This window comes from Salvelinus fontinalis, chromosome 8 (genome assembly GCF_029448725.1).
Source record: "Salvelinus fontinalis isolate EN_2023a chromosome 8, ASM2944872v1, whole genome shotgun sequence".
Taxonomy (NCBI): domain Eukaryota; kingdom Metazoa; phylum Chordata; class Actinopteri; order Salmoniformes; family Salmonidae; genus Salvelinus; species Salvelinus fontinalis.
In genome coordinates this window covers 41,915,396-42,059,574 of record NC_074672.1, presented here as the reverse complement: position 1 = coordinate 42,059,574, position 144,179 = coordinate 41,915,396, and the positions used below count along the sequence as shown (strand labels likewise).

The window sequence follows — 144,179 nt, the reverse complement described above, 5'->3', positions numbered from 1 at the left end:
ACCCATTAAATAACGTTGGTTAGGTTTACCCATTAAATAACGTTGGTTGGGTTTACCCATTAAATAACGTTGGTTAGGTTTACCCATTAAATAACGTTGGTTAGGTTTACCCATTAAATAACGTTGGTTAGGTTTACCCATTAAATAACGTTGGTTAGGTTTACCCATTAAATAACGTTGGTTAGGTTTACCCATTAAATAACGTTGGTTAGGTTTACCCATTAAATAACGTTGGTTAGGTTTACCCATTAAATAACGTTGGTTAGGTTTACCCATTAAATAACATTGGTTAGGTTTACCCATTAAATAACATTGGTTAGGTTTACCCATTAAATAACGTTGGTTAGGTTTACCCATTAAATAACGTTGGTTAGGTTTACCCATTAAATAACATTGGTTAGGTTTACCCATTAAATGACGTTGGTTAGGTTTACCCATTAAATAACATTGGTTAGGTTTACCCATTAAATAACATTGGTTAGGTTTACCCATTAAATAACATTGGTTAGGTTTACCCATTAAATAACGTTGGTTAGGTTTACCCATTAAATAACGTTGGTTAGGTTTACCCATTAAATAACGTTGGTTAGGTTTACCCATTAAATAACGTTGGTTAGGTTTACCCATTAAATAACGTTGGTTAGGTTTACCCATTAAATAACGTTGGTTAGGTTTACCCATTAAATAACGTTGGTTAGGTTTACCCATTAAATAACATTGGTTAGGTTTACCCATTAAATAACATTGGTTAGGTTTACCCATTAAATAACGTTGGTTAGGTTTACCCATTAAATAACGTTGGTTAGGTTTACCCATTAAATAACGTTGGTTAGGTTTACCCATTAAATAACGTTGGTTAGGTTTACCCATTAAATAACGTTGGTTAGGTTTACCCATTAAATAATGTTGGTTAGGTTTACCCATTAAATAACGTTGGTTAGGTTTACCCATGAAATAACGTTGGTTAGGTTTACCCATTAAATGACGTTGGTTAGGTTTACCCATAAAATAACGTTGGTTAGGTTTACCCATTAAATAACGTTGGTTAGGTTTACCCATTAAATAACGTTGGTTAGGTTTACCCATTAAATAACATTGGTTAGGTTTACCCATTAAATAACGTTGGTTAGGTTTACCCATTAAATAAGGTGGGTTAGGTTTACCCATTAAATAACATTGGTTAGGTTCACCCATGAAATAACATTGGTTAGGTTTACCCATTAAATAACGTTGGTTAGGTTTACCCATTAAATAACATTGGTTAGGTTTACCCATTAAATAACGTTGGTTAGGTTTACCCATTAAATAACGTTGGTTAGGTTTACCCATTAAATAACATTGGTTAGGTTCACCCATTAAATAACGTTGGTTAGGTTTACCCATTAAATAACGTCGATTAAGTTTACCCATTAAATAACGTCGATTAAGTTTACCCATTAAATAGTTGGGACAGGAGCATGTATAGTGTGTGACTTTCTTCTTCTACAGTTTACTCTCCGTTAGTCAGCACCTCTACTAAAAAAATGTTGGTCTTGCGTCAGCTCATGCTTTTTACCAGACTAACTGTAACGTTACCCATAATACTACTGACATCAATCTGTCTGGATTTGGGACAGACAGACCAGAGATATGTGTGAAGAGGGATACACCTGTTGATAAAATTCACTACTAAATAAAGTACAACAATTGACCTCTCTTAAAACACAAGTGAGCGTGCAAATCCAACTTCGGGGTGAAAATGACTCAAACACCCAGTGGGATTGAAGTGTGAGGGGGATGCTGGTGACTCAGTTTAGTGCTCTGCCAATACTGAATTCTAAAGAACATTCATATGGATGCACTGCTAGAACTTGTCTGTGTGTACCATGACGTAATAAAGCTTTGCTGTGGGCGTACCTGTGTAAAGCTCGGAGTCTCTTGAATAAGAGACCTTGGTCTCAACGGGACCTAAGTAAAGGTTAAATAAAATAAACTTCCAAAATATTCTTAGAAAGGTTAAGAAAACATACGTTGGTATCCAGTCTCACCAGATTGTCAAGGCCGCAAACAAAAGGTGAGAATTCCGAGGGGAATTATTAAGAAAGAAAATGACAAGGAAGAGGTTTGTTGTTATCAGACAGACAACTGTTGAATGTCACTGTTTGATGATACACGTGGATTTCTGCAGTAACAATGTGCCATGGTTACTTTTCCAATGGATTTTAACATGTAAGCATGTTATTTAATTTCTGCTGCACCACATTAATCCCTGTTCCTGATTTCTGGCTCAGACAAAAACACAAGGTCTGATGACAACATGGAGTTTACTCTGAGACAAGGTCCCGATTTCATTTCAAAGGAAGAGCAGCCAGTAACCAGGGCAATACAGGAAAAGACCACTGCTTCCTGGACACTATCTCCCAACCCTGGCTTCTTTCTCCTAGGGGAACTTTAGCCCTTACACAGAAACCAGCGTGTAAATAAACCAACAGGAACAATGAGAAGTAGGACGAGCCTAGTCCCCCACACCCCATTCATTAGCTACCCACCTCCTAATACCCTCTGTGGAGGTAACGCCCATTACACCTCTCTCCTGATTTCTGGGAATTAAACATAGGTCTCCAGATAGATGCCAGATTTAAAATATATATATATATATAACTGTGATGACCTTTGGGTTTCTTGGACCCCCTGGCTCTGTCAATCGTTGAGAAAATGGTTTAGGATTAATATGACAATTTAAGGGTTAAAGCTGCATAGAACACATCATAAAGTAAGGTTTGGAATTAGCCTATTTCTGTGATCCACCAGGCACACAGGTCACCTATCCAGTCCCACAAGTCAGTTGGCTGACACACCTGTTTCATCACAAAGGACAACAACGCATAAGGACTTCTTTTACACGTTTCTCTTGAGTCAATTTGCTGGGGGAAAGTTGTACGATCACATGAAAATAATAATATTGTTCTAGAACCCAACTTTCTAGATTAAGAGACCCATGCCTAGGTTTTGCCATTCATTCTGGTTTAAGCAAGCTGAATTTGAATGCGTATAAATAACGTAGATAATTTACTCACAATGGGCTTCTGAGTGGTTTATCAATTTGTTAGGACAATCTTTCCCGATTATTTAGCTAGCTAGTTACAGTAAAATTATGTATCTGTAAAGAGATTTCCAGATGAGTATGATAACGGAATAGAAAGTAAATACCGGTGTGGTTGTAGATCGCGTGGATCCGTATGGGAATTCAACTTTGGCGCGGAAGATACCAACTCAAGATCATTCACTGGCAATATAAAAAAGCACGCTGTAATTTGTCTTCGAGGATACAAAAAAAATCGTACCAGTTTCATACATATCTGTGTTTTTAAGGATATATGCGATGGTATTTCTTTAGATTAGGACTACATATTGTAAATATTGCATCTCTTTCAAAGCATGGTATTTCATTCACCCCTCATAACGTCCCAATTTGGTATGCCCACAATCCCGCTATTGGTCAGTTCCCAGTTTGGAAGATGCATCTCTGGCTGCTAGGAGACCGCTCTGTACAATGAAAGCCTTGTCACAAAAGTTGCAGGACTATCACATTTTTTATAATTAGATTCATTTTCAGATGGCACAAAGAAATCCAGTCCACCATCTGTTACCCATTCATACACCATAAATAGATTAGGTTATTTAGTTGTTGTATGATGTGCCACAACACTCACAAAGAGTGAAAGTGAAAAAGAAAGTGTTTTATCAACACAAAGTTGCACAACTCAAATAATTTGCCAAACAACATTTAGAACCTTGTTGTGGAATGATAAAAAAAAAAAAACTGTCACGATGTTGACATTTCATGCTTCTCACCTGACCAGGTAATGTCACAAGGATGCAGCCAACTGATATACACTGCGTGTACAAAACATTAGGAACACCTGCTCTTTCCATGACATAGACTGACCAGGTGAATCAAGGTGAAAGCTATGATCCCTTATTGATGTCACTTGTTAAATCTACTTCAAATCAGTGTAGATGAAGGGGAGGAGAAAGTTTAAGGAAGGATTTTTAAGCCTTGATTCAATTGAGACATGGATTGTGTATGTGTGCCATTCAGAGGTTTAATGGGAAAGACAACATATTTAAGTGTCTTTGAATGGGGTATGGTAGTAGGTGCCAGGCGCACCGGTTTGAGTGTGCCAAGAACTTCTTCGCTGCTGGGTTTTTCACGCTCAACAGTTTCCCATGTGTGTCAAGAATGGTCCACCACCCAAATGACATTCAGACGACTTGACACAACTGTGGGAAGCATTGGAATCAACATGGGCCAGCATTCCTGTGGAAGGCTTTTGACACCTTCTAGAGTCCATGGCCCGACAAATTGAGGCTGTTCTGAGAGCAAAAGTGGTGCAACGCAACATTAGGTGTTCCTAATGTTTTGTAAACTCAGTGTAGTTGAAGATAGCAAGAGTAGCGGCTACACTTATCCTAAACCATTTCATTATACACAAACAAATAACTATCATAAAGGATGTCAAACAGTTTGTCACAATGTTTCTCTGGGTTTATCGGATTTAAAACGAGTCATTCCTTCATGAACCGGAACGTTTGTGTCCTTAAAGCTCCCGTAGTCGCCATAATTGTCAGTATGTCTTATCAACATGAAGCTATTTAAAACAGCTGCAAAAGTATTTGCACACTTGGACACCTGCCAGCAACGATGGAGAGTGCTGCACAGAGAGTTCACATTGATGACAAAGCTGTGTGTGTGTGTGTGTGTGTGTGTGTGTGTGTGTGTGTGTGTGTGTGTGTGTGTGTGTGTGTGTGTGTGTGTGTGTGTGTGTGTGTGTGTGTGTGTGTGTGTGTGTGTGTGTGTGTACATACTCTGAACCCTGTATCATGGTGGGGACCAAGCGGACTGATGATCTAATGTTTTGGCAAAAAACTGCATAAATTAACTAATTCAATATGACCTAGCCTCAAAGAAGATAGTGAAGTGTTTTTCTCTCTCCCCTCCATTATTTACGTGTGTACACATAGGAAAGAGGAAAGAACACTTGCTTCTCTGTTCCTGTGGGGGGAAAAATACATTTATTCTTCTCAGCAGAAACTCACATTAATATATTTCTTGCTTCCATTATTCAATTTGGGAAGAGAAGCAAAAACCTTTGAATAAGGGGGCCTAGAATACCCTCAAGGGGGCCTAGAAGACTCTCAAACAACAAAGATGATTTAATTGGTATGTTTGCCACATCAAAGATTAGACAGGATAAGGAATAGGAGAGAGAGAGAGAGAGATTGTGTGTGTGTGTGTGTGTGTGTGTGTGTGTGTGTGTGTGTGTGTGTGTGTGTGTGTGTGTGTGTGTGTGTGTGTGTGTGTGTGTGTGTGTGTGTGTGTGTGTGTGTGTGTGTGTGTGTGTGTGTGTGTGTGTGTGTGTGTGTGTGTGTGTGTGTGTGTGTGTGTGTGTGTGTGTGTGTGTGTGTGTGTGGTGTGTGGGTGGATGGGCCCAGAGGGGGCTCTGAAGAAACCTGTATCAGATACTCAATGCAGATGGCTCATGGATGCATCTATCAAATCAAATCCAATTTTATTAGTCACATGCGCCAAATACAACAGGTGTAGACCATACAGTGAAATGGTTTATTTAAAAAAAAATATGAATAAGAATAAGAAATAAAAGTAACAAGTAATTAAAGTACAAAAGTAAAATAATAGTAGCATCTATAGTATCTCATAAGCCTATACCCATTAAGAGTTGTTTTTATTTTTTATTTGAATGAAGAGATGTATAGAATGGAGAGATGTATAGAATGAAGAGATGTATAGAATGGAGAGATGTATAGAATGAAGAGATGTATAGAATGAAGAGATGTATTGAATGAAAAGATGTATAGAATGGAGAGATGTATAGAATGAAGAGATGTATAGAATGAAGAGATGTATTGAATGAAAAGATGTATTGAATGAAGAGATGTATTGAATGAAGAGATGTATTGAATGAAGAGATGTATTGAATGGAGAGATGTATTGAATGAAGAGATGTATTGAATGAAGAGATGTATTGAATGGAGAGATGTATTGAATGAAGAGATGTATTGAATGAAGAGATGTATTGAATGAAGAGATGTATTGAATGAAGAGATGTATTGCCTTAAAAAGGCATGTAGCCTCTACCCTATAGGAACATTTTCCCTATTGCCCACGTCTGTAACTTCAACTCGTTAATTAGACACAAAACAGTGGAGGGCATCAGGCTGATTATGATGGACGAGCATGGAAAGAGGAGTGACAGTGCTGATGTTGACGACACCACCCACCTCAGACACCAGCCTTAATAGTCCTCATTAGTGACAGCCACTCTCAAGGCCATTGTGCACAGCAGTTGAATCTGTTAGGAGGAGGGAGGAACGGGCAGAAAGGACAGATCTCAGAGAACCACTGTAGACAAAGGACTGAGTCCGTAAGGTCCTTGGCTCTGACTCCTGTCTGCCAAACCCTCTTAATGGTGTGACACATACACTACCCCCCCCCCCCCCCCCACCCCCACAAAAAAAAAAAAACGGGGACAGAGCTCTTGTCAATGCTCTATGGAGTTTCAGTAGACGGAGAGGAGACTTAATGTATAATAAAGGGAAATGCTGGGGATTTTAGGTCATTTAGTGAAGCAAAAGATAAAAGCCTTGTTGTTATGTTGTGTAATATGTATGGCTAAATGCGTCGGACAAGGATGTATAGTACTGTACTTCCTCCTCGGTAGAAACGACTGTACGTCAGTGACAGGCAGTTCCTCATTTTTGCGGGTTCCATCATTTTATGATCTTTAGCTGTTTTATCTCTAACTTCTGGACGCCTAAACATTGGACATTCTTTACAAATATGTGAGAAAATCAGTGCTTGGAAAGGTCAAGAAGACACAGGGTTAAAAATACATAGTATTTCCTTACTGTTAAATATCATGCTCAAACTGAGACAGATTTCCAAGTTAGTTCCTTTCTTAGGCAACACACCTACATCCAAAATGAATGTTTTCCACACCACATCCAGTCGAGGACCAATAAAACACTTGGGGGCCTAGCTATTGCAATGCACCTTAGCCAGATGATTGTGTATTCAATGATTTCCAGTTAACTGGAGGGAACCTCATCACTGATCCCAGGTGACCCGGAGCCAAGGAGCTGGACAACACTAAGGAGGAAATCCTTCAGTGCCCTCTGTGGAAACACAGTGTGGTCACTTCCTTCAACTTGGCTGTTTCTTTTAACCCCCGGGATGTGACTGGACATGTTTCTCACAGACAACAGTGTTTTCATTTTGGTTCCAGAGAGTTGCCCTCGCATGAATTAGCCCCGCCCGCATCTCACAAATACGTAATTAGTTGGGTGTTGTGATAAGAAGATTTATGTATCTCTTCCTGTATCTCATAATTTTGGGCCCTCACCGATGGTTAGTGGGTTTCAGGACAACACATGATTAGGGGCGGGAAGGTAGCCTAGTGGTCAAAGCATTGGGCCAGGAACCGAAAGGTTGCTGGATCGAATCCCCGAGGTAAAAATCTACCCCTGAGCAAGGCAGTAAACCCCCTGTGTGCTGTGGATATTGATGTCCCCGCCCCTCCTCTTTGATTCAGAGGGGTTGGGTTAAAATGCAGAAGATGCATTCAGTTGTACAGTAATGAATATGTAGATTTATGGTTAATGGCTTGTAAGTAAGCATTTCACTGTACAGTGTTCTGTTGTATTTGGCGCTTTTGACAAATATGATTTGATGTCCAAAACAATGTGAGAAAAGTTCATTAATTTTAATCATATTTCATACTCATCCTGGTATCCTGATTTCAATGAATAGGAGTCCTGAGTTTGTAGAGAATGCAATCAAGGATAAAGGAAGACAACTCATTGACATGAGGGGGAAACAAGTCTAGGTGGAGTAAACTTTTCCCCTGAGTGTTTTTCACAAAGGCAATCCGTTTTCATTAGAAGTGAGAGGAGGAAAGGAAGGATGAATTCTTTCCATTGTAGAGATATGATCAGGGGCAGGGCATGGACCAAAACAAGTCAAGCAAAGCCTCCTGGCTGGCTTGGTAGGCTGTGGTAGGCTCCAGCATTCCAGTCTGATCGGGTTTTCTATCAGCAGGTATCAGCAGGCACCATCAGTCATAGGCATCCGCTGTAATCTGGCATAATGTAATCTGGCATATAGAATCTGGCATAATGTAATTTGGCATAATGTAATTTGGAAAATCCTAATGTTTTGGTACGTATCTAATTTGACCTCTTTTGATGTGTGTGACCTGTTGCTCCCTTGTCTACAGTGCCTTCAGAAGGTATTCCTACCCCTTGACATTTCATATCCTTCCACATTTTGCTGTTACAGCCTGAATTCAAAATGTCCTCATCCATCTACACACAAGACCCCATAATGACACAGTAAAAACGGGTTTTTAGAAATGTTTGTAAATTTATTGAAAATTAAAGAAATACACAAATATCCAATTTACATAAGTATTCACACCCCTGAGTCAATACATGTTAGAATCATCTTTGGCAGTGATTACAGCTGTGATTCATTCTGGTTAAATCTCTTTGCACACCTGGATTGTATAATACTTGCACGTTATTATTATCTAAATTCTTCAAGCTCTGTCAAGTTGGTTGTTGATCATTGCTGTACAGCCATTTTCAAGTCTTGCCATAGATTTCCAAGCCGATTTAAGTGAACACTGTAACTAGGCCACTCTTGAACATTCAATGCTGTCTTGGTAAGCAACTCCAGTGTATATTTGGCCTTGTGTTGTTTGTTATTGTCCTGCTGAAAGGTTAATTTGTCTCCCAGTGTCTGTTGGAAAGCAGATTGAACCAGGTTTTCCTCTAGGATTTTTCCTGTGCTTAGCTCTATTGTTTTTTTTCCGTAAAAAAAACTCCCTAGTCCTTGCCGGTGACAAGCATACCCATAACATAATGCAGCCACCACCATGCTTGAAAATATGAAGAGTGGTACTACATAACACTACTTTATATTCAGGACATTTCTTTGTCACATAATTTTTTTCCGTTTTACTTTAGTGCATTATTACAAACAGGATGCATGTTTTGGAATATTTTTAATCTGTAACGGTTTCCTACGTTTCTCTCTGTCATTTAGGCTGGTATTGGGAAGTAACTATACTGTTGTTGATCCATCCTCAGTGGTCTCCCATCACAGCCATTACACTCTCTAACTGTTTTAAAGTCACCATTGGCCTCATGGTAAAATCCCTGAGAGGTTTCCTTCGTGGTAGAATCTGTGTTTAAAATTCACTGCTCGACTGAGGGACCTTATAGATAATTGTATGTGTGGGGGACAGAGATGAAGTACCCTTTTTTTCCCAATTTTCGCTTATAATGACATACCCAAATCGAACTGCCTGTAGCTCAGGACCTGAAGCAAGGATATGCATATTCTTGATACCATTTGGAAGGAAGCACTTTGAATTTGGTGGAAATGTGAAATTAATGTAGGCGAATATAACCCATTAGATCTGGTAAAAGATAATACAAACCAAAAAACATGCATTTTTAATATATTTTTTACCGTCTTTGAAATGCAAGAGAAAGGTCATACTTTCAGATAGGAGTCTAGGTGTAATTTAGATTATGCCCACCAGTTGTAGCAGTGTGTGTGCAAAGTTTCACGGATCCAGTGAAGAATTACATTACTGCACAATATTATGTATCAAGTCTGCCAGGAGTTTGCCCAAATGTGCCGAATTGGTCAATTGATACATTTTCAAGTACATAACTATAGAGAGCATGCAAAATGCTATGGTAATAAAACATTTAAGTTTACACACTCCCAGGAATGTCATACATGATGGGATCATTAGCTTCCCTACAGAAAATACACTAACCTTTACACATCTAGACGGCCGGGCCGGGTGGGTGTGGAGCCAGAGACAGTGGTGGGGTCAGAGTTCCTACATTTGAACATAAAGATAGATTTTATCAAACAAAACTATGCTACATTTTATCTCTGGGACCCTCAGGATGACAAATCAGAGCAAGATTAATGAATGTAAGTACATTGTTTACCTTCAGAGGTGAATGTATCAAACCAGTATACATGATAAAAGTTTTGTTGTTGTGCACTCTCCTAAAACAATAGAAAATACCATGCTCACTGTAATAGCTACTGTTAATCGGACACTGCAGTTAGTTTAACAATAATTTAAGCTTTCTGCCCATAAAAGACATGTCCATGTCCCGGAAAGTTGTCTGTTGTTCACAACGTCATTCTAGTCACATTAGCGCACGTTAGCAACAACCGTCCCGCTACAGGGACAACCATCTCATAGAGTTTAAACACGTTTACTGCACAAAGAGTGAGTCCATGCAACGAACTATGTGACTTATTAAGTACATTTTTTACTCCTGAACTTATTTGGGCCATAACACAGGGATTGAATACATACTGACTCAAGACATTTAAACTTTTCATGTTGTATTAATTTGTAAACATTTCTAAAAACATAATTCCACTTTAACATGATGGGGTATTGTGTATAGGCCAGCAACAAAACATCTTCATCTAATCCATTTTAAATTCAGGCTGGAACACAACAACATGTAGAATAAGTTAGGGGGTGTGATTACTTCCTGAAAGCATTGTACCTGTGGGGTTGTTTTTATCTCTCTACTCAATCAGACCTTAACCGATATTTATACTGCTGGTTTCCTTGTGTTCTCAGGCTGTGTAGCCGGGTCTGAAGGCCAGGTCGCTGGTACTCTGTCACAGCTGACAGCTCTTCTCTCTGTGGGCTTCTGTCTGACTCACAACCCCCGGTTCTCTCCTTCTCTTTGTTCTTCCCTGGTATTTATAGCACGTACTATAAATGCGGGTCAAAAGTAATGCCTTTGTTTTGATGTTGTTTTTATTGCATTACATAATCACAACACTTTTCTTGGATATCAATAACCTAATTCTTGGAATCTATAATTATTGGGGTCTAGCATAAATCGTGCGCAGTTTTTGTAACACTCATGCTTCCTTAACACCAAGGAGTCTAATTTGTGTCAAAACATACCACAACAAGCAATTATTGTCCAGGAACTATTATTGAGCATGAAGAAAAAATAACAGTAAGTTACAGTAACCCAGAGCAGAGAGATAAAACCGGTCAGACAAGAAAAAAACATCAACCCACAAACCGATGACAGACTTGACACAAAACAGACAGACTCTCAGGCAAAACAGGGACACAGTCCACACTAGAGCTGATGCAACACAATATTTGGTTTGGGTTTCTAACATGTGAGCTGAGAAGAAAATTCCCCAGGAGCACGCGGGCATCCCGGAGAACCACAGAGAGTTCTTTAGGGTTTTATGATAGCAGAGTTCTCTTACCTTCACACACTGGAATATGACAGAATGGAAACATTGACACACAGAAAACACACAATCCCATATCCACCCATATCCACCCATTTAAAAACCAAAAACAAGTTTAACAACATGAGGAAACAATGTCAAGGGCTGTGGTGGAATTACCCTTACCCTGACTGACAGTCCCCTCACCCTATCACCAACCACCATCCCCTGTCCAATCCCCCTCCAGCAGAGGCGGGACTGCATCTCCTGCCCCATCCTTAAATACCCACACCTGTCACTAATCAATGTGGCAGAACCGCTAGTAAGGGTTGGTTGCGTTCCACGAGGTGATTGGATGCTGAGTCGGGAATCAAGCAGCGCGTCAAGCAAATTTGGTGAAGACGAACGTTCTGAGTGGACAATAGTAGTATCAAAAACTGGAACAAGGGAAATTGTCTAAAATTGAAGTGGAGGATACGTGTGTGTGAATGATAATGAATCACTTCTTGTTGGGAATCGTTTGTTGAGTAAGAATGCATATGTGGGAAACCCGTTTGAGGTGTCAAATATTGTGAAGTATGCGCTGGGAAAAGCGGAGTCTATCAGAGTGACCAGGAGTGGTCTTATTCTGATTTATTGTATTTCTGAAGAACAGAGGAAGATTGCAGTGGGCCTCAAAAGAATCGGAACAACAGAAGTTTTGTGTTTTGAACTTCGGAGTAGATCACCCGTCAAAGAAGTCATCTCAGGGGTGACAATGGATGTTCAGGTTGAATACCTGAAGAGAATTCCCAGTGTGGTTGGTGCCCGGCGTCTGTCCCGCTGGGTGAATGGAGAAAACGAAGAAAGCCTGTTGGTCCTGTTGTTTTTTGATAAAGAGCAAATACCTACGCATGTGAAACTTGGTTATGTAAGATACGCTGTAAGAGCTTTCATCCCCAAACCATTGCAGTGTAAGAATTGTAAAGGATTTGGCCATGTTTCCATAAGGAGCTACAGAGGGTAGTGCATACAGCCCAGTACATCACTGGGGCAGAGCTTCCTGACATCCAGGACCTCTATACCAAATTACCTTGTCTGACCTGTACCCCCACACATTGACTCGGTACCGGTACCCCTTGTATATAGCCTCCACATTGACTCTGTACAGGTACCCCCTGTATATAGCCTCCAAATTGACTAGGTACTGGTACCCCCTGTATATAGTCTCCACATTGACTCTGTACTGATACCCCTGTATATAGTCTCCACATTAACTCGGTGCTGGTACGCCCTGTATATAGTCTCCAAATTGACTTGGTACCGGAATCCCCTGTATATAGTTCCACATTGACTTGGTACTGATACCCCCTGTATATAGCCTCCACATTGACTAGGTACCCCTGCCCCCTGTATATAGTCTCCACATTGACTCTGTACTAGTACTCCCTGTATATAGCCTCCACATTGACTCGGTACCCCTGCCCCCTGTATATAGTCTCCACATTGACTCTGTACTAGTACTCCCTGTATATAGCCTCCACATTGACTCGGTACCCCTGCCCCCTGTATATAGTCTCCACATTGACTCTGTACAGGTACCCCCTGTATATAGCCTCCAAATTGACTAGGTACTGGTACCCCCTGTATATAGTCTCCACATTGACTCTGTACAGGTATCCCCTGTACATGGTCTCCACATTGACTCTGTACTGATACCACTGTATATAGTCTCCACATTAACTCGGTGCTGGTACGCCCTGTATATAGTCTCCAAATTGACTCGGTACCGGAATCCCCTGTATATAGTTCCACATTGACTTGGTACTGATACCCCCTGTATATAGCCTCCACATTGACTAGGTACCGTAACACCCTGTATATAGTCTCCACATTGACTAGGTACCGTAACACCCTGTATATAGTCTCCACATTGACTAGGTACCGTAACACCCTGTATATAGTCTCCACATTGACTAGGTACCGTAACACCCTGTATATAGTCTCCACATTGACTAGGTACCGTAACACCCTGTATATAGTCTCCACATTGACTAGGTACCGTAACACCCTGTATATAGCCTCCACATTGACTAGGTACCGTAACACCCTGTATATAGTCTCCACATTGACTAGGTACCGTAACACCCTGTATATAGTCTCCACATTGACTAGGTACCGTAACACCCTGTTCACCCACGACTGCGTAGCCATGCACGCCTCCAACTCAATCATCAAGTTTGCGGATGACACTACAGTGGTAGGCTTGATTACCAACAACGACGAGACGGCCTACAGGGAGGAGGTGAGGGCCCTCGGAGTGTGGTGTCAGGAAAATAACCTCACACTCAACGTCAACAAAACAAAGGAGATGATTGTGGACTTCAGGAAACAGCAGAGGGAGCACCCCCCTATCCACATCGACGGGTCAGTAGTGGAGAAGGTGGAAAGTTTTAAGTTCCTCGGTGTACACATCACGGACAAACTGAATTGGTCCACCCACACAGACAGCGTCGTGAAGAAGGCGCAGCAGCGCCTCTTCAACCTCAGGAGGCTGAAGAAATTCGGCTTGTCACCAAAAGCACTCACAAACTTCTACAGATGCACAATCGAGAGCATCCTGTCGGGCTGTATCACCGCCTGGTACGGCAACTGCTCCGCCCACAACCGTAAGGCTCTCCATAGGGTAGTGAGGTCTGCAGAACGCATCACCGGGGGCAAACTACCTGCCCTCCAGGACACCTACACCACCCGATGTCACAGGAAGGCCATAAAGATCATCAAGGACAACAACCACCCAAGCCACTGCCTGTTCACCCCGCTATCATCCAGAAGGCGAGGTCAGTACAGGTGCATCAAAGCAGGGACCGAGAGACTGAAAAACAGCTTCTATCTCAAGGCCATCAGACTGTTAAACAGCCACCACTAACATTTAGCGGCCGCTGCCAACATACTGACTCAACTCCAGCCACTTTAAAAATGGGAATTGATGGAAATTATGTAAAAATGTACCACTAGCCACTTTAAACAATGCCACTTAATATAATGTTTACATACCCTACATTACCCATCTCATATGTATATACTGTACTCTATATCATCTACTGCATCTTGCCATCTTTATGTAATACATGTACCACTAGCCACTTTAAACTATGCCACTTTATGTTTACATACCCTACAGTACTCATCTCATATGTATATACCGTACTCTATACCATCTACTGCATCTTGCCATGCCGTTCTGTACCACCACTCATTCATATATCTTTATGTACATATTCTTTATCCCTTTACACTTGTGTGTGTATAAGGTAGTAGTTGTGGAATCGTTAGGTTAGATTACTCGTTGGTTATTACTGCATTGTCGGAACTAGAAGCACAAGCATTTCGCTACACTCGCATTAACATCTGCTAACCATGTGTATGTGACTAATAAAATTTGATTTGATTTGATTTGATTTATAGTCTCCACATTGACTAGGTAGCGTAACACCCTGTATATGGTCTTCGAAAGCCAAGTCAACAAACAGATTACCGACCATTTCGAATCCCACCATACCTTCTCCGCTATGCAATCTGGTTTCAGAGCTGGTCATGGGTGCACCTCAGCCACGCTCAAGGTCATAAACGATATCTTAACCACCATCGATAGGAAACAATACTGTGCAGCCGTATTCATTGACCTGGCCAAGGCTTTTGACTCTGTCAATCACCACATCCTCATCGGCAGACTCGACAGCCTTGGTTTCTCTAATGATTCCCTCGCCTGGTTCACCAACTACTTTTCTGATCGAGTTCAGTGTGTCAAATCGGAGGGTCTGTTGTCCGGGCCTCTGGCAGTCTCTATGGGGGTGCCACAGGGTTCAATTCTTGGACCGACTCTCTTCTCTGTATACATCAATGATGTCGCTCTTGCTGCTGGTGATTCTCTGATCCATCTCTACGCAGACGACACTATTCTGTATACTTCTGGCCCTTCTTTTGACACTGTGTTAACAACCCTCCAGGCGAGCTTCAATGCCATACAACTCTCCTTCCGTGGCCTCCATTTGCTCTTAAATACAAGTAAAACTAAATGCATGCTCTTCAACCGATCGCTGCCTGCACCTGCCCACCCGTCCAACATCACTACTCTGGACGGCTCTGACTTAGAATATGTGGACAACTACAAATACCTAGGTGTCTGGTTAGACTGTAAACTCTCCTTCCAGACTCACATCAAACATCTCCAATCCAAAGTTAAATCTAGAATTGGCTTCCTATTCCGCAACAAAGCATCCTTCACTCATGCTGCCAAACATACCCTTGTAAAACTGACCATCCTACCAATCCTCGACTTCGGTGATGTCATTTACAAAATAGCCTCCAAAACCCTACTCAATAAATTGGATGCAGTCTATCACAGTGCCATCCGTTTTGTCACCAAAGCCCCATATACTACCCACCACTGCGACCTGTACACTCTCGTTGGCTGGCCCTCGCTTCATACTCGTCGCCAAACCCACTGGCTCCAGGTCATCTACAAGACCCTGCTAGGTAAAGTCCCCCCTTATCTCAGCTCGCTGGTCACCATAGCAGCACCTACCTGTAGCACGCGCTCCAGCAGGTATATCTCTCTGGTCACCCCCAAAACCAATTCTTCCTTTGGCCGCCTCTCCTTCCAGTTCTCTGCTGCCAATGACTGGAACGAACTACAAAAATCTCTGAAACTGGAAACACTTCTCTCCCTCACTAGCTTTAAGCACCAGCTGTCAGAGCAGCTCATAGATTACTGCACCTGTACATAGCCCATCTATAATTTAGCCCAAACAACTACCTCTTTACCTACTGTATTTATTTATTTATTTATTTTGCTCCTTTGCACCCCATTATTTCTATCTCTACTTTTTTTCTTTTTTTTTACTTGCTATATTGTATTTACTTCGCCACCATGGCCTTTTTATATTTTTATTTATTTATATATATACATATATTTTGTTTGCCTTCACCTCCCTTATCTCACCTCACTTGCTCATATTGTATATAGACTTATTTTTCACTGTATTATTGACTGTATGTTTGTTTTACTCCATGTGTAACTATGTGTTGTTGTATGTGTCGAACTGCTTTGCTTTATCTTGGCCAGGTCGCAATTGTAAATGAGAACGTGTTCTCAATTTGCCTACCTGGTTAAATAAAGGTTAAATAAAAAAAAAAATAGCCTCATTATTGTAATTTACATTTTTTGTGTTACTTTTGATATATTTTTTTATTTTAGTTTAATTATTAAATATTTTCTTACCTCTTTTTCTTGAACTACATTGTTGGTTAAGGGCTTGTAAGTAAACCTTTCACGGTAAGGTCTACACCTGTGTATCCGGCGCATGCGACAAATAAAAATATTTGATTTTGATTTGATTTAAGTGTGTGCAGATGAACTGCAGTATACTGTAGAACGGTGTGTAGAAGGACGCCAGTGTTGTAAATGTGGTGGGGGTTCATGATCCTGAGTTCCTGGAGTGCCCTGTAAGGGCGGAGGAGATGTGGCAAAAGTTACAGAGGTCAATTAAATGTCCTATGCGGAGGCGATATTAAAATAATTGAGAAAACGAGTGATGCTAGTGAAGACATGGTAGTGGAAACACCACAGCATGTATGAAGTAAATGTCTGTTGTCAGACAAAATAAACCCTGTGTGTTTAAAAAGGTACATTTTTGTTGCGTTCATTGCCACAGTTATAAATTGTACAGCACATGTCTCAATGAAATCATAAGAAACTGGATATTGTTGTGGCTGCGGCAGAAAAGTTTTTTGGGGACTTAAGGATTTTACATCTGAAGACTTGCAAGGGGTACTGGCGCCAGAAGACCCGCCCTCCCAGGTTCCCCTTGAGCCCGTGTAGGGATCAGATCTGGTAACAGGCCTGCTTGTCGCTGGGGTTAAAGGTCAAGGTCCTGTCAGTTTAGGGTCAGGCGATCAGAGTTGCGACAGATGGAGATGTACAGTACAGCTGGTTGGCAGCAGGTTTCCCACTAGAGCCTTCAGACATGCAGAAGGGGACCTGAAGACAAGTACGGTTATGAAGATAGTTATGGGTAAAGATCTACATGCAGAGGGGGACCTGAAGACAAGTACGGTTATGAAGATAGTTATGGGTAAAGATCTACATGAAGTGGGGGACCTGAAGACAAGTACGGTTATGAAGATAGTTATGGGTAAGGATCTACATTGCTACAATCTATGCTTGCAATCTCAACTAAAGTTTAAAAATATATATTTAGAGGTGCAAAACATAAAAAAACAGAAACCCATCAATTACATTTCTAGATATTTCTATTGAACTTGAGTTCGTGATTCTTATCATAATTATAGTTGCATAAAAGGTGACAGTAGATGATAAGAAGCCTACAAAGACTGATACATGTAAAACAACTAAAGAGTATGCCAGGGTGACATCTGACAAGAGCACAAATCTGTGCCAAAACAAACAAAATAAGATACATTTCCCCCCCCCCCCCCCCCTCTCCATCCCTCTATTTCAGCCACACATCCCTCTGTGCCTTCCCTCCACTTCCCTTCTCTCTCCAGATAACCAGCTGCTTCTCCATCTGAGTCACAGCAGTGCCCCAAGAGAGATGGAGGGAGCGGATTGGTGCGACTAGAAGACTCAGGTCGGAGGTCAGATCTGCATGAGCCGGGGATCTTTGTGTTCGATCTCTGTGAGGTCACCTAACCCCCAAGCACACTAACACACTCCCCCTCAAACTGTTGATCTGCCCTGACACACACACACACACACACACACACACGCACACACGCACACACACACACACACACACACACACACACACACACACACACACACACACACACACACACACTCATTACTGAGTCGTTCAGCAGAGACAGGGTTCAGAACCCAAGGGACTGGGCCGTGGTCACAAAAGGTGCCCTGAAAAATATATATAATGATCACCCCCCTCCGTTATCGTTAACCCCTACCTCCCTCCGTCCCTCCCGACCGACCTACCTCCCTCCCGACCTACCTACCTCCCTCCCTCCCTCCGTCCCTCCCTCCCTACCTCCCTCCCTCCCTCCGCCCCTCTCTCACCAGAACACACAATCACCCACTCCTCTCTTTCACTCTCTCCATCCTTCTTTAATCTAGGACAGATGATTCCCTGTGTGTGTGGCAGGAGTCAAGGTGCTGCCGTAAGGAACACAGTGGTGACCCCATGCATAAGAGCACTTAACCAAATCATGAATTATGAACCATAAAGAAATGAACAATAGATCAGAGATAATGTCTTTGTCCTGAAGTTGAAGAGATAGGACTGCAGAGATTGGACTGCAGAGATAGGACTACAGAGATAGGACTGCAGAGATTGGACTGTAGAGATAGGACTGCAGAGATAGGACTACAGAAAAAGGACTACAGAGATAGGACTGCATGTGTTAGAGGAAGCAGATGGTTTACCAGGCAGAGGCAGGGGTGAGATAGGAGAGAGGGACCAGAGGGAAAGTAGACCAGCTGTGGGAAAGAGGAAATGGGTAATGAAGGCTTGGTTCATGGGACTGTCCTAACTGCTTCACAGGAGACAGTCCCCCAGGAGACAGTCCCACAGGAAACAGTCCCACAGGAGACAGTCCCACAGCAGACAGTCCCTCAGGAGACAGTCCCTCAGGAGACAGTCTCACAGGAGACAGTCTCACAGGAGACAGTCCCCCAGGAGACAGTCTCATAGGAGACAGTCCCTCAGGAGACAGTCCCATAGAGCAGGGTTTCCCAAAGTCGTTCCCCACGTTTAGTTTTTTTGCCCATAACAATACACAGCTGATTCAAATAATCAAAGATTGATGATGAGTTGATTATCTTAATCAGCTGTGTAATGCTAGGTCAAAAAACGAAAACGTGCACCGGGGGGGCAGGACCGAGTTTGGGAGACCCTGGACGAGGGATCATCATCACGGGATGATTTTACTCTTGAGCGGATGGTCGAGGGACCGGAACATAATTACTAATCATTTGAAGACTGTAAATTAACCCGCAAGAAGATCAAACAGATATTTTACTAAAGTGTTATCATGTCATTCCTTGCTTACATTTAATCATAATAATAATAATTGATTGGAATAGCACTTTTCTACCAACTGAGATAGTCAAAGCGCTTTACGTAGTAGCAGGAAACTCACCTCATCCACCACCAATGTGTAGCACCCATATGGGGGAATCACAGCGACCTTTTTTTTGTGCCAGAATGCTCACCACACAGCTGAGTGATATATGCCAATTAGGAATGAGGAGATTAATTAGGTGGCCATGATGGAATTTTGCCATGACACCCCTACTGTACTCTTAGAGCCATGGGATTTTGAATGACCACAGAGTCAGGACACTTGTTTAACATCCCAAAGAAAGCACCCTATGCAGGGCAATGTCCCCTTTACTGCCCTGGGGCATTTAGATCTCCTTAGACCAGAGGGAAGACTGCCCCTACAGACCCTCTAACCTCCAGCAGCATCTGATCTCCATTCACTTGAAGCTGATTTCCTGATGTTTTTACAGTCTTTAAAGTCCAACAATACAAATAAATAAATATCAATCGTTTTTTGTTTGCTCAAACAACATGGGGGACAAATTAAACCAATTAAAGCCCTCAGTTGGGGAACCCTGCCATTGACCAAGAAGGCTGTTTCACTCATGTATTCCTTGGGGAATTCACTTTGCCAGTAACCAGTCCAACATGTGAATAATTTCATCATTGAGATACAAAATGAAGCAATTTTATGCAAAACATACAGTGGAAGTGTCTTTCCCTTCTAGCCTGCATATAGCACGAACCACCCTGGGCACTAGTCTGCCTTTCCCAACCTCTTGATCTCTCTCCAGGTCACCTGTCTCAAACCGTGATCTAACAACATTCCACAGAGAATTCTTGGTTATTTTCCAGCCTCTCATTTTCTCCTTTATGTATGATGCGTGGGAGGTGCCAACATGTGGCTAGCATGTAACTATTTGTTTGAGTGTATTCAGGTCAACGTGAGGGTACATAGGTAGAGTGGCTGACTTTGTGTGAATATTGAATGCGATGAGTGAGTGTCTGTGTGAGTCTATGAGTGCATATGTTCTGCGTATTAATCGCTACAGTTGTACTTTGACACCCAGGACCAGTTCAGGACTAGATTAGGACCAGTTCAGGACCAGATTAGAACCAGATTAGGACCAGTTCAGGATCAGATTAGGACCAGATTAGGACCAGTTCAGGACCAGATTAGAACCAGATTAGGACCAGTTCAGGATCAGATTAGGACCAGATTAGGACCAGTTCAGGACCAGATTAGAACCAGATTAGAACCAGATTAGGACCAGTTCAGGATCAGATTAGGACCAGATTAGGACCAGTTCAGGACCAGTTCAGTAGGTTTTAAATCGAGCCCCTCTGACACAGAAACGTAAATCCACACACACACACACACACACACACACACACACACACACACACACACACACACACACACACACACACACACACACACACACACACACAAACACACACACACTCTATTTTTAGAATGGATATTGAGTCTCTATTTTTAGTGGATATTAAGTCTCTATTTTTAGTGGATATTGAGTCTCTATTTTTAGAGTAGATATTGAGTCTCTATTTTTAGAATGGATATTGAGTCTCTATTTTTAGTGGATATTAAGTCTCTATTTTTAGAGTAGATATTGAGTCTCTATTTTTAGAGTAGATATTGAGTCTCTATTTTTAGTGGATATTAAGTCTCTATTTTTAGAGTAGATATTGAGTCTCTATTTTTAGAGTAGATATTGAGTCTCTATTTTTAGAGTGGATATTGAGTCTCTATTTTTAGTGGATATTAAGTCTCTATTTTTAGAGTGGATATTGAGTCTATTTTTAGAGTGGATATTGAGTCTATACTTTTAGAGTGGATATTGAGTCTCTATTTTTAGAGTGGATATTGAGTCTCTATTTTTAGAGTGGATATTGAGTCTATACTTTTAGAGTGGATATTGAGTCTCTATTTTTAGAGTGGATATTGAGTCTATACTTTTAGAGTGGATATTGAGTCTCTATTTTTAGAGTGGATATTGAGTCTCTATTTTTAGTGGATATTAAGTCTCTATTTTTAGAGTAGATATTGAGTCTCTATTTTTAGAGTAGATATTGAGGCTCTATTTTTTGTGGATATTAAGTCTCTATTTTTAGAGTAGATATTGAGAGTCTCTATTTTTAGAGTGGATATTGAGTCTCTATTTTTAGTGGATATTAAGTCTCTATTTTTAGAGTGGATATTGAGTCTATTTCTAGAGTGGATATTGAGTCTATACTTTTAGAGTGGATATTGAGTCTCTATTTTTAGAGTGGATATTGAGTCTCTATTTTTAGAGTGGATATTGAGTCTATACTTTGAGTGGATATTGAGTCTCTATTTTTAGAGTGGATATTGAGTCTATACTTTTAGAGTGGATATTGAGTCTCTATTTTTAGAGTGGATATTGAGTCTATACTTTTAGAGTGGATATTGAGTCTCTAGTTTTAGAGTGGATATTGAGTCTATATTATAATTTTTTGCTCCCAACATATATTCTGTACATACAGCAACAGTGGCATACCAGTGTCGTCCCCCCCCCCCCCCCCCATCCCATCGCTATAATTGTGGCATCCTGGTCTGTGGTGGCATCCTGGCCTGTGGTGGCATCCTGGCCTGTGGTGGCATCCTGACCTGTGGTGGCATCCTGGCCTGTGGTGGCATCCTGGCCTGTGGTGGCATCCTGACCTGTGGTGGCATCCTGGTCTGTGGTGGCATCCTGGCCTGTGGTGGCATCCTGACCTGTGGTGGCATCCTGGCCTGTGGTGGCATCCTGGCCTGTGGTGGCATCCTGGTCTGTGGTGGCATCCTGGTCTGTGGTGGCATCCTGGTCTGTGGTGGCATCCTGGCCTGTGGTGGCATCCTAGTCTGTGGTGGCATCCTGACCTGTGGTGGCATCCTGGCCTGTGGTGGCATCCTGGTCTGTGGTGGCATCCTGGCCTGTGGTGGCATCCTGGTCTGTGGTGGCATCCTGGTCTGTGGTGGCATCCTGGCCTGTGGTGGCATCCTGACCTGTGGTGGCATCCTGGCCTGTGGTGGCATCCTGGTCTGTGGTGGCATCCTGGTCTGTGGTGGCATCCTGGTCTGTGGTGGCATCCTGGTCTGTGGTGGCATCCTGGCCTGTGGTGGCATCCTGGTCTGTGGTGGCATCCTGGCCTGTGGTGGCGTCCTGGGGCCTGTGGTGGCATCCTGGCCTGTGGTGGCATCCTAGTCTGTGGTGGCATCCTGACCTGTGGTGGCATCCTGGCCTGTGGTGGCATCCTGGTCTGTGGTGGCATCCTGGCCTGTGGTGGCATCCTGGCCCGTGGTGGCATCCTGGCCTGTGGTGGCATCCTGACCTGTGGTGGCGTCCTGGGGCCTGTGGTGGCGTCCTGGGGCCTGTGGTGGCATCCTGGTCTGTGGTGGCATCCTGGTCTGTGGTGGCATCCTGGCCTGTGGTGGCATCCTGACCTGTGGTGGCATCCTGGTCTGTGGTGGCATCCTGGCCTGTGGTGGCATCCTGACCTGTGGTGGCATCCTGACCTGTGGTGGCGTCCTGGGGCCTGTGGTGGCATCCTGACCTGTGGTGGCATCCTGGCCTAGATCGTCAGTACTTAGAGGGTGCAGAAAGAAACACCAGTGACTTTTCAACATTCCTGCCTCACTTTAGAGCAATCCATTACTTCTAATTAGATTAAACCTGATTCATTTCCACCACATTTCCTTTGCTGAACCCTTTTAAAAACAAAGAGTGACAGAATGAGGGGTTTGTCCTGTAGATTCATTGGGATAAAGTTAATTAGAACATTGCCCCAGAACCTCTGGTCCCTTCTCCCTGCATTGTGTCCCAGGTGATTAGTCAGAGGCACAGGACACTCTCCGACAACCAAAGGAAGTCCCCCAAACTCTGAGGCCATGCACAGAATGGACCCTATAAGCTGCCTTGGCAACGGCCACAATCCTGCAGAGACCAACTCCCCTGGAATACTAAAGACTGAAGAAAAAAAGTCCCTGGCAAGTTCAACTGACGCTTTTTACTTAGAGACGAATATGGTTGATTTGGTGCTGAAGTTTTACAGCTCTAAAGATTGTCTATTTTTATTGACGTGTGATTTAATGCGATGTACTGTAACGGCACGTTATTAAAATCTATGAGAAACCGTAGGCTAATCTGATACGGAGCAAAACCATATTCTGCAGGCCCACTGGGCACAGACGTCAAATTCAACGTCTATTCCACGTTGGTTCAACGCAATTTCATTGAACTAACGTGGAAACAGTGTTGACTCAGCCAGCGTGTGCCCAGTGAGGGAGCCACATCCAGTAGAACCGAAGACACTATGCTGTGCACTCAGGCAAGATGCTTAACCCCAATCTGCCTCATTAGGTAGATAATACGTAGAACTGCAAGCTAGGTTACTTGCCCTGGATAAGAGTGAATGTGCCATGTACACAAATTAAAGTGACAATGTTATCGTGGTGCACCAGACGTTCCCTTCCGTTAGTGCATCAGTGGAGAAACAGAGAGAAAACAAAGCACGGGGATCAGGAACTAATCCATGTCATCACTAGCGGCTCCGTGGCACGTTGGTTCATCATTATCCAGGGACACATCCTCTTCTCCTCTATGGCACGTTGGTTCATCATTATCCAGGGACACATCCTCCTCTCCTCTATGGCACGTTGGTTCATCATTATCCAGGGACACATCCCCCTCTCCTCTATGACACGTTGGTTCATCATTATCCAGGGACACATCCCCCTCTCCTCTATGGCATGTTGGTTCATCGTTATCCAGGGACACATCCCCCTCTCCTCTATGACACGTTGGTTCATCATTATCCAGGGACACACCCCCCTCTCCTCTATGACACGCTGGTTCATCGTTATCCAGGGACACACCCCCCTCTCCTCTATGACACGCTGGTTCATCGTTATCCAGGGACACACCCCCCTCTCCTCTATGACACGTTGGTTCATCATTATCCAGGGACACACCCCCCTCTCCTCTATGGCACGTTGGTTCATCATTATCCAGGGACACACCCCCCTCTCCTCTATGGCACGTTGGTTCATCGTTATCCAGGGACACACCCCCCTCTCCTCTATGGCACGCTGGTTCATCGTTATCCAGGGACACACCCCCCTCTCCTCTATGGCACGTTGGTTCATTATTATCCAGGGACACACCCCCCTCTCCTCTATGGCACATTGGTTCATCATTATCCAGGGACACACCCCCCTCTCCTCTATGGCACGTTGGTTCATCGTTATCCAGGGACACATCCTCCTCTCCTCTATGGCACATTGGTTCATCATTATCCAGGGACACACCCCCCTCTCCTCTATGGCACATTGGTTCATCATTATCCAGGGACACACCCCCCTCTCCTCTATGGCACGTTGGTTCATCGTTATCCAGGGACACACCCCCCTCTCCTCTATGGCACGTTGGTTCATCGTTATCCAGGGACACACCCCCCTCTCCTCTATGGCACGTTGGTTCATCGTTATCCAGGGACACACCCCCCTCTCCTCTATGGCACGTTGGTTCATCGTTATCCAGGGACACACCCCCCTCTCCTCTATGGCACACCCCCCTCTCCTCTATGGCACGTTGGTTCATCGTTATCCAGGGACACACCCCCCTCTCCTCTATGGCACGCTGGTTCATCGTTATCCAGGGACACACCCCCCTCTCCTCTATGACACGCTGGTTCATCGTTATCCAGGGACACACCCCCCTCTCCTCTATGGCACGCTGGTTCATCGTTATCCAGGGACACACCCCCCTCTCCTCTATGGCACGTTGGTTCATCATTATCCAGGGACACACCCCCCTCTCCTCTATGGCACGTTGGCTCATCGTTATCCAGGGACACACCCCCCTCTCCTCTATGGCACGTTGGTTGATTGTTATTGGGGACACACCCCCCTCTCCTCTATGGCACGTTGGTTGATCGTTATTGGGGACACACCCCTTCTCCTCTATGGCACGTTGGTTGATCTGTCACGATCGTGTTGACATGAACGAGAGGACCAAGGCGCAACATGATTTGGATACATCTTCTTTTTAATAACGACGAAGATGAACACGACACACTATTACAACAATAACGAAAAAACAACAAAACGATCGTGAAAACTTCAAACGTAAGTGCACACACAAACTACTTACGTTGAACTATACATATACACAAACAATGACCCACAAACAGCTAAAGCCTATGGCAGCCTTAAATATGGCTCCCAATTAGAGACAACCGAAATCAGCTGTCTCTAATTGAGAACCCATTCCGGCCACCATAGACTTTCCTAGAACTACACCCAACATAGACACAGCTAGACACATACACTCAACACCAAACCATAAACTACACCAAACACCCCCTCTACCATATAATACCCCAAAATACACACATACCCCATGTCACACCCTGACCTAACTAAAATAATAAATAAAACAAATAATACTAAGGCCAGGGCGTGACATAACCCCCCCCTTAAGGCGCGAACTCCGGACGCACCAACACATAGTCTAGGGGAGGGTCTGGGTGGGCTTCCTTCCACGGCGGCGGCTCCGGCACTGGTCGTGGTCCCCACCCCACCATAGTCATAAGGGGCAGCACCGGGATAAAGGGCAGTACCGGGATAAGGGCCAGCACCGGGATAAGGGGCAGCACCGGGATAAGGGGCAGCACCGGGATAAGGGGCAGCACCGGGATAAGGGGCAGCACCGGGATAAGGGGCAACACCAGGATAATGGGCAGATCCTGGCTGGACGGCTCGTGGCTGGCTGACAGATCTGGCTGCTCATGGCTGGCTGACGGATCTGGCTGCTCATGGCTGGCTGACGGATCTGGCTGCTCATGGCTGGCTGACGGACCTGGCTGCTCATGGCTGGCTGACGGACCTGGCTGCTCATGGCTGGCTGACGGACCTGGCTGCTCATGGCTGGCTGACGGATCTGGCTGCTCATGGCTGGCTGACGGATCTGGCTGCTCATGGCTGGCTGACGGATCTGGCTGCTCATGGCTAGCTGACGGATCTGGCTGCTCATGGCTGGCTGACGGATCTGGCTGCTCATGGCTGGCTGACGGATCTGGCTGCTCATGGCTAGCTGACGGATCTGGCTGCTCATGGCTAGCTGACGGATCTGGCTGCTCAAGGCTAGCTGACGGATCTGGCTGCTCATGGCTAGCTGACGGATCTGGCTGCTCATGGCTAGTTGACGGATCTGGCTGCTCATGGCTGGCTGACTGATCTGGCAGATCCTGTCTGATTGGCGGCTCTGGCAGATCCTGTCTGGTTGGCGGCTCTGGCAGATCCTGTCTGGTTGGCGGCTCTGGCAGATCCTGTCTGGTTGGCGGCTCTGGCAGATCCTGTCTGACGTACGGCTCTAGCGGCTCCTGTCTGGCTGGCGGCTCTAGCGGCTCCTGTCTGGCGGACGGCTCAGTAGGCTCATGGCAGACGGGCGGCTTTGCAGGCTCATGGCAGATGGGCGGCTTTGCAGGCTCATTGCAGACGGATGGCTCAGATGGCGCTGGGGAGACGGATGGCTCAGATGGCGCTGGGGAGACGGATGGCTCAGATGGCGCTGGGGAGACGGATGGCTCAGATGGCGCTGGGGAGACGGATGGCTCAGATGGCGCTTGGCAGACGGGCAGTTCAGGCATCGCTGTGCAGACGGCAGACTCCTGCCGGCTGAGGCGCACTGTAGGCCTGGTGCGTGGTGCCGGGACTGGTGGCACCGGGCTAAAGGCACGCACTTTCAGGCTAGTGCGGGGAGAAGGAACAGGGCATACTGGACCCTGGGGACGCACATTAGGCCTAGTGCGTGGGGCCGGAACTGGTGGTACCGGACTGGGGACACGCATCTCAGGGCTAATGCGGGGAGCAGCAACAGGATGCACAGGACTCTGGAGACGCACAAGAGGCTTAGTGCGTGGTGCCGGAATTGGTGATACCGGGCTGGAGACACGCACCATAGGACGAGTGCGTGGAGGAGGAACAGGGCTCTGGAGACACACTGGAAGCCTGTTACGTGGTGTAGGCACTGGTGGCACTGAACTGGGGCGGGGAGGTGGCGCCGGAAATACCGGACCGTGCAGGCGTACTGGTTCCCTTGAACACCGAGCCTGCCCAACCTTACCTGGTTGAATGCTCCCCGTCGCCCGACCAGTGCGGGAAGGTGGAATAACCCGCACCGGGCTATGTAGGCGAACCGGGGACACCATGCGTAAGGCTGGTGCCATGTATACCGGCCCGAGGAGACGCACTGGAGACCAGACGCGTTGAGCCGGTATCATGGCACCTGGCTCAATGCCCAATCTAGCCCTACCAGTGCGGGAAGGTGGAATAACCCGCACTGGGCTATGAACACGTACAGGAGACCCCGTGCGCTCTACTGCGTAACACGGTGTCCGCCCGTACTCCCGCTCTCCACGGTTAGCCTGGGAAGTGGGCGCAGGTCTCCTACCTGCCCTCGGCCCACTACCTCTTAGCCTCCCCCCAGGAAATTTTTTGGGCTGACTCACAGGCTTCCTACCGCGTCGTCGTGCTGCCTCCATTCGCCGGTATCCCTCCTCACACTGCGCCAGAGAATCCCAGGCTGGCTCCGGCACTCGCCCTGGGTCGATCGCCCACCTGTCGATCTCCTCCCATGTAGTGTAGTCCAGATTACGCTCCCATTTCCATTCCTCTTTGTGCTGCTCCTGTTGCCGCTGGTCATGTTGCTTGATCCGGTATTGGTGGGTCATTCTGTCACGATCGTGTTGACATGAACGAGAGGACCAAGGCGCAACATGATTTGGATACATCTTCTTTTTAATAACGACGAAGATGAACACGACACACTATTACAACAATAACGAAAAACAACAAAACGATCGTGAAAACTTCAAACGTAAGTGCACACACAAACTACTTACGTTGAACTATACATATACACAAACAATGACCCACAAACAGCTAAAGCCTATGGCAGCCTTAAATATGGCTCCCAATTAGAGACAACCGAAATCAGCTGTCTCTAATTGAGAACCCATTCCGGCCACCATAGACTTTCCTAGAACTACACCCAACATAGACACAGCTAGACACATACACTCAACACCAAACCATAAACTACACCAAACACCCCCTCTACCATATAATACCCCAAAATACACACATACCCCATGTCACACCCTGACCTAACTAAAATAATAAATAAAACAAATAATACTAAGGCCAGGGCGTGACATAACCCCCCCCTTAAGGCGCGAACTCCGGACGCACCAACACATAGTCTAGGGGAGGGTCTGGGTGGGCTTCCTTCCGCGGCTCCGGCACTGGTCGTGGTCCCCACCCCACCATAGTCATAAGGGGCAGCACCGGGATAAAGGGCAGCACCGGGATAAGGGCCAGCACCGGGATAAGGGGCAGCACCGGGATAAGGGGCAGCACCGGGATAAGGGGCAGCACCGGGATAAGGGGCAGCACCGGGATAAGGGGCAACACCAGGATAATGGGCAGATCCTGGCTGGACGGCTCGTGGCTGGCTGACAGATCTGGCTGCTCATGGCTGGCTGACGGATCTGGCTGCTCATGGCTGGCTGACGGATCTGGCTGCTCATGGCTGGCTGACGGACCTGGCTGCTCATGGCTGGCTGACGGACCTGGCTGCTCATGGCTGGCTGACGGATCTGGCTGCTCATGGCTGGCTGACGGATCTGGCTGCTCATGGCTAGCTGACGGATCTGGCTGCTCATGGCTGGCTGACGGATCTGGCTGCTCATGGCTAGCTGACGGATCTGGCTGCTCATGGCTGGCTGACTGATCTGGCAGATCCTGTCTGATTGGCGGCTCTGGCAGATCCTGTCTGGTTGGCGGCTCTGGCAGATCCTGTCTGGTTGGCGGCTCTGGCAGATCCTGTCTGGTTGGCGGCTCTGGCAGATCCTGTCTGACGTACGGCTCTAGCGGCTCCTGTCTGGCTGGCGGCTCTAGCGGCTCCTGTCTGGCGGACGGCTCAGTAGGCTCATGGCAGACGGGCGGCTCTGCAGGCTCATGGCAGACGGGCGGCTTTGCAGGCTCATTGCAGACGGATGGCTCAGATGGCGCTGGGGAGACGGATGGCTCAGATGGCGCTGGGGAGACGGATGGCTCAGATGGCGCTGGGGAGACGGATGGCTCAGATGGCGCTGGGGAGACGGATGGCTCAGATGGCGCTTGGCAGACGGGCAGTTCAGGCATCGCTGTGCAGACGGCAGACTCCTGCCGGCTGAGGCGCACTGTAGGCCTGGTGCGTGGTGCCGGGACTGGTGGCACCGGGCTAAAGGCACGCACTTTCAGGCTAGTGCGGGGAGAAGGAACAGGGCATACTGGACCCTGGGGACGCACATTAGGCCTAGTGCGTGGGGCCGGAACTGGTGGTACCGGACTGGGGACACGCATCTCAGGGCTAATGCGGGGAGCAGCAACAGGATGCACAGGACTCTGGAGACGCACAAGAGGCTTAGTGCGTGGTGCCGGAATTGGTGATACCGGGCTGGAGACACGCACCATAGGACGAGTGCGTGGAGGAGGAACAGGGCTCTGGAGACACACTGGAAGCCTGTTACGTGGTGTAGGCACTGGTGGCACTGAACTGGGGCGGGGAGGTGGCGCCGGAAATACCGGACCGTGCAGGCGTACTGGTTCCCTTGAACACCGAGCCTGCCCAACCTTACCTGGTTGAATGCTCCCCGTCGCCCGACCAGTGCGGGAAGGTGGAATAACCCGCACCGGGCTATGTAGGCGAACCGGGGACACCATGCGTAAGGCTGGTGCCATGTATACCGGCCCGAGGAGACGCACTGGAGACCAGACGCGTTGAGCCGGTATCATGGCACCTGGCTCAATGCCCAATCTAGCCCTACCAGTGCGGGAAGGTGGAATAACCCGCACTGGGCTATGAACACGTACAGGAGACCCCGTGCGCTCTACTGCGTAACACGGTGTCCGCCCGTACTCCCGCTCTCCACGGTTAGCCTGGGAAGTGGGCGCAGGTCTCCTACCTGCCCTCGGCCCACTACCTCTTAGCCTCCCCCCAGGAAATTTTTTGGGCTGACTCACAGGCTTCCTACCGCGTCGTCGTGCTGCCTCCATTCGCCGGTATCCCTCCTCACACTGCGCCAGAGAATCCCAGGCTGGCTCCGGCACTCGCCCTGGGTCGATCGCCCACCTGTCGATCTCCTCCCATGTAGTGTAGTCCAGATTACGCTCCCATTTCCATTCCTCTTTGTGCTGCTCCTGTTGCCGCTGGTCATGTTGCTTGATCCGGTATTGGTGGGTCATTCTGTCACGATCGTGTTGACATGAACGAGAGGACCAAGGCGCAACATGATTTGGATACATCTTCTTTTTAATAACGACGAAGATGAACACGACACACTATTACAACAATAACGAAAAACAACAAAACGATCGTGAAAACTTCAAACGTAAGTGCACACACAAACTACTTACGTTGAACTATACATATACACAAACAATGACCCACAAACAGCTAAAGCCTATGGCAGCCTTAAATATGGCTCCCAATTAGAGACAACCGAAATCAGCTGTCTCTAATTGAGAACCCATTCCGGCCACCATAGACTTTCCTAGAACTACACCCAACATAGACACAGCTAGACACATACACTCAACACCAAACCATAAACTACACCAAACACCCCCTCTACCATATAATACCCCAAAATACACACATACCCCATGTCACACCCTGACCTAACTAAAATAATAAATAAAACAAATAATACTAAGGCCAGGGCGTGACATAACCCCCCCCTTAAGGCGCGAACTCCGGACGCACCAACACATAGTCTAGGGGAGGGTCTGGGTGGGCTTCCTTCCACGGCGGCGGCTCCGGCACTGGTCGTGGTCCCCACCCCACCATAGTCATAAGGGGCAGCACCGGGATAAAGGGCAGCACCGGGATAAGGGCCAGCACCGGGATAAGGGGCAGCACCGGGATAAGGGGCAGCACCGGGATAAGGGGCAGCACCGGGATAAGGGGCAGCACCGGGATAAGGGGCAACACCGGGATAATGGGCAGATCCTGGCTGGACGGCTCGTGGCTGGCTGACAGATCTGGCTGCTCATGGCTGGCTGACGGATCTGGCTGCTCATGGCTGGCTGACGGATCTGGCTGCTCATGGCTGGCTGACGGACCTGGCTGCTCATGGCTGGCTGACGGACCTGGCTGCTCATGGCTGGCTGACGGATCTGGCTGCTCATGGCTGGCTGACGGATCTGGCTGCTCATGGCTGGCTGACGGATCTGGCTGCTCATGGCTAGCTGACGGATCTGGCTGCTCATGGCTGGCTGACGGATCTGGCTGCTCATGGCTAGCTGACGGATCTGGCTGCTCATGGCTGGCTGACTGATCTGGCAGATCCTGTCTGATTGGCGGCTCTGGCAGATCCTGTCTGGTTGGCGGCTCTGGCAGATCCTGTCTGGTTGGCGGCTCTGGCAGATCCTGTCTGGTTGGCGGCTCTGGCAGATCCTGTCTGACGTACGGCTCTAGCGGCTCCTGTCTGGCTGGCGGCTCTAGCGGCTCCTGTCTGGCGGACGGCTCAGTAGGCTCATGGCAGACGGGCGGCTCTGCAGGCTCATGGCAGACGGGCGGCTTTGCAGGCTCATTGCAGACGGATGGCTCAGATGGCGCTGGGGAGACGGATGGCTCAGATGGCGCTGGGGAGACGGATGGCTCAGATGGCGCTGGGGAGACGGATGGCTCAGATGGCGCTGGGGAGACGGATGGCTCAGATGGCGCTTGGCAGACGGGCAGTTCAGGCATCGCTGTGCAGACGGCAGACTCCTGCCGGCTGAGGCGCACTGTAGGCCTGGTGCGTGGTGCCGGGACTGGTGGCACCGGGCTAAAGGCACGCACTTTCAGGCTAGTGCGGGGAGAAGGAACAGGGCATACTGGACCCTGGGGACGCACATTAGGCCTAGTGCGTGGGGCCGGAACTGGTGGTACCGGACTGGGGACACGCATCTCAGGGCTAATGCGGGGAGCAGCAACAGGATGCACAGGACTCTGGAGACGCACAAGAGGCTTAGTGCGTGGTGCCGGAATTGGTGATACCGGGCTGGAGACACGCACCATAGGACGAGTGCGTGGAGGAGGAACAGGGCTCTGGAGACACACTGGAAGCCTGTTACGTGGTGTAGGCACTGGTGGCACTGAACTGGGGCGGGGAGGTGGCGCCGGAAATACCGGACCGTGCAGGCGTACTGGTTCCCTTGAACACCGAGCCTGCCCAACCTTACCTGGTTGAATGCTCCCCGTCGCCCGACCAGTGCGGGAAGGTGGAATAACCCGCACCGGGCTATGTAGGCGAACCGGGGACACCATGCGTAAGGCTGGTGCCATGTATACCGGCCCGAGGAGACGCACTGGAGACCAGACGCGTTGAGCCGGTATCATGGCACCTGGCTCAATGCCCAATCTAGCCCTACCAGTGCGGGAAGGTGGAATAACCCGCACTGGGCTATGAACACGTACAGGAGACACCGTGCGCTCTACTGCGTAACACGGTGTCCGCCCGTACTCCCGCTCTCCACGGTTAGCCTGGGAAGTGGGCGCAGGTCTCCTACCTGCCCTCGGCCCACTACCTCTTAGCCTCCCCCCAGGAAATTTTTTGGGCTGACTCACAGGCTTCCTACCGCGTCGTCGTGCTGCCTCCATTCGCCGGTATCCCTCCTCACACTGCGCCAGAGAATCCCAGGCTGGCTCCGGCACTCGCCCTGGGTCGATCGCCCACCTGTCGATCTCCTCCCATGTAGTGTAGTCCAGATTACGCTCCCATTTCCATTCCTCTTTGTGCTGCTCCTGTTGCCGCTGGTCATGTTGCTTGATCCGGTATTGGTGGGTCATTCTGTCACGATCGTGTTGACATGAACGAGAGGACCAAGGCGCAACATGATTTGGATACATCTTCTTTTTAATAACGACGAAGATGAACACGACACACTATTACAACAATAACGAAAAACAACAAAACGATCGTGAAAACTTCAAACGTAAGTGCACACACAAACTACTTACGTTGAACTATACATATACACAAACAATGACCCACAAACAGCTAAAGCCTATGGCAGCCTTAAATATGGCTCCCAATTAGAGACAACCGAAATCAGCTGTCTCTAATTGAGAACCCATTCCGGCCACCATAGACTTTCCTAGAACTACACCCAACATAGACACAGCTAGACACATACACTCAACACCAAACCATAAACTACACCAAACACCCCCTCTACCATATAATACCCCAAAATACACACATACCCCATGTCACACCCTGACCTAACTAAAATAATAAATAAAACAAATAATACTAAGGCCAGGGCGTGACATGATCGTTATTGGGGACACATCCTTCTCTCCTCTATATCACGCTGGTTGATCGTTATCGGGGTCACATCCCCCTCTCCTCTATATCACGTTGGTTGATCGTTATTGGGGACACATCCTTCTCTCCTCTATGGCACGTTGGTTGATCGTTATTGGGGACACATCCTCCTCTCCTCTATGGCACGTTGGTTCATCATTATCCAGGGACACATCTCCCTCCCCTCTATACATTGGTATCCCCTGTGAAGCAGCGCCAGGGAAGCAACAATCCCAAAAGAGCACACAGCAACAGGGAAGAATAAGGCAGCAGAAGGAAAACAAACATGAACCAGCCTCGGAGTGCCCACGATGGGACTCTGACCCACTTACCCATTTTGCCTCAGGGCTTCAATGGAGGGGACGGTCCTGTGCTGCCAGGGCCGTGGGAGCCCGCGCAGAGCACAAGCTCTACAGCAGAGACGAGACAGCCCAGCAAGTCTGGGCATGTAGGGGCCACCATGGCAGCCTTGGTTAAAGCTGCTCCAAGAGATAGGCTGGGCCTCCACTCTCCTTCGACCCACATACATGAGCAGGAGAATGTTCTGTACAGTCTGATAAAACATCCTGATTCCCATGGCTGACTGAGGAAGCAGACTACACTGATGCGTGGAAGAAGATCAATAGCCCATACACTGACTACAGAGCCCTGATGTGTTCTGTCTCTGACTATAGAGATCTGATCTGTTCTGTCTCTGACAATAGAGCCCTGATCTGTTCTGTCTCTGGGATGCTGACGACCCTGACTATAGAGCCCTGATGTGTTCTGTCTCTGGGATGCTGCCGACCCTGACTATAGAGCCCTGATGTGTTCTGTCTCTGGGATGCTGCCGACCCTGACTATAGAGCCCTGATGTGTTCTGTCTCTGGGATGCTGCCGACCCTGACTATAGAGCCCTGATGTGTTCTCTCTGGGATGATGCCGACCCTGACTATAGAGCCCTGATGTGTTCTCTCTGGGATGATGCCGACCCTGACTACAGAGCCCTGATGTGTTCTCTCTGGGATGATGCCGACCCTGACTATAGAGCCCTGATGTGTTCTGTCTCTGGGATGCTGCCGACCCTGACTATAGAGCCCTGATGTGTTCTGTCTCTGGGATGCTGCCGACCCTGACTACAGAGCCCTGATGTGTTCTGTCTCTGACAATAGAGCCCTGATCTGTTCTGTCTCTGGGATGCTGCCGACCCTGACTATAGAGCCCTGATGTGTTCTGTCTCTGGGATGCTGCCGACCCTGACTACAGAGCCCTGATGTGTTCTGTCTCTGGGATGCTGCCGACCCTGACTATAGAGCCCTGATGTGTTCTGTCTCTGGGATGCTGCCGACCCTGACTATAGAGCCCTGATGTGTTCTGTCTCTGGGATGCTGCCGACCCTGACTATAGAGCCCTGATGTGTTCTGTCTCTGGGATGCTGCCGACCCTGACTATAGAGCCATGATGTGTTCTCTCTGGGATGATGCCGACCCTGACTATAGAGCCCTGATGTGTTCTCTCTGGGATGATGCCGACCCTGACTACAGAGCCCTGATGTGTTCTCTCTGGGATGATGCCGACCCTGACTACAGAGCCCTGATGTGTTCTCTCTGGGATGATGCCGACCCTGACTACAGAGCCCTGATGTGTTCTCTCTGGGATGATGCCGACCCTGACTATAGAGCCCTGATGTGTTCTGTCTCTGGGATGCTGCCGACCCTGACTATAGAGCCCTGATGTGTTCTGTCTCTGGGATGCTGCCGACCCTGACTACAGAGCCCTGATGTGTTCTGTCTCTGACAATAGAGCCCTGATCTGTTCTGTCTCTGGGATGCTGCCGACCCTGACTATAGAGCCCTGATGTGTTCTGTCTCTGGGATGCTGCCGACCCTGACTACAGAGCCCTGATGTGTTCTGTCTCTGGGATGCTGCCGACCCTGACTATAGAGCCCTGATGTGTTCTGTCTCTGGGATGCTGCCGACCCTGACTATAGAGCCCTGATGTGTTCTGTCTCTGGGATGCTGCCGACCCTGACTATAGAGCCCTGATGTGTTCTGTCTCTGGGATGCTGCCGACCCTGACTATAGAGCCCTGATGTGTTCTGTCTCTGGGATGCTGCCGACCCTGACTATAGAGACCTGATCTGTTCTGTCTCTGGGATGCTGCCTACAGTGTTTTCCATCAGCTTCTCCTAAACGGAGATAAAAAAAAATAAGCTGTGATAATTTGATGCCTGCTGGATATAGTGAACATTACACAATGTGTGATGATGAGGTGTCGTTCTGCCCCTGAACAAGGCAGTTAACCCACTGTTCCCCGGTAGGCCGTCATTGTAAATAAGAATGTGTTCTTAACTGACTTGCCAAGTTAAATAAAGGTTCAATTAAAATGTTCACGAAAGAAAACAAGTGATAGACGACAATAACATGAAAACCAAAAAACTGTGTGCAGGTTGGAAACCCAAGGGCTTATACAAAAATCACACGCAATATATATATATATATATATATATATATATATATATATATATATAATACATAAGTAGAAAAATAAAAAGGTTTGTTATAACAAAACCCACTAATTATAAATGTATAAATAAACCGATCCTGCTGGATAACTCTCTGACGTAAACAGATAGTCCATCGTATTCACTCTCTCAAACAGGAAGATGACACAAAACACTATTCTGGAAGCGAAGTGAATAAAATAAAAGGTGTATTTTTAATGAATAAAGGACCAGATAATGGAGACCTTCAGAGCGTCACTCTGAAGAGACATCAGTAACCAGTGGATTGATTATCCACTACCTCGTTACATGTCAGAGGGATGTGCTAGTGAGGCCAGTTTAGGGATCTGCTGTTAGTGGCTAATTCCTCCTTCAATTCTCATTTCTGCCTTTTTATTGTTATCGGAAGAGACGACAGAAAGGTGAACAAACTGAAAAAAATGATGAATGGCATTCGTGTTTCCTCTGGAGAGACAATGGCCAAATGTCCAATTCTAATGGGGGAGGCAGCGGGAGACAGGAGGTTATGGTATGGTAATGTCCTCCCAGCTGTTATGGTAATATCCTTCCAGCTGTTATGGTAATTTCCTCCCAGCTGTTATGGTAATGTCCTCCCAGCTGTTATGGTAATGTCCTCCCAGTTGTTATGGTAATGTCCTCCCAGCTGTTGTGGTAATGTCCTCCCAGCTGTTATGGTAATGTACTCCCAGCTGTTATGGTAATGTCCTCCCAGCTGTTATGGTAATGTCCTCCCAGCTGTTATGGTAATGTCCTCCCAGTTGTTATGGTAATATCCTCCCAGCTGTTATGGTAATTTCCTCCCAGCTGTTATGGTAATGTCCTCCCAGCTGTTATGGTAATGTCCTCCCAGTTGTTATGGTAATGTCCTTCCAGCTGTTATGGTAATGCCCTCCCAGCTGTTATGGTAATGGCCTCCCAGCTGTTATGGTAATGTACTCCCAGCTGTTATGGTAATGTCCTCCCAGTTGTTATGGTAATGTCCTCCCAGTTGTTATGGTAATGTCCTCCCAGTTGTTATGGTAATGTCCTCCCAGTTGTTATGGTAATGTCCTCCCAGCTGTTATGGTAATATCCTCCCAGCTGTTATGGTAATGTCCTCCCAGCTGTTATGGTAATGTCCTCCCAGCTGTTATGGTAATGTCCTCCCAGTTGTTATGGTAATGTCCTTCCAGCTGTTATGGTAATGTCCTCCCAGTTGTTATGGTAATGTCCTCCCAGCTGTTATGGTAATGTCCTCACAGTTGTTATGGTAATGTCCTCCCGGTTGTTATGGTAATGTCCTCCCAGCTGTTATGGTAATGTCCTCCCAGTTGTTATGGTAATGTCCTCCCAGTTGTTATGGTAATGTCATCCCAGTTGTTATGGTAATGTCCTCCCAGCTGTTATGGTAATGTCCTCCCAGTTGTTATGGTAATGTCCTCCCAGCTGTTATGGTAATGTCCTCCCAGTTGTTATGGTAATGTCCTCCCAGCTGTTATGGTAATATCCTCCCAGCTGTTATGGTAATGTCCTCCCAGCTGTTATGGTAATGTCCTCCCAGCTGGTATGGTAATGTCCTCCCAGTTGTTATGGTAATGTCCTTCCAGCTGTTATGGTAATGTCCTCCCAGTTGTTATGGTAATGTCCTCCCAGCTGTTATGGTAATGTCCTCCCAGTTGTTATGGTAATGTCATCCCAGTTGTTATGGTAATGTCCTCCCAGCTGTTATGGTAATGTCCTCCCAGTTGTTATGGTAATGTCCTCCCATCTGTTATGGTAATGTCCTCCCAGTTGTTATGGTAATGTCCTCCCAGCTGTTATGGTAATGTCCTCCCAGCGCTATGGTAATGTCCTCCCAGCTGTTATGGTAATGTCCTCACAGTTGTTATGGTAATGTCCTCCCGGTTGTTATGGTAATGTCCTCCCAGCTGTTATGGTAATGTCCTCCCAGTTGTTATGGTAATGTCCTCCCAGTTGTTATGGTAATGTCATCCCAGTTGTTATGGTAATGTCCTCCCAGCTGTTATGGTAATGTCCTCCCAGTTGTTATGGTAATGTCCTCCAAGTTGTTATGGTAATGTCCTCCCAGCTGTTATGGTAATGTCCTCCCAGCTGTTATGGTAATGTCCTCCCAGTTGTTATGGTAATGTCCTCCCAGCTGTTATGGTAATATCCTCCCAGCTGTTATGGTAATGTCCTCCCAGCTGTTATGGTAATGTCCTCCCAGCTGGTATGGTAATGTCCTCCCAGTTGTTATGGTAATGTCCTTCCAGCTGTTATGGTAATGTCCTCCCAGTTGTTATGGTAATGTCCTCCCAGCTGTTATGGTAATGTCCTCCCAGTTGTTATGGTAATGTCATCCCAGTTGTTATGGTAATGTCCTCCCAGCTGTTATGGTAATGTCCTCCCAGTTGTTATGGTAATGTCCTCCCATCTGTTATGGTAATGTCCTCCCAGTTGTTATGGTAATGTCCTCCCAGCTGTTATGGTAATGTCCTCCCAGCGCTATGGTAATGTCCTCCCAGCTGTTATGGTAATGTCCTCCCAGTTGTTATGGTAATGTCCGTCCAGCTGTTATGGTAATGTCCTCCCAGTTGTCATGGTAATGTCCTCCCAGCTGTTATGGTAATGTCCTCCCAGCTGTTATGGTAATGTCCTCCCAGCTGTTATGGTAATGTCCTCCCAGTTGTTATGGTAATGTCATCCCAGTTGTTATGGTAATGTCCTCCAAGCTGTTATGGTAATGTCCTCCCATCTGTTATGGTAATGTCCTCCCAGTTGTTATGGTAATGTCCTCCCATCTGTTATGGTAATGTCCTCCCAGCTGTTATGGTAATGTCCTCCCAGCTGTTATGGTAATGTCCTCCCAGCTGTTATGGTAATGTCCTCCCAGTTGTTATGGTAATGTCCTCCCAGTTGTTATGGTAATGTCCTCCCAGCGTAAAAATAGCTTAATAGAATTTTATTTATTTTTTATTTCACCTTTTTCTAACCAGGTAGGGCAGTTGAGAACAAGTTCTCATTTACAACTGCGACTTGGCCAAGATAAAGCAAAGCAGTGCGACAAAAACAACAACACAGAGTTACACATAAACAAATGTACAATCAATAACACAAAAGAACATTTAAAAAATGACTCAAGTAGAAGTGAAAGTCACCCAGTAAAATACTACTTGAGTAAAAGTCTAAAAGTATTTGGTTTTAAATATACTTAAGTATCAAAGTAAAAGTGTTAATCAATTCAAAGTCCTTATATTAAGCAAACCAGACAGCACAATTTTCTTGTTTTTCAATTTAAGGATAGTCAGTGGCACACCAACACTAATTTACAAACAAAGCATTTTGTGTTTAGTGAATCTGCTAGATTACAGGCATTAGGGATGACCAGGGTTTTTTCTCTTGATAAATGCGTGAATTATAATAACCAATCAGTCTGTCATGTTGCACCACAGGTCGAAATATAAAGCTGATCATCCACTTCAGTTGTAGCCATCACGCCACCGTTTGAGAAAGCTTGTTTAACTAAACATTAGGACTCATTCCCAATATCTCTCATGGATCCGCCTCAGTCTTTCCACGAAACCCAGAGAAACACAAATCTCAGTAGCCTAATCTTCCTTTCCACAAGTTTTTTGGTCTCTGACGGCCTCCTTAAGTTAATATAATGCCAACAGAAAAGGCCTATATCCATTTTAGACCTACTTGATAAACCTACAGCGCTTCACCGATAATCCAAGGCGATACAATTGATTCTGAAGTTATGTACATGTTGCCACCTTGTGTCTAAATGTGGTAACCACAACATTGCGGGACCATTGAGTAGCTATAGCCTGAATTCAAAATAACCACCTCCCCCTCGCCGCTCCATTTTTGCCATTTGCACAAGTGTCCCAAAGCTGAGGAAGGGTTAATATCGTGTGAAACCCCAAGGGGATTTGGCAATTTAAATGTTATGCTCGTTTTATTAGTTAAAATTGGGAACATGAATTGCATCATTCAATTCACGAGTTTGCCCCGAAGTTGATGGGTTTATTGATCCCATCGCAACTATCTGGTCATTATCGGAGTTTCGTCAGCAACACGTGACAACGGAGTGACAACCCCTCGGAGCAAGTTAGTTGGAGCGGGGGGTAGGAGCGAGTGGGGGGTTGGTAGAAGCGAGTGGGGGGTTGGTAGAAGCGAGGGGGGGTTGGTAGGAGCGGGGGTTGGTAGGAGCAGGGGGGGGGATAGGAGCGGGGGTTGGTAGGAGCGGGGGTTGGTAGGAGCAGGGGGTTGGTAGGAGCGGGGGGTTGGTAGGAGCGGGGGGTTGGTAGGAGCGGGGGGTGGTAGGAGCGGGGGGTTGGTAGGAGCGGGGGGTGGTAGGAGCGGGGGGTTGGTAGGAGCATGAACATGAATTGCATCATTCAATTCACGAGTTTGCCCCGAAGTTGATGGGTTTATTGATCCCATCGCAACTATCTGGTCATTATCGGAGTTTCGTCAGCAACACGTGACAACGGAGTGACAACCCCTCGGAGCAAGTTAGTTGGAGCGGGGGGTAGGAGCGAGTGGGGGGTTGGTAGAAGCGAGTGGGGGGTTGGTAGAAGCGAGGGGGGGTTGGTAGGAGCGGGGGTTGGTAGGAGCAGGGGGGGATAGGAGCGGGGGTTGGTAGGAGCGGGGGTTGGTAGGAGCAGGGGGTTGGTAGGAGCGGGGGGTTGGTAGGAGCGGGGGGTTGGTAGGAGCGGGGGGTGGTAGGAGCGGGGGGTTGGTAGGAGCGGGGGGTGGTAGGAGCGGGGGGTGGTAAGAGCGGGGGGTGGTAAGAGCGGGGGGTTGGTAGGAGCGGGGGGTGGTAGGAGCGGGGGGTTGTTAGGAGCGGAGGGTTGTTAGGAGCGGAGGGTTGTTAGGAGCGGGGGGGTGGTAAGAGCGGGGGTTGGTAGGAGCGGGGGGTGGTAAGAGCGGGGGTTGGTAGGATCGGGGGGTTGGTAGGAGCGGGGGTTGGTAGGAGCGGGGGGTGGTAGAAGCGGGGAGTTGTTAGGAGTGGGGGGTGGTAAGAGCGGGGGGTAGGTAGGAGCGGGGGGTTGGTAGGAGCGGAGGGTTGTTAGGAGCGGGGGTTGGTAGGAGCGGAGGGTTGTTAGGAGCTGGGGTTGGTAGGAGCGGGGGTTGGTAGGAGCGGGGGGTGGTAGGAACGGGGGGTTGGTAGGAGCGGGGGGTTGGTAGGAGCGGGGGTTGGTAGGAGCGGGGGGTTGGTAGGAGCGGGGGGTTGGTAGGAGCGGGGGGTTGGTAGGAGCGGGGGGTGGTAAGAGCGGGGGTTGTTAGGAGTGGGGGGTGGTAAGAGCGGGGGTTGGTAGGAGCGGGGGGTGGTAGGAGCGGGGGGTTGTTAGGAGCGGGGGGTTGGTAGGCACGGGGGGTTGTTAGGAGCGGGGGTTGTTAGGAGCGGGGGGTTGGTAGGAGCGGGGGTTGGTAGGAGCGGGGGTTGGTAGGAGCGGGGGTTGGTAGGAGCGGGGGGTTGGTAGGAGCGGGGGGTGGTAGGAACGGGGGTTGGTAGGAGCGGGGGTTTGGTAGGAGCGGGGGGTTGGTAGGAGTGGGGGTTTGGTAGGAGCGGGGGTTGGTAGGAGCGGGGGGTGGTAAGAGCGGGGGGTTGGTAGGAGCGGGGGGTTGTTAGGAGCGGGGGTTGTTAGGAGCGTGGGGTTGGTAGGAGCGGGGGTTGTTAGGAGCGCGGGGCTGGTAGGAGCGGGAGTTGTTAGGAGTGGGGGGTGGTAAGAGCGGGGGGTTGGTAGGAGCGGGGGGTTGTTAGGAGTGGGGGTTGTTAGGAGCGGGGGTTGGTAGGAGCGGGGGGTTGGTAGGAACGGGGGCTGGTAGGAGCGGGGGTTGGTAGGAGCGGGGGGTTGGTAGTAGCAGGGGGTTGGTAGTAGCGGGGGGTTGGTAGGTGCGGGGGGTTGTTAGGAGAGGGGGGTTGTTAGAAGCGGGGGTTGGTAGTAGCGGGGGGTTGGTAGGAGCGGGGGTTGGTAGTAGCGGGGGGTTGGTAGTAGCGGGGGGTTGGTAGTAGCGGGGGGTTGGTAGGAGCAGGGGGTGGTAGTAGCGGGGGGTTGTTAGGAGCGGGGGTTGGTAGTAGCGGGGGGTTGGTAGGAGCGGGGGGTAGGTAGGAGCGGGGGGTTGGTAGGAGCGGAGGGTTGTTAGGAGCGGGGGTTGGTAGGAGCGGAGGGTTGTTAGGAGCTGGGGTTGGTAGGAGCGGGGGTTGGTAGGAGCGGGGGGTGGTAGGAACGGGGGGTTGGTAGGAGCGGGGGGTTGGTAGGAGCGGGGGTTGGTAGGAGCGGGGGGTTGGTAGGAGCGGGGGGTTGGTAGGAGCGGGGGGTTGGTAGGAGCGGGGGGTGGTAAGAGCGGGGGTTGTTAGGAGTGGGGGGTGGTAAGAGCGGGGGTTGGTAGGAGCGGGGGGTGGTAGGAGCGGGGGGTTGTTAGGAGCGGGGGGTTGGTAGGCACGGGGGGTTGTTAGGAGCGGGGGTTGTTAGGAGCGGGGGGTTGGTAGGAGCGGGGGTTGGTAGGAGCGGGGGTTGGTAGGAGCGGGGGTTGGTAGGAGCGGGGGGTTGGTAGGAGCGGGGGGTGGTAGGAACGGGGGTTGGTAGGAGCGGGGGTTTGGTAGGAGCGGGGGGTTGGTAGGAGTGGGGGTTTGGTAGGAGCGGGGGTTGGTAGGAGCGGGGGGTGGTAAGAGCGGGGGGTTGGTAGGAGCGGGGGGTTGTTAGGAGCGGGGGTTGTTAGGAGCGTGGGGTTGGTAGGAGCGGGGGTTGTTAGGAGCGCGGGGCTGGTAGGAGCGGGAGTTGTTAGGAGTGGGGGGTGGTAAGAGCGGGGGGTTGGTAGGAGCGGGGGGTTGTTAGGAGTGGGGGTTGTTAGGAGCGGGGGTTGGTAGGAGCGGGGGGTTGGTAGGAACGGGGGCTGGTAGGAGCGGGGGTTGGTAGGAGCGGGGGGTTGGTAGTAGCAGGGGGTTGGTAGTAGCGGGGGGTTGGTAGGTGCGGGGGGTTGTTAGGAGAGGGGGGTTGTTAGAAGCGGGGGTTGGTAGTAGCGGGGGGTTGGTAGGAGCGGGGGTTGGTAGTAGCGGGGGGTTGGTAGTAGCGGGGGGTTGGTAGTAGCGGGGGGTTGGTAGGAGCAGGGGGTGGTAGTAGCGGGGGGTTGTTAGGAGCGGGGGTTGGTAGTAGCGGGGGGTTGGTAGGAGCGGGGGGTTGGTAGGAGCTGGGGTTTGGTCGGAGCATGGTGTTCGTAGTAGTAGGGGGTTGATAGTAGCGGGGGGGTGGTAGGAGCAGGGGGTTGGTAGTAGCGGGGGGTTGGTAGGAGCAGGGGGTTGGTAGGAGCGGGGCGTTGGTAGGAGCGGGGGGTTGTTAGGAGCGGGGGTTGGTATGAGCGGGGGATGGTAGGAGCGGGGGGTTGGTAGGAGCGGGGGTTGGTAGGAGCGGGGGGGATGTTAGGAGCGGGGGTTGGTAGGAGCGGGGGGTTGGTAGTAGCAGGGGGTTGGTAGTAGCAGGGGGTTGGTAGTAGCGGGGGTTGGTAGGAGCGGGGGGTTTGTGGGAGCGGGGGGTTTGTAGGAGCGGGGGGTTGTTTGGAGCGGGGGTTGGTAGGAGCGGGGGATGGTAGGAGCGGGGGATGGTAGGAGCGGGGGGTTGGTAGGAGCGGGGGTTGGTAGGAGCGGGGGTTGGTAGGAGCGGGGGTTGGTAGGAGCGGGGGTTGGTAGGAGCGGGGGTTGGTAGGAGCGGGGGTTGTTAGGAGCGGGGGGTGGTAGGAGCGGGGGGTTTGTGGGAGCGGGGGGCTTGGTAGGAGCGGGGGTTTGTTAGGAGCGGGGGTTGGTAGGAGCGGGGGGTTGGTAGGAGCGGGGGTTGGTAGTAGCGGGGGGGATGTTAGGAGCGGGGGGGATGGTAGGAGCGGGGGGTTGGTAGTAGCGGGGGTTGGTAGGAGCGGGGGGATGGTAGTAGCGGGGGTTGGTAGGAGCGGGGGTTGGTAGGAGCGGGGGTTGGTAGTAGCGGGGGGGATGTTAGGAGCGGGGGGTTGGTAGGAGCGGGGGTTGGTAGTAGCGGGGGTTGGTAGGAGCGGGGGGTTGGTAGGAGCGGGGGTTGTTAGGAGCGGGGGGGATGGTAGGAGCGGGGGGTTGGTAGGAGCGGGGGTTGGTAGTAGCGGGGGGGATGTTAGGAGCGGGGGGTTGGTAGTAGCGGGGGTTGGTAGGAGCGGGGGGATGTTAGGAGCGGGGGTTGGTAGTAGCGGGGGTTGGTAGGAGCGGGGGGGATGTTAGGAGCGGGGGTTGGTAGGAGCGGGGGTTGGTAGGAGCGGGGGGTTGTTAGGAGCGGGGGTTGTTAGGAGCGGGGGGTTGGTAGGAGCGGGGGGTTGGTAGGAGCGGGGGTTGTTAGGAGCGGGGGGTGGTAGGAGCGGGGGGTTTGTGGGAGCGGGGGATTGGTCGGAGCGAGGGGGGGTTGGTATGACAAAGTATGACAATTGGGTACTTTTTCCACCACTGCTGAAAGGCATCCAACTGCATACTGTATATTTATTCGTCTACCATTGCAGTCAAATATACTTAGTCCTGTGCCGGTGAAAGATTGGCAAGCAGATTGAATGTACTTTTAATATATACAAACCGTGAAGATATTACAGAAGCAGTAAGAGTGTTTGTCCAAGTAAGGTGGACTCTGATGGTTACGTAATGTACCAGCAACAACTCTGTTTATCAGAGGGAAGTTACTCTTTAACAGACTGTCTGAATCCATTGCACTGCTCTGTGTTAATATGGATTGAAAACCTACTACAAGAATCTAGCTGTTAGTACTTCTGTCATTTCTTTACCGTGTTCTGCTGAAATAGGGTGGTCAAATGTGCTACCAAAGTGGGTATAGTTGATGCTAACATTGACCTAATAAAGCAACCTGGCACATTCGCCTGCAGTTTATAAATATTTTCATGCTGGTCAAGTGAGAGAGAGAGAGAGATAATGACAGAAATACAGACAGAAAGACAAGTGTCTCTGAGTTAAGAGCTGCTGTCTACATTTGCTTGCTAAACAGCATACAGTACTGTGGAGTCCTTAACCAACTGCTCTTGTCACTCCCCCTCCTCTCCCCTCAGCGCCCACACCGTTGGTTGCCCTCCTGTGGATCACATACCAGCAGCCGAACAACTGTCAGTGGTAATGGTGGTTCGGGTCCTAAACCTAAATCAGGTCTGAACTTGAGCCCATCTTGTCTCTTTCCCTTTTTCTAACTCCCACTCTTCCTCCTCAAATACAGAGGTTCACATCTCACTCTTTTTCTTACCCTCTCTCAGTCTCTCTCGGTCTCTCTTTCAACCTTTCACACGGCCTCTCTCGGTCTCGGTCTCTCTAGAGATGTTTTTCCATTTCCTCTTCACTGTTAAAGCAACTCTTTTCTAAGACCCTTCGTTCTTAAAATAAAACTGACCTAAAGTGACCCTTTCTGCATTCCAGAGGATCCCTGTTTCTGTCACAGTGGAGTTCTCTGTAAGATCTGTGAAGGTGGAAAGGAGAAAATGATTAAAGAGAGAGTGAAATATATATTTTACAGTGCAATCCTATCCCTGCTCTAGTCTGCCAGTAGTGTCACATGCTTTTTTTCAGATTGTTTACTTGTACTGGTTTAGTCTGTCTAAGCTCTCACACACCCCCTCCCTGCCTTCAGCCCTCCCATTTTCTCACCAAGAACCAAAGCTGAGACACGGCAACAGTGCACCAAAGCAGGCAATCGCTGAAAATCGGGTGAACTTTTTTGTCCATATTGTTTTTCTCAAGGTCCACTCTCTCAGGACAAATGTGAGTACCCGATGATTTCAGAACCTTTAGGGTCAGAGAGGACTAGCTATTTGGGTCAGACAGGGGCTGGGTTTGGGGGGGGGGGGGGGTATTTAGACCCTTGGGAAGGTGAGAGGGGTATCTAGACTTCTAATACAGAATGTGCAGTCAGAGACTTCTACAAACAGACAAAAATGTTTTTAAAGGCATGAGCATTGGTACTATTCCTCGTCAGGCTGTTGAGAGAGGACAAATGGTTGTATTAATGGTATGCAATACTGTATTTGGATACAAATAATTGTAATCTCTCTCAATGCCTTTTGAAATGATGCATTAGGCTATTAGACGACCAATGCCCTATGTGTTAACTCAATTCTCCACAAGTTTCATTTGTAAACATTTGTGCTTTAAAAGACAGACGCAACTTCATATTTGTAGAACAAATCACACTGTACTCCTTGATAAAAATATGTCTGCACAAATGATTTTGCATAAATGTCTCAAAGTGTGTCTCATAAATGTGTAATGGTCCGTGTCTGTTTGTCTGTCCGTCTGTGTGTGGAGGTCATTTAGACGCTGCTGATGTTGACCAACTGCCAGTTTCCAAAAATGTTCCTGGCTGGTGTGTGTGTGTGTGTGTGTGTATGTGTGTGTGTGTGTGTGTTGGAGAGAGCGAGAGAGAGAGAAAGAAAGAGAGACACAGACAGACAGACAGACAGACAGACAGACAGACAGACAGACAGACAGACAGACAGACAGAGAGTATTACTCTTGCAATACAAACAAATCTCCTAAATTAGCTGGTATTCCCAGCCTTTCTGAATCCTCCCCTGGTTTTAGTTTAGTGTAAGACTGGAGTGTAATTAAGTGCGCTTTCCCATATCCCCTGTATGATCCAGATCCTGGACCGTTCGGTACCCTGATCCGCGCTATAAAGCATATATGAAACGTAAACTAATCCTGGACATTGCCTGGGCTGTGGATCCAAGATTTAGGACCAGGGTAGCAGGTAATGTTACCCGCAACACGTGTCGTGAACTTTTAAAATACAAAGATGCAACACGAGCGATATTCGTTATTTTCTGTTGGTCATTAAACTTTTGTTAGCCAGTTAACTTTAGGTAGACATACTATTAAATAGCTAAAAATACCAAAAAAGTGTTCAAATAAGGGCAAAGGTGCGACGTGGACTGTATGTGAAATGGAGACCACATTGGAGATCTGGGGAGATGAGAGTATCAAGGCAGAATTGTCAAAGAAACGGATGGGAAACATTTGCGAATGTATGGGAGCAAAAGGCTATTTAAGCAATGCAGACCAGTGTAGGACAAAGATTTTTGTTCAATTTCACGCAATGAACAGTTCGTCATTTGAAATGGACGATTCCTTCCCCAGTGGTAAATTGACAGTAGGCTATGCATAGCAATGGTACACTGTAAGTTAACGTGCGCTAGCTAGCAAAACATTATAACAACGTTAGGCCAAGTAACATTAGCCTGTGATTAGTCCACTGATGATGCACACCTCCATTACACTACTGTACATAGGCTATGCAACGCAATGATACACTGTTGAAATGGCAATGGTGCATAGCAATGATGCACTGTAAGTTTCCAGTAGCTAGCTAATAAACAAATAACATTAGGCCGTGTACGTTAGGATAGGCTTTGAGCAGTCCCATTGATGATGCACAAGTCCATTGGATTACTTAAATATTTTGTTTTTCTAAAACATAAAAAACAAGACTAAGCCAATTCAATATTTTGTTCATTTAATTAAATACATTTATTTTTTTGCAAAGCCTAGACATTCTGTTTTTGCTTGTTAAAATACTGCTTCGTGGTGTTAATACTGCTTCGTGGTGTTAATACTGCTTCGTGGTGTTAATACTGCTTCATCGTGTTAATACTGCTTCGTGGTGTTAATACTGCTTCGTGGTGTTAATACTGCTTCGTGGTGTTAATACGGCTTCGTGGTGTTAATACGGCTTCGTGGTGTTAATACTGCTTCGTGGTGTTAATACTGCTTCATTGTGTTAATACTGCTTCGTGGTGTTAATACTGCTTCGTGGTGTTAATACTGCTTCGTGGTGTTAATACTGCTTCGTGGTGTTAATACTGCTTCGTGGTGTTAATACTGCTTTGTGGTGTTAATACTGCTTCATCGTGTTAATACTGCTTCGTGGTGTTAATACTGCTTCGTGGTGTTAATACTGCTTCGTGGTGTTAATACTGCTTCGTGGTGTTAATACTGCTTCGTGGTGTTAATACTGCTTCGTGGTGTTAATACTGCTTCGTGGTGTTAATACTGCTTCATCGTGTTAATACTGCTTCGTGGTGTTAATACTGCTTCGTGGTGTTAATACTGCTTTGTGGTGTTAATACTGCTTCGTGGTGTTAATACTGCTTTGTGGTGTTAATACTGCTTCGTGGTGTTAATACGGCTTCGTGGTGTTAATACTGCTTCATCGTGTTAATACTGCTTCGTGGTGTTAATACTGCTTCGTAGTGTTAATACTGCTTCGTGGTGTTAATACTGCTTCGTGGTGTTAATACTGCTTCGTGGTGTTAATACTGCTTCGTGGTGTTAATACTGCTTCGTGGTGTTAATACTGCTTCGTGGTGTTAATACTGCTTCATCGTGTTAATACTGCTTCGTGGTGTTAATACTGCTTCGTGGTGTTAATACTGCTTCGTGGTGTTAATACTGCTTCGTGGTGTTAATACTGCTTCGTGGTGTTAATACTGCTTCATCGTGTTAATACTGCTTCGTGGTGTTAATACTGCTTCGTGGTGTTAATACTGCTTCGTGGTGTTAATACTGCTTCGTGGTGTTAATACTGCTTCATCGTGTTAATACTGCTTCGTGGTGTTAATATTGCTTCGTGGTGTTAATACGGCTTCGTGGTGTTAATACTGCTTCGTGGTGTTAATACTGCTTCGTGGTGTTAATACTGCTTCATCGTGTTAATACTGCTTCGTCGTGTTAATACTGCTTCGTCGTGTTAATACTGCTTCGTGGTGTTAATACTGCTTCGTGGTGTTAATACTGCTTCGTGGTGTTAATACTGCTTCGTCGTGTTAATACTGCTTCGTCGTGTTAATACTGCTTCATCGTGTTAATACTGCTTCGTGGTGTTAATACTGCTTCATCGTGTTAATACTGCTTCGTGGTGTTAATACTGCTTCGTGGTGTTAATACTGCTTCGTCGTGTTAATACTGCTTCGTCGTGTTAATACTGCTTCATCGTGTTAATACTGCTTCGTGGTGTTAATACTGCTTCATCGTGTTAATACTGCTTCGTGGTGTTAATACTGCTTCATCGTGTTAATACTGCTTCATCGTGTTAATACTGCTTCATCGTGTTAATACTGCTTCGTCGTGTTAATACTGCTTCATCGTGTTAATACTGCTTCGTGGTGTTAATACTGCTTCGTGGTGTTTTATACTGCTTCGTGGTGTTAATACTGCTTCGTGGTGTTAATACTGCTTCATCGTGTTAATACTGCTTCATCGTGTTAATACTGCTTCGTCGTGTTAATACTGCTTCATCGTGTTAATACTGCTTCATCATGTTAATACTGCTTCGTCGTGTTAATACTGCTTCATCGTGTTAATACTGCTTCATCGTGTTAATACTGCTTCATCGTGTTAATACTGCTTCGTGGTGTTAATACTGCTTCATCGTGTTAATACTGCTTCGTGGTGTTAATACTGCTTCATCGTGTTAATACTGCTTCATCGTGTTAATACTGCTTCATCGTGTTAATACTGCTTCGTGGTGTTAATACTGCTTCATCGTGTTAATACTGCTTCGTGGTGTTAATACTGCTTCATCGTGTTAATACTGCTTCGTGGTGTTAATACGGCTTCGTGGTGTTAATACTGCTTCGTGGTGTTAATACTGCTTCGTGGTGTTAATACTGCTTCGTGGTGTTAATACTGCTTCGTGGTGTTAATACTGCTTCGTGGTGTTAATACTGCTTCGTGGTGTTTTATACTGCTTCATCGTGTTAATACTGCTTCGTCGTGTTAATACTGCTTCATTGTGTTTAAACTGCTTCATCGTTCTATTGGTTAGTTTTGCTTGTCATAACAATAAACTACAGTAACTGATGCTCTCCATGTTCTATTTTAAAACCTGGCAAAGTATGAGACACTTTTATCTTCAACATCACAGCTCAGACATGAGATGGATGTGGCAGGGACTACAGACAATTACGGATTACAAAGGGGAAAACCAGCCACGTCGCGGACATCGACATCATGCTCCCAGACAAGCTAAACACCTTCTTTGTCCTGCTTTGAGGATAACACAGCCACCGACGCGGGCCACTCCAGAGGACTGTGGGCTCTCCTTCTCTGGCATACATGAGAAGGACGTTTAAACGTGTTAACCCTCGCAAGACTGCCGACCCAGACGGCATCCCTAGCCGCATCCTCAGATCATGCGCAGACCAGCTGGCTGGTGTGTTTACGGACATATCCAATCTTTCCCTATCCCAGTCTGCTGTCCCCACTTGCTTCAAGATGTCCACAATTGTTCCTGTACCCAAGAAAGCAAAGGTAACGGAACTACATGACTATCGCCCCATAGCACTCACTTCTGTCATCATGAAGTGCTTTGAGAGACTAGTTAAGGATCATATCACCTCTACCTCACCTGCCACCCTAGACCCACTCCAATTTGCATACCGCCCCAATAGATCCACAGACAAGAGGAATACCTACAGTTGAAGTCGGACATTTACATACACCTTACCCAAATACATTTAAACTCAGTTTTTCACAATTCTTGACAATTCTGCCCACAAATCTTCTATAGGATTGAGGTCAGGGCTTTGTGATGGCCACTCCACTACCTTGACTTTGTTGTCCTTAAGCCATTTTTCCACAACTTTGGAAGTATGCTTGCGGTCATTGTCCATTTGGAAGACCCATTTGCGACCAAGCTTTAACTTCCTGACTGATGTCTTGAGATGTTGCTTCAATATATCCACATAATTTTTCTTTCTCATGATGCCATCTATTTTGTGAAGTGCACCAGTCCCTCCTGCAGCAAAGCACCCCCACAGCATAATGCTGCCACCCCTGTGCTTCACGGTTGGGATGGTGTTCTTTGGCTTGCAAGCCTGCCCCTTTTTCCTCCAAACATAACGATGGTCTTTATGGCCAAACAGTTGTATTTTTGTTTCATCAGACCAGAGGACATTTCTCCAAAAAGTATGATCTTTGTCCCCATGTGCAGTTGCAAACCATAGTCTGGCTTTTTTATGGCGGTTTTGGAGCAGTGGCTTCTTTCTTGCTGAGCGGCCTTTCAGGTTATATCGATATAGGACTCATTTTACTGTGGATATAGATACTTTTGTGCCTGTTTCCTCCAGCATCTTCACAAGGTCCTTTGCTGTTGTTTTGGGATTGATTTGCACTTTTCGCACCAAAGTACGTTCATCTCTAGGAGACAGAACGCGGTCCTTCCTAAGCGGTATGACGGCTGCATGGTCCCATGGTTTTTATACTTGCATACTGTTGTTTGTACAGAAGAACGTGGTACCTTCAGGCGTTTGGAAATTGCTCCAAAGGATGAACCAGACTTGTGGAGGTCTATAAATGTTTTTCTGAAGTCTTGGCTGATTTCTTTTGATTTTTCCATGATGTCAAGCAAAGAGGCAGTGAGTTTGAAGGTAGGTCTTGAAATACATCCACAGGTACACCTCCAATTGACTCAAATTATGTCAATTAGCCTATCAGAAGCTTCTAAAGCCATGACATCATTTTCTGGAATTTTCCAAGCTGTTTTGAAGGCACAGTCAACTTAGTGTATGTTAACTTCTGACCCACTGGAATTGTGATACAGTGAATTATACGCGAAATAATCTATCTGTAAACAATTGTTGGAAAAATTACTTGTGTCATGCACAAAGTAGATGTCCTAACCAACATGCCAAAACTATAGTTTGTTAACAAGAAAGCTGTGGAGTGTTTGAAAAACAAGTTTTAATGACTCCAACCTAAGTGTATGTAAACTTCCGACTTCAACTGTACGTCAGAATGCTGTTCATTCACTATAGCTCAGCATTCAACACCATAGTACCCTCATTGGTCATCATTAAGCTCGGGGCCCTGGGTCTGAACCCCGCCCTGTGCAACTGGGTCCTGGACTTCCTGACGGGCCGCTCCCAGGTGGTGAAGGTAGGAAACAACATCTCCACTTTGCTGATCCTCAACACAGGGGCCCCACAAGGATGCGTGCTCAGCCCCCTCCAGTACTCCCTGTTCACCCATGACAGCGTGGCCACGCACGCCTCCAACTCAATCATCAAGTTTGCAGACGACACAACAGTAGCAAGCCTGATTACCAACAATGACGAGACAGCCTACAGGGAGGAGGTGAGGGCCCTAGGAGTGTGGTGCCAGAGCAAATTTAAGAACGGACCACTTCGCTAAGCTATGAATGACGTGAATAATCAAGTCCTCAAACATTGGGTAGTTAGTTAGAATAGCATAAAGTAAATATACTGGCAAGTTCAATGTACTAGTAGTCAACATACCCGGTATATACTGCTGTGATGTGGTTCGTAAACAAATTGTCTGCCAACATATCGTGTAACGTAACTTATTTTGAAAAGTCATTAGTTTATTACATTGCTCAACAGCTTCTTAACATTTGTCATAATTAGTTAAAGCAACAAATTTGTATCCACTCTCTTCGGTCTTCGGCTGCATAATTTCCGCCATTTTCTTCACATCTGAAAATGTTGTGAAGCCACGCCTATTTTCTGAAGAATTGCATTATGGGCCCTAAAAGCACGGAAATAGTGTCCATTGCTTGTATACTTTGTATTTTGGTGACTTTACTATGTCATCCGGGAACTTTTGTCATGCTAACTATATCCATACTATGACTAATAAGCATACTACAAACTCAATTTACGTCACATTTAAAGTTAGTGCAGCTAGTATGAGTATTCGAACACAGCTCTTGTGTGCCTATGCTACTATATCATAGCCTCTCTTTCGCAAAGTTACATGTTTGTTTTCTTTTTTGTAAACCCACATTAAAAAATACTACAGTTTACAATAGAATATTACAGCACTTACTATAGAATTCTGCAGTAAACTGTAGTACACTGTAGAATACTATACTACACACTATCCCTCAATCATGTGTAGTAATTACTATATAATGTTGTAATGTACTGTAGAATACAATAGTAAATACTACAGTATACTACATACCACAAAACACCACAGTAAATACTACAATAATGTTCACAAAAACACTACAGTCCGCAAAAACACTACAGTAATTACTATGGTATATACTACAGTATACAATTTGCATATACCCCGCCCACTCCTCTCCCCCATATCCCAATTTGTGTCACCCATAAGTGAGAAACCTACTGTACATGCCAAGTATAGACCATATATTGTGTTCCCTACAGGATACATTCAGACCTCAGTCTTATCTACCTACTTACAGGTTATGGAAAATGTGCTCTTTGAGTATTTTGTCCAGTAGGGTTCCTCAAGGACAAGCCCCCACTGCTATGTCAAAGACAATAAAACAAAAATGCAACAGTAATGTCCGCAAAAACACTACAGTAATTACTATAGTATATTTTTTCCTACCATGTTATTAACTTGTTTATTGTTTACTCCATGTGTAACTCTGTGTTGTTGTCTGTTCACACTGCTATGCTTTATCTTGGCCAGGTCGCAGTTGCAAATGAGAACTTGTTCTCAACTAGCCTACCTGGTTAAATAAAGGTGAAATAAAAAAATAAAAAAATATACTACCATTTTTTTTCTTACTAGAGTATTTAGACTGTAGTAAACTATAAATACTACACTATACTACATGTCCGTAAAACTACAGTAAAATACTACAGTATCCACTTGTTTTTGCGGACTACATTAGGATTTTTTCATGTGGGAATGTACCTCTTCAGAGTCATTGTATATTTTGTTTCATCCCTTGCTGCTGCTCTAATGGACTTCTTACCCCCCAAAAAACTACTTAAGTGGTACCTTAAAGTATTTTTACTGAAGTACATTACACCACTGCTAGAAACAAGGGGTAGCTTAACTAACCCTTTGGCTCAACTTACCCCACTCTCCCCTAGCGTAGTTACTTAGCCTAACTTGCTTTGCTTTGAAGTCCCTAAAGAAGCTAGGCTTTTTTCATCAACCTTTGTTTTTACGGCATTGCGCAGAGGATACGTTTTGGCTTATTGTTAAAGTACCTGGTCACTTTAAAATGAAAGAGGGAGCGTCCCCAGTGAGCAGAATTACATTGAAATGACCACTAAAAGACATATATGCTGAAAATACATTATTTTTTGTTACTTGTTTCTATGGACAAATTTCAACCACTCATACGTTACCTTTGATCTACTAGTCAATAAAGAAAGCCTTATGTTATATGTATTATTGCTCTTACCTGTCACATGCACTTATGTTAGCTTTTTCAAAAGCTTTACAACTGATAATGATCATGTTAAAATGTATTGCACCAACAGACAGAAAACAACAGCGCACTTCTCAGGAATGTAATGGTTTTGTTGTTGTTGTTGTTGTTGTGCTATGAGTGTAATATGTGGTTGTTTTATCTACATTTAGTTGAATGCACTGACTGTAAGTTGCTCTGGATAAGAGCGCCTGCTAAAACCCCAAAAATTTAAATGTAAAAAAAAAAATGAACACTTGGAAAGCACACTGGGTATTATTCTAAACAAGACACAGGTCTTGCTCCCCTGCTCAGACATTGCTGACGCATACCAGATCTTAAAACGTCTGAACCAATATAGACGTCTATGTTTCACAAGTTTGGACAACAGTAGAGTACAGCAGAGCAGGGGTTCCCAAACTTTTTTACTCAGGCCCCCCTTACGCACAGTTTGGGAACCAATGCAGTCAAGCACAGAGTGCATTACAGTAAAGTACACGATTTAGTTCAGAACATTAGAGTTTGAAATAAACATAGACTATCTATAATTGGTTCAGATTTGGACTTTAAAGAAAAGTAGAGTATAGTTCAGTACAGTAGGGTACAGTACAATAGAGAACATAATACTGTACTTTACTATGTTCTGTACTGTAATGTACTTTACTGTACTGAACTATACTCCACTTTTCTTTACTGTACTGTACTCTACCGTACCAAACTATACTCTACTTTTCTTTACTGTACTGTCCAAATCTGAACCAATTATAGATAGTCTATCTTTATTTCAAATGTTTTGTCCAGCCTGGACCGGATGTCTGTGGATGTTAAAATCAAGGCCGGTCTGGACCAAAAAATGACGTCTGTGGATGTTTAAATCAAGCTCAGGGCAGATGGACCAAATATCGTCGTCTTTTCAACGTCCATGGACAACAGCGTCAGACGGTGCTCACTGGGTCCGGATGGAATGATCAGTTATGTAGAGACATTTTGTTGAGGTATAAATCTTGTTCTGTCTCTATTCCTCACCTGTCAGATGCTTCGCCTGACAGCAGGACGAGTGGGGTGCTTGCTTTCCAGGCGCGCCGTGGTGGGACTGACCAACAGTGGTGCGAGGATGTCAAGCCATAGCCACAACGGTATTCTTTGACGTTGCACTGCATGCATAATTGTCTGTAGGAAAAAACATTTATTTTCAGTATAAATGTATCCATTTCTTTTTATCACAATACACATATCCTAGTTTGTTGTGTAAAACCAAATTTTATTCGAGCAAGTTGAATTTGAAATGGCATGGCCTACTGCGCCATTGCATGTATTATCAGCAGATGGCGCTGTTGGCTTTAAGTGGTGAATGGTTTTTACAAGCGCAAGGACCTGAGGTCTTACCACCCAGTGTAATGTCTACTTCTCTAACGTCTATAAACCTCTAAACCCCACCTTACAACTCCCTTTACCTCAGCCTCCCACTCACATAATCAATCATGTGTCCTATCGCTCCTGTACTGTAGAGGTATCTGACAAGGTGGACATGTCCCAGCCAATGTACTGGGATCGTCTGGACACTCCTCTGCCAGACAGAGAATGGATTGATGTCCTCGATTCTAAGGATAAGAGCCTGAAACAGAAGGAGAAGGGGCCATGGACTGCACTGTCCAAGGAGGAAAAAATCGCCTGTAATCCCCTCTCAATTCAATTAAAATAGCTTTATTGGCATGGGAAACATACTGAATGTTTACATTGCCAAAGCAAGTGGAATATGTACTGTCTCATTCCTTCTCATTTTACAGCTTTTCATCCTGCTACCCTTAATATTTCTCCTTCTCTGTCCCAGTGTACAGGCTGAAGTTCAACCACACCTACCCTGAGATGAAGAGGCCGTCCCATGAGTGGAAGACTGTGATTGGTGGGATGTTCATCTTCTTTGGCATCACTGGTCTGGTGGTGTTTTGGCAGGGCCACTATGGTAAGAATTCTCATGGTTGATTGCTAAACTTGATAGACTTCCTCGAGCCTGTATCACACATGTTCTATCCTCAAAGCTGCTGTTCTCTTTCTCCTTTGTGTCCCACAGTGTACCCACCTCAACCTCACACTTTTGGTGAGGAGTGGCAGGCTAAGCAGATCCAGAGGATGCTGGACATGCGGGTCAACCCAATTGAGGGCTTTTCTGCCAAGTGGGACTACAAGAACAAACAATGGAAGTAAATGAAGTAAGGGAATAGACGGGATACTGTACTGAAATGAGGAGCGGTTGGACTTGAGCCTCTGTTTAGCCAACAGCCTCTCCTTCCACCGTAGTGGCAAGCTACCCATCTGAATCCATCCCCATACTGTTTGAGTAAAAGATTACAAAAACGGTTTGCTTTCTTCTCTCTCCATCTATCTGAGAAAATGTGTCTTAACAATATGGGCTGCTTGTCCTAATTTCTGCTTTAGCATTTCCAGTGGTATTGTGTCTGGTTTAGCCCTAAAGGAAGTGAGTATTGCGGGTTATACAATTGCCTTGGTGGTCCCTGTGGTTCAGATACATAAAACACAGCCTAGTATACTTTTGTTTTATCCCATAACTGTGAAACACATTAAAGACATGCTCCGATACTTTGTCTTTAAAGACATGCTCCGGTACTTTGTCTTTAAAGACATGCTCCGGTACTTTGTCTTTAAAGACATGCACCGGTACTTTGTCTTTAAAGACATGCACCGATACGTTGGCTTTAAAGACATGCTCCGGTACTTTGTCTTTAAAGACATGCTCCGGTACTTTGGCTTTAAAAGACATGCACCGATACGTTGGCTTTAAAGACATGCTCTGGTACTTTGGCTACAAATAAGTATTTTTTTTAGACCTCCCACTTTGGACTGGATGTGTCAATGTGTAGTTCATACATGAATAATCTGAGCAACATTACTGTGTTACCACAATTAGCCATGAAATCCATAGTTTGAAAGACTGTTTTCTAGAAGCTGTGCTGCACCATATTCCCTACATTTCCTCCCATGTGGGCGAGCCCCCAAGAAATTAGAGTTTGAGCCAATGAGATTCAGCCCATCGCCATTTGTGACAGCTTGCGAGACTCACCCACAGCAGAGGGAGAGAGAGCAATGGCGTGGTGAACGTACAGTTGAAGTCGGAAGTTTACATACACCTTAGCCAAATACATTTAAACTCAGTTTTTCACAATTCCTGACATTTAATCCTAGTAAAAATTCCCTGTCTTAGGTCAGTTAGAATCACCACTAAATTTTAAGAATGTGAAATGTCAGAATAATAGTAGAGAGAATGATTTATTTCAGCTTTTATTACTTTCATCACATTCCCAGTGGGTCAGAAGTTTACATACACTCAATTAGTATTTGGTAGCATTGCCTTTAAATTGTTTGACTTGGGTCAAACGTTTTGGGTAGCCTTCCACAAGCTTCCCACAATGAGTTGGGTGAATTTTGGCCCATTCCTCCTGACAGAGCTGGTGTAACTGAGTCAGGTTTGTGGGCCTCCTTGCTCACACACACTTTTTCAGTTCTGCCCACAAATCTTCTATAGGATTGAGGTCAGGGATTGTGATGGCCACTCCACTACCTTGACTTTGTTGTCCTTAAGCCATTTTTCCACAACTTTGGAAGTATGCTTGGGGTCATTGTCCATTTGGAAGACCCATTTGCAACCAAGCTTTAAATTTCTGACTGATGTCTTGAGATGTTACTTCAAAATATCCACATAATTTTCCTCCCTCATGAGCTATCTATTTTGTGAAGTGCACCAGTCCCTCCTGCAGCAAAGCACCCCCACAACATGATGCTGCCACCCCCGTGCTTCATGGTTGGGATGGTGTTCTTTGTTATGCAAGCCTCCCCCTTTTCCCTCCAAACATAACGATGGTCATTATGGCCAAACAGTTGTATTTTTGTTTCATCAGACCAGAGGACATTAATCCAAAAAGTATGATCTTTGTCCCCATGTGCAGTTGCAAACCGTAGTCTGGCTTTTTATGGCGGTTTTGGAGCAGTGGCTTCTTCTTTGCTGAGCGGCATTTCAGGTTATGTTGATATAGAACTCGTTTTACTGTGGATATAGATACTTTTGTACCTGTTGCTCACAAGGTCCTTTGCAGTTTTTGCACCAAAGTACGTTCATCTCTAGGAGACAGAACACGTCTCCTTCCTGAGCGGTATGACGGGTGTGTAGTCCCATGGTGTTTATACTTGCGTACTATTGTTTGTACAGATGAACGTGGTAACTTCAGGCGTTTGGAACTTACTCCCAAGGAGGAACCAGACTTGTGGAGGTCTACATTTCTTTTGATTTTCCCATGATTTTCCCAAAGAGGCAGTGAGTTTGAAGGTAGGTCTTGAAATACATCCACAGGTACACCTCCAATTGACTCAAATTATGTCAATTAGCCTATAAGAAGCTTCTGAAGCATTTTATGGAATTTTCCAAGCTGTTTAAAGGCACAGTCAACTTAGTGTAAGTAAACTTCTGACCCATTGTAATTGTGATACAGTGAATTATATGTGAAATAATCTGTAAACAATTGTTGGAAAAATTACTTGTGTCATGCACAAAGTAGATGTCCTAACCGACTTGCCAAAACTATAGTTTGTTAACAAGAAATTTGTGGAGTGGATGAAAAACGAGTTGTAATGACTCCAACTTAAGTGTATGTAAACTTCCGACTTCAACTGTATCTGCACGTACACTATATACACAAAATTATGTGGACACCCCTTTCAGCCATGTACAGGTGTATAAAATCGAGCACACAGCCATGCAATCTCCATAGAGTAAAACATTCAACATGGCACCGTCACAGGATGCCACCTTTCCAACAAGTCAGTTTGTCAAATTTCTGCCCTGATAGAGCTGCCCTGGTCAACTGTAAGTGCTGTTATTGTGAAGTGGAAACGTCTAGGAGCAACAACGGCTCAGCCACGAAGTGGTAGGCCACACAAGCTCACAGAACGGGACCGCCGAGTGATGAAGCGCGTAAAAATCCTCTGTCCTCGGTTGCAACACTCACTATCGAGTTACAAACTGCCTCCGGAAGCAACGTCAGGAACTGTTTGTCGGGAGCTTCATGAAACGGGTTTCCATGGCCCGAGCAGCCGCACACCAGCCTAAGATCACCACGCGCAATGCCAAGAATCAGCTGGAGTGGTGTAAAGCTTGCCGCTATTGGACTCTGGAGCAGTGGAAACGTGTTCTCTGGAGTGATTAATCATGTTTCACCATCTGGCAGTCCGACGCACAAATCCGGGTTTGGCGGATGCCTTGAGAACGCTACCTGCCAGAGTGCATAGTGCCAACTGTAAAGTGTGGTGGAAGAGGAATAATGGTCTGGGGCTGGTTTTCATGGTTCCCTTAGTTCCAGTGAAGGGAAATCTTAACGCTACAGTATACAATGACATTCTAGACGATTCTGTGCTTCCAACTTTGTGGCAACAGTTTGCGGGAAGGCCCTTTCCTGTTTCAGCATGACAATGACCCCAAAAACAAATCGAGGTCCATACAGAAATGGTTTGTCGAGATCGGTGTGGAAGAACTTGACTGGCCTGCACAGAGCCCTGCCCTAAACCCCATCAAAGACCTTTGGGATGAATTGGAACGCCGACTGCGAGCCAGGCCTAATCGCCCAACACCAGTGCCCCACCTCACTAAGCAAAGGGGGACCAACTCCATATTAATGCCCGTGATTTTGGAATGAGATGCAGGTGTCCACATACTTTTGGTCATGTAGTTTATGCAATGTATTACATATTACATAACTTTTGCTAGTGAGCGCTGCTTTCAGTACTACTGCCGAAAAAGTATACAGAAGTACCAGAGAATCCCTTTATTAAGGCAGCATTTTCAGTTCTCACGAAAGGGAATTTCCACTCTAAAATGGTTCATTGTAGCATTTATGTATCAAAAGATTATTACTCAATGACAACAAAAAAATCTAATCAATCCTTGTACCTTTTTGTGTGCTTTCCTTACTTGTCGTGATGATGCTCAGAGCCTCAGACCGTACATGATCTTTAACTTGTTTGTCATCTATACTCTCTACTACAAGCATAATCAAATAATTTTCTACAGAAAATACTGCTATTCTTTGCAATGTTAGGACTAATTTTAGGTAAGGGACAGCATCAAGCCTGTTAAGGCAGCAATCAGCAATTGAAAAACTAAAAAAGCCTCCTCCCCGTCCCTGTTTTGGTAAAAAGCTGAGGGATGGGGCTGGAGATATGTAACCACTCTCATATTCATAGATGGATGCAAAGACTGCCCATCCATGATGTCAAAATTATAGTTTTAACCATGAAGTTAAATGTTGTTTGTTTACATTTTCTTTGTTTATAAACATTGGAGTAAAATAAGCTCACTTTGGGTTCCGATGGGGCACGAAAGTTGAACTAAGCTCATGAGGCATTTATTTATAAGTTACATTCTTCAAGAATCAATGGGTGCATATTCATTTATAATAAAACAGATGTACAGTACCAGTCAAAAGTTTGGACACACACTCATTCAAGGTTTTTATTAGATTTGACTATTTTCTACATTGTAGAATAATAGTGAAGACATCAAAACTATGAAATAACACATATGGAATCATGTAGTAACCAAAAAACGTGTTAAACAAATCAAAGTGTATTTTAGATTTCAGATTCTTCGAAGTAGACACCCATTGCCTTGATGACAGCTTTGCACACTCTTGGCATTCTCTCAACCGGCTTCACCTGGAATGCTTTTCCAACATAGTAAAATTAAAGAAAAACCTTGGAACGAGTAGGTGTGTCCAAACTTTTGACTGGTACTGTATGTAGCAACTACAGATTTTCCCTTTAATTTAAGGATCTGAGCCTTTACTTCCATGTTTGCCTAAAATGACATTCCCAAATCTAACTGCCTGTAGCTCAAGACCTGAAGCAAGGATACGCATATTCTTGATACCATTTGAAAGGAAACACTTTTAAGTTTGTGGAAATGTGAAATTAATATAGGAGAATATAACACATTAGATCTGGTAAAAGATAATACAAAGAAAAAAACGTGTTTTCTATTTATTTTTTTGTTCCATCTTTGAAATGCAAGAGAAAGGCCATTATATCACTTGAGTCTAGGCACAATTTAGATTTTGGCTACTAGATGGCAGCAGTGTATGTGCAAAGTTTTAGACTGATCCAATGAACCATTTCATTACTGCTCAAAATGTTGTCAACTGGGGGGGTTAAATGAATTTACAGAATAATATATTAATTTGGATGTTCTCTCCTTTAGGATCAAGTCTAGCTAACAGGTTGTAAAGGGATAATGTGATGCTGCATTAGCAGTTACAGGATACGTACTGTTTGGCATAGCACAGGAAATTTTCGACCAACCTTAACTTGGCGATACTTCCACAATTCCCGACTTGGAAGACAACCAATATCTTCTAAACATCCATGTCTAGTTGCAGGGGTTTTGTTTGACAATGTGTAAGTCGCATTCTTGTCTATTTCAAATCTTCGGTCATTGATCAAGACACGTGAGTGTCATTACATGTGACACTTTGGGGTGAACACTCACCCGTCTCAATCAATGAGAGAAGATTTTTTTTTAAAGACAAGATGGCGGCGTACACATGGTTGGATTACTTCTAAATTCAAACGAATCCCATGCAACTAGACACGGACGTTTAGCAGACATTGGTTGTCTGGAATTGAAGTTGGTTGAAAATTCTGTCCTACTTTAATATGTTCAACAACTAGATCAAAAGTCATGAACGTTTGAGTTTTCCTCAAATGATGTCTTCTGGCCTTTTCCCTCATCCCTCCCAAAATGAAAACTCGGAAATCTCTCCATGTTCCACATTGGTCTTTTATTCAGTTGCATGTAATCTAAGACATAGAAACAGACCATTAGACACGGCATTGTTTTCCTCCTTTACCCTATCAATATTCTATTAGCAGTTAAAATGCAAAACATTAACAATGAAATAGAAAGTACACATCAATGCAAATATGGAATTTAATAAGGCAATTTGAAGGGACACTTTACACCAAATATCATAAATAACATTTCAAAGTCAGCTCGCTGTTTTTTTTTTATGTTAGTAACTATGATACTATTCTAATGATGGTTTAAATAACTACGTAGTACATAGTGTCAATGCTGCTTCATTCTTATGCCTCCTGCAAAACATTTCCCATTCAACACGAATGCACACACACGGAGGGAACTTCATCATGTGACAAAGGTCACATTGCAGGAAAAGCCTGCAAGCAGCTTTTTGTTAGCCTGGTTATGACAATTCTATAAGGAGTCGGCAAGAGAGCAGTAACAGACTGGCACCCAGGCTAGCGGATTAGACTGGCACCCAGGCTAGCGGATTAGACTGGCACCCAGGCTAGCGGATTAGACTGGCATCCAGGCTAGCGGATTAGACTGGCACCCAGGCTAGCGGATTAGACTGGCACCCAGGCTAGCGGATTAGACTGGCACCCAGGCTAGCGGATTAGACTGGCACCCAGGCTAGCGGATTAGACTGGCACCCAGGCTAGCGGATTAGACTGGCATCCAGGCTAGCGGATTAGACTGGCACCCAGGCTAGCGGATTAGACTGGCACCCAGGCTAGCGGATTAGACTGGCACCCAGGCTAGCGGATTAGACTGGCACCCAGGCTAGCGGATTAGACTGGCATCCAGGCTAGCGGATTAGACTGGCATCCAGGCTAGCGGATTAGACTGGCACCCAGGCTAGTGGATTAGACTGGCACCCAGGCTAGTGGATTAGACTGGCATCCAGGCTAGTGGATTAGACTGGCATCCAGGCTAGTGGATTAGACTGGCACCCAGGCTAGTGGATTAGACTGGCATCCAGGCTAGTGGATTAGACTGGCACCCAGGCTAGTGGATTAGACTGGCATCCAGGCTAGTGGATTAGACTTGTATCCAGGCTAGTGGATTAGACTGGTATCCAGGCTAGTGGATTAGACTGGTATCCAGGCTAGTGGATTAGACTGGCATCCAGGCTAGTGGATTAGACTGGTAACCAGGCTAGTGGATTAGACTGGTATCCAGGCTAGTGGATTAGACTAGCATCCAGGCTAGTGGATTAGACTGGCATCCAGGCTAGTGGATTAGACTGGCATCCAGGCTAGTGGATTAGACTGGTATCCAGGTTAGCGTTTTGTGGGGCACACATTAGAAACATATATTACTGTCTTGGAATGTATAATCAAATCAGGTCTTTGATGAAATGGTTCATGATCAGTTGGCAGATATTCATCTATAGCAGGGTTCTCCCACCCTGTTCCTGGAGCAGCCAGGTCGTTATTCATCTATAGCAGGGCTCTCCCACCCTGTTCCTGGAGCAGCCAGGTCGTTATTCATCTATAGCAGGGCTCTCCCACCCTGTTCCCGGAGCAGCCAGGTCGTTATTCATTTATAGCAGGGCTCTGCCACCCTGTTCCTAGAGCAGCCAGGTCGTTCAAGTTTGGTGTCGAAATTGGACGTTGATCCACGTCCTAAAATGTTGGGAAATGCCTTCAAAACCGGCCACTAGGGACAACAGTGAGCACTATTACCATCAAGTAGGCTTGGGTTTTGCCAGGGTGTTGTGGATGGCCAAAATCCCATGACTCTGGATCAGAAGGCTGTGTGTTCGATCCCAGTTGAGGACAATATCCCCAAACCTTAACACTTACCTGAACCATTCAGAATGAATCCCTAGACTTCAACATTTGACGTTTGGAGAAATGGAACGATACACTTTGAAATTTGATGTTTGGAGCAACGTGGCCAGCTTTTTGCCCGGAGAGCTACCGTCCTGTAGGTTCTCACTCCAACCCTGTTCCTGGAGAGCAACCATCCTGCAGGTTTTCACTCCAACCCCAGCTGTAACTAACCTGATTCAGCTTATCAACCAGAATTCAATTCAGGTGTGTTACATTAGGGTTGGAGTATAAACCTACAGGACAGTAGCTCTCCAGGAACAGGGTTGGAGTGTAAACCTACAGGACGGTAGCTCTCCAGGAACAGGGTTGGAGTGTAAACCTACAGGACTGTAGCTCTCCAGGAACAGGGTTGGAGTATAAACCTACAGGACGGTAGCTCTCCAGGAACAGGGTTGGAGTGTAAACCTACAGGACGGTAGCTCTCCAGGAACAGGGTTGGAGTGTAAACCTACAGGACGGTAGCTCTCCAGGAACAGGGTTGGAGTGTAAACCTACAGGACGGTAGCTCTCCAGGAACAGGGTTGGAGTATAAACCTACAGGACGGTAGCTCTCCAGGAACAGGGTTGGAGTGTGAACCTACAGGACGGTAGCTCTCCAGGAACAGAGCCCTGATCTACAGTATATTCATAAGTAAAGAGAAAACCTTGTCCCCAGAGAATCAAATAATATGGCGTTCTTGAGATATCAAACAGAAAATAATTAGGAGAGGAGAGCATTAAGATCCTAAGCAGGGTGACGGTGGACCTGAACAAACTGTTGTTAACTAAATACTCTGGAGGGCCCGGGAACTGGAACTAAATATCCTGGAGGGCCCAGTACTGGTACTGGAACTAAATATCCTGGAGGGCCCAGTACTGGTACTAAAAATCCTGGAGGGCCCAGTACTGGAACTAAATATCCTGGAGGGCCCAGTACTGGTACTGGAACTAAATATCCTGGAGGGCCCGGTACTGGTACTGTAACTAAATACACTGGAGGGCCCAGTACTGGAACTAAATACCCTGGAGGGCCCAGTACTGGAACTAAATACACTGGAGGGCCCAGTACCGGTACTGTAACTAAATACACTGGAGGGCCTGGTATTGTAACTAAATACACTGGAGGGCCTGGTATTGTAACTAAATACACTGGAGGGCCCAGTACTGTAACTAAATACACTGGAGGGCCCAGTACCGGTACTGGAACTAAATACACTCGAGGGCCCAGTACCGGTACTGGAACTAAATACACTCGAGGGCCCGGTACCGGTACTGGAACTAAATACACTCGAGGGCCCAGTACTGTAACTAAATACACTGGAGGGCCCAGTACTGTAACTAAATACACTGGAGGGCCTGGTATTGTAACTAAATACACTGGAGGGCCTGGTATTGTAACTAAATACACTGGAGGGCCTGGTATTGTAACTAAATACACTGGAGGGCCCAGTACTGTAACTAAATACACTGGAGGGCCCAGTACTGTAACTAAATACACTGGAGGGCCCAGTACTGTAACTAAATACACTGGAGGGCCTGGTATTGTAACTAAATACACTGGAGGGCCTGGTATTGTAACTAAATACACTGGAGGGCCTGATACTGTAACTAAATACACGGGAGGACCCGGTACTGTATGAGCTGCTTGGAGGGTGTTGGCAGTCGGATAAATGTTTCCTGATGAAACCCAAGTTATTAAATCTGCAATTGAGAAAAGCAGGCAAAAAAACATAAGATTTAAAATCAACAATATTAAGCAGGAAATGCATAGCAAACGTGGGGTAAATAAACTATAAACTAACAGGGCTTTGACATAAAATAAAGCATATAAACGTTGACATGTCTCTAAAGTTTAACACAGGTCTGTTACACGGTTCAAATAAAATGTGGAAAAACCACAGCAAGTGAGACCTCATTCCAGTTTTGAAACGCAGGACACCGCTGCAAAGTCTCAAAGGCTGGGTTTACAACCGTCTACCGGTCACACAAGAGGAGCCCTACTTCCCTAGGACTCCGTTCCCTGAAGCAGAGGGTCAGAATGTGGGTGGGGCGTTGCACCCGTCTCGCCTCTCTCCTCCCACCCTCCTTCTCATCCTCCTACTTCCGCCTGAATGAAGCTAACTGACAGCTCACAGAGCGTGACACTATGAAAACGCCAGACTACAAATACCCTCCTGACTTACTGACGCTGTTTAAATTAAAGATGCTTGGAAACCAAGGAATTGTTTTCCTCAGTCTCTGTCGACTAGGTTTGACAGGTGTGCTCTGAACAGCAGGTTGAGTGAGGCACGCCATCAGCTGATGTGACAGGAAGGAGATCAGAAACGAATGTGACACGTGTGAAAACTAAGGCAGACAGAGGTAGCAGGTTGAAGGGGTCCGACCTTGAAGTTGGCCTGACAACATTTTCTCATGTTTTAGATCTATCTATATGAACGTCAGAAGTCTCAATCTGTAATCTCACTAAATACGGTTTCTGCTTCATTCATCTTCAATCTTATTAGCTAAAATGATCACAAGGTTGTGTTGTAAGTTTTAAATACTGAACGTTTTCTCCAACTGAGCCTCTATCCCCAGCAGCTAGATAAACACTCTTCGTCACTGGCTAGTGGTTTGTTGTGCACGTTGTGTGTTTTGTGTGTTCTGTGTGCCAGGTATTTGACCACCATCACAACAGGAAATGATCACGTGGGTTTTAATGGTAAAAAAGAAATCAAAATAAAAAACAAACCAATGATCACACACGACAAATTAAATGACCTCACTAATTTCAGGCCAATGCGCCTAATATGATGCGCTAGCTTGTTTCTGAATCACTTTTACATTTGTAAAAACTAATTAATACAGCAATTGGAGAAAAGGTCACCAGGAAAGAGTAGACAAAAGGAAAAAGAGGAAGGTTTGGCCCAAGACACTTCTAGATTCCTCCCTCCATTTTCTTGTGTTTTAGGGTGTTGCAGGGAGGTCTTTGATGAGGGTAACATAAGTGACCATCACGGTCTCTTCAACAGTTTGTCAGAGTCCTCAGTGTATGGTGGGATGTAAGATTCAAACATAATGTATTTTCTTGGAAATTAAAGGAGAATTAAGAAAAGTCAACCAATTCCTTCATTTCCCCGCCTACAAGACGGCGTCTGTTGTGGCTGTCGTTCTCACAGGCGTTTCTGAGCGAAGAGTGACCCTACGACGACTCCTGTGACCAGGGTCATCCCCGCCAGAAGAAACTTCTTAAAGCTCTCCTGAGACTTCCTGCTCTCGGCTGCAGCGTCCGTCCCAAAGATCTCTGCAAACCGGTCCTGGAGATAGAGAGAAGGGAGTTGGTGAACAAAATGAGGTAGAACCCAAAACAAAACCTAAAATGACTATACCTTTATTATATAATTCACTTATTTTAAAATCAGAGCCAAATGTAAACGCTTCCAGCACATCCACAACCAGAAAACCTCCCGTGTGGAACGGCAGTAACCCTCCCGTGTGGAACGGCAGTAACCCCCCCCCCGTGTGGAACGGCAGTAACCCCCCCCCCGTGTGGAACGGCAGTAACCCCCCCGTGTGGAACGGCAGTAACCCCCCCCCCCCCGTGTGGAACGGCAGTAACCCCCCCCCCCCCGTGTGGAACGGCAGTAACCCCCCCCGTGTGGAACGGAAGTAACCCCCCCCCGTGTGGAACGGCAGTAACCCCCCCCCCGTGTGGAACGGCAGTAACCCCCCCCCCGTGTGGAACGGCAGTAACCCCCCCCCCCCCCCCGTGTGGAACGGCAGTAACCCCCCCCGTGTGGAACGGCAGTAACCCCCCCGTGTGGAACGGCAGTAACCCCCCCGTGTGGAACGGCAGTAACCCCCCCCGTGTGGAACGGCAGTAACCCCCCCCCGTGTGGAACGGCAGTAACCCCCCCCCCGTGTGGAACGGCAGTAACCCCCCCCGTGTGGAACGGCAGTAAACCCCCCCCCCCCCCGTGTGGAACGGCAGTAACCCCCCCGTGTGAAACGGCAGTAACCCCCCCCCCGTGTGAAACGGCAGTAACCCCCCCCGTGTGAAACGGCAGTAACCCCCCCCCGTGCGAAACGGCAGTAACCCCCCCCCCGTGCGAAACGGCAGTAACCCCCCCCCCCCCCGTGTGAAACGGCAGTAACCCCCCCGTGTGGAACAGCAGTAACCCCAAAGTGAATCCCTTTCACTGTTGACATTTTCCTCACCATCAGGGTCATCTTGAGCCCACCCCTTCCAGTAAATCATTCGAGAGAACGTGCCAGAACGCTGACATAAAGGTCTGCACTTCTGGCTACAGCCACAAGAGGGAAGAAGCTCACATTGGATGATTCATCCGATTACTTCTGGCGCCGATGTTCCGGCTGGCTGACGCTGGCTGAGGTTGTTTTCAGTGTAGTGAGTGAATAGTTGACTTAACTGGCCAGGAAAACAAATAGTTCTCAAACAATCTAATATCAAGACTGATGACTATATAAACCAAGTAGTTGACATTTCTATTTGTGTAACCTTCATAACTTGATGGTCAGACAGAGAGTCTTTGTCCCGCTGCTGGAATGAAAGTAAGATAGAGACTCATTCCAGAGACATTCCAAACATGTTGTTTGATTACAGATGGGTGCACATCTCCCACAACCCCTCTCTTCCTTCCTCTCTAACAGGGTGATACCGTCATCACTCATTCAAATACAGAAGAATACTTAACAATGGAGCCGGGAAGACGGAAGCACAGAAACAGAATTAAAATAGCCAAGGCTGTGTTTCACTTAACAGGATTTGTGACTGACGTCATAGCTGTGAAGGTGTCTGGTAAAAAGCTGGGGCGGGGCATGGCAGGGTCAGATAACAGCACACTGGGCACAGACGTCAATTCAACGTCTATTCGTCAGTCCTGAAGACCTCAGCTAGCTAGCACTGCCAGAGACAGACACTACTGTTGGCCTACAGATAAACACTGCCAGACAGACATAATACTGTAGACCAGGGAGGGGCGACTCCAGTCCTTGGGGCCTGATTGGTGTCACACTTCTGCCCCAGCCCCAGTTAACACACCTGACTTTAATAATCAACTAATCATGATCTTCAGTTTAGAACGCAATTATACTGAACAACAATATAAAACGCAACTTGTAAAGTGTCGATCCCATGTTTCATGAGCTGAAATAAAAGATCCCAGAATTGTTTCATACGCACAAAAAGCTGATTTCTCTCAAATGTTGTTTTACATCCCCGTTCTCTTCCGTTTGTTGACATGGAGAGATTCGTGCCACTTGGCTAGTGCGCTTGCTAAATCGAGAGGGGAAAAGGCCGTTCTAAATCCAAACAACGATTGTTCACAACAAAGGACCCCTTGTCCAACATTCTGATGAAAGATCAGCAAAAGTAGGAAACAGTTTATGATGCTATTTCATATATCTGTCGTACATGTGAACTAGTCGTTGGCGCCCAGCTTTTGGGTACTCTCTAGCTATACCGAAGCTGTATGTCGTAATGAAGTTATTTTTAGAATTCTAACACGGCGATTGCATTAAGAACTAGTGTATCTATCATTTCCTATACAACATGTATTTTTTAGTTATGTTTATGAATAGCTATTTGGTCAGAATATGTGTGTCAGAAAAAGTGTCAGAAAAATATCCGGACGTTGTGGGAAAAAGTAGCTACGTTAGCACAATGTATAACCACTGATTTCAGCTCTAAATATGCACATTTTCGAACAAAACAAATGTATGTATAACCTGATGTTATAGGACTGTCATCTGATGAAGCATATCAAGGTTAGTCAAAAATTATATATCCTTTGCTGGTTTGTTACGATCGCTAACTTTTGCTACTGGGAAATGGCTTGTGTTTCTGGCTATTGTGGTAAGCTAATATAACGCTATATTGTGTTTTCGCTGTAAAACACTTAATAAATCGGAAATATTGGCTGGAATCACAAGATGCCTGTCTTTCATTTGCTGTACACTATGTATTTTTGAGAAATGTTTTATGATGAGTATTTAGGTATTTGACGTTGGTGTCTAATTATTCTGGCTGCTTTCGGTGCAATTTCTGATTGTAGCTGCAATGTAAACTATGATTTATACCTGAAATATGCACATTTTTCGAACAAAACATAGATTTATTGAATAACATGTTATAAGACTGTCATCTGATGAAGTTGTTTGTTGGTTAGTTTGGTTGGTTCTTGGTTAGTTAGGTTGGCTTTGTGCATGCTACCTGTGCCATGAAAAATGTCTGTCCTTTTTTGTATTTGGTGGTGAGCTAACATAAATATACGTGCTGTTTTCGCTGTAAAACATTTAAAAAAATCGGACATGTTGGCTGGATTCACAAGATGTGTACCTTTCATTTGCTGTATTGGACTTGTTAATGTGTGAAAGTTAAATATTTCAAAAATATATATTTTGAATTTCGCGCTCTGCCTTTTCAGTGGAATGTGGGAGGAGTTCCGCTGGCGGAACACCAGAGCAGTACAGGTTAACCCACTGTTCCCCGGGCGCCGAAGACGTAGATTATGGCAGAGATGGTGGGTTAATGAATGCATTCAGTTGTACCACTGATTAGGTATCTCCCTTTCACTGAGAGGTGAAGCCACAGAGAGTATCGCTCCCTGTGAGAACACCATGAAGGGGAATGACAGGAATGGTGTGGGTGTAGAAGATAAAGATGTCGCTTTGCAATGACATAACAGATATATATATATATATAATATAAGAGTTAACTTCCCCTCTCCTGAATAGCCTCCCTGAAAGAATATTAATAAAATACAAGAATACATTTGATTTTTAACACACTTGCTCATCTTTCTACCATATAATCTAGGTTCATCTTCAATGTCTCTGCCCAGGTCTGTCTCAGCTCTACACTGCTTCCTGTGGTCTGTAATCATGGCAGGCAGCAGCATAATACTCCACCCTGTAGTCATCAGTGCTTATTGATCTCCGGAGGTCTCATGTGTATTCTACCTGCCCAGGCATGACTATACCACACACCCCGACACAGTCCACACACTATAGAACCACACCTTTCTAGTGAACTGGGGTCTAAATGTTAAAATGACTGGTAGTAAAATCACACAGGTCTATCCTACATGTTAAATGACTGGTAGTAAATCACACAGGTCTATCCTACATGTTAAATGACTGGTAGTAAAATCACACAGGTCTATCCTACATGTTAAATGACTGGTAGTAAAATCACACAGTTCTATCCTACATGTTAAATGACTGGTAGTAAAATCACACAGGTCTATCCTACATGTTAAATGACTGGTAGTAAAATCACACAGTTCTATCCTACATGTTAAATGACTGGTAGTAAAATCACACAGGTCTATCCTACATGTTAAATGACTGGTAGTAAATCACACAGGTCTATCCTACATGTTAAATGACTGGTAGTAAAATCACACAGGTCTATCCTACATGTTAAATGACTGGTAGTAAAATCACACAGTTCTATCCTACATGTTAAATGACTGGTAGTAAAATCACACAGGTCTATCCTACATGTTAAATGACTGGTAGTAAAATCACACAGTTCTATCCTACATGTTAAATGACTGGTAGTAAAATCACACAGGTCTATCCTACATGTTAAATGACTGGTAGTAAATCACACAGGTCTATCCTACATGTTAAATGACTGGTAGTAAAATCACACAGGTCTATCCTACATGTTAAATGACTGGTAGTAAAATCACACAGGTCTATCCTACATGTTAAATGACTGGTAGTAAATCATACAGGCACATTGTAATGTTTGTCATTCTCCATGTCTGAGTGGTTCTGTCTCAGTCCCCTGTGAGATACCTAGCCCTAAACCTACTCTCCCTCCAGTGTTTTCCACTTGTTCCCCAGAGATGTCAGGTGCTAAGCAGCAGCCACTCTAAGATGTTTTCCAGCCTCTGTTTAAAATTAAAAAAAATAAAAAATGTAATCGATAGCTGAAGAGAAGTCCGTGGGGCAAAGGAAAAAAATCAACCATTTCATTCTACGGTTGCCACGGTTACCAGAGAGCAGCTGATCGGTGTGTCTGATAGATTATCCAAAGCTACATGGCTGGGAGGAAAGGACCAGCAACACCACCGGCCCCTGAGTCAGTTCTAACAGGTTACCCCACTGTGTTTCACCACCATCATGACCTCTAACAATGTCTTAGTGAAACACTGACCACTAGATGCGTCAGAATACTTCTCTTTTCTTCTTCTCTTAATCAATGAAAAGGGGCTATTTTAGAGAATGTAAGCAATATTTAAGATCGTTTTGAGGTTTAGACTAAAGTGTTTCTCTTCATAATTTAGATCCCTTAGGTCCCCAGAGAGAGAATCTGAATTGACCAGAGCCTTTCAAAGAATTCAGCCTCAGCTGATCTGGGAAGGTCTATTTCAATAGAGGCCTCAGCTCAGTTTGGCAAGCTGAAAGAAAACATGCAGAGGGAACACAGTTACCAAACAGAGTTGAAACAATGCTACTTGGGGTGTGTTCCATTCAAATGCAGAAAGGAATCCAGAATGTTCAGCTAGCCTAGTTCTGTGAATTACAGAATGCCGGCATAGCCCTGGGAACACAGAAGCCTCTGAATAGAACTACAAACAAAAAAGGCCAGATTCCGCTTTAAACCAGCCTAACGAAAGATAATGGAGGGTTGCAAAACCCCTTGGTCACACTGGACGGATTTCCTGTCAAACTCTGCATTCTTCAGTGATGACGCAGGACCTGTAGATTGTATCATTCCAGTACTTGAGTAATAAGTTATCACCTCATGTCTCAGACATGCCTCTCTGATGTTAAAGTCTGACCTTTGCTGAGTCATAAGGAAAACACTGGATGTGTTGTGCTTCTGGGGCAAAAGTGCAATTCCACATCAGTACGTCTTGTTTGTTGAGTAAACTCAGATAAACAAACAAACTGTTGCGTTAGATTACATTTTTGAGAGACCTCAAAGGACAGCTTTTAATCTTTACCGCTGGTCAAACATGTTGAATATTACTCACATTGACCACAGTTGGACCTCTTATCTGCCATCGTGATGCACACAGGCAGGGCAGAACTAGGCTAAAGTTGACAGCTAAGACACTGCTCCCAGTCCCACCCTCAGAAAACAACTCCTCATGCCTGTCAGCAGATCATCCCATAGGGCGGCGCACAATCAACCCAGCATCGTCCAGGTTTGGCCGGGGTAGGCCGTCATTGTAAATAACAATTTGTTCTTAACTGACTTGCCAAGTTAAATAAAAGGTTCAATAAATGTAAAAGAAGGTCATATGACAATTGGCACAGAGTCATCCTCCAGAGTGTGAAGGTCGGGCTTTGAGCCAAAGCCCTAGAGCACCGGGACACTGCAGCATGGGGAGGGGTTAATACACCTGGCAAAGCCCCAGAGCACCGGGACACTGCAGCATGGGGAGGGGTTAATACACCTGGCAAAGCCCCAGAGCACCGGGACACTGCAGCATGGGGAGGGGTTAATACACCTGGAAAAGCCCCAGAGCACCGGGACACTGCAGCATGGGGAGGGGTTAATATTACCTGGCAAAGCCCGTTCTGCCTTTAACTTCTCCTGCTCAAATAGCTAGAGTACTATGTAGCCATAAAGACTGGTAACTGATTACAAACAACAACCCGCACTAGCAACTCTGCCATTCACGCCTCTTTAAACACTAGAGGGGACTACGCAGGGAGGCGGCTAGAGGGGACTACGCAGGGAGGCGGCTAGAGGGGACTACGCAGGGAGGCGGCTAGAGGGGACTACGCAGGGAGGCGGCTAGAGGGGACTACGCAGGGAGGCGGCTAGAGGGGACTACGCAGGGAGGCGGCTAGAGGGGACTACGCAGGGAGGCGGCTAGAGGGGACTACGCAGGGAGGCGGCTAGAGGGGACTACGCAGGGAGGCGGCTAGAGGGGACTACGCAGGGAGGCGGCTAGAGGGGACTACGCAGGGAGGCGGCTAGAGGGGACTACGCAGGGAGACGGCTAGAGGGGACTACGCAGGGAGACGGCTAGAGGGGACTACGCAGGGAGACGGCTAGAGGGGACTACGCAGGGAGACGTCTAGAGGGGACTACGCAGGGAGACGTCTAGAGGGGACTACGCAGGGAGACGTCTAGAGGGGACTACGCAGGGAGACGGCTAGAGGGGACTACGCAGGGAGACGGCTAGAGGGGACTACGCAGGGAGACGGCTAGAGGGGACTACGCAGGGAGACGTCTAGAGGGGACTACGCAGGGAGACGGCTAGAGGGGACTACGCAGGGAGACGGCTAGAGGGGACTACGCGGGGAGACGGCTAGAGGGGACTACGCGGGCCGAGGCTAGAGGGGACTACGCGGGCCGAGGCTAGAGGGGACTACGCGGGCCGAGGCTAGAGGGGACTACGCGGGCCGAGGCTAGAGGGGACTACGCGGGCCGAGGCTAGAGGGGACTACGCGGGCCGAGGCTAGAGGGGACTACGCGGGCCGAGGCTAGAGGGGACTACGCGGGCCGAGGCTAGAGGGGACTACGCGGGCCGAGGCTAGAGGGGACTACGCGGGCCGAGGCTAGAGGGGACTACGCGGGCCGAGGCTAGAGGGGACTACGCGGGCCGAGGCTAGAGGGGACTACGCGGGCCGAGGCTAGAGGGGACTTCGCGGGCCGAGGCTAGAGGGGACTACGCGGGCCGAGGCTAGAGGGGACTACGCGGGCCGAGGCTAGAGGGGACTACGCGGGCCGAGGCTAGAGGGGACTACGCGGGCCGAGGCTAGAGGGGACTACGCGGGCCGAGGCTAGAGGGGACTACGCGGGCCGAGGCTAGAGGGGACTACGCGGGCCGAGGCTAGAGGGGACTACGCGGGCCGAGGCTAGAGGGGACTACGCGGGCCGAGGCTAGAGGGGACTACGCGGGCCGAGGCTAGAGGGGACTACGCGGGCCGAGGCTAGAGGGGACTACGCGGGCCGAGGCTAGAGGGGACTACGCGGGCCGAGGCTAGAGGGGACTACGCGGGCCGAGGCTAGAGGGGACTACGCGGGCCGAGGCTAGAGGGGACTACGCGGGCCGAGGCTAGAGGGGACTACGCGGGCCGAGGCTAGAGGGGACTACGCGGGCCGAGGCTAGAGGGGACTACGCGGGCCGAGGCTAGAGGGGACTACGCGGGCCGAGGCTAGAGGGGACTACGCGGGCCGAGGCTAGAGGGGACTACGCGGGCCGAGGCTAGAGGGGACTACGCGGGCCGAGGCTAGAGGGGACTACGCGGGCCGAGGCTAGAGGGGACTACGCGGGCCGAGGCTAGAGGGGACTACGCGGGCCGAGGCTAGAGGGGACTACGCGGGCCGAGGCTAGAGGGGACTACGCGGGCCGAGGCTAGAGGGGACTACGCGGGCCGAGGCTAGAGGGGACTACGCGGGCCGAGGCTAGAGGGGACTACGCGGGCCGAGGCTAGAGGGGACTACGCGGGCCGAGGCTAGAGGGGACTACGCGGGCCGAGGCTAGAGGGGACTACGCGGGCCGAGGCTAGAGGGGACTACGCGGGCCGAGGCTAGAGGGGACTACGCGGGCCGAGGCTAGAGGGGACTACGCGGGCCGAGGCTAGAGGGGACTACGCGGGCCGAGGCTAGAGGGGACTACGCGGGCCGAGGCTAGAGGGGTCTACGCGGGCCGAGGCTAGAGGGTCTACGCGGGCCGAGGCTAGAGGGTCTACGCGGGCCGAGGCTAGAGGGGACTGCGCAGGCCGAGGCTAGAGAAGGCTACACAGGCTGACGTAGTCGGCTCGGGGATTCAAACCAGGAACCGTTGAAAGAAAAATAGAAAAAAGGGAAAATAGAAAAAAAATAGAAAATAGAAAGGAGGGAAAGAAAGAAAGGAGGAAAGAAAAATAGAAAGAGAAAAAAAAGAAAGAGAAATAATGGAGTGACAGAGGAAGAGATTCATGAGAGTGAGGGGTGTAATGGGATAGGAGACAAGGAGACTAGGAGAGGAAAGACAACATTAAAATGCACCTATAACATTTACTTATTTTTATTTAACTAGGCAAGTCAGTTTAGAACAAATTATTATTTACAAAATGTTTTTATAATTTTTTTATTTATTTAATCTTTATTTAACTAGTCTACACATGAAGAAGCAATGACGGCCTACCCTGGCAAAACCCTAATGACGCTGGGCCAATTGTGCGCCGCCCTATGGGACTCCCAATCACGTCCAGTTGTGATACAGCCTGGAATCAAACCAGGGTCTGTATTGATGCCTCTAGCACGGAGATGCAGTGCCTTAGCCACGCTGTGCCAATCGAGAGAACCAAATATTGCTCTTATTACATTGCCGCCAATTCGAAACAACAATGACCATGATGATCACAAGTCAGCTTAATCATATTCATTACAGCGCTTTCAGATTCTGGAATATTTGCTGGGCACCGTAGCCCCTCACCCCATGTCAGTTTAATAGATCACAGCTACCACACTAATCGCATAGAGGTCTCATAATCTGATATCAGTTTCTATACACGCACACAGAGACCGAGAGAGAGAGAAACCGAGGGAGGGGGTAATGGGGAGAAAATGCAGGCCTATACAGCCAATCTAATAAAGATGGAGAAACTGCAAGTAAGATAAAACCGGCCGAGGGACAGAGAGAGGCCGAGGGACAGAGAGAGGCCGAGGGACAGAGAGAGGCCGAGGGACAGAGAGAGGCCGAGGGACAGAGAGAGGCCGAGGGACAATGGGGAAATGAATCCTGACCTGATTTCCCACACTAAGCCAGCTCAGAACTGGAGCAGAGAGAGCAGCAACCACAGTGTTTACACTGGGAATACACCAAAACACAAACACAGACCACTGCTCTAGTTCCTCTACCAACACACACAGACCCCAGACCACTACTCTAGTTCCTCTACCAACACACAGACCCCAGACCACTACTCTAGTTCCTCTACCAACACACAGACCACTACTCTAGTTCCTCTACCAACACACAGACCACTGCTCTAGTTCCTCTACCAACACACACAGACCCCAGACCACTACTCTAGTTCCTCTACCAACACACACAGACCACTGCCCTAGTTCCTCTACCAACTAACAGACCACAGACCACTGCCCTAGTTCCTCTACCAACACACACAGACCACTGCTCTAGTTCCTCTACCAACACACACACACAGACCACTGCCCTAGTTCCTCTACCAACTAACAGACCCCAGACCACTGCTCTAGTTCCTCTACCAACACACACAGACCACTGCCCTAGTTCCTCTACCAACACACACAGACCACTGCCCTAGTTCCTCTACTAACACACACACAGACCACTGCTCTAGTTCCTCTACCAACACACAGACCACTGCCCTAGTTCCTCTACCAACACACACACAGACCACTGCTCTAGTTCCTCTACCAACACACACAGACCACTGCCCTAGTTCCTCTACCAACACACACAGACCACTGCCCTAGTTCCTCTACCAACACACAGACCACTGCCCTAGTTCCTCTACCTACACACACAGACCACTGCTCTAGTTCCTCTACCAACACACACAGACCACTGCTCTAGTTCCTCTACCAACACACACAGACCACTGCCCTAGTTCCTCTACCAACACACACAGACCACTGCCCTAGTTCCTCTACCAACACACACAGACCACTGCCCTAGTTCCTCTACCAACACACACAGACCACTGCCCTAGTTCCTCTACCAACTAACAGACCACAGACCACTGCCCTAGTTCCTCTACCAACACACACAGACCACTGCTCTAGTTCCTCTACCAACACACAGACCACTGCCCTAGTTCCTCTACCAACACACACAGACCACTGCCCTAGTTCCTCTACCAACTAACAGACCCCAGACCACTGCCCTAGTTCCTCTACCAACACACACAGACCACTGCTCTAGTTCCTCTACCAACCAACAGACCCCAGACCACTGCTCTAGTTCCTCTACCAACCAACAGACCCCAGATCACTGCTCTAGTTCCTCTACCAACACAGACCACTGCTCTAGTTCCTCTACCAACTAACAGACCACAGACCACTGCCCTAGTTCCTCTACCAACACACACACACAGACCACTGCTCTAGTTACTCTACCAACACACAGACCACTGCTCTAGTTACTCTACCAACACACAGACCACTGCTCTAGTTCCTCTACCAACACACACACACACACACACAGACCACTGCCCTAGTTCCTCTACCAACACACAGACCACTGCTCTAGTTCCTCTACCAACACACAGACCACTGCCCTAGTTCCTCTACCAACACACACAGACCACTGCTCTAGTTCCTCTACCAACACACACACACAGACCACTGCCCTAGTTCCTCTACCAACTAACAGACCCCAGACCACTGCTCTAGTTCCTCTACCAACACACACAGACCACTGCCCTAGTTCCTCTACCAACACACACAGACCACTGCCCTAGTTCCTCTACTAACACACACACAGACCACTGCTCTAGTTCCTCTACCAACACACACAGACCACTGCCCTAGTTCCTCTACCAACACACACAGACCACTGCCCTAGTTCCTCTACCAACACACACAGACCACTGCTCTAGTTCCTCTACCAACACACAGACCACTGCCCTAGTTCCTCTACCAACACACACAGACCACTACTCTAGTTCCTCTACCAACACACACAGACCACTGCTCTAGTTCCTCTACCAACACACACAGACCCCAGACCACTACTCTAGTTCCTCTACCAACACACACAGACCACTGCCCTAGTTCCTCTACCAACTAACAGACCACAGACCACTGCCCTAGTTCCTCTACCAACACACACAGACCACTGCTCTAGTTCCTCTACCAACACACACACACAGACCACTGCCCTAGTTCCTCTACCAACTAACAGACCACAGACCACTGCCCTAGTTCCTCTACCAACACACACAGACCACTGCTCTAGTTCCTCTACCAACACACACAGACCGTCTGCTCTAGTTCCTCTACCAACACACACAGACCACTGCCCTAGTTCCTCTACCAACACACACAGACCACTGCCCTAGTTCCTCTACCAACTAACAGACCACAGACCACTGCCCTAGTTCCTCTACCAACTAACAGACCACAGACCACTGCCCTAGTTCCTCTACCAACACACACAGACCACTGCCCTAGTTCCTCTACCAACACACACAGACCACTGCCCTAGTTCCTCTACCAACTAACAGACCCCAGACCACTGCCCTAGTTCCTCTACCAACACACACAGATCACTGCTCTAGTTCCTCTACCAACCAACAGACCCCAGACCACTGCTCTAGTTCCTCTACCAACCAACAGACCCCAGACCACTGCTCTAGTTCCTCTACCAACTAACAGACCACAGACCACTGCCCTAGTTCCTCTACCAACACACACACACAGACCACTGCTCTAGTTACTCTACCAACACACAGACCACTGCTCTAGTTACTCTACCAACACAGAGACCACTGCTCTAGTTCCTCTACCAACACACACACACACACACACACACACACAGACCACTGCCCTAGTTCCTCTACCAACACACAGACCACTGCTCTAGTTCCTCTACCAACACACACACAGACCACTGCTCTAGTTCCTCTACCAACACACAGACCACTGCCCTAGTTCCTCTACCAACACACACACAGACCACTGCCCTAGTTCCTCTACCAACACACACAGACCACTGCCCTAGTTCCTCTACCAACTAACAGACCACAGACCACTGCCCTAGTTCCTCTACCAACACACACAGACCACTGCTCTAGTTCCTCTACCAACACACACAGACCACTGCCCTAGTTCCTCTACCAACACACACAGACCACTGCCCTAGTTCCTCTACCAACTAACAGACCCCAGACCACTGCCCTAGTTCCTCTACCAACACACACAGACCACTGCTCTAGTTCCTCTACTAACCAACAGACCCCAGACCACTGCTCTAGTTCCTCTACCAACCAACAGACCCCAGATCACTGCTCTAGTTCCTCTACCAACACAGACCACTGCTCTAGTTCCTCTACCAACTAACAGACCACAGACCACTGCCCTAGTTCCTCTACCAACACACAGACCACTGCTCTAGTTCCTCTACCAACACACACACAGACCACTGCCCTAGTTCCTCTACCAACACACAGACCACTGCCCTAGTTCCTCTACCAACACACAGACCACTGCCCTAGTTCCTCTACCAACACACACACAGACCACTGCCCTAGTTCCTCTACCAACACACACACAGACCACTGCCCTAGTTCCTCTACCAACACACACACAGACCACTGCCCTAGTTCCTCTACCAACACACACACAGACCACTGCCCTAGTTCCTCTACCAACACACACACAGACCACTGCCCTAGTTCCTCTACCAACACACACACAGACCACTGCCCTAGTTCCTCTACCAACACACACACAGACCACTGCCCTAGTTCCTCTACCAACACACACACAGACCACTGCCCTAGTTCCTCTACCAACACACACAGACCACTGCCCTAGTTCCTCTACCAACACACACAGACCACTGCTCTAGTTCCTCTACCAACACACACAGACCACTGCCCTAGTTCCTCTACCAACACACACAAACCACTGCCCTAGTTCCTCTACCAACACACACACACAGACCACTGCCCTAGTTCCTCTACCAACACACACACAGACCACTGCTCTAGTTCCTCTACCAACACACACACAGACCACTGCTCTAGTTCCTCTACCAACACACACACAGACCACTGCTCTAGTTCCTCTACCAACACACACACAGACCACTGCTCTAGTTCCTCTACCAACACACACACAGACCACTGCTCTAGTTCCTCTACCAACACACACACAGACCACTGCTCTAGTTCCTCTACCAACACACACAGACCACTGCTCTAGTTCCTCTACCAACACACACAGACCACTGCTCTAGTTCCTCTACCAACACACACAGACCACTGCTCTAGTTCCTCTACCAACACACACAGACCACTGCTCTAGTTCCTCTACCAACACACACAGACCACTGCTCTAGTTCCTCTACCAACACACACAGACCACTGCTCTAGTTCCTCTACCAACACACACAGACCACTGCTCTAGTTCCTCTACCAACACACACACACACACACAGACCACTGCTCTAGTTCCTCTACCAACACACACACACACACACAGACCACTGCCCTAGTTCCTCTACCAACACACAGACCACTGCCCTAGTTCCTCTACCAACACACACACAGACCACTGCTCTAGTTCCTCTACCAACACACACACAGACCACTGCTCTAGTTCCTCTACCAACACACACAGACCACTGCTCTAGTTCCTCTACCAACACACACAGACCACTGCTCTAGTTCCTCTACCAACACACACAGACCACTGCTCTAGTTCCTCTACCAACACACACAGACCACTGCTCTAGTTCCTCTACCAACACACACAGACCACTGCTCTAGTTCCTCTACCAACACACACAGACCACTGCTCTAGTTCCTCTACCAACACACACAGACCACTGCTCTAGTTCCTCTACCAACACACACAGACCACTGCTCTAGTTCCTCTACCAACTAACAGACCCCAGACCACTGCCCTAGTTCCTCTACCAACTAACAGACCCCAGACCACTGCCCTAGTTCCTCTACCAACTAACAGACCCCAGACCACTGCCCTAGTTCCTCTACCAACTAACAGACCCCAGACCACTGCCCTAGTTCCTCTACCAACTAACAGACCCCAGACCACTGCTCTAGTTCCTCTACCAACTAACAGACCCCAGATCACTGCTCTAGTTCCTCTACCAACTAACAGACCCCAGACCACTGCCCTAGTTCCTCTACCAACCAACAGACCCCAGAGCTGTCATTCATGGTGTCGCTAGCGGAGTTATTCTGGCCCTCTTAGTAGCTAGCCAACGCTGCTCAAACAGCCCTGGTTGTAGGCTAGGCATACATGTCTTCAGGGACAAACTGTAGCTACACTGCTGTAGTCCTGTTGATGAAACTGCTTTACAGTACATGACGCTCAGACCGTGTCTGCTGAACACCAAGCCCCTCCCCGCTGCTGAACACCAAGCCCCTCCTCCCTCCCTGCTGCTGAACACCAAGCCCCTCCTCCCTCCCGGAACACTGATCTACATCAGCACAGCTGGATGTCAGGCTGCTCTGTACAGATTCACAATCACATATTGCCATATTTAGAGCACAGCAACAGCTCATTGCTTAGTGTGGTGCTGCTCAGTTGGACGGCGAGCTGTGTTGGTGCACCAAGTGAGCTAGTAGTGCTGCAGGTCCCTCTTTCACATCACTGGATGATAGAGGCTATAAATAGAGGAGAGAGGGGGAGTTGCCACTAAATGGACTGCTCCACCGGGCAAGACCCCATTACACATGTACATACACAGATGTGCATAGACAGTGTTTTTTTCTCCCAGCTACATACTCCCATCTCATCCAGTCTGTAGTGTACACGTGATGGTGGCTGGATCCCCCTGCAACCCTGGAGGAGTGGAACATCCCAACCTTCCTTGAAGGTGAGTTGAGCCCCCCCCCCCCCCCCCCCACCACCACCACCCCCTGCAACTCTGGAGCAATGGAATGGCCCAATCTCTCTCTCCTCAGCATCAAACCTACTGTCCCAGACTGACGGTTTTGTGACAAGGCTGAGGGAGACAGAATCACACCATCTGTTTACTGACATTTTCACTCAGTCACTGACACGCCATCAACCACAAACAACCGCCACACAGACAACGCAGTGTGTGCAAGACTGAACACATTTATAAGGAAATGCTTTATTGCAAAAGACAAAACAAACTTGAAAGTGTCCGTGTGCACGTGTGGGTAAGCAACCGCAGGGGAGCATGTGACGGGTCTAGTGCAATAGTGCCTAGGTAGAGGTAAGTTGCATGCCCGCTTACCATGTGCTTGCTAACAGCTCGCTGCCGCCGGCTAGCCCTTGTTATGAATTGGGGAGCAGCTTCATACACAAGTCTCCACTCACGGCGGTACACGTTAACTGGTTGTCTTGAAACTCCAGGCTAACCGGCAGGGGATCTCGGAGCAGCAGTGGGCCCCACTCTGTGTGGACACATCCTGGCAGCCATCAATCACTGTCCCGCTGCCTTGTGGGTTAGTCTGGTATGACAAAGGCTATGTGAGCACACCCCTGAGACAAAAGCAGTGCTGGCGGCGAGCGGTGGGCGGTCCCCGACAGACTGGACCCGGCAGCCTCCTGTGGAAGATACTGGTCGTCCTGGGTTTCCCCTTCCGACAGTGAAGCAGTGCTGTTGGTATCCACTATCCACTTCTGACCTTGAATGCAAGAATGCAACAAAGATGCAGAATCATCTGGCCAAGTGCATAAAGTTCCCTCAGTGCTCACAACAAGCAACCTCTGACAAAAGTCCCTCTACTTCTATTCGAGGTGAAAATGATGAATCAGACACCTTGTCGATAGCAACAGCTCATGGTCCTCCTGGAATCAGACGTTTTTTTGACTCAATGGAGGAACGTAGTCAGAGAAATACTGATGAATGTCTTGCTCAAGCTGTGTATACAACTGGTTCACCTCTGATGCTCACAGGCAATGTGTATTACAAGAGATTTCTGAATGTTCTTCACCCAGCATACATCCCTCCAACCAGACATGCTTCATCTACTCATTTGTTGGATGCAGAGTTCAAGTGAAGGTCAAGCAAATCATACAGAAAGCAGACTATTGCAATCATCTCTGATGGGTGGTCGAATGTTCATGGGCAAGGAATAATTAACTACATCTCCACCCCTCAACCAGTATTCTACAAGAGCACAGACACAAAGGACAACAGACACACCGGTCTCTACATTGCAGATGAGATGAAGGCAGTCATCAATGACCTTGGACCACTGAAGGTATTTGCACTAGTGACAGACAATACTGCCAACATGAAGGCTGCTTGGTCTAAAGTGGAGGAGTCCTACCCTCACATCACACCCATTGGCTGTGCTACTAATGCATGGAATCTGCTCCTCAAGGACATCATGGCACTGAACACAATGGATACACTCTACAAGAGAGCCAAGGAAATGGTTAGGTATGTGAAGGGTCATCAAGTTATAGCAGCAATCTACCTCCCCAAGCAAAGTGAGAATAATAAGAGCACCACATTGAAGCTGCCCAGCAACACCCATTGGGGTGGTGTTGTCATCATGTTTGACAGTCTCCTGGAGGGGAAGGAGTCTCTCCAAGAAATGGCCATATCACAGTCTGCCGATATGGACAGCCCCATCAAGAGGATCCTCCTGGATGATGTATTTTGGGAGGGAGTGGTAAGCAGCCTGGAACTCCTGAAACCTACAGCAGTAGCCATTGCACAGACTGAGGGAGACAATGCAATCCTGATGTTCAGACTGCTTGCAGATGTAAGAGAAGAAATCTGTACTGCCCTGCCCACTTCACTGTTGCTCCAAGCAGAGGAAACTGCAGTTCTGAAATATATCAAAAAGCACGAAGACTTCTGCCTGAAGCCCGCAGTGTACACTTTGGACCCCAAGTATGCTGGCAAGAGCATCCTGTCTGGTGCAGAGATCAACAAGGACTATGGTTTCATCACTACCGTGTCACGCCACCTTGGCCTGGATGAGGGCAAGGCTCTTGGCAGTCTGGCGAAGTACGCTTCCAAGCAAGGGCTTTGAGATGGAGATGCAATATGGCAGTCGTGCCAACATATCAGCCACCTGACGGAAGGGACTTTGTGGATCTGAGGCTCTTTCCCCTGCTGCCTCCATCATCCTCCAAATTCCACCAACATGAGCCGCCTCAGAGCGCAACTGGTCATTTTTTGGTAACACACACACCAAAGCACGCAACAGGCTGACCAATTCAAGGGTTGAAAATTTGGTGGCCATCCGGGCAAATGTGAGGCTTTTAGAGCCTGACAACGAGCCATCGTCAACAAGGTTGGAAAGTGACAGTGAAGATGAGGCATCAGAGTCTGATGTTCAAGAGGTGGACATTAAGGAGGTCCAGGGAGAAGACATGGAAGCCTGAGAGGAAGACAACCAAAGCTTTAGTTTCTAGACTATCATTTACAGATGTTGAAAAAGTTTTTGGGAGATGCGATGGTTCATTGGGGATCATTCAATATTCCCTTTCTTTTGTTGTTCAGTGAAATCATCCCATGTGAAGTCAACTCATTTAATTGAAGTTAAATTTGTAACTAAATTGTTTTTTACATTTCTATTGGAAGGATTTAATCATTTGCAATTAAGTCTACTTATGATAAGGTAAAAGGTTTATGTTTCTGTCTCCATATGATATGGTAAATATATCCAATGTCAAAAAACATCTACATTTAAGTGGTATTAATATTAATTCCCATATATTCCCACGGAAAGTTTCCACCTCTGAATATTTCAACCCTAGTGGTTCCCATTGAAAATCCAAAACAGAGTGGTGAGGATTCTGTGCCATTGTGGAGGTTAGAAAAACAGACAGGAAATGGCCAACCCAAGTTAAGATCTACGCATCAGAATGTCTGTTACTGTTCACATGGTCCTCTACCCATCAGAATGTCTATTACTGCTCGTTTACATACCAGCATGTTACCTGTGGGGACGGCTGGGCACAGCAGATAGCAACACACAGTAATGTGTGTGTGTGTGTGTGTGTGGGGGGGGGGGGGGGGGGGGGAAGTTACACATACACTTGTCTGTACGTGTGCGCACACCCAGAGGTCCTTTGTTTAAGGTGGTCACGTGAACAGGTCTAGGACACTGTTCAATCCATTGTATCAAAGCACTGTAAGACACAACTATAAAAACAGCCTACTTCAAAAACACATTCACTTGATTTAGCATTTTCATTTCAGAAACATACCAGCACTACTCATTTGAAACGTACACTTGAAAATGTTACCAAAATCCCCATGGTGACCAGGTATAGGCAAGACATTCGGGAAGACGGGGATGGGAGGGATCAAACATCATCTATCAGGGGGAGGACACAGTCAGCCGTGATTGGTGATCATGTCAAATGGATTGAAGAAAATGAGGAAACATGGATGGTTGGGTAAACAAACGAGTGGACACGTGACGGTGAGTGCACACACACCACGGTGATGCTGGCGTGTTGTTGCTTGTCTGGTCTGCAACACGACTGCTAGTGTGTGGTGGTTGGGGGAGGGAGGACGAGAGAGGGAGGGAGGGAGTGTTGATGGGTCCCAGGGGTACCGTCTCCTTTCCTTTAGGGCAGTCTGACATACAACGGCAGGGAATAGGCGTGACGTGTGGATCAGGCAGTGTATCCTATGTGCAGTGTTTATGTATTCGTTGAAAGGGCTCGACTGTCTAGAACAAATATGTGCTGCCTATGAAATGTCCACAAAAAAGACAAAATAGCAAGAGCTCAAGTTCTCCAGTCACAGAGTATAGGACATGAACACATTAATGTGGTATAAGAGTCAAATATAGCCTGTATAATGTTTAAGCAATAAGGCCCGGGGGGGGGGGTTTGGCCAATATACCACGACTAAAGGCTGTTCTTAAGCACGACGCAACGCGGAGTGCCTGGACACTATAAACTGGTTACCAACATAATTAGAGCAGAAAAAAATTATAATTTTGTCCTACACGTGGAATACGGTGTGATACAGCACGGCTGTCAGCCAATCAGCATTCAGGGCTCGAACCACCCAATTTATGTGTTACGTAGCGGCTTGGAGGGGATGGAGCCTACAGTTGAGGTGTGGCACTCTCACAGACACAAAGGAGATAAGCAGGACATAAAGGAATAGTTTATCTTTCTTCTCTACTAGCGTCCTCCCACCCTCCCAGTTCCAACTATCATCCTCAGACCTGCCCTCTCCCACTGACGGTCCAAATGAGTTATCCGTTATTATTCTGTCAGAACCGCATGTCCAGATATTATTCACCCATAATTGGTACTAACCCAAACCCCCTCAGGCATTCTCATCCCTCACTGCCCTCCCTCCGCCATACTGTTACAGTGTAACAGTAGACTACATTCTCTCCCTCCGCCATACTGTTACAGTGTAACAGTAGACTACATTCTCTCCCTCCGCCATACTGTTACAGTGTAACAGTAGACTACATTCTCTCCCTCCGCCATACTGTTACAGTGTAACAGTAGACTACATTCTCTCCCTCCGCCATACTGTTACAGTGTAACAGTAGACTACATTCTCTCCCTCCGCCATACTGTTACAGTGTAACAGTAGACTACATTCTCTCCCTCCGCCATACTGTTACAGTGTAACAGTAGACTACATTCTCTCCCTCCGCCATACTGTTACAGTGTAACAGTAGACTACATTCTCTCCCTCCGCCATACTGTTACAGTGTAACAGTAGACTACATTCTCTCCCTCCGCCATACTGTTACAGTGTAACAGTAGACTACATTCTCTCCCTCCGCCATACTGTTACAGTGTAACAGTAGACTACATTCTCTCCCTCCGCCATACTGTTACAGTGTAACAGTAGACTACATTCTCTCCCTCCGCCATACTGTTACAGTGTAACAGTAGACTACATTCTCTCCCTCCGCCATACTGTTACAGTGTAACAGTAGACTACATTCTCTCCCTCCGCCATACTGTTACAGTGTAACAGTAGACTACATTCTCTCCCTCCGCCATACTGTTACAGTGTAACAGTAGACTACATTCTCTCCCTCCGCCATACTGTTACAGTGTAACAGTAGACTACATTCTCTCCCTCCGCCATACTGTTACAGTGTAACAGTAGACTACATTCTCTCCCTCCGCCATACTGTTACAGTGTAACAGTAGACTACATTCTCTCCCTCCGCCATACTGTTACAGTGTAACAGTAGACTACATTCTCTCCCTCCGCCATACTGTTACAGTGTAACAGTAGACTACATTCTCTCCCTCCGCCATACTGTTACAGTGTAACAGTAGACTACATTCTCTCCCTCCGCCATACTGTTACAGTGTAACAGTAGACTACATTCTCTCCCTCCGCCATACTGTTACAGTGTAACAGTAGACTACATTCTCTCCCTCCGCCATACTGTTACAGTGTAACAGTAGACTACATTCTCTCCCTCCGCCATACTGTTACAGTGTAACAGTAGACTACATTCTCTCCCTCCGCCATACTGTTACAGTGTAACAGTAGACTACATTCTCTCCCTCCGCCATACTGTTACAGTGTAACAGTAGACTACATTCTCTCCCTCCGCCATACTGTTACAGTGTAACAGTAGACTACATTCTCTCCCTCCGCCATACTGTTACAGTGTAACAGTAGACTACATTCTCTCCCTCCGCCATACTGTTACAGTGTAACAGTAGACTACATTCTCTCCCTCCGCCATACTGTTACAGTGTAACAGTAGACTACATTCTCTCCCTCCGCCATACTGTTACAGTGTAACAGTAGACTACATTCTCTCCCTCCGCCATACTGTTACAGTGTAACAGTAGACTACATTCTCTCCCTCCGCCATACTGTTACAGTGTAACAGTAGACTACATTCTCTCCCTCCGCCATACTGTTACAGTGTAACAGTAGACTACATTCTCTCCCTCCGCCATACTGTTACAGTGTAACAGTAGACTACATTCTCTCCCTCCGCCATACTGTTACAGTGTAACAGTAGACTACATTCTCTCCCTCCGCCATACTGTTACAGTGTAACAGTAGACTACATTCTCTCCCTCCGCCATACTGTTACAGTGTAACAGTAGACTACATTCTCTCCCTCCGCCATACTGTTACAGTGTAACAGTAGACTACATTCTCTCCCTCCGCCATACTGTTACAGTGTAACAGTAGACTACATTCTCTCCCTCCGCCATACTGTTACAGTGTAACAGTAGACTACATTCTCTCCCTCCGCCATACTGTTACAGTGTAACAGTAGACTACATTCTCTCCCTCCGCCATACTGTTACAGTGTAACAGTAGACTACATTCTCTCCCTCCGCCATACTGTTACAGTGTAACAGTAGACTACATTCTCTCCCTCCGCCATACTGTTACAGTGTAACAGTAGACTACATTCTCTCCCTCCGCCATACTGTTACAGTGTAACAGTAGACTACATTCTCTCCCTCCGCCATACTGTTACAGTGTAACAGTAGACTACATTCTCTCCCTCCGCCATACTGTTACAGTGTAACAGTAGACTACATTCTCTCCCTCCGCCATACTGTTACAGTGTAACAGTAGACTACATTCTCTCCCTCCGCCATACTGTTACAGTGTAACAGTAGACTACATTCTCTCCCTCCGCCATACTGTTACAGTGTAACAGTAGACTACATTCTCTCCCTCCGCCATACTGTTACAGTGTAACAGTAGACTACATTCTCTCCCTCCGCCATACTGTTACAGTGTAACAGTAGACTACATTCTCTCCCTCCGCCATACTGTTACAGTGTAACAGTAGACTACATTCTCTCCCGCCGCCATACTGTTACAGTGTAACAGTAGACTACATTCTCTCCCGCCGCCATACTGTTACAGTGTAACAGTAGACTACATTCTCTCCCTCCGCCATACTGTTACAGTGTAACAGTAGACTACATTCTCTCCCTCCGCCATACTGTTACAGTGTAACAGTAGACTACATTCTCTCCCTCCGCCATACTGTTACAGTGTAACAGTAGACTACATTCTCTCCCTCCGCCATACTGTTACAGTGTAACAGTAGACTACATTCTCTCCCTCCGCCATACTGTTACAGTGTAACAGTAGACTACATTCTCTCCCTCCGCCATACTGTTACAGTGTAACAGTAGACTACATTCTCTCCCTCCGCCATACTGTTACAGTGTAACAGTAGACTACATTCTCTCCCTCCACCATACTGCTACAGTGTAACAGTAGACTACATTATCTCACACAATTTGTTTTGAAATGATGCTCTTTGGCACTGTTTACTTTCCAACCTCCGTCACCACTGAGGTCAGAGAGAAAAGTTCAAGGGGGATTCCACCTATCATTCCTTAAATGTGCTGTTCCCGCCATTCACTTTAACCTCCTTCACCACTGAGGTCAGACAAATAACCAACCGTTGACTCAAGGGGGATTCCACCTGTCACTCAGTCTTCATAACTTAATCTGCTGTTCCCTCCATTAACTTTCAACCTCTGTCGTTCTTCTCATTTAATAACACAAATCAGGACCGAATATGTTATGAAGCAGAAATGGGATGAAAAGCGGTCAGGGAGAACTGAATGAACATGTTTGTTAGGTAGGACAGCAGTAAGTCATCCTGTGCTGTAACAGGGTGTGGCCTCCCCTAAGCAGCTGGCTAGTTCTCTATCTAACGCCACAATACAATCAGGTAATAGGACACACCCACTCTATACATCATACAGCTGCCAACGGATCGGTGTGTTTCAGGAGAAAGAGCATAGCCTTCGTGTTTCAGGAGAAAGAGCATAGCCTTCGTGTTTCAGGAGAAAGAGCATAGCCTACGTGTTTCAGGAGAAAGAGCATAGCCTACGTGTTTCAGGAGAAAGAGCATAGCCTACGTGTTTCAGGAGAAAGAGCATAGCCTACGTGTTTCAGGAGAAAGAGCATAGCCTACGTGTTTCAGGAGAAAGAGCATAGCCTACGTGTTTCAGGAGAAAGAGCATAGCCTACGTGTTTCAGGAGAAAGAGCATAGCCTACGTGTTTCAGGAGAAAGAGCATAGCCTACGTGTTTCAGGAGAAAGAGCATAGCCTACGTGTTTCAGGAGAAAAAAGGAGGACAGAGATAGAAGTGTGTTGGTTAGGTTTGTAATGAAACATGAGCAAAATGGGTAAACAAGAGGGCATTTCTTTCTGGAAAATATAGGGTACATTTGAATAGATTTTTCTGTGGTGTGGGGATGTCCCAGGTCCTTACCAGTCGTCAAAAAAGTACCCAAAAGTCATACCTAAGTAAAAGTTAAGATTACTTATTAGAAAATTACTCAGGTAAAAGTGAAAGTCACCCAGTGAAATACTACTTGAGTAAAAGTATTTGGTTTTAAATATACTTAAGTATCAAAAGGAAAAGTATAAATAATTTCACATTCCTTATATTAGGCAAACCAGACAGCACGATTTTCCTGTTTTTTTCTCTCTTCCATTTACAGATAACCAGGGGCACATTCAAACATCATTTACAAACGAAGCAGTTGTGTTTAGTGAGTCTGACAGATCAAAGGCAATAGGGATGGCCAGGGATGTTTTCTTGACAAGTGTGTAAATTGGACCACTTTCGTGTCCTGCCAAGCACTCAAAATGTAACAAGTACTTTTGGGGGTCAGGGAAAATGTATGGAGTAAAAAATACAATATTTTGTTCAGGAATGTAGTGAAGTAAATGTAAAAGTTGTCAAAAATATAAATAGTAAAGTACATATACCCCAAAAAACTACTTAGGTAGTACTTTAAAGTAATTTTACTTAAGTACTTTACACCCCTGGTGCTCACTGAGGGATGTGTGTGTTTCTTCTCTTCATTACACATAGAAACCACAACAGACAAATTCAAATCTGAGCAAAAGTGTTATGTGCACTCCTGTGTAAAGTATGGAATGATAAGATACATCAATATACTGTTTATCTGTGTTATGGTGTGTGTGTGTGTGTTACGCGTGTGCTCGGTCTGATGCATGCACATGATCCAATAGTATGGCATGGCTAGAACGTCAAACATTGAACCGGTAACGTTAGTTAGGATGTGTGTGTATTAACTAAGCACACACAGGGAGGACAAAACATTTGTCTGGAGGCCCTATTCCAATACCACAAGGAGAACAGAAACAAAACTACATGACTGAATCTGCTTGATTGAACACACAAGTCCATTCAATATTTAGGCCATTCACGTCTTCCACTCAGAGCAACATTCAACATCCGATGACATAAACAACGTTCAAATTCGCTCAGGTGGTTGGGCATGTGTTTCATCAGAATATTGTTCAGAAATACCACAGACAACAGACTGTTTACACAGAGGTCCTGTACATGATGAGTTACTGTTCCCGTTAAAATCTTCCAGTGGTTCAAGGCGTTGATTCTGGTGTTTCTGGGTGTGGTGGTGGCATATGAGCTGCCAGTAACCAAGTCATCTGCCTGTTTCAACTCTTAAAATTAAAAATCAATTTAAGCTCTCCAACAGCAGAAAGACAACCCAATCAGATGGCCCCTCCACATACAACTTACCCAATCAGATGCCAGTTTCCATAGGACCCATCCCTTTCGAGACTGTTTCAACATCACCTCCCCATTCCAATCCACACCCCATCATGTGTCAGCCCACACAAAGGAAGAGGTGACCTTAAGTGTCCTTCTCACATCCCATAACACACCCACCTACCAGGAACAGGACAAGCCCTCTCTCTGCTGACCTGAGAGAACACTGCTTTCCTCTTTCCGCTGGCTCAGAACAGAGGAAGACGTGGAAAGCAACCAGGGGAAAACAAAGGTTGATCTATAAAAGCTCAAGCCTATACTTGATTCCCCCATGAAGACTTTGATCCCATCCAAGAGCTCACTTCGATTCAGCTGAAAACTCAATAAGACTGATCAATGGCCAGCTGACTAGAGGCAAACATCTCAGGGGGTCTTATCGCCTGTCTTTCACCTAGGCTGATCTGAAGTCAACCGCACCCCGTCTCAAGAGAGATCAGTCACTAAAAACAGAACAGTCTCAGGTCCAAGAGCTGACAAATCAGCCTCTGAGACCAGAGGTCAGGCGTGAAATACAGTACACAGCTCAGGCAAACTGACGCGACATACAACGGGTGCTAATGTGCAGAATCAACAGTTAAACTATCCAGGTACCAACGACCTCTAGAACTGATGCTTCATACAACAACCCACATTGAGCTAAATGACCCATGACCCTTCCCTACCCCCATGCACACATCTTTCAGTCGTGACTCACCCATCCTCCTTGGCTCTGGATCCAGGGCTGGATGTGGTTGTCCAGGTAGACGGTCATCCAGTCTGTGATCCTTCCCACCAAGGGGTTCATCTCCTTGTCCACACATTCTACACAGAGGGCCCCTCCGAAGGCAAACAGGCCCACCACCCGTCCCCAGTTGACACCGTCGCGGAACACCTCGTCCATCACGTTCTCAAAGCTCTGATAGGCTGTGGACGGCGTGATGTGTAGCTGGGAGGACAGGTCACTGAAAGCTCTGGCATAACGCAGCTCAAACTCGTTGGCAGAGTCCCGCAATGCCTCTTTCACTGCGTCCAGGCCCGCTGTCCGCCGAGGGGAGGAGGGGGGCGACTGCCGTGGTGGACTCGTCCCGTTGACGTATGTCATGACTGCCGCATCCCCTTCCACCTGTCCCCCCTCAGTCCGATTCTGGGCTTCTGTGAGCTCCATGTGGTTGAAGGGGCAGTCTCTCTGTGATAGTTTATAGGTAATATAGTATACCACCAGTTCTCTGTTGTTGTAAGTCATCATTCCTTGTCTTGTCTTTCTTCTTTGCCCCAGGCTCTCGGTTTTACCTGCTCGTGACACACCTCTTTGGATCAGTCCTCTGTGTTTAATCCAATCTGTGTCATTCTGGGTATGCAGAAAATAGACGTCTTGAAGACAACAAAACAAGGCTGGTGAAATGGCTCAGGCCCTGTGGTAAGAGAACAACGAAGATCTTATTAAATGAGCATAATTCATCACAATAAGCATAGGTGGGTTGGGGGAGGAGGGGAGCTGGAGGGGAAATATAGTGGGCAAAATTAGATCGACGGGTGGGGTCAAAGGGCATCACTTTAATTGGAGATTAAACAGATGGCAATGGTTGTCGTTACCTGCCTGCCCCCACAAACAACCTTCCTTTGGCCTGTGGCTTCAGAACAGTCATGACAGGGCAAGGTGCTCTGACAACCAACTGACAAAAACAGCAGGTCGTTTGTGACAGAGGTTAAATATATGATCATCATTTATTTACCAGTTAGGTTGACTCAGAACACATTTGCATTTGTAATTGCCATTATGTATATTATGGAGAGATATAGATATATATATATATATATATATATTCTATGAACACATAATTGTTAACCTAATGTTACTTAGTAACACGTAATCAGAAATATTAACAATGTATTACATTTTTCATTTTCACAAGTAACCCGCAAAATTAAGAATAAAATGATATTTCTTGATAAAAACACAAGTGATTTCTTAAATCCCTTTGTGCTTGCGCGTCAGCGTGGACAGGAGGGGACCCCTGTTGTTCTAACAACTTCACAAGAACCCCACGTGGGAGAAACGAAGCGCATATATTCAATTTCTTCAGTTGTACCCACCGAACCTGACCTTTCCTTATAGTGACATTTAAGACTCTATGGTATAAAGAGTTACCTGTGACTCGCGACTTGACAGGTGGGAACAATCCCAAAAATGATGACATCGAAAATAGCAGTAGAAAGTGGGGAGCTACTTTGTTGCCTAGGCTGTATAAAGCATATGTTTACAGTAGCCACAGCTAACCAGCACGTGTCGCTAGCCACTAGGGCTACACGGAATTCCATGGAACAATCTAGCCCGTCCATATCATTTTGAAGGCAAATAATACTGAAAGATTTAAATACAAAACCCAACTTGATCAAAACACATAGCTACAGTAATTCGTTTTAGTGATGTTTCAAAGTGGCCATTTTTCGTTTAGGCAATTCTACAGTAACAGAATAATGCGGAGACTAAGAATTTCACATTAAAATGTATGCCAAACCCCAAAAAACAATGATTGCAAAGTTAAACCACAACTATGCAGCATAAATCGTCATTCTGTTACCAAACTGCATCTGCACTGTTTTAACCAAATAAATTCGTTTTTGGAAAAATGTCAGTGGAAATTGTTCTATTTGAGTTGTGGAAACAAGTTGTAATGGAAACTCAGCATAAATGTATTACCATGGAATTGCATAGCAATGTATTGATAAACAAGCCACCTAACTACATATTTAACATAACAATAAACTAATCTAATTATATTGTCACGTATAAACAATCACAATTGTCTACAATTGACATATTCTTACCTAGTCAACGGCAACACTCTTAGCGAGTGGTTTTAATCCTATTTTCTGAAAACGTATCAGTCCCGCTGTCAAAATCCGAGGAGAGAAGTGAAATGTACTAACGCCAAAGATGATGGAAAAATAAAGATAGTTCACTCAAGCCGTTTACGATTGGAAATAAAATGCTCCGTTCCGGTCTGCTTAACGGGGAGGTTCTCCCATAGACAATGCAGCTCGGTCTGGTTTGCTTAGTTCTTTGACTGAATGTAACCAGAAAAAATGAGGAAGTAGTGTGTCGCGCTTCCTCTTCCGGCTACTGCTACGTGACGCGCGTGTCTCCTCTTACCGTCTCTGCTACTGCTACGTGATGCGCGTGTAATGGGTATGCGGCGTTGTAGACAACTCGGAAATTGGTCGATTCTGATACTTTCCACAACGAGTTACGCCGATTTGAATGTGAGACAATATATCCACAGGAAAGTTTAACTACAACTTCTCAACGCGCTAGTAGCGTGTTTATATTTCTATCACCTGAAGCATGCGCAGAACCATAAAAACACGCGTCTCGTGCATGCATTTATCTTGTGTGTGTAACGGATGTGAAATGGCTAGCTAGTTAGCAGGTACGTCACTTGCTCTGAAACCTAGATGTAGTGTTGCCCCTTGCTCTGCAAGGGCCGCGGCTTTTGTGGGGCGATAGGTAACGACGCTTCGTGGGTGTCAGTTGTTGATGTGTGCAGAGGGTCCCTGGTTCGCGCCCGTGTCGGGGCGAGGGGACGGTCTAAAGTTATACTGTTACATTGATGCTGTTGACCCGGATCACTGGTTGCTGCGGAAAAGGAGGAGGTTGAAAGGGGGGCTACCAATCACGGCCGGTTGTGATACAGCATGGAATCAAACCAGGGTGTCTGTAGTGACGCCTCAAGCACTGAGATGCAGTGCCTTAGACCGCTGCGCCACTCAGGAGCCTTTCCTTCACGCTGCAGTCTAACTCATCCCAAACCATCTCAATTGGGTTGAGGTTGGGTGATTGTGGAGGATGCAGCACTCCATCACTCTCCTTCTTGGTCAAATAGCCCTTACACAGCCTGGAGGTGTGTTGGGTCATTGTCCAGTTGAAAAACAAATGATAGTCCCATTAAGCCCAAACCTGATGGGATGGCATATCCCTGCAGAATTCTGCGGTAGCCATGCTGATTAAGTGTGCCTTGAATTCTAAATAAATCACTGACAGTGTCACCAACAAAGCACCCCCACACCTCCATGCGTAACGGTGGGAACTACACATGCAAAGATCATCCGTTCACCTACTTTGCGTCTCACAAAGACATGGTGGTTGGAACCAAAACTCTCAAATTTGGATCATCAGACCAAAGAACAAATTTCCAGCAGTCTAATATCCATTGTTCGTGTTTCTTGGCCCAAGCAAGTCTCTTCTTATTGATGTACTTTAGTAGTGGTTTCTTCGCAGCAAATCGACCATGAAGGCCTGATTCACACAGTCTCCTCTGAACAGTTGATGTTGAGATGTGTCTGTTACTAGAAATCTGTGAAGCATTTATTTGGGCTGCAATTTCTGAGGCTGGTAACTCTAATGAACTTATCCTCTGCAGCAGAGGTAACTCTGGGTCTTCCATTCCTGTGGCGGTCCTCATGAGTGCCAGTTTCATCATAGCGCTGGATGGTTTTTGCGACTGCACGTGAAGAAACTTTCCAAGTTCTTGAAATGTTCCGGATTGACTGACCTTCACGTCTTAAAGTAATGATGGACTGTTGTTTCTCTTTGCTTATTTGAGCTGTTCTTGCCATAATATGGACTTGGTCTTTTACCAAATAGGGCTATCTTCTGTATACCACTCCTACCTTGTCAAAACAACTGATTGGCTCAAATGCATTAAGAAGGAAACACCTGTCATCAAGGCAAAGGGTGGCTACTTTTTAGAATCTAAAATATATTTGTATTTATTTAATACTTAGTTTACTACATTTCTAACATAGGCAGAAGAGTAATGCCGAGTTTCCCACTTGGGAGGTACCAGAATCAACCAATAGGAAGCTCTACGTCTATGCAAATAACCAACTTACATTTTAACTCAGATGTCCCGAGTTTGAGATAACGTGAATGCAGCATAAGGCTGCTTTTATACAAGTTACCCAATTTATATTTCTTCCGCTAATTGGTCTTAATCACCAATCAATCACAGATCTTTTTCGGGGCCTATCTGGTTAATAAAAAAAGAGATCAGAACTGGGCTGTCAGTGTAAACGCACCCTAAAATCCACCGGAATATGGCTTGTTGGATATCAACTCAGTTTTGCGCAATCGTCACTTGCTAGAGAAACACATTTAGTTACACATTACATTTTCAACATAAAGGTACAGTAGTTTGTTAAATTGGCGTATTGAAAATGTAACTAAGTCATTCCCCCAAGTAGTTATAATTCTTATGCAGTCGGCGTTCTAATCTTGGTCAATTATCCTGGGTTTGTAATTTGCATTTAATGTCTATTTGGCTACTGAAACTAGTAAAAAAAAAAAAAAAACCTAGGACAGCGAATGTAGTTAGCTTGTTTGGCTCGCTTAAGTTTAACATATATAATCTTTCCTCTGAATAGTTTGCTAGCTAACATCTTTCCCATTCTGATTTGGTTAAAAATAGCTAGTGTGGTTGTGCATCTTTAGCTAACGTTCTCATACAGCTCCTAGAAACTGAACATTAAACCTGATTAAACTACGTTAATCGATATGAAACACTTACCGCAACTTGAATGGTTGGCACAAAGTCCACAACGAAATCCAAACATCAGCAGACAGGATCATATTCGTAATTTCTGCTGGAGCAATAGGAGCGCTGACTGGATAGCTAGCTAATCTTGCTAATTTTAGCAAAAATTGCCATTACTAGCTCGCTGTTCCGCCCGCTGACATTGAATGGCGCTTACTTCATCCAACTAGATGTGTGTACATCTAAAACGGCTGCTATGTTAGCGAGGTTATTAGCCAACTACATTAAGTTTACAGTTTACGTTAGCAGCCTAACAGAGGGTCAATCCCATCTTCTTTGACCTAATTTTAGTTTGCTAAAATATTAAGATGACTTTCTTGATAAACGTTGTCGGTTTTCTTCGTAAGTAAATTAAAGACAGTACAGCTTTACGAGAACGTAAAATATTTTTTATATCAGTCTTTACAGCCCAAAACAAAACAAAGGATGTTTCACATCTCCATGGTAACCTTTGTTACCCCCAAAATTCCCTTTGATACATTCTAACGTTTGAGGTTTACAGCGCCACATTGTGGTCAACTTTAGAAACGCATTGTCAAAAGGCCACACCAGTAGCTGCTACATTACAGCGATGACAGTATTTAACTTTCCAGTGAACCAACAAAAGCAGTGCTGCTATAGATCTGAATTCAAGGTTTATTAATTACTTCACCAAATGCTTGGGAGATTACGTCACAATATGTATAGCACTTCATTTTCTATTTTACACAATGTATTTCTCCATATACTGTATAGTTCCCCTTAAGGGAAAAGTAGACATCCATAGTGTTAAGGTAGACGAATGCTAATCAAAAATATTTAAATGCACTTCAAATATTTATATACATCCTTGTTTAAAAAAAAAAAAATATGCAGACAGGATTAAACTGCAAATGGTGAAGATGGTAGCGATACCCTGACATATTTAAGAATAACGTTTAATTTCTCTTCATTCTTACTCCTGTCTGGTATTTCACTGACACTACTGACAGGCATTCCACTCTGAGAAAGTACTGGACAGTTAATACATGAGGGATCTGTTGCGGGCTCCATTAGGTGTAACATAGAACTGTCTGACAGATCATTTCGTCCTTGCTATATAATACCATGGGCGTTGCATTGTAGACTTCCTTTTTACGTGACACCAGATTCCTTCTAGAAAATAGCTAGTCATTCCATTTTGCTCTCAGAACATAGGGAATGTGCAGTAGCCTTTCAACAAGTAAACTGGCATGTAAATGTTGCTTTAAAATAAGTATAAAAATAAATAAATACAAGTCAAATTAGGACTCATAACAGGCTATAGTGATTCACATGATAGGATCAATGGGGAATGGTGGCAGGGGAACAACCGGCCATACTTGCTCATCCATTAGGGAGCAAGCCATTCCCACTAATGGTAATCCTAGGGTAGGATGCTGAATACAGGTTGTGCTACGAAAACACTGGAGGCCAACCACCAATAACATCAAATTAAGAGTGGATTGAACTTAACAAAAATGGGCCAGTAATAAGGATAGGTCTTGTCATCAGGCCTATCAGTTGTTACAATATCTTTTGATCAGATCATCAAGTACATCACAACTAGAGAAACACATGAGGATACTTTAGTGTCACGTCACTGTCATGTTTCTAATGTGCTTTTCTGCCAGTGGTACTTTTCAGAATATTCAGTAATGGTATTCTTCATTTGCGTTCGCATTTGGATATGCGTGTTTGTTCAGTCTTAAAAATCAACAAATAGGAGAAACAAAATCAGGTAGAGGATATATATAAAACCACATCAATTAATTGTTGTGGTTAATTTTCCATACATTTGACATTAAGTTGAGAAACAGTCAGAGAGCTTTTTACCCAGCAGAGGTTCTAAGGGGAGTCAGTCTTAAGGGGCACCAGACCTTTATACCAACTCTTGAAGCCTTTCCTTTGCAGAAGATAAACAGGAACTGAGGACTTTCAAAGCATCTTTCCCTCATGGTAACAGAATTTTTGCGTCAATCTACATCCTCCATCCCTTCGCACTGCCTTAGTCTTAGTCTTAGTCTTAGTGTTAGCTCTCGCCTCAGTCTTCATACATCTTAGCGTTCCAGTGCCCCCCCCCCCCCCCCCCCACACAGACCATTCCATCTCCAGACCTTCGCACTGCCTTAGTCTTAGCTCTCGCCTCAGTCTTCATACACCTCAGCGTTCCAGTGCCCCCCCCCCCCACACAGACCATTCCATCTCCAGACCTTCCTAGGGCGGGTTGGCCTAGCCCATCTCAGGAGCAGCGATGTGGAAGACTGAGCCGATGCGGAGGAAGAACCGGCGCAGAACGGCACGGAGCTCTGGTATGAGGTCAAACTGCATCATCTCACACAGGTGATGGTAGTAACAGGAGGCATGAAGCTTGAACTGAGGACAGAAAGGGACAAAGAACAGACTATTTAGCATCAAACAGATAGATGCACACACAAACTGCAATTACGCCCAGGGTGAGCGGAGTGTGATGTCAAAGAGTGGATTGTTTGAAGTATGGCCAAAGTTAAATATCAATGTCGTTTGTTTAGAAGCTACTATGTACACTTGAAGGTGGGATTTGGGAAGAGGAAACATTTTAGTCAAAGTCAAAATAACCCGTAAGGCTGCACATTTCCTGTTTATCTGCTTGGTATCTAAGCCAACAGTGTCCTTCCTTTAGTTACCCATTCTCAATGAGACTGAACCAGGCTAAGGATAACGGACTGTAAGCTCTATACGGGAAATCTGCACTGAATCGGATCTAATTCATAGATCCTTGATGTAGCAGAGGTAGCCCAAGGCCCCTGGTCTGCCTGCAGACAGCTGATGGCCTCTTACATACCAAGGTCATTACAAGCTGTTAAATAATCAGTGTCCCTTCCTCTACAGAATTCAAATTCATTGCCGGAGGGGAAAGGAGGCCAGTGAGAGGCTGACCTACTACTCGTTATTCAAACCATTTGACCTATTAGATACGTCAATTGGACGTTAGGGGAAATGGACTGTCTTCTCTCCTACTGCCTACTCAGGCGAGGTATATAGAGTTGAAATGGTGCTGGCAGACACGTGTTCACAAACAGTCTTTCAAAAAAACAGATCGCACTTGTCACTGCAAGCCAAACCCAGTTGTCAGTGTGTGTGTGTGTGTGCAAACGCGCAAATATTTCAGTCCATGTGGATGTAGGTGTGTGTAACCTTATCGTCGGTCAGTCGCAGGGTCCTGCTGAGCAGCACTAGGAGCAGGCTGGTCCAGGCCTCCCTGTGACTCTCTGAGGTCAAGCTGATGAAGTAGGACAGAGCCTCGCTGCACACCCTGAGGAAAGGACCGGACCAACATTACCACATATTGCACTGCCGGGAGTGAAACATCCGTACAAACCAATGCTGAAGAACCTGTTACAGCTTGACCAAGCAGGGAGGCAGCCAGAGGACTAAGGATGTCATGTTGGAATCACATTTACATTTCATTTGTTGTTGTTCAGGTCACACAGAATATTGGATCCACTTTTACCGAGAATTTAACACATTGGGGTTTCCCCCAGGCTGCTGCCTCTACATCATTGGTGTGAACACATGCTTTTATATCTTTAATTATATAGTGCTTTAAAAAGGAGCCAAAGTCACATTACAATTGTCAAGGTTTTTCACACCATGATCCCCCCAGTCTTTCGTTAACCACGACACTCACAGCAGCAGCCTTGTCTGGATGTCAGGCCAGGAGTCCTGGAGCTGCCGGTCACAGTACATGCGGAACAGAATACGCAGGCTACAGGCTAGACTACTAGTCTCCTGCTTCAGCAGATTGGGCTTCGACTTCCCCTTAAATCCTGAGACAGAGCCAGGCAGACAGACAGAGAGACAAGAGCATCCTATATCAAAACATTTATATGACAGCCTGGCCGATTAGCTCATCTGATAAATACTGTAAACACACCAAGCGAGACAGACAGTTGAACACACCTGCTCTCCAGAGTGCAGTCCTCTGCTCGTTGTTGGAGTTGAAATCTCTGGCGAAGGTGTGCGACTCCAGCAGGCAGTCCAGCAGCTTGAAGAGGTGCTGGGAGGAGAGGTGCCTGTACATGCCCTGCTCCCCCTGTCCAGGGTCCCCCTCCTCTACAGCCTCCTCCAGGGCATCCCTCTTGGACAGACACAGCACAGAGCCTCGGTCAATTCCCCAGCAACATGTGTTTTGGGTGTAGGGTATCAAAGCCATAATTAAGTACATGTTAATAAACATCATGACTTTATATTCATAAAGGACAGACATGGTTGTGATAAACCTGTGCCGCAGCCATATTGTCTGCATCCTCCTTCTTGCTGGTTGCCGGGTAGAAGACGATGTTGTCAATGGTCTGGATCAGCTCCAACTGCACAACACACTTGATGAGCAGCCCTGCAAACAGCTTCTGGTCTGACATCCCTGACACAGAGCACAGAGGCATCAGGTCTGACATCCCTGACACAGAGCACAGAGGCATCAGGTCTGACATCCCTGACACAGAGCACAGAGGCATCAGGTCTGACATCCCTGACACAGAGCACAGAGGCATCAGGTCTGACATCCCTGACACAGAGCACAGAGGCATCAGGTCTGACATCCCTGACACAGAGCACAGAGGCATCAGGTCTGACATCCCTGACACAGAGCACAGAGGCATCAGGTCTGACATCCCTGACACAGAGCACAGAGGCATCAGGAAGATGACACGGTCGCCTTGTTTATAGCTCCTAGCCAACTTTGCAGTATTATTATTATTATTATTATTTTTACATTATTTGCTCAGAACGTTTCTTACATTGCTCTTTCTAATATTTATTTTAATTTGGGGGATTTGTGTGTATTGTTAGGTATTACTGCACGGTTGGAGCTTGAAACATAAGCATTTCCCTGCACCTGCAAAATATAGGTACGCGACTAATAATACTTTTATTTGAATAAGAGGGACCAAAGAGAGACTGGGGTCAAACGTGGAAAATGACATGAATGATAATGAGGTAGAGAGAGAAATGTGAATTGAGGGGTGAGGGCCAAATATTTCTGCAACCCGTTGCTTACTGGCGTGGGGTTTCCCTTTCCAGGTGTCATCGCTGGCGGTGGATATCTGGCTCTGCCCTCCTTTCTCTGACAGGGCCCTGTCGTAGCTGTTCTGAGACTGGGTGTCAAAATCTACATCCTGTAAACAAACAGACAAATACAGCCAATGAGATGAGAAGGTTCGATCTGCATGTTTGTTTAAGAACTCATGTCATAAACAACAGGACCAGATCAATTTACAAGAGTCAAATCGCTGCCCTTTCTCTTGTTACTGTCTGTCTAATCAGGCTCAAAGGGAACTCTTGTCAGATGGTTAAATGTTATTGTTTGCTCACCATGTGTTTCCCATCACCAGCCTCCTCTTCCTGACCAGCCGGTCGCCATGTCAATAGGCTGATGAGAAGTGCAAATAGAAATGTGCAAATCGTCAGTCATGTGGTCTGTGGGAGTAAGTGTTTCCTGTGTTCTGGCTGGCCACATGATGTGTTCATGAGTCACCATGGCCTGCAACAAGTTCTGCTCATGACTAGACATCTGACAGCACTGTTAATGCACACACACACACACACACACGCACATCTTCTCTAACAGTGTGTTTTCTGTTAATATATAAAACACACAGAATATATTACTGTTACGTTCATGGTGATGGGTTGCTGAAGTTGTGAGAACATCAAGGTGACAGACAGGCCGGCCGGCAGCAGAACTCACACGTGTGGGCTGGTGGTCTGGAAGATGTCCAGCATACAGGAGCAGGTGACGTTCCATACCTCTGGGTTAAACTTCTCCCCATTCAGGATGACCAGGTTTTCCAGGCAATTAATCCCTGACCGGGCCAACTGCTCATTATCTGCGGGAAGAGAAAATACTGATGTCATTCACCATTACGTCACCTAACTTTACATTTCTGGTAAATTGTTACACATATAATTTTACGGTAGATATTTAATTAGTTAGGGGTGTGTCTGTGAGTCAGCTGTGTTTTTCCTCCCCATCACTGTTGAGAGGAAGGCACCCACCTTGTCTGACGCACCACTGCAGCTGAGTGAAGATGTCAGCCAACAGGACCTCACTAAGAGGTTCATAGAACTGGGTGAAGACGTCACAGATGGCGTACAGAGCGTGGTTACAGGTCGTGGTCATCCACTCATGCTTCTACAAGAAGTCACAAGACACAAAAAAATATAAATGCAACATGTCAGTCAGTCACAGTTCAGGTAATCAGTCACAGTTCAGGTAATCAGTCACTTGAAATAAACTCAAAGCCCTAATCTATGGATGTCACATGACTGGGAATACAGATATGCTTCTGTTGGTTAGATAACTTAGAAAGAAAAAAAAAGTAGGGGCATGGATCAGAAAACCAGTCAGTATTTGGTGTGACCACCATTTGCCTCATACAGCATGACACATCTCCCTCACATAGAGTTGATCAGGCTGTTGATTGTGGCCTGTGGAATGTTGTCCCAATCCTCCTCAATGGGTGTGCAAAGTTGCTGGATATTGGCGGGAACTGGAACATGCTGTCGTACACATCAATCCAGAGCATCCCAAACTTGCTCAATGGGTGACATGTCTGGTCAGTATGTAGGCCATAGAAGAACTGGGACATTTTCAGCATCCAGGAATTGTGTAGAGATGTTTGCGACATGGGGAGGTGTATTATTATGCTGGAACATGAGGTGATGGCGGGCGAATGAACGGCACAACATTAGGCCTCAGGATCTCATCATGGTATCTCTGTGCATTCAAATTGCCATGGATAAAAGGAAATTGTGTTAGTTGTCCGTAGCTTATACCTGCCCATACCAGTGGGGTTATTGACATCAGCAAACCGCTCGCCCACAGGTCTGTCATCTGCCCGGTACAGTCGAAACTGGGATTCATCCATGAAGAGCATATTTCTCCAGCGTGACAGAGGCCATCGAAGGTGAGCGTTTTCCCACTGAAGTCGGTTACGACGCCGAACTGCAGTCAGATCAAGACTCTGGTGAGGATGACGAGCACCCAGATGAGCTTCCCTGAGACGGTTTCTGACTGGTCTGCCGTTGTTAGGCTTGTTGGACATACTGACAAATTCTAACAGCTTATGGTAGAGAAATTAACATTCAATTCTCTGACAAGCGCTCTGGTGGACATTCCTGCAGTCAATATGCCAATTGCACGTTCCCTCAAAACTTGAGACATCTGTGGCATTGTGTTACATGACAAAACTGCACATTTTAGAGTGGCATTTTATTTCCCTCAGCACAAGGTGCACCTGTGTACTGATCATGATGTTTAATCAGCTTCTTGATATGCCACACCTGTCAGGTGGATGGATCATCTTGGCAAAGGAGAAATGCTCACTAACAGGGATGTAAACAAACTGAGTACAGCATTTGAGAAATAATATTTTTGTGCATATGGAACATTTCTGAGATCTTTTATTTCAGCTCATGAAACATGGGACCAACACTTTATGTTTATATTTTTGTTTAGTATAATTCCAGCAGAAACTTCCATAGGGCCACAAGCTTTTTTGTCTTGGACAAGGCTTACTTAACTACTTACGTAAGGACAATAACTATAGCCACCCACCTCGGTCTGCTGCTCAGGGAGCTTCATATCGTGGAAGATACGGAAGGACAATAACTATAGTCACCCACCTCGGTCTGCTGCTCAGGGAGCTTCATATTGTGGAAGATACGGAAGGACAATAACTATAGCCACCCACCTCGGTCTGCTGCTCAGGGAGCTTCATATTGTGGAAGATACGGAAGGACAATAACTATAGTCACCCACCTCGGTCTGCTGCTCAGGGAGCTTCATATTGTGGAAGATACGGAAGGACAATAACTATAGCCACCCACCTCGGTCTGCTGCTCAGGGAGCTTCATATTGTGGAAGATACGGAAGGACAATAACTATAGTCACCCACCTCGGTCTGCTGCTCAGGGAGCTTCATATTGTGGAAGATACGGAAGGACAATAACTATAGCCACCCACCTCGGTCTGCTGCTCAGGGAGCTTCATATTGTGGAAGATACGGAAGGACAATAACTATAGCCACCCACCTCGGTCTGCTGCTCAGGGAGCTTCATATTGTGGAAGATACGGAAGGACAATAACTATAGTCACCCACCTCGGTCTGCTGCTCAGGGAGCTTCATATTGTGGAAGATACGGAAGGACAATAACTATAGTCACCCACCTCGGTCTGCTGCTCAGGGAGCTTCATATTGTGGAAGATACGGAAGGACAATAACTATAGTCACCCACCTCGGTCTGCTGCTCAGGGAGCTTCATATTGTGGAAGATACGGAAGGACAATAACTATAGCCACCCACCTCGGTCTGCTGCTCAGGGAGCTTCATATTGTGGAAGATACGGAAGGACAATAACTATAGCCACCCACCTCGGTCTGCTGCTCAGGGAGCTTCATATTGTGGAAGATACGGAAGGACAATAACTAAAGCCACCCACCTCGGTCTGCTGCTCAGGGAGCTTCATATTGTGGAAGATACGGAAGGACAATAACTATAGCCACCCACCTCGGTCTGCTGCTCAGGGAGCTTCATATTGTGGAAGATACGGAAGGACAATAACTATAGCCACCCACCTCGGTCTGCTGCTCAGGGAGCTTCATATTGTGGAAGATACGGAAGGACAATAACTAAAGCCACCCACCTCGGTCTGCTGCTCAGGGAGCTTCATATTGTGGAAGATACGGAAGACGATGCGGAAAAGGTCGTGCCACCAGTGCTTTTCAAAGGTGTGTCCGTAGCTCTTCATAATCTCAAACATCACAGTCAGACCCCTGTGACAGAGAGACGCACATAATCATACATGAATATCTATTGGCCTCAAAGCATCAAAGTTGGTTACAGCCAACTATAGAGCCAAACGTCACGTTCGAATGATGCGCGCATACTAGCAAACAACAATCCCCGTAGCAGATAGCTAACTATACACTGATGTCGGAACCATGGTAAACTTAGCAGTAAGTGAAGACCATGAAAAACACAGACTGACGAGTATAGCCATGTTCAACAAGTATATCATTCTTCTGGCTTTATCTAGCTGTATTTGGGATATGTTACCTTGCCTCGCTGGCTTGCTTGGTAATCAAATCTGCGATGTTATAGACAATAACCATCTGTTCACGTGTTTGCAAACTTGCAAAAGCTGCATCTGAAGTCGGACATGATCGTGCTTACTTCCATGTAAACAAACCACGTTCCGATTTGGAACTGCGTGCGTTACCTTTGACGACGCGGACAGGAAATGGGTCTATACCTGTACACAGACCTGAGGTCAGATGTTTTACCTGGTCCTTATGTCCAGCTTGCAGCGGTTGATGATGCAGGACAGCTCAAAGAGGATAGGGAACCAGCCTCTCACCCACACCCGGTCCCCTGGGGCCACGTTCATGTCGTCACTGGTGTACTCCCGCAGAGCCTGGGGACAGACCGGGAAGACCCTCAGAGCAATGGAACAGGAACACCGTGATGCAACATTCTCAGATGGCGTACAGTGCAGACTTGATTAGAGAGCAATGTAGCAGTTTGTAATCTAGGTCTGGGATGTACTTGGGGATTCTGTGTGGCCCCTACCCGTGTGGTCCCTACCCGTGGCCCGTGTGGTCCCTACCCGTGGCCCCTCCCCGTGGCCCGTGTGGTCCCCTCCCCGTGGCCCGTGTGGTCCCCTCCCCGTGGCCCGTGTGGTCCCCTCCCCGTGGCCCGTGTGGTCCCCTCCCCGTGGCCCGTGTGGTCCCCTCCCCGTGGCCCGTGTGGTCCCCTCCCCGTGGCCCGTGTGGTCCCCTACCCGTGGCCCGTGTGGTCCCCTACCCGTGGCCCGTGTGGTCCCCTACCCGTGGCCCGTGTGGTCCCCTACCCGTGGCCCGTGTGGTCCCCTACCCGTGGCCCGTGTGGTCCCCTACCCGTGGCCCGTGTGGTCCCCTACCCGTGGCCCGTGTGGTCCCCTACCCGTGGCCCGTGTGGTACCCTACCCGTGGCCCGTGTGGTCCCCTACCCGTGGCCCGTGTGGTCCCTGCCCGTGTGGTCCCTGTTAACTCCAAATGACAACTAGGTTTCAGTGGCTGTTGAACGTTTTCCTCATTTGAACCCTCAACAGTATTACCTGTCATGGTTGAAGGTCCCTGCTCCATTTCCTGTGTCAGTTTCAGTGTCTATATCAGTGGCTGGAGACATCTGGTAGGTTTGGGCCTATTAATGTGTCATTTTCGATAGGAGGCTGATTCTCAGCAACAGCCCTTCCAACTGGATGATCATTTACTTTTCACAATCTTGACAGATGCACTCTGACAACGGTGCAGCCCAGGCCTCACAAATATCACCACACCTTCTTGGCCAATGACTACTCCCGGTCCTTTCCACTCGACAGTCAACTCGTTTGTAGTACACTTTGTTTCCAGTCTCGTACTTCTCATCTGAGGGGACGAAGCTGCGTATTCTCTCTGAACACTCTCTGCTTCAGTGAACGCTTTTCTCGCTGCATGTAGTGCTGAAAGGTGCCGTCCCAACCTCACACTGGTCCCTTCTAGTTTGTTTATGTGTCAATGACTCCCATAATGGATGGTCTGCCAACAGGCAATTTAATTTCAAATCATTCAGTAAGGGGATATCTGCTGGGACCACCTCAGATTTAAATGTCACATTAAAACAGACCTATTTTCACTGGTATCATGATTTTCACATGGTGTACTTCTTTCATATTTAGTTGACTGACATTGCTATCAAACCATTTAGCACCACACACACACACTGTGCGTGTACACACAGTATGACTCACAGCAGGTCCTATAGGACTCAACTATAAAGACCTGTGTCAGAAGCAGACTGGTTTGAAAACAGAGTTACACTGCTCTCTCTGATGACATTTTCCTGGTAGTTTTTATGAGGAACAATCATGTTCATCTTTAACCCATTGGTAAGTGCTTTGACAAATAGCACATTTTGATCTCCTTCCATAACTGTCAAGTGGATTTGTGCCGGGCAATGGCGCCCTCGTCTGGTTGTCTTGAGAACGTGACTTGTTGGCACCTTTTCTCGGCTGCTCGTTGTGGTATACCTCATCACTCACTTGCATTCCATCTGTTATTGGCACGACAGCCATCTTTTACACAATTATATTTTTTTTTGTGCCGACTTCATTGATGCAAAAGTTAGCACAGTACAAGCAGTCAAAGCCAACTGTTTCTCCCTACCATCCATACAGGCATTATCTACCAATGTGAAAGATAACAGGCAGACTACACCGCTCGCGCAAAATAAATGTAGAAATCTATATTATTCAATTATTGCACCCACACTGCTCGCGCCTGCCAATGAGCGTCTGCGATGCCAACGGCTAAAATAGAAGTTTGATCTATTTCTGACGCAGATGACGCTGCAAGTCCTGCCTCTCCAAACTCCTCATTGGTTTATAGAAGCAGGTACCCACGTGCCATCTCCTCATTGGTTATACCCACGTGGGTGACTGAAAGACGAACGAGGTCGGTGGCGGTAATGCACCTAATTTATGAAAGTTGCCAATCGCAATATTAAATCAAGAGAATAAAAAGCCTAAGAGGAGGAGAGATGACGAAAAACGATTCGGTTGACCATTTTATGTGTGGATTAATTGTCGGAGTAGAGGACCTTGTGCCTTTCAGGTAAAATAACAACTCAATGTTTATATCCCAGGACAAATTAGCTAGTAAGTGCAAGCTAACTAGCTAAATTGCCATAAATGTTTAATGCTTTTTGACCTGTCCCCAAATTAATATAATTGGTTCAGAGTTTGTTTTGATATTTTAACCTGCGTGTCGTGATCGTGTTTGGTGTGGGCGGGACAATGCACGATGGCTCATGCGAGCAGCCGGTTTGGGCTCCGTGTAACACTGCATCCGGAAGAACCACGTCGTACTTGCACATCCTATTTTACCTCTGTTCGAAATCAATTATGTTGTCCGTCAATGCAACCAACAGTGGTGTAAAGAACCTAAGTAAAAATATTTTAAAGTACTACTTAAGTAGTTTTTTGGGGTATCTGTACTTGACTATTTATATTAAAAAAGGAACGTAACCACATTCCAAAAGGAAAATATTTTACTTTTTACTCCATTAATTTCCCCTGAAACCCAAAAGTACTTGTTACATTTTGAATGCTTAGCAGATCATGAAAATAGTCTAATTCACACACTTATCAAGAGAACATCCTCGGTCATCCCTACTGCCTCTGATCTGGTGGACTCACTAAACACATGCTTCCTTTGTAAATTATGTCAGTGTTTGAGTGTGCCCCCGGCTATCTGTAAATAAAAATTGTGCTGTCTGGTTTGCTTAATAAGGAATTTTAAATGATTTATACTTTTACTTTTGATACTTAAGTATATTTAAAACCAAATACTTTTAGACTTTTAGTCAAGTAGTATTTTACCTTGAGTCATTTTCTATTAAAATGCATCTTTACTTGTACTCAAGTATGACAATTGGAAACTTTTTTTCACCACTGGCAACCGAAATGTCTCTAGTAACACTGTCAAAGTTTGAATATGCCTCGTAGGTACTGCTTTAAGACACACATAATCTAGTGCTCTAATCAGAGTTCCCATACCATCATCCTGGTTCAAATCCTTGGTGGATATTTCCAGTGCTGTATCTCTTGCTCTCCCTTCGAGCGTTAATACCACCACAAGTGTTTGCTTTTTCTAGTCCAGATTGGTAACCCATGTCCAGATTTCAAGTTCCTTTTTCCAACTGTGTTTTTTTACCCTACCCGGGGCCTGGGTGGTGCCCACCCTACCCGGGGCCTGGGTGGTACCCTACCCTACCCGGGGCCTGTGTGGTACCCTACCCTACCCGGGGCCTGTGTGGTACCCTACCCTACCCGGGGCCTGTGTGGTACCCTACCCGGGGCCTGTGTGGTACCCTACCCGGGGCCTGTGTGGTACCCTACCCGGGGCCTGTGTGGTACCCTACCCGGGGCCTGTGTGGTACCCTACCCGGGGCCTGTGTGGTACCCTACCCGGGGCCTGTGTGGTACCCTACCCGGGGCCTGTGTGGTACCCTACCCGGGGCCTGTGTGGTACCCTACCCGGGGCCTGTGTGGTACCCTACCCGGGGCCTGTGTGGTACCCTACCCGGGGCCTGTGTGGTACCCTACCCGGGGCCTGTGTGGTACCCTACCCGGGGCCTGTGTGGTACCCTACCCGGGGCCTGTGTGGTACCCTACCCGGGGCCTGTGTGGTACCCTACCCGGGGCCTGTGTGGTACCCTACCCGGGGCCTGTGTGGTACCCTACCCGGGGCCTGTGTGGTACCCTACCCGGGGCCTGTGTGGTACCCTACCCGGGGCCTGTGTGGTACCCTACCCGGGGCCTGTGTGGTACCCTACCCGGGGCCTGTGTGGTACCCTACCCTACCCGGGGCCTGTGTGGTACCCTACCCTACCCGGGGCCTGTGTGGTACCCTACCCTACCCGGGGCCTGTGTGGTACCCTACCCTACCCGGGGCCTGTGTGGTACCCTACCCTACCCGGGGCCTGTGTGGTACCCTACCCTACCCGGGGCCTGTGTGGTACCCTACCCTACCCGGGGCCTGTGTGGTACCCTACCCTACCCGGGGCCTGTGTGGTACCCTACCCTACCCGGGGCCTGTGTGGTACCCTACCCTACCCGGGGCCTGTGTGGTACCCTACCCTACCCGGGGCCTGTGTGGTACCCTACCCTACCCGGGGCCTGTGTGGTACCCTACCCTACCCGGGGCCTGTGTGGTACCCTACCCTACCCGGGGCCTGTGTGGTACCCTACCCTACCCGGGGCCTGTGTGGTACCCTACCCTACCCGGGGCCTGTGTGGTACCCTACCCTACCCGGGGCCTGTGTGGTACCCTACCCTACCCGGGGCCTGTGTGGTACCCTACCCTACCCGGGGCCTGTGTGGTACCCTACCCTACCCGGGGCCTGTGTGGTACCCTACCCTACCCGGGGCCTGTGTGGTACCCACCCTACCCGGGGCCTGTGTGGTGCCCACCCTACCCGGGGCCTGTGTGGTGCCCACCCTACCCGGGGCCTGTGTGGTGCCCACCCTACCCGGGGCCTGTGTGGTACCCACCCTACCCGGGGCCTGTGTGGTGCCCACCCTACCCGGGGCCTGTGTGGTGCCCACCCTACCCGGGGCCTGTGTGGTGCCCACCCTACCCGGGGCCTGTGTGGTGCCCACCCTACCCGGGGCCTGTGTGGTGCCCACCCTACCCGGGGCCTGTGTGGTGCCCACCCTACCCGGGGCCTGTGGTGCCCACCCTACCCGGGGCCTGTGTGGTGCCCACCCTACCCGGGGCCTGTGTGGTGCCCACCCTACCCGGGGCCTGTGTGGTGCCCACCCTACCCGGGGCCTGTGTGGTGCCCACCTGCGGCCGGTCTGCGACATATTTAGCGCAGTGGCGGATGAGCCGGATGGCCTCCATACTGGTGTCAGGAAAGGCAGCGTTGCACACAAACTCAGACAGACACTTGACCGCATCCTGGAAGGAGTCTATGGCTGCTGCAAAGTGCTGCTGAAACGTGATCACTGTGGAGGAGAGAGAAATTGTTAAATCAGCAGTCCATTTCTCTACAGAGTTGGCCGTCGACTGTCAGTCAAAATGGTTAGCCACAGTCCTGATGTGACTGACGGTACTCACTGACTATGTGGCCAGTAGATTGGAAGGCCAGCTCCACAATGGTCTCGTCGTGATCCGAGGCGGCCTGGTGGAACACAGAGAAGATGTTCTTCCAGCCGGAGCGGATATTGGCTGCCTGGGAGTTTACCATCTGGGCCACACAGCGGATCACCATGTCCCTGATAGTGGGAGACCTGTGGAGGAGAGGGGGGTCAAACAGTCAATGGTTTGTTGTGAGTGTGTAGAGGGAGGGTTTTCCCTCTCATCATATCCTCAAAATTGACCCAAATCACCTCTGCCTCTTTCATTTTTCTCCCTTCACATGACCCATTTCAAGAACTGTCCCTTCCCCCTGGTCGATCTCTACCTGTTCTTCTTCACGATGTGTTCAAATGGCCGGAGGAAGTCCTTCTGGAAGCGGAAGTTAGCCAGCTCTCCTTTCTCCAGGAACTTCATTGACAGCTGCCTCAGAGAGTCCACCGCAAAGATGGCCACATCCTCGTTGGGGTTGCAGCCCACCTGGCAGAGTAGCAAACACACAGGCATAGATCCACAGTCAATAGATAGGCTACGTCTTTGCATAATCAGGTTAGATTAATAGATGAAAGGGATATTTTGGCAATGAAGTCCTTTATCTACTTCTCAGAGTCAGAGGAACTAGAGGATACCGTTGTTATGTCTCTGTGTCCAGTACGAAGGAAGTTGGGAGGTAGTTTCACGAGCTAATGCTAGGAAGCATAGGTGCAATGACTGCAAGTCTATGGGAGTCTGCTAGCATGCTACCGCTAACTTCCTTCATACTGAGCCCAGAGACAAAAATGGTATCCAAAGTATCCCTTTAATACTATCGATGGACTAACAATGCTCAATGCAGCGTCTCCACTAAAAGTGTTTCTTAGTCCAGAAGTAGGCTTAATCTGGTTCTGGGAAACCATTCTTACTTTAGGTAGTCACTCACCTTGTTGAAGTGGTCTCCGATGACCTGCCAGATGCGTGACCACTGCAGACGAATGCGGTTCATGTTGTAGTAGGAGATCTCTACTATCTTCTGCAGACTGAACATCCTCGGCTGGTGAGCAGAGGCCAGCTCATCCATGGAGACCGCACACAGCCACCGCACAAAGTCCACTAGGAATAGGACAACGTCAAGAAACGCATGCACACTGCCGAGATACAGAGAAACACACAGATCCACTTACCGACTGCATTTCCATCTAGCTTGGTGGAACCAGTGAAGATCCTGCAAACAAAGCAAAAGGTAGGTCATGTACTTCCAAATAGAACAATCCAGATCAGATAGCATACAGTACATGACAAAGTATAGATGTCTGACTGCAGACATGGTGTATGGTGATCATGTGTTATGGCTGGGCGATGTGGCCAAATTACAATATCTTTCACATTTGATGGTGTTTGACAGTTTCTGAATAATACAAGTTCTAAATATGCTTGATGACCAGTGTATGGTAAGGGGTCAACACATACTTTCTAAGTTACTTTAAAAATGGGGCTTTCACTATTCGGATTGTATTTATACTATTCCAATAAAACTTTAACCAAAAGTTGTAATATAGTGGGGACTTTGAATACAGTGTTGTTTGACATGACAACGAAAGAAAAAGCCAAGGAGGGGTTATTGTGACAAGGTAGGAACCAAAGTGTTGGTCAGTGTTTCCCCAGTGGATCCTAATTAGATGTTACATTAAATGTTTGCTATTACTGTAGCTTTGATGTTGCTAACTAAGTGTAATTATAGAACCCTTGTGGATTTATATTAGGAAGCAATGTGGAAATCAGCATCGTTGTCATGAATATCTGCAGCATTGACCATGCAGACTGTCACTGACTCGTGGTAGTGCAAAAACTGCTCTCCTTGAGTGACAGGGGGCGGGGCTTGGTGTGTGTGGAAGAGAGGGAGAGAGACAACTCAAGTAGCAAATTATAAAAATGGCTTTTAAAACATGCGCAGGAGTGGCGTAACACATTTAACAAACCAAACATTGAAATACCGTTATACAAGGTAAGGTAAATACCCAAACCGGTCCGTGCATCAATACCGGAATATAGTAAAATACGGTACACCGTCCAGCACTGTATCGCATCTCTCTCACCTGTCCACAGCCACCATTACTCAGAGAGCTGGTCTCTCACCTGTCCACAGCCACCATTACTCAGAGAGCTGGTCTCTCACCTGTCCACAGTCACCATTACTCAGAGAGCTGGTCTCTCACCTGTCCACAGCCACCATTACTCAGAGAGCTGGTCTCTCACCTGTCCACAGCCACCATTACTCAGAGAGCTGGTCTCTCACCTGTCCACAGTCACCATTACTCAGAGAGCTGGTCTCTCACCTGTCCACAGCCACCATTACTCAGAGAGCTGGTCTCTCACCTGTCCACAGCCACCATTACTCAGAGAGCTGGTCTCTCACCTGTCCACAGCCACCATTACTCAGAGCTAGGTCTCTCACCTGTCCACAGCCACCATTACTCAGAGCTAGGTCTCTCATCTGTCCACAGCCACCATTACTCTCAGAGAACTGAGATGTGTTCGCATACCCATACTAACATACTGTATACTTAATGAGTATATAGTACATACTATTTAGTTCATTTTAGTACACTGTAAACAAACAGTATCCTTTCAGTTGAGCGTACTAGCGCTTCGCCTGTCTACCGGAAGTTGATGCTGTTGCTATGCAACCTATTGCTAGCTTTTTAGCGTAACAAATTACTAGTTAGACATTTTATGACTTCGGTTGTGTTCTAAAATTCAATCTGGAGTGCCAGAGTGCGCTCGTAAATTCAGAGCATTGTCCTTTTGTAAATTTAGAGCATTGTCCTTTTGTAAATTCAGAGCGTTTCGCACTCGCAGCGCACACTGGACGCTCTGGCCGACGAGTAGGGTTTATTTAAGCATTCTGACCTTACAAAGGCAGTCAAGCACACAAGATAATGTTGCTTGCTAGCCACTTCCAGACACAAATGAGACCACTGACCATTTTACTCGCCCTAGCAGAGCTGTTTAGGCAGTTATGTTATCCAGAGCGTTGGTGACTAACTGTGCTGCTGGCAACAATTTAATTACGCTTTTTTGCCGACTTTCACGGACACTGGCCATATTCGGGTGTTGAGCGCTCCTATATTCATTATTCTGTGCTCTGGAATCTAAGTAGATCGCCAGAGCGAATTTACGAAAGCACCCGAAAGTCCCTTGAGAACACACAACGACTATACCATTTAGCTAAGCTAACATGCTGACCAGACAGGACACATCGCGTGCGCGTCGCAAAATAAATTTAGAAATCAATGTTATTCAATTATTGCACCCACACTGCTCGTGCACGCCAACAAGCGTCTGCGATGCCAAGGGCTAAAATAGAACTCCTTTCTATTTCTGACGCAGATCGCGCTGCAAGTCCTGCCTCTCCCATCTCCTCATTGGTTTATAGAAGCAGGTACCCACGTGCCATCTCCTCATTGGTTATACCCACGTGGGTGATTGAAAGATGAACTGTTCTACCGATTGTCGTGGTAATACTATGAAAGTGTAGATGCCGATCACCATATAAGTTCAAAGATGAAAAAGCCTGGAAGGAGGAGAGATGACTAGAAACGATTCGGTTGGCCGTTTTATGTGTGGATTAATTGTCGGAGTAGAGGACCTTGTGCATTTCAGGTAAAATAACAATGTTTATATCCCAGGACAAATTAGCTAGCAACAGCAAGCTAGCTAAATAGGACAAATTATCTAGCAAGTGCAAGCTAACTAGCTGAATTGCCATACATGTTTGTTTAATGCTTTCGACCTGTCCTCAAATTAAATGTCATTGGTTCAGAGTTTGTTTTGATATTTTAACCAGCGTGTCGTGTTCGCGTTTGGTGTAGGGGGACAAAATAAATTTACGCGCGCAGCCGGTTTGGGTTCCGTGTAAGAATGACGGGAATAATCAAGTCAGTAAACGTTGGGTAGTTAGTTAAACTTGCCAGAATATTGGCTGATGTATAATTAAGCCAACTAACGTTAGGTAACATTAGCTATCTAACATACTGGAAAATACTGCTGTAATGATATGTGGTTCATAAGAACAGCGTAGAGAACAAATTGTCAGCCAACATAACCTGTAACGTAACTTATTTGAAAAGTCATTACATTGTTCAACAATTTCTTAACCTTTGTCATAATTAGTTAAAGCAGTGAATTTTTATCCGCTCTCTTACTTCGGCTGCATATTTTCCGCCATTTTCTTCAAATCTGAAAACGATGTGAAGCCACGCCCATTTCCTCTAGAATTGCATTATGGGCCCTAAAGTACGGAAATAGTGTCCGCTGCATGTATACTATATATTTTGGCGAATTTAGTACGACATCCGGGAACTTTTGGCATACTAACTATATCCATACTATGAACAGTAAGCATACTATATACGCAATTCACATCACAAATAGTACAGTTAGTGCAGTTAGTATGAGTATTCAAACACATCTCTGGTCTCTCACCTGTCCACAGCCACCACTACACTCTGAGAACTGGTTTCTCCCACTGACTCCTGGATATGAGCCATCTGCCTCCGGTCTGGACCTCCAACCAGGGTCCCTGCAACAGGAAACACATTTAACACACCAGTTACTTGCCAAACGGCACCCATATCCCCTACATAGTGCACTACTTTTGATCATGGTCCATAGATCCCTGGTCAAAAGTAGTGCACTATTACAGGGAATAGGGTGCACTTTGAGACACTAACGCTGTCTTGAAACACCATTTACACAGTCAATGTCCTTGATGTTCAAGAGCCCTGTGAGACCTACCCAGTCCCAGGGGCATGAACTCCTCTCCCCCGGTGGGGAAGCCCTTGATGCCGGCCTGGCTATCCCGAACCCCTCCAGAGATGTAGCGTGTCTTCACCCCCGTGCCAATCAGCTGGGCCAACTCCAGCTGGCTGATACACCGCAGGATCTGCAGAGAGAGAGAGTTAGGGCCCGGAGGTGAGCCTCAATGTTCTGTTTAAAATGTCTATACCAAGTGCTACACTATATAGTATGGGCTGGATTGCTGACTAACAGAAGAGATGAGAGGCAGGGTTGGGAGAAGCCCTCTGACCTACCTCGTGCCAAGAGTTGCCCAGGTAGTTTCCGTCTGTGTGGGCCACAGTGATAAGGGTCTTGATGGTGTCGATGTTCTTCTGCTTCATCTCAGTGATGCTGGAGCTGGCTGTGAGCAGGGTGAACCGAGCCAAGGCTTGGACATACGCATCCCTCTCCAACTACACAGAGACAGACAAAGCCACAGACAGGCGGGTAATTAATGTTAAAGATGAACATAAAAGACACAAAAAAACTGTCTCTTCTAGGTTATTTAAGTTCATGTTAAGTCTAGAACTATGTTTGATTGGGGGGGGGGGGGGGGATCAACAACAAAATTAATATTTGGTAAGTAAAGTGTATAAGGCTGTGTTTACACAGGCAGCCCACTAATTGGCAAAAGAGCTGATCTGATTGGTACAAAAAAAACTATTAGTAGAAAAAGATCAGAATTGGGCTGCCTGTGTAAACCCAGCCTAAGGTTGCTACATTAGATGTTTTAGAAGCGGAGGTCTAGCTGTGTAGCCAGGGGAGACAACTAACCTGCATACTGAAGATGCATGCAATCCTGACAGCACAGCGGATCCCCTCCAGACACAGAGAGGCCACCTCCTGGTCGTCACAGTCCTGTAGGCCCACGCTGAAAGCTGCCAGGAGAGGGGTCCACGCCAGCTGAAATACACAGGCAGGTAGAGCACACAGGTTTGAAATCCTTTAACTTCGTAAAGAACATCGGTCACACACACACAGGGCGAAGTCATCTTCTGGCACAGGCGATAGTCTGGGCTTCTGCATCTACATTTCTTGCTCATCTACTCATAGCGGTGTCAGAGGAAGGCACAGAGCATCATCAAGGACCTCGCACCTCCCAACCACCAGCTGTTCTCAACCTTACCGTCAGGCAGACATGAGGTCTGATACCAACAGGCTCAGAAACAGTTTCTATCTACAAGCAATCAGACTTCTGAACACTGCAACCGAACTGACCACCTGCTCTGATTCTCCACACCTTAGTACACATGTACACACACACCTTGTTCAAAACATTAAGAACACCTTCCTAATGCATTAGCGTCGAACAGCCCCAGTGATATGCAACTTCTCAGGGAAGTTACAAACAAATATACACAGGCAGTTAGGAAAGTTAAGGCTCGCTTTTTCAAGCAGAAATTTGCATCCTGTAGCACAAACTTAAAAAAGTTCTGGGACACTGTAAAGTCCATGGAGAGTAATTGCACCTCCTCCCAGCTGTTCACTGCACTGAGGCTAGGAAACACCGATAAATCCACAATAATTGAGAATTTCAATAAGCATTTTTCTACGGCTGGCCATGCTTTCCACCTGGCTACCCCTACCCAGGTCAACATCCCTGCGCTCCCCACAGCAACTTGCCCAAACCTCCCCACTCCTCCTTCACCCAAATCCAGATAGTTGATGTTCTGAAAGAGCTGCAAAATCTGGACCCCTACAAATCAGCCGGGCTAGACAATCTGGACCCTCTCGTTTTGTTGCAACCCCTATTAATAGCCTGTTCAACCTCTCTTTCGTATCGTCTGAGATCCCCATAGATTGGAAAGCTGCTGCGGTCATCCCTCTCTTCAGGAGGGGGAGACACTAGACCCAAACTGCCACAGACCTATATCTATTCTACCCTGCCTTTCTAAAGTCTTTGAAAGCCAAGTTAACAAACAGATCATTGACCATTTCGAATCTCATCTTCTCCGCTATGCAATCTGGTTCAGAGCTGGTCATGGGTGCACCTCAGCCACGCTCAAGGTCCTAAACGATAACATAACCGCCATCAATAAGAGACATTACTGTGCAGCCTTATTCATCGACCTGGCTAGGGCTTTCGACTCTGTCAATCACCACATTCTTGTCGGCAGACTCAATAGCCTTGGTTTCTCAAATGACTGCCTAGCCTGGTTCACAAACTACTTCTCTGATAGAGTTCAGTGTGTCAAATCGGAGGGCCTGTTGTCCGGACCTCTGGCAGTCTATGGGGGTGCCAAAGGGTTCAATTCTTGGGCCGCCTCTCTTCCCTGTACATATCAACGATGTCACTCTTGCTGCTGGTGATTCTCTGATCCACCTCTACGCAGACGACACCATTCTGTATACATCTGGCCCTTCTTTGGACACTGCGTTAACTAACCTCCAGATGAGCTTCAAAGCCATACAACTCTCCTTCCGTGGCATCCAACTGCTCTTAAATGCAAGTAAAACTAAATGCATGCTCTTCAACCGATCGCTGTCCGCACCTGCCCGCCCGTCCAGCATCACTACTCTGGACTGTTCTGACCTAGAATATGTGGACAACTACAAATACCTAGGTGTCTGGTTAGACTGTAAACTCTTCTTCCAGACTCACATTAAGCATCTCCAATCCAAAATCAAATCTAGAATCGGCTTCCTATTTCGCAAACAAAGCCTCCTTCGCTCAACCCACCAAACTCACCCTAGTTAAACTGACTATCCTACCGATCCTCGACTTCGGCGATGTCATCTACAAAATAGCTTCCAATACTCTACTCAGCAAACTAGATGCAGTTTATCATAGTGCCATCCGTTTTGTTACTAAAACACCTTATACCACCCACCACTGCGACCTGTATGCTCTAGTCGGCTGGCCCTCGCTACATATTCGTTGCCAGACCCACTGGCTCCAGGTTATCTATAAGTCCATGCTAGGTAAAACTCCGCCTTCTCAGTTCACTGGTCACGATATCAACACCCACCCGTAGCACGCGCGTGTCTCCCCCTTTGAAGAGGGGGATGACCGCGGCAGCTTTCCAATCCTTGGGGATCTCAGAGGATATGAAAGACAGGTTGAACAGGCTGGTAATAGGGGTTGCAACAATGGCGGCGGATAGTTTCAGAAATAGAGGGTCCAGATTGTCTAGCCCAGCTGATTTGTATGGGTCCAGGTTTTGACGTTATTTCAGGACATCTGCTATCTGGATTTGAGTAAAGGAGAAGCTGGGGACGCTTGGGCGAGTAGCTGCGGGGGGGCCGGAGCTGTTGGCCGAGGTTGGAGTAGCCAGGTGGAAGGCATGGCCAGCCGTTGAGAAATGCTTGTTGAAGTTTTCGATTATCATGGATTTATCGGTGGTGACCGTGTTACCTAGCCTCAGTGCAGTGGGCAGCTGGGAGGAGGTGCTCTTGTTTTCCATGGACTTTACATTATCCCAGAACTTTTTGGAGTTAGAGCTACAGGATGCAAATTTCTGCTTGAAAAAGCTAGCCTTTGCTTTCCTGACTGACTGCGTGTATTGGTTCCTGACTTCCCTGAACAGTTGCATATCGCGGGGACTATTCAATGCTATTGCAGTCCGCCACAGGATGTTTTTGTGCTGGTCGAGGGCAGTCAGGTCTGGAGTGAACCAAGGGCTATATCTGTTCTTAGTTCTGCGTTTTTTGAACGGGGCATGCTTATCTAAGATGGTGAGGAAGTAACTTTTAAAGAATGACCAGGCATCCTCAACTGACGGGATGAGGTCAATATCCTTCCAGGATACCCGGGCCAGGTCAATTAGAAATGCCTGCTCGCAGAAGTGTTTTAGGGAGCGTTTGACAGTGATGAGGGGTGGTCGTTTGACCACGGACCCGTAGCGGATACAGGCAATGATCGCTGAGATCTTGATTGAAGACAGCAGAGGTGTATTTGGAGGGCAAGTTGGTCAGGATAATGTCTATGAGGGTGCCCATGTTTACAGATTTAGGGTTGTACCTGGTGGGTTCCTTGATGATTTGCGTGAGATTGAGGGCATTTACCTAGCATGTTTTAGGGGTTTTAGGCTGGGTATCAGTAAAGCTCTTTGGGGTTTTAGGCTGGGTATCTGTAAAGCTCTTTGTGACAACTGCTGACGTAAAAAAGGTCTTTATAAAATAGATTTGGTTTGATTGAGGCTGACTGACGCTGCAGTACCTTGAACATGGGCCGGACGTGCTCCAGGTGGGTGGCGCTGAAGAAGGGGGCCTGGGCGTGGCTTACAGCCTCCATCAGGGCCTTGGCTGTCTTCGCCATCTGTTCCATCTCAACGTCATACAGCAGACGACGCTGCTTCTCATTGGCTACGCCTGCAAAGAGAGACCGCCCACATTATCACAACTAATCTCTCGTGGACAGACAACGTAAAAACATCTGACAAAATGATGCAAAATATTAGGTCTGGGTTGACAGTATCACATGACCAACACCTATGTTTCCTAGGCAACCAGTAAGGCTACAATTCCCCCTGGGAAGGTTGGCGTAGGGTTTCAGCTGACACATAATACATACAGGATTAGATAGTTTGTCAGAGAGACATGTGTTCAGAGAGACATGTGTTCAGACAGTTGGGACATTGAGGATTCTGCATTATGATGCATTAACATGACACTACAACCTTCTATAACAGTCATGTTAGAACCCCATTAACATGACATTACAGCATTCTATAACAGTCATGTTAGAATCATTAACATAACACTGGGAATATTTAAAACTAACTGAAAGTCTAGAATCAGAATATTCTAAATGTTGTCTCAACTCTAAATATATGGCTCTTTGTCATACCCTGGCTCCTCTACTTACTGTGCTTGCTAGCCTTGGGTGTGATAGTGTGCTCCTTGCTGTCCTTCATGGCTATCTTCTTGCCAGCGATCTCATGGTATATGGAGGACAGGTACTCCTCAGGCAGGTCCTTACTGTCGTTGATGCCACGGTTCATTCTGATGTACTGTTCCTTGGTCATTTTGTTCTTCACCTGTAACATAACACAACGGTGGGGACCTCAGTTAATAAAAACAACTGGCCGTAGGTAGGTATGAACAGGCTAAATGACAGTCTGGTCGAGTTGTGGTGGTGGGTTCACAAAAGGAAGGGTTGGGAGTTCAAATCCCGGATGAGCAATGCATGGTAACTTTTTGGGCCTTTGTAGCTCAGTTAGTAAAGCATGTAACTTCAGGGTAGTGGGTTTGATTACCGGGACCACCCATACGTAAACATGTATGCATGACTGACTAAGTCGCTTTGGATAAAAGTGTCTGCTAAATAGTCAAGTTTGGACACCTACTCATTCCAGGTAGTTTTTTTTTAAAGTTTTTTTTTTAATAACACATATGGAATCATGTAGTACCCAAAGAGGGTTTACAAATCAAAAACATATTTTATATTTGATAGTCGTCTAAGTAGCCTCACTTTTGTTTTTCACTTTTTTTTTTTGGATGACAGCTTTGCACACTCTTGGCAGTTGCAAAAATCATCAAGCGCTATGATGAAACTGGCACTCATGAGGACCGCCACATGAAAGGAAGACCCAGAGTTACCTCTGCTGCAGAGAATAAGTTCATTAGAGTTAACTGCACCTCAGAAATTGCAGCCCAAATAAATGCTTCATAGTTCAAGCAACAGACACATCAACATCAACTCTTCAGAGGAGACTGCGTGAATCAGGCCTTCATGGTCAAATTGCTGCAAAGAAACCACTACTAAAGGACACCAATAAGAAGAAGGGACTTGCTTGGACCAAGTAACATGAGCAATGGACATTAGAGTGGTGGAAATCGGTCCTTTGGCCTGATGAGTCCAGATTTTTGGTTCCAACCGCTGTGTCTTTGTGAGATGCAGAGCAGGTGAACGAATGATCTCCACATGTGTGGTTCCCACCATGAAGCATGGAGGTGGTGTGATGGTCTGGGGGTGCTTTGCTGGTGACACTGTCAGTAATTTAGTGCTGCATCAGATGACCTGGCCTCCACAATCACCCGACCTCAACCCAATTGAGATGGTTTGGAATGAGTTGGACCGCAGAGTGAAGGAAAAGCGTGGGAACTCCTTCAAGAGTGTTGGAAAACCATTCCTCATTAAGCTGGTTGAGAGAATGCCAAGAGTGTGCAAAGCTGTCATCAAGGCAAAGTGTGGCTATTGGAAGAATCAAATAGGCTTGATGTCCTCACTATTATTCTACAATGTAGAAAATAGTAAAATAAAATAAAGAAAATCCCTTGAGTGAGTAGGTGTTCTAAAACTTTCGACCGGTAGTGTATATACATAAAACCAGACTGACTGATTGGTTGGTGTTCTGACCTGTGGACTGTGCAGGTCTGTGGTCAGCATGATGATGGAGAAGGCCAAGACGTAGGCTGTGTCTGCACTGGCAAACTCCCCCTGTCTGCAGGGGCAAGATCATGTGGTGTCACATCAATATAACACGGGGGAGAGTAGCGCATCAATATAACACGGGGGGGTAGCGCATCAATATAACACGGGGGGGTAGCGCATCAATATAACACGGGGGGGTAGCGCATCAATATAACACGGGGGGTAGCGCATCAATATAACACGGGGGGGTGGCGCATCAATATAACACGGGGGGGTGGCGCATCAATATAACACGGGGGGGTGGCGCATCAATATAACACGGGGGGGTGGCGCATCAATATAACACGGGGGGTGGCGCATCAATATAACACGGGGGGTGGCGCATCAATATAACACGGGGGGTGGCGCATCAATATAACACGGGGGGTGGCGCATCAATATAACACGGGGGGGGTGGCGCATCAATATAACACGGGGGGGGTGGCGCATCAATATAACACGGGGGGTGGCGCATCAATATAACACGGGGGGGTGGCGCATCAATATAACACGGGGGGGTGGCGCATCAATATAACACGGGGGGGTGGCGCATCAATATAACACGGGGGGGTGGCGCATCAATATAACACGGGGGGGTGGCGCATCAATATAACACGGGGGGGTGGCGCATCAATATAACACGGGGGGGTGGCGCATCAATATAACACGGGGGGGTATCGCATCAATATAACACGGGGGGGTATCGCATCAATATAACACGGGGGGGTAGCGCATCAATATAACACGGGGGGGTAGCGCATCAATATAACACGGGGGGGTAGCGCATCAATATAACACGGGGGGGTAGCTCATCAATATAACACGGGGGGGTAGCGCATCAATATAACACGGGGGGGTAACGCATCAATATAACACGGGGGGGTAGCGCATCAATATAACACGGGGGGGTAGCGCATCAATATAACACGGGGGGTATCGCATCAATATAACACGGGGTTTAGAGCATCAATATAACACGGGGGGGTGGCGCATCAATATAACACGGGGGGGTGGCGCATCAATATAACACGGGGGGGTGGCGCATCAATATAACACGGGAGGTGGCGCATCAATATAACACGGGGGGGTGGCGCATCAATATAACACGGGGGGGTGGCGCATCAATATAACACGGGGGGGTGGCGCATCAATATAACACGGGGGGGTAGCGCATCAATATAACACGGGGGGTATCGCATCAATATAACACGGGGGGGTGGCGCATCAATATAACACGGGGGGGTGGCGCATCAATATAACACGGGGGGGTGGCGCATCAATATAACACGGGAGGTGGCGCATCAATATAACACGGGGGGTAGCGCATCAATATAACACGGGGGGGTGGCGCATCAATATAACACGGGGGGGTGGCGCATCAATATAACACGGGGGGGTGGCGCATCAATATAACACGGGGGGTGGCGCATCAATATAACACGGGGGGGTATCGCATCAATATAACACGGGGGGGTAGCGCATCAATATAACACGGGGGGGTGGCGCATCAATATAACACGGGGGGGTGGCGCATCAATATAACACGGGGGGGTGGCGCATCAATATAACACGGGGGGGTGGCGCATCAATATAACACGGGGGGGTGGCGCATCAATATAACACGGGGGGGTGGCGCATCAATATAACACGGGGGGTGGCGCATCAATATAACACGGGGGGTGGCGCATCAATATAACACGGGGGGGTAGCGCATCAATATAACACGGGGGGGTGGCGCATCAATATAACACGGGGGGGTGGCGCATCAATATAACACGGGGGGTGGCGCATCAATATAACACGGGGGGGTAGCGCATCAATATAACACGGGGGGGGTAACGCATCAATATAACACGGGGTTGTAGCGCATCAATTTAACACGGGGGGGTAGCGCATCAATATAACACGGGGTTTAGCGCATCAATATAACACGGGGTTTAGCGCATCAATATAACACGGGGTTTAGCGCATCAATATAACACGGGGGGGTGGCGCATCAATATAACACGGGGGGGTGGCGCATCAATATAACACGGGGGGTGGCGCATCAATATAACACGGGGGGTGGCGCATCAATATAACACGGGGGGGTAGCGCATCAATATAACACGGGGGGGTGGCGCATCAATATAACACGGGGGGGTGGCGCATCAATATAACACGGGGGGTAGCGCATCAATATAACACGGGGGGTGGCGCATCAATATAACACGGGGGGGTGGCGCATCAATATAACACGGGGGGGTGGCGCATCAATATAACACGGGGGGGTAGCGCATCAATATAACACGGGGGGTAGCGCATCAATATAACACGGGGGGTAGCGCATCAATATAACACGGGGGGTAGCGCATCAATATAACACGGGGGGTAGCGCATCAATATAACACGGGGGGGTAGCGCATCAATATAACACGGGGGGGTAGCGCATCAATATAACACGGGGGGGTAGCGCATCAATATAACACGGGGGGGTAGCGCATCAATATAACACGGGGGGTAGCGCATCAATATAACACGGGGGGTAGCGCATCAATATAACACGGGGGGTAGCGCATCAATATAACACGGGGGGTAGCGCATCAATATAACACGGGGGTAGCGCATCAATATAACACGGGGGGGTAACGCATCAATATAACACAGGGGTAGCGCATCAATATAACACGGGGGGTAGCGCATCAATATAACACGGGGGGTAGCGCATCAATATAACACGGGGGGTAGCGCATCAATATAACACGGGGGTAGCGCATCAATATAACACGGGGGGGTAGCGCATCAATATAACACGGGGGGGTAGCGCATCAATATAACACGGGGGGGTAGCACATCAATATAACACGGGGGGTAGCACATCAATATAACACGGGGGGGTAGCGCATCAATATAACACGGGGGGTAGCGCATCAATATAACACGGGGGGTAGCGCATCAATATAACACGGGGGGTAGCACATCAATATAACACGGGGGGGTAGCGCATCAATATAACACGGGGGGGTAGCGCATCAATATAACACGGGGGGGTGGCGCATCAATATAACACGGGGTTGTAGCGCATCAATTTAACACGGGGGGGTAGCACATCAATATAACAGACATTAAAGACGCAACATCCACACAGTATCTATAATTGAGGATATTCTTCATGACAGGTTTCCAGAGAGTGTATAAAACCTCAATGCCTCCCCCTGCAGGTAGCATACAGCCACTGACAGCCATATTCCTTACCCCTGGTTACACTCCAGATATCGGGCAGCAAACTTCTCCATGAGCCTGTCAATCTTCTGGGCCTCTCCTGGGAGCCGGAAGCCCTCCAGGAAAGCCCTCAGAGCAGAGACAAAGTCCCGGCCACAAAAGTCCAGCTGGTCCACATAGTTGTACATCACCTCCTTGTTGAAACGGACGTTCTCCCCCAAGTACTCCCCTACCTGGGTCTATAGAGAGGAGAGAGGAAATAAAAAGTTGTGTAAGAGTTTATTTTATTTAACCTTTATATAACCACGGAAATCCGTTATATACAACAGCATTTACAATGACAACATATTTTTGTACAAAGTAAAGACTGAGCACATCACAAAAACATCCTGTTACATCCTCTAGAGAGGATACTGAATCAAAGTTCTCCATGTTTGCCCAGTGATACAAGTTGGGTGAAGGGTTATGAGGTTGTGGTGAGGAGCTCACCGTATCCAAGCGCTCCTCTTGATGCAGGAACTGGGCGATTTCTTCCGCTGTGGTTCCCAGCATGCCTTGGTCTTGTAAGTACTGGACACCTCGCTTGGGCTTTTTGTTGAACCTTGAGAGATGGTGACACAAATAATCTGTCTACTACAGATATATCATATCATTAGATAGGCCACGAGACATCTCCCTGACTGATAGACAGATACAGAGAAAGTCAGAGGGGAGGACAAAGGGAGTGCGACTCACAGCTCAATGCCGTGCTCAATGACGTCCTTTTGTTGTTTGATGACCTCATACTGTTCTGGGTGGTCCGGCTGGGAGGACTGGACACTAGATGACACGGTGGAGTCCAGAGAGCTGACGCTGTCTCTACGAGACGCCAGCTGGTCGGGAAGCTTGAGCTCCGCACCCTCACCATCCGACGGCTGCTCCTGGCCTGGGTCACACACACACAACAGGGTCAAGACACACACCTAGTTGCTCACAGTTAGACACACACACAGCTCATTACACTCACCGAGGTTGGCCTGCAGGTTGGGGTTGACATACATGTCTCTGCTCCACTCCACCATGCATTTCAGAATGGACACCAGACACTCCAGGCCCTTCTTACGCAGACTCAACTCCTGGGAAAACACAGTACCAGTCAAAAGTTTGGACACCTACTCATGCAAGGGTTTTCTTCTTTATTTTTACTATTTTCTACATTGCATAATAAATAGTGAAGACATCAAAACTATTAACACATATGGAATCATGTAGTAACCAAAGTGTTAAACAAATCAAAATAGATTTTAGATTCTTCAAAGTAGCCACCCTTTGCCTTGACAGCTTTCCACACTCTTGGCATTCTCTCAACGAGCTTCCTGAGGTAGTCACCTTGAATGCTTTTCCAACAGTCTTGAAAGACTTCCCACATATGCTGAGCACTTTTTGGCTACTTTTCCTTCACGTAGCGTTCCAATTCATCCCAAACCATCTCAATTGGGTTGAGGTCGGGTGATTGTGGAGGCAAAGGTCATCTGATTCAGCTCTCCATCACTCTCCTTCTTGGTCAAATAGCCCTTACACAGCCTGGAGGTGTGTTGGGTCATGTCCTGTTGAAAAACACATGATAGTCCCACTAAGCCCTAACCAGATGGGATGGCGTATCACTGCAGAATGCGGTGGTAGCCATGCTGGTTAAGTGTGCCTTGAATTCTAAATAAATCACTGACAGTGTCACCAACAAAGCCTCCCACACCATCACACCTCCTCTGACCAAAGGACAGATTTCCACCGTTCTAATGTCCATTGCTCGTCTTTCTTGGCCCAAGAAAGTCTCTTCTTATTGGTGTCCTTTAGTAGTGGTTTCTTTGCAGCAATTCGACCATGAAGGCCTGATTCACGCAGTCTCCTCTGAAGAGTTGTTGAGTTGTGTGTTACTTGAACTCTGAAGCATTTCTTTGGGCTGCAATTTCCGAGGCTGGTAACTCTAATGAATTTATCCTCTGCAGCAGAGGTAACTCTGGATCTTCCCTTCCTGTGGCAGTCCTCATGAGAGCCAGTTTCATCATAGCGCTTGGTTTTTGCGACTTGCGCTTAAAGAAACTTTCCAAGTTGTTGACATTTCCCAGTTTAAGACGTGAAGGTCAGTCAAAGTAATGATGGACTGTCGTTTCTCTTTGCTTATTTGAGCTGTTCTTGCCATAATATGGACTTGGTCTTTTACCAAATAGGGCTATCTTCTGTATACCACCCCTACCATGTCACAACACAACTGATTGGCTCAAACGCATTAAGGAAAGACATTCCACAAAATAACATTACAAGGCACACCTGTTAATTGAAATGCATTCCAGATGACTACCTCATGAAGCTGGTTGAGAGAATGCTAAGAGTGTGCAAAGCTGTCATCAAGGCAAAGGGTGGCTTGTTTGAATAATCTAAAATATGAAATATATTTGGATTTGTTTAAAACTTTTTTGGTTACTACATGATTATATGTGTTATTTCATAGTTTTGATGTCTTCTATTATTCTACGAAGTAGAAAAAAGTCAAAAAAGAAAAGAAAAACCCTGGAATGAGTAGGTGTGTTCAAACTTCTGACTGGTACTGTACATCTCCTGTTAACGGTCCGTGTGGCTCAGTTGGTAGAGCATGGCGCTTGCAGCGCCAGGGTTGTGGGTTCGTTTCCCACGGGGGGCCAGTAAAAAAAAGTATGAATGTATGTACTTGTAAGTCGGTCTGGATAAGAGCGTCTGCTAAATGACTTAAATGTAAATGGTCGGTGACATCATTTACAGAGCTCAAAAACAAAGAAACAGATAAATGACTGAAAATCCAACCATGATTTTGTATATAATGTATAACTCTGTAAATTCCTCTGTCTGTATTCTGTCTCTAAATGTTGTCTATCACTAGCAGCACCATACCACCAGGTCAAATTCTGACTGTCAATGTATTTGGCGAATAAAAGTGATTCTAATTCTGACCATATTTGGTAGGTAACTACTGACAGGTCAGTGTGAGGTCACCTGTAGAGGGGTCATCCCCAGCTCCTGGCCACTCCTTCCCATGGCAATCTTAGACAGGTCATTCACCAGACGCTCAAAGATGTTGGCAGCGTTCAGGTCACAGTCGTAGTTCACATAGATATCCACCACACACTGAGCATCTGGGGTGAAGGGTTTGAAGAGGGGGAGGGAAGTTTAAAATGAGACGGGTCTAAATGAGGGTTGAGTGGTATATGGTACATAAACAGCAGCATGTGTTTTTACTTGCACATATCCGTGTCAGGGTTTGAATGACCATCCACTTGTGTTCAAAGGAGCTGGATGACGTTTCCAGGATGGTCAGGAAAATCTCCCTGAAGAACACCTGAGTTCGAGAGAGTGAGGAAGGGAGGGGAGGGAGGAGAGAGTGCGGGGAGGGAGGAGAGAGTGCGGGGAGGGAGGAGAGAGTGCGGGGAGGGAGGAGAGAGTGCGGGGAGGGAGGAGAGAGTGCGGGGAGGGAGGAGAGAGTGCGGGGAGGGAGGAGAGAGGGGTAGAGAGAGAGTGAGGGGAGGGAGGGGTAGAGAGAGAGTGAGGGGTGGAGTGGAGTAGAGAGATTTATTTTCATTCCCTGTTGCCTATTCTGAACTGAATGACAGGACTAAATAAAATCCCAGATTAAATCTCTATTTAACTTCTGCATCTCACACCTCAATCTGCATCTTGAGGTGGACTTTGAAGTGGGAGAGCAGGGTGAGGAAGATGGCGAGGGAGAGCTCGAACACCTCTGGCACAGAGGAGACACCGTTCTTGGAGAGGGCCACACACAGGTACTGCTTGATGGCGTTGACAAACATCTTGTGGGTGCGGAAGACAGGCCCCGCCCCCTGGAGCACAGACAGCAGCAGCTGTAGGGACACCACCTTGGAGCGCAGCTCATGAGACCTGAGGGCGCGAGAGAGAGAGAGGGCGCGAGAGAGAGAGAGGGCGCGAGAGAGAGAGGGGGCGCGAGAGAGAGAGGGGGCGCGAGAGAGAGAGGGGGCGCGAGAGAGAGAGGGGGCGCGAGAGAGAGAGAGAGGGCGCGAGAGAGAGAGAGAGGGCGCGAGAGAGAGAGAGAGGGCGCGAGAGAGAGAGAGAGGGCGCGAGAGAGAGAGAGAGGGCGCGAGAGAGAGAGAGAGGGCGCGAGAGAGAGAGAGAGAAGGTAAAAGACAGTGGAGAGGAAGAGGGGAAAGAAGAAGTTGGATAAAGGAGAGATGGAGGACAAACACACGGGAAAAAGCCAGAGGAGATGGGGGGTATAAATATTCAACAGTGTAGTATATGAATGTCTTGTACAGTCTATAGCCTCAGTTGAATATAGGTATTTAGGTTTAAAGTAGAACACGTTCCTCTTATGTTTGGAAGCAGAGATCAGGCTCAGCATTCGTCTATTCAGACTCCCAGCCTCAGGGTTTGACATTAGAAACACTGAAGACACTCCGTCTAGAACGTAAAACCTCCAGAAAACCTCAGGATCTTTTAACACTAGTTATATCAAGCAAGTGGCAGCTAGTTATATAGTCCTGTATTCGGGCCTGGTGGTCTTCTGTAGCTTAGCTAGTAGCGAATGAACTTTGCAACACCAGTATAGTTGGTTCAATTCCCGGGACCACCCGTACGCAAAATGTATGCATGCACACATGACTAAGTCGCTTATGGATAAAACAGTCTGCTAAATGACATTATTGTGAACAGAAAGCAAAAAAATGTGGCCTTTGTTTTAGGTGATGAGACCAATGGAAAGGTGAAGTTGTGGGTGTGAACAGAGGGGAAGCAAGGGCTGAAGGGCTAGTGGATGATGTCTCACTTTGGGTCAGGGGGTCCGTCCGCCAGCGGCTTCATGGAGAGCTTACACAGGGATCGGAACACCAGGAAGGCGTCTTTCTGCAGGATGTGAGAGAAACGAACAGCGGTCTGGCCACCCTGCATGGACTCGAAATCCTAAAAGACACAACGAGAAAAAAAAGAACTAAAACAGAACAGCTTTAACTGTACCATGCAATTGTCAATACATAACTAAAAATGAGCATAACTACGTATAATTAATAAAGGGCAAAAAAACATCAGGAATCACTGTTCCCATAAAACCTTTGATGTGACACATCCTCATTCCAAGATAAGAGATCACTCACCAAGATGTCTGTAGAGGACACAGAACCATGGTCACCCATAATGCCGTTCATCTGGTTCCTAACTGTCCTGGGTGTAGGGGGCGTCAGATCAGGGTGCTCTGGGGGTATGTGTGGGGGATAGTCCCCTGCTGTGTGGAGGGGTGGAACAGACCAATCAGATACAATCAAATGTATTTCATAAAGCCCTTTTTACATCAGCAGATGTCACAAAGCGCTATACAGATACCAGCCTAAAACCCCAAACAGCAATGCAGAAGCACACTGGCCTGGAAAAACTAGAAAGCAGGAACCTTGATACAGGTGTGTAAATGACAGACAAGCCCTGATTAACAAACTCTGTCCAGTCACTCCGATCACAACCAATTACTGACCTTGTGAAGTTTGGGTCTGTGGTTCTGGTTCTGCGGCCACTTCGTCCACCACATCAGTCGTTGGTTGCTCTGTTGGCTTTGAATCGACCTGCCCGACTCCCAATGTCCCCCTCTCCCCTAATTCTGATCCCCCTCCCACTTCATTCCCTTCCTCTACTGACTGTGTTACCGCTGGTGGTGTTTCTGGAAGTGGATCATTAAAAACTATTGATGAGGAAAAAGACCAAGTGTAAAATTAATGAGGATGATGTGAGCTTCAGAAATGTCTTACAATAAAATCATGATCTATGGCAGGGCACTCCAACCCTGTTCCTGGAGAGCTACCCTCCTGTAGGTTTTCACTCCAACCCTGTTCCTGGAGAGATACCCTCCTGTAGGTTTTCACTCCAACCCTGTTCCTGGAGAGCTACCCTCCTGTAGGTTTACACCAGGGCACTCCAACCCTGTTCCTGGAGAGCTACCCTCCTGTAGGTCAACTCCAACCCTGTTCCTGGAGAGCTACCCTCCTGTAGGTTTACACTCCAACGACAGTTGTAAATAACCCGATTCGTCTCATCAACCAGAAAATGATTAACATGAAGTGCGTGGGCCTTCCGAATGGTGCAGCGGTCTAAGGCACTGAATCGCTTGAGGTGTCACTAGAGACCCGGGTTTGATCCCAGGCTGTGTCACAACCGGCTGTGACCGGGAGTCCCATAGGGTGGAGCACAATTGGCCCAGCGTCGTCCGGGTTTGGGGAGGGTTTGGCCGGGGGGAATTTACGTGACTCACCGAGCTCTAGCGACTCCTTGTGGCAGTCTAGGCACCTGCAGGCTGATTTCGGTCGTCAGTCAAACAGTGTTTCCTCCGACACATTGGTGCAGCTGGCTTCAGGGTTAAGCGAGCGGGTGTTAAGGAGCGCGGTTTGGCGGGTCATGTTTCGGAGGACGCATTACTCAACTGTCGCCTCTCCCGAGCCCCTTGGGGAGTTGCAGCGATGAAACAAGATCGTACTTGAAACTGGGAGAGGAAAAAAGGGGTACATTTTTTTATAATAAATTTTCTAAATCAATTGCGCTAGATTAAGGTTGGAGTGTAAACCTATAGAACGGTAGCAGGGTTGGAGAGCCCTAGTGCAAAGCTATAGAACGGTATCTCTCCGGGAACAGGGTTGGAGAGCCCTAGTGCAAAGCTATAGAACGGTAGCTCTCCGGGAACAGGGTTGGAGAGCCCTAGTGCAAAGCTATAGAACGGTAGCTCTCCGGGAACAGGGTTGGAGAGCCCTAGTGTAAAGCTATAGAACGGTAGCTCTCCGGGAACAGGGTTGGAGAGCCCTAGTGTAAAGCTATAGAACGGTAGTTCTCCGGGAACAGGGTTGGAGAGCCCTAGTGTAAAGCTATAGAACGGTAGCTCTCCGGGAACAGGGTTGGAGAGCCCTAGTGTAAAGCTATAGAACGGTAGCTCTCCGGGAACAGGGTTGGAGAGCCCTAGTGTAAAGCTATAGGACGGTAGCTCTCCGGGAACAGGTTTGGAGAGCCCTAGTGTAAAGCTATAGGACGGTAGCTCTCCGGGAACAGGGTTGGAGAGCCCTAGTGTAAAGCTATAGGACGGTAGCTCTCCGGGAACACGGTTGGAGAGCCCTAGTGTAAAGCTATAGGACGGTAGCTCTCCGGGAACAGGGTTGGAGAGCCCTAGTGTAAAGCTATAGGACGGTAGCTCTCCGGGAACAGGGTTGGAGAGCCCTAGTGTAAAGCTATAGGACGGTAGCTCTCCGGGAACAGGTTTGGAGAGCCCTAGTGTAAAGCTATAGGACGGTAGCTCTCCGGGAACAGGGTTGGAGAGCGCTAGTGTAAAGCTATAGGACGGTAGCTCTCCGGGAACAGGGTTGGAGAGCCCTAGTGTAAAGCTATAGGACGGTAGCTCTCTGGGAACAGGGTTGGAGAGCGCTAGTGTAAAGCTATAGGACGGTAGCTCTCCGGGAACAGGGTTGGAGAGCCCTAGTGTAAAGCTATAGGACGGTAGCTCTCTGGGAACAGCACAGATCGATGCTAAGTATGAATACAAACAAGGCCAATACCTTGAGGTGGTGTCTCCTCTCTGTTCTCCTCTGTAGCAGCCACATCCTCCTCAGTCTTGCACTCCTCCGGTTGGCCATTGATGGTATTAAGGTCCGGTGTGCTGGCTGCAGGAGAAGGGGTCCCGTTGAGGTCTGGGGTGGAGTCTGACCGGGGGGAACCACCAGACATCTGCCCAGGGGAAGGGGATGGGTTCTGCTGGGGCAGACATAGTCTATCCTTCTCCTGAGCCTCTATAGCCTGTATAGATGCAGGGAAATGAACAGAATGGCCATGATCAACACAACTAGTCAGACCACCAAACTAACAGCATGTCAATACAAACCAATGAACCAGGAGACACAGGCTGTCCCACCCTGACTCAGGAAGGAGACACAGGCTGTCCCACCCTGACTCAGGAAGGAGACACAGGCTGTCCCACCCTGACTCAGGAAGGAGACACAAATACACTTATGGAGAAATTATTGAGATACAAGGAGTGTATCCATTTCTTGTCTAGTTCCTGAGTCTAGTTTCAATCCAGATATTCCATTCCCATTAGTCAATCAGCTTGCTCTAAGATAATACACACCAGCATCTATGATTGAGTCAAAGTGCTTGTTATAGACGACTGTGTGCAAATGAGAGTGATATGGACTGGTCTGGACAGTAGTACACTGACCGCCTGCGTCTCCATGTGGGTGAAGATGACATTGACCATCTGTGTGAGCGTGGCCTTGGCGGTGGTCTGGTTGATGAGGTTACGGCTGGCCAGGTAGATGTTGTAACAGGTACGCACTGTCAGCAGAACCGTTCCCTCGTGGATCTCGATGTGAGGGGAGGTCACTGCCGTCAGCAGAGCCTACAGGAGAACAGAGAGGGGTCAGAACTAGGAATGCACAATTCCGGGAACCCCCCCCCCCATAAAATCCCAGATTTTCCTGAAATCCTGGTTGGAGGGTTCGCAGAATCAGAAGGGAATAAGAAGGTTAATCTATAATTATTCCAACAAGAATTTCTGGAAAACCAGGGAATGTATTAAAAAGTTCCTGGAATTTTGTAACCCTAGTCCTGACAGACAGGGGACAGAGAATAAATACTGTCTTTAACTACCTTTGTGAATTATAGAAGAATTATCTTCTATACAGTATCTTTATATGTCGTAGGAATGTTTGTCAGTCCAATAAAACCTGTTATCAACCGTGATAATAGTGGCGGGCAACTTGTTTGTAACAAGACAGACTTTGGACCCTCAACTCTGGAGCTCCACTGCGGGAAGCTGAAATGAGCTCTGGTTATGCATCATGTCTACTGTAAGAGACGGATGTGGCACCAGATATATCTGTAGTATCACTATGGGGACTGGGATGTGGAAAATAATGGGCAGGAATTTGTTCTGAGAGGCAACTAGGAGATATATACACTACCAGTCAAAAGTTTGGACACAAACTACTCATTCCAGGTTCTCTTTATTTAAACTATTTTCTACATTGTAGAATAATAGTGAAGACATCAAAACTATGGAAATAACACATATGGAATCATGGAAACCAAAAAAAGTGATAAACAAATCAAAATATATTTTATATTTGAAATTCTTCAAAGTAGCCACCCTTTGCTTTGATGACAGCTTTACACACTCTCGGCAATGTAGAAAACAGTCAAAATAAAGAAAAACCCTTGAATGAGTAGGTGTGTCCAAACTTTTGACTGGCACTGTATATGTTCTGTATAAATAAGTAGCTATTCATAACAGGAGAGGTTTAAGATGGATGAGGTCCCTGCCAGACCTTGACGATCTGCAGTTGCACCCCCTCGTCTGTCTGTGGGCCCTGGAAGCAGTTACAAATGGTCTCCAGTAACCGGTCGATGAGCCTCTTCCCTGGAGCACTACTGTCAGAGGCATTGCCCGTGATGTGGCCATACGCAATGAGCTTCTGCCATGGGGAGAGGGGAGAGATTGTGGAGAGAGTGAGCATCTGTGGCATTTAGAAGGAGTCAGACATTTCTGAGGAGACACAACAGGTGTAACAACACTTTAAGTCCTCCACCATGTGGCATTTACAAGAAAAAAAAATCGAACAGACACATACACAGTTTACAGCACGTATAAAAGGTGCAGTGAAATGCTTGCGTGCCAGTTCCCTAAACATTGCAGTACAATAATTGACATCAACAATAAATCAAAAAGTCAGATAAAAAAATATGACACACAATAGGATATACAGTATAGAACTACATTATAATAAATAATCTGATAGGTGCTTATATTTCTCCTATTTCACACATGTAGAAGCATGTTTTAATTAGTATTAAACATGTGTGAATTGGAAGTATGTTTGTTGCATATCCCAACTCCCCTTGGAAAGTGGGGCCAGGGTCAGGGCCAGGGTCAGGGCCAGGGCCAGGGTCAGGGCCACACATTATCAACGGCGACCCTGGAGCAATTAGGCTTAAGTGTATTGCTCAAAGGCACGTCGACAGATTTTTCCCCTTGGGGATTTGAACTAGCGACCTTTCGGTTACTGGCCCAACGCTATAACCACTAGGCTACCTGCTTCTATGTCTAGTAAGACAGTGAGACAATAGGACAGTGAGAAAGTAGGACAGAGACAGTAGGACAGTTGAATAAACTGTGTATAATAGAACAGTGTGTGGTTGTGTGATAGGGACTTACAATTACCTCTCTCCCACAATTCAAAACAAATCACATTTTATATCATATGTACCGAATACAACAGCTGTAGACCTTACAGTGAAACACTTACTTACGCTCCACACCTGTTGTATTCGGCGCATGTAACAAATAAAAGGTGATTTGAATTGATGCGTTTAAGTCCTTAGATGTGTAAACTTGTGTACCTGTAGGCAGTCCAACGAGGTGCTGACAACGCGTGGGGACTTTGATTGACAGGCGAGCTCAAAAGGCAGTACATATTTGTCAGCTTCAATGTAGTTAGCTCGGGGCGGGACCACAGAGCCATCTCTGTAGAAAGGAGCCACAGCACGAGGTTATGACGACATGCAGGCTCAGGACATCACAAGCTTAATAACCACTAATGACAGCAGTGACTGCTTAAAAGGGATAGAGCATGACAGCTGTTTCCTGTAGCCTTCTAGTCGTTGTGCTAACACTAGATAGCAAAGGCTCCAGAAACTAACTTAAAAGTCCTGCAAACTGCACGCAGATATAATACTGCTAAAATATGTGTCACAAGATCCCTTTAATAAGTGCATCAAACCAAACACCTGTCCATGAGCTGCAGATACTTCTGGAGAGAAAGGGGTTTGAACTTACTTTTGCTTCTCAAGCTCAACTTTGATTTCATCTGTGAAGTGAAAAAAAAAAAGGAACAAGATTATTAAGGTCTGAACTTTGACCTTTAGAACCGATGAACGTGTTTCTATCTGTATTTTAGGCATAACTGATCATTAATTTCACTAGCATAAAAATACCAGTATCAACATCCAATGAATACAGTTAGAATTAGCAAAAACAAATCAACAAATGAAATGCAGTCATCAAACAACCTCAAAACCCATAAACCTCTTGCTAATGACCAAAGAAAATCTTATCGCCTTAACATTGGTGAAAGCTTTGGGCAGAGCAAAGATCCTGTGTCCGAAGCAGATCTGTCAGAACAAGCTGAAATGCACCACTGGAAGTCACAATTTTCCTTATCTAGCCTAGTAGGTCTAAGCATTAGCAATAGTGCATAGATACAAGGCCAGACGTGATGTGATGTGACCAAGTTGGGCTGTAGTATCCCAGAACTGCACATGCTGAGATGCTTGGCAACTGCTGACACACAAGACCCAAAGTTGTTCTCAAGACACCCTGTAGGTCTCAAGGCAGGCCCACGAGGTAGAACAGGGAGCATCGAGTACACCCTGTAGGTCTCAAGGCAGGCCCACGAGGTAGAACAGGGAGCATCGAGTACACCCTGTAGGTCTCAAGGCAGGCCCACGAGGTAGAACAGGGAGCATCGAGTACACCCTGTAGGTCTCAAGGCAGGCCCACGAGGTAGAACAGGGAGCATTGAGTACACCCTGTAGGTCTCAAGGCAGGCCCACGAGGTAGAACAGGGAGCATTGAGTACACCCTGTAGGTCTCAAGGCAGGCCCACGAGGTAGAACAGGGAGCATCGAGTACACCCTGTAGGTCTCAAGGCAGGCCCACGAGGTAGAACAGGGAGCGTCGAGTACACCCTGAGGAAATAGCCTACAGCCATTGTCGACTCAACTGCAGCTTGGCCCTGTGCGTCTTACTGTCTGTGTGATATCGGGAGGGGGGCGTTGAGAAATGAAGAGAGGAGAAGACAGAATTCCCACTGTTCGCTGCAACGATGAACATTAAAGTTGTGTTGTATAGTAAATATGAAAAAAGAAACTGCCGACTCTTCCAAGGCTCATCTGGGATCCATAAACAAACCATTAGCTGTGGAAGCAGCTTTATAGCCTAATTATTGCACCACTGGACATCTCCAGCTGCTCATCTCATCTCCCCTTAACAGCAAATAGAACTTGCGATGTAGTCTACATTTCATAATCTATGACTGGGGTTCCCAAACTTTTTCCACTCGGGCCCCCCCTTCCAGCATTGGAATACTCATCGAGTGATTCCATATGAAACCAAGACAAAATAAATACCATTATTTGGGGGATTTTGTCTGGGTTTTGTATGGAATCACGCCATTATAAACATGTTATCGGAGTAATGAAGCCCAAATAAAACTTTATTTGCCACATGCGCCGAATACAACAAGTGTAGACTTTACTGTGAAGTGCTTACTTACAAGCCCTTAACCAACAGTGCAGTTCAAGAAGAAAATATTTACCAAGTAGGCGAGTCAGTGTGTGGGGGTACAGGCTAGTTGAGGTACTATCCTGTACCCACCCATCATCATAAAGAATTTGGGCTATAACCAGGCAAGGAGGTTCTCCCGTCATAAACCAAACCACAACGGACGCAACATCCGTGCCAATGAGAAAAGTATGCAATGAACAGAGCCTAAGTAAACTGTTTAGTGTACAGTGTGCTGAATATGAGAGTCTATGAGTGGGCTGGGCAATGTCAATATGGGAGAGATTAATTTATTTGAAGCGAGCAAGGTCAACATTAACCCACCAGATGAATATGGTACTACTTCAGTACAGGGTTACCTGGCTGTGACAAAGATTCCAGTCGAGTCAATCAATACCTAACATTATCCATTCTGACCTTTGCCACCTAGGAAATGTGGACCTTCTCAAATAGTAATTGATTGCTGCTGATCTAGCTAGAAGTTCCCGCCATAAAGACGTAGGGTTTCAGACATTTTTGGAAGATTGGCAGGGACTCTGCTATATCTCATACTAAACTGGAAGTAATAATGACCATTCATTTACAGTAAAATGTCACACATTATCCTTAAATTTACAGTAAAAGGTATACAGCTGGAACGTATCCTATTCAGATGATCAAAGACAAGTTTACAGGATGTATCTCTCAACAAACACAAGATTGGGTGGTGTGTAAAACTAACGTTATCCCTCCACTGATCAATGGAAAAGAACAGACGTCCGAGTATCCTGGAGTTAATGTCTGGTTCACGTGCTAGTCGGAACTAGGAATTTCTGAAATGTCCCACTTGATAACTTGTTGTATTTAGGTAAAGGGTGATACCTAGTCAGTTGTACAACAATGCATTCAACTGAAATGTGACTTCTGAATTTAACCCAACCCCTCTGAATCAGAGAGGTGCGCTGGGCTGCCATAATCGATATCCACCTCTCGGTTACTGACCCAACGCTGTAACCACTAGACTACTTAGCCACACGTGCCGCGTTCAACAAATCCACAAGTCGGACATTTCCGAGTTTACTAGTTCCGACTAGTATCTGAATGCAGCATAAGTTGCCAGTTGATTTAGTTAGGTGGCAATGCTACGTGCTGTACAATGAATGGTCCAATGGCTAGGTATCACGTTAACTAGCCAGCCAGCTGTTAAAGTTGACAGTGATGAAAACATAGGACTCAGATCTATGACAAGGCCCCACTATAAACCAGCCAGCGTTCAAAGACTGAAGCGTTGAACATTATGCGGCGTTACAGCATAACGTCACACCAAACTGGCTAGCAAACTATAGTAGCTAGCTTGACAGTCAGGAGACCATTTCGAAATGAGTACCCAGTACTGTGTTGGTTAGCACGCAAGGGTTACCTAAAACATCGCATTGAAGAAACAAAACATGCCTATGGGTGCAATGTCCTGGAATAAAAATACAACTCACGTACCAAGTGCCACTTGACAAGCTTTACGCAGCTGGCTGTGCTGGCTCCGCTTCACCTCCTTATCCGATAGGATTTTTTCCAGCGCCCTAGACAGAAACATGCTCTTGGTTTTTGTGCTTTCTGCCTGCTTCTGGTGTTGTTGAGCAATACGTTGCTGTTGCATCTCTTGATATAACTTCTGCTATCTCAGGCCGTCATCTTCGGCCTGGCACTGCGTAGATGCAAGCGAGAGAAAGACTAACGAAACCGGGCTATCGGTGTCTTGTCGATTCACCGAGTTTGTTGATGATGCTAACTCAGCAGAGTCGCCATGTTGGTTACTACACGTCACGTGATTTTCAGCTGATTTTATTTGCCCGTTTTGTCCCATCTACTGGATCGAACGACTCCTTGGTTTTCCCACTAAAACCTTTACTATTTAACTTGGCAAGTCAGTTAAGAACACGTTCTTATTTACAATGACGCCCGGACGACGCTGGGCCAATTGTGCGCTGCCCTATGGGACTTACAATCACGACCGAATGTGATTCAGCCTGGATTCGAACCAGGGACTGTAGTGACGCCTCTTGCACTGAGATGCAGTGCCTGAGACCACTGCGCCACTCATGCTGATAATCAAAGTTTCATCATACACATTTCTTACAGACAGTATTTACCCTAGACGTAACTTAACTTTTTTTGTTGTTGATTTTGATTCTTCTGAAGGCAGCATATGGCTAAGGGTTCTCTAGCTAGATTTGTTTTTGTATTTTGGGAGGGGGGGGGGGGGTTTAAAGAAATAATTTTAAAAATTGCATGAAAATTGGAATTTTGAAGTAAAGCTCGGAACTGAATGATGATCTCTGGTCCAATATGTTGGACAAATCGAACGCTCGCACTGAAATAAAAACACGACTTATCCACCAGGTGGGGATAATAGACAGCCAGACACATACTAGCTTTTATGTCCCCAACCCTGTTTTGTGTATTCTCTAACACATCCAGGAATCTCCCATCCTGTTTAGTGTATTATCTAACACACCCAGGAATCTCCCATCCTGTTTAGTGTATTATCTAACACACCCAGGAATCTCCCATCCTGTTTAGTGTATTATCTAACACACCCAGGAATCTCCCATCCTGTTTAGTGTATTATCTAACACATCCAGGAATCTCCCATCCTGTTTAGTGTATTATCTAACACATCCAGGAATCTCCCATCCTGTTTAGTGTATTATCTAACACATCCGGCTCTCTCCCAGGAATAGAGGAAAAAGTATGTCATGCTGTATTTTATACCAACTATTGCATCTTGCCTATGCCGCTCTGTCATTGCTCATCCATATATTTATATGTATATATCCTTATGCCATTCATTTACTTAGATTTGTGTGTATTAGGTAGTTGTTGTGGAATTGTTAGATTACATGTTGGCTATTGCTGCACTGTCAGAACTAGAAGCACAAGCATTTCACTACACTCGCAATAACATCTGCTAACCATGTGTGACTAATAACATTTGATTTGATTTGATGGTGAGTCACAATCTACACCCCTAGAAGCTGCTTGTACAGAAAAAAAAACAATTTAACTCAAATAACTTCTAAAGGTCAAGAAGATGTAACTTCCAGGACTAGATGACATAATAAACTTCAACCAAGAATCAACACATTGGATCCATTCTAACACGTTAAAATGTTTACTGACTTAGCAATGAATATACTGAAACATGTTTTAAAAAATAGTTGTTACGATCCCCATGTCCTGTGTAGTTAAAACAACAATGCATTTACAGATTTCAAAAAATCTTTCCATTCAAAACATCACTCATCATGCCTTGAATGTTTCACAACTGTTTGGAATGAGAGGGAGAGAGAGCGAAAGCAATCAACTCTTCTACACCCTGTACCATAACAGAGAATAGAGTAGTACTGTACCTCACAGTATGAAGAGGGGGAGTTGAGTTCCCATGATACCCTACTCTGAGTAGACAGCATGTCTGATTACAGTGATCCAGTGTTTATGATTCTCATCAGGTATTTCTGCAGGTAAGACCCATTGCAGTCAGACTGAGGAGGGGAGAGGGGGGTGAGTGAGGCAACTGTTCCCAGTACATTTTTCTTCCCCATCAGAGAGTATTGCAAAAAGCAATAGGAGAAATGGACATCAATGCACTATCTGCTCTCAGTAGAGTGTGTTAGCTTCTATTAATGTTTACATGTTGAGTACAGACTTAGTCTAAATTCCCATTATACTTCACAACAGCTCACTGGCAACTAAACACACAGAATAAAACTACAATCTATTGGAATGAGGATGTTCTGCAGTGCAGTACTATCCTGTCTAGTGTTTTGGGGAAGTCTGTTGGCTCTACACTCCTGACATTCTAAATCCCTTTGCTGGTGTTGACCTTCCTGAACTACACCAGTTGTAGTCATCAGGAGTCAGTACATGTGGCCCTTCATAGCTCAGTTGGTAGAGCATGGTGCTTGTAACACCAAGGTATTGGGTTTGATTCCCGGGATTGCTTTCAATGAAAGCGTCTGCTAAATGGCTTATATTGTTATTACATGTTCTATGACCAGGAACAAGTGGAAATAGACCTGTATTCACCTGATCCAAGTCATAATGCATAGCACTAGACAAACTCCACCTTACTCAAACACAGAGACCAGGTCGGTATGTGTGAGAACGTGGGCAAGACAAAAGACCACTCAATCATGGTTGGACCTCTCCATCACGGTTGACAACTCCATAGTGTCCTCCTCCCAGAGTGCAAAGAACCTTGGTGTGACCCTGGACAACACCCTGTCGTTTTCTGCAAACATCAAAGCAGTGATTCGGTACTACAGGTCCTTGCTCTACAACATCCATAGAGTACGACCCTACCTCACACAGGAAGAGGTGCAGGTCCTAATCCAGGCACTTGTCATCTCCTGTCTGAACTACTGCAACTCACTGTTGTCTGGGCTCCCCCCAACGACTACTCCGTTCTGCCACCTCTGGTCTCTTGGCCCTCCGACCCCTACGAGAAGGGCAGCTCCCGCTCAGCTCAGTCCAAGCTCTTCTCTGTCCTGACATTGGTGGAACCAGCTTCCCCCTGAAGCTAGGACAGATACCCTGCCCATTTTCCCCAAAACATCTGAAACCCTACCTCTTTAAAGAGCATCTTAAATAAATCACACAGCACCACCCCCGCAAAAAAAGAAGGAAAGTCTCTATCTAAACACTAGGACTTGACTTTTCCCACCTACTAGCACTGACTGCTGATTGCTACTAAATGAGATACAACGTACTTACTATAATTGTGATATGTGGTTGTCCCACCTAGCTATCTTAATATGAATGCACTAACTGTAAACCGCTCTGGATTACTGTTGGTTAAATTACTAAAATGTAAATGCAAAAGAGT

General features: G+C 46.8%; 3 protein-coding genes across 9 annotated transcripts; 1 reads left to right on the top strand and 2 right to left on the bottom strand.

Moving 5' to 3' along the window:
* The first annotated feature begins 45,424 nt into the window (after positions 1–45,424).
* On the top strand, positions 45,425–56,836 carry LOC129861268 (cytochrome c oxidase subunit 4 isoform 2, mitochondrial-like). 2 transcript variants are annotated; one of them, XM_055932537.1, is made up of 6 exons: positions 45,425–45,441; positions 45,917–46,047; positions 55,512–55,614; positions 55,987–56,151; positions 56,310–56,441; positions 56,550–56,836. In XM_055932537.1, the coding sequence occupies exons 3-6, from the start codon at positions 55,512–55,514 to the stop codon at positions 56,681–56,683; spliced, it is 534 nt and encodes a 177-aa protein (XP_055788512.1). In that variant the 5' UTR covers positions 45,425–45,441; positions 45,917–46,047; the 3' UTR covers positions 56,684–56,836. The 2 variants fall into 2 exon arrangements, with proteins under 2 accessions (XP_055788512.1, XP_055788513.1); XM_055932538.1 differs by lacking the exons at positions 45,425–45,441; positions 45,917–46,047 and adding an exon at positions 46,926–47,035.
* Positions 56,837–66,835: 9,999 nt separating this feature from the next.
* LOC129861267 (bcl-2-like protein 1) lies at positions 66,836–96,378 on the bottom strand. The gene is made up of 3 exons (XM_055932536.1): positions 95,148–96,378; positions 93,034–93,730; positions 66,836–67,452 (listed from the first exon to the last, which is right to left on the bottom strand). Exons 2-3 carry the CDS (start codon positions 93,562–93,564, stop codon positions 67,309–67,311), a joined length of 675 nt encoding a protein of 224 aa, XP_055788511.1. The 5' UTR covers positions 93,565–93,730; positions 95,148–96,378; the 3' UTR covers positions 66,836–67,308.
* Positions 96,379–98,279: 1,901 nt separating this feature from the next.
* LOC129861266 (brefeldin A-inhibited guanine nucleotide-exchange protein 2-like) lies at positions 98,280–141,218 on the bottom strand. Of its 6 annotated transcripts, none has more exons than XM_055932529.1 (40): positions 140,792–141,218; positions 137,813–137,843; positions 137,377–137,500; positions 136,305–136,451; positions 135,197–135,376; positions 134,538–134,775; positions 132,482–132,685; positions 132,111–132,235; positions 131,786–131,919; positions 130,650–130,884; positions 130,228–130,327; positions 129,985–130,124; positions 127,985–128,093; positions 127,714–127,903; positions 127,468–127,579; positions 127,012–127,217; positions 123,724–123,808; positions 122,230–122,401; positions 121,582–121,733; positions 118,197–118,325; positions 117,677–117,835; positions 117,381–117,528; positions 117,069–117,165; positions 113,768–113,808; positions 113,527–113,696; positions 112,936–113,087; positions 112,590–112,762; positions 112,317–112,477; positions 107,235–107,365; positions 106,595–106,724; positions 103,946–104,081; positions 103,638–103,776; positions 103,262–103,319; positions 102,948–103,065; positions 102,157–102,347; positions 101,852–102,029; positions 101,580–101,718; positions 101,087–101,204; positions 100,027–100,285; positions 98,280–99,905 (listed from the first exon to the last, which is right to left on the bottom strand). In XM_055932529.1, the coding sequence occupies exons 1-39, from the start codon at positions 140,949–140,951 to the stop codon at positions 100,142–100,144; spliced, it is 5,556 nt and encodes a 1,851-aa protein (XP_055788504.1). In that variant the 5' UTR covers positions 140,952–141,218; the 3' UTR covers positions 98,280–99,905; positions 100,027–100,141. The 6 variants fall into 6 exon arrangements, with proteins under 6 accessions (XP_055788504.1, XP_055788506.1, XP_055788503.1 ...); XM_055932531.1 differs by having other exon boundaries at positions 132,111–132,238; positions 132,482–132,664; positions 140,792–141,216; XM_055932528.1 differs by having other exon boundaries at positions 132,111–132,238; positions 140,792–141,215.
* Positions 141,219–144,179: the final 2,961 nt, after the last annotated feature.

Excerpts from the sequence above, each read along its gene's own strand:
- LOC129861267 (XM_055932536.1), bottom strand. The coding sequence starts at position 93,564 with ATGATGACTTACAACAACAGAGAACTGGTGGTATACTATATTACCTAT. Across the intron at positions 67,453-93,033 it reads TCCAGAGCCAAGGAGGATGG|GACCGGTTTGCAGAGATCTT; the intron begins GTGAGTCACGAC and ends CTCTATCTCCAG.
- LOC129861268 (XM_055932537.1), top strand. The coding sequence starts at position 55,512 with ATGCTTCGCCTGACAGCAGGACGAGTGGGGTGCTTGCTTTCCAGGCGC. Across the intron at positions 56,152-56,309 it reads CAAGGAGGAAAAAATCGCCT|TGTACAGGCTGAAGTTCAAC; the intron begins GTAATCCCCTCT and ends TCTCTGTCCCAG. Across the intron at positions 56,442-56,549 it reads GTTTTGGCAGGGCCACTATG|TGTACCCACCTCAACCTCAC; the intron begins GTAAGAATTCTC and ends TGTGTCCCACAG.
- LOC129861266 (XM_055932528.1), bottom strand. The coding sequence starts at position 140,951 with ATGCAACAGCAACGTATTGCTCAACAACACCAGAAGCAGGCAGAAAGC. Across the intron at positions 130,885-131,785 it reads GACGGACCCCCTGACCCAAA|GTCTCATGAGCTGCGCTCCA; the intron begins GTGAGACATCAT and ends TCGCGCCCTCAG. Across the intron at positions 102,348-102,947 it reads GAAAGGGAAACCCCACGCCA|GGATGTCAGACCTGATGCCT; the intron begins GTAAGCAACGGG and ends GCTCTGTGTCAG.